Source organism: Pempheris klunzingeri, chromosome 3 (genome assembly GCF_042242105.1).
Source record: "Pempheris klunzingeri isolate RE-2024b chromosome 3, fPemKlu1.hap1, whole genome shotgun sequence".
NCBI classification, from domain to species: domain Eukaryota; kingdom Metazoa; phylum Chordata; class Actinopteri; order Acropomatiformes; family Pempheridae; genus Pempheris; species Pempheris klunzingeri.
Genome location: NC_092014.1, coordinates 21,963,675 through 22,090,652, shown reverse-complemented (window position 1 = coordinate 22,090,652; position 126,978 = coordinate 21,963,675). Strand labels below are relative to the sequence as shown.

General features: G+C 41.9%; 8 protein-coding genes across 13 annotated transcripts; 2 read left to right on the top strand and 6 right to left on the bottom strand.

Annotated features, from left to right (window-relative positions):
• Positions 1-8,925: 8,925 nt before the first annotated feature.
• inab (internexin neuronal intermediate filament protein, alpha b) lies at positions 8,926-10,888 on the bottom strand. The gene is made up of 3 exons (XM_070828497.1): positions 9,842-10,888; positions 9,335-9,459; positions 8,926-9,202 (listed from the first exon to the last, which is right to left on the bottom strand). The coding sequence occupies exons 1-3, from the start codon at positions 10,886-10,888 to the stop codon at positions 8,926-8,928; spliced, it is 1,449 nt and encodes a 482-aa protein (XP_070684598.1).
• A 2,822-nt stretch (positions 10,889-13,710) lies between these two features.
• On the top strand, positions 13,711-37,988 carry nt5c2b (5'-nucleotidase, cytosolic IIb). Its single transcript, XM_070855241.1, has 18 exons — positions 13,711-13,894; positions 16,248-16,367; positions 21,541-21,614; positions 28,219-28,336; positions 28,602-28,697; positions 28,826-28,917; positions 29,076-29,133; positions 29,743-29,836; positions 31,366-31,419; positions 31,714-31,797; positions 32,004-32,045; positions 32,158-32,265; positions 32,924-32,990; positions 33,075-33,245; positions 33,610-33,661; positions 33,960-34,020; positions 34,353-34,529; positions 34,649-37,988. The coding sequence occupies exons 2-18, from the start codon at positions 16,267-16,269 to the stop codon at positions 34,892-34,894; spliced, it is 1,695 nt and encodes a 564-aa protein (XP_070711342.1). The 5' UTR covers positions 13,711-13,894; positions 16,248-16,266; the 3' UTR covers positions 34,895-37,988.
• Positions 37,989-43,413: 5,425 nt separating this feature from the next.
• On the bottom strand, positions 43,414-79,322 carry cnnm2b (cyclin and CBS domain divalent metal cation transport mediator 2b). Its single transcript, XM_070827623.1, has 8 exons — positions 77,807-79,322; positions 53,733-53,876; positions 52,209-52,346; positions 50,414-50,583; positions 48,972-49,065; positions 47,305-47,367; positions 45,243-45,421; positions 43,414-43,786 (listed from the first exon to the last, which is right to left on the bottom strand). Exons 1-8 carry the CDS (start codon positions 79,302-79,304, stop codon positions 43,505-43,507), a joined length of 2,568 nt encoding a protein of 855 aa, XP_070683724.1. The 5' UTR covers positions 79,305-79,322; the 3' UTR covers positions 43,414-43,504.
• A 930-nt stretch (positions 79,323-80,252) lies between these two features.
• Positions 80,253-85,603, bottom strand: as3mt (arsenite methyltransferase). Its single transcript, XM_070827479.1, has 11 exons — positions 85,494-85,603; positions 85,149-85,197; positions 84,745-84,872; positions 84,493-84,643; positions 84,251-84,387; positions 84,080-84,149; positions 83,840-83,921; positions 83,631-83,762; positions 82,487-82,626; positions 82,282-82,404; positions 80,253-81,288 (listed from the first exon to the last, which is right to left on the bottom strand). Exons 1-11 carry the CDS (start codon positions 85,508-85,510, stop codon positions 81,190-81,192), a joined length of 1,128 nt encoding a protein of 375 aa, XP_070683580.1. The 5' UTR covers positions 85,511-85,603; the 3' UTR covers positions 80,253-81,189.
• Positions 85,604-86,401: 798 nt separating this feature from the next.
• wbp1lb (WW domain binding protein 1-like b) lies at positions 86,402-100,451 on the bottom strand. 5 transcript variants are annotated; one of them, XM_070856570.1, is made up of 4 exons: positions 100,047-100,451; positions 94,223-94,325; positions 90,580-90,741; positions 86,402-89,889 (listed from the first exon to the last, which is right to left on the bottom strand). In XM_070856570.1, exons 1-4 carry the CDS (start codon positions 100,131-100,133, stop codon positions 89,036-89,038), a joined length of 1,206 nt encoding a protein of 401 aa, XP_070712671.1. In that variant the 5' UTR covers positions 100,134-100,451; the 3' UTR covers positions 86,402-89,035. The 5 variants fall into 5 exon arrangements, 2 of the variants coding, with proteins under 2 accessions (XP_070712671.1, XP_070712672.1); XM_070856571.1 differs by lacking the exon at positions 100,047-100,451 and adding an exon at positions 95,909-96,031; XR_011587160.1 differs by lacking the exons at positions 86,402-89,889; positions 90,580-90,741 and adding an exon at positions 92,482-92,962 and having other exon boundaries at positions 93,052-94,325; positions 100,047-100,070.
• A 564-nt stretch (positions 100,452-101,015) lies between these two features.
• Positions 101,016-105,800, bottom strand: poll (polymerase (DNA directed), lambda). The gene is made up of 9 exons (XM_070827584.1): positions 105,755-105,800; positions 104,897-105,039; positions 104,428-104,725; positions 104,055-104,172; positions 103,500-103,838; positions 103,187-103,360; positions 102,737-102,865; positions 101,925-102,093; positions 101,016-101,825 (listed from the first exon to the last, which is right to left on the bottom strand). The coding sequence occupies exons 2-9, from the start codon at positions 105,009-105,011 to the stop codon at positions 101,464-101,466; spliced, it is 1,704 nt and encodes a 567-aa protein (XP_070683685.1). The 5' UTR covers positions 105,012-105,039; positions 105,755-105,800; the 3' UTR covers positions 101,016-101,463.
• A 233-nt stretch (positions 105,801-106,033) lies between these two features.
• Positions 106,034-113,134, top strand: dpcd (deleted in primary ciliary dyskinesia homolog (mouse)). Of its 2 annotated transcripts, XR_011587159.1 has the most exons (7): positions 106,034-106,098; positions 106,680-106,760; positions 106,871-106,995; positions 107,169-107,302; positions 107,456-107,558; positions 108,080-108,263; positions 113,057-113,134. XR_011587159.1 is itself a non-coding variant. In XM_070856438.1 (6 exons), exons 1-6 carry the CDS (start codon positions 106,035-106,037, stop codon positions 108,182-108,184), a joined length of 612 nt encoding a protein of 203 aa, XP_070712539.1. In that variant the 5' UTR covers position 106,034; the 3' UTR covers positions 108,185-109,133. The 2 variants fall into 2 exon arrangements, 1 of the variants encoding a protein (XP_070712539.1); XM_070856438.1 differs by lacking the exon at positions 113,057-113,134 and having other exon boundaries at positions 108,080-109,133.
• Positions 110,384-114,095, bottom strand: fgf8b (fibroblast growth factor 8b). Its single transcript, XM_070856437.1, has 5 exons — positions 114,037-114,095; positions 113,895-113,931; positions 113,077-113,257; positions 111,408-111,514; positions 110,384-111,130 (listed from the first exon to the last, which is right to left on the bottom strand). The coding sequence occupies exons 1-5, from the start codon at positions 114,093-114,095 to the stop codon at positions 110,834-110,836; spliced, it is 681 nt and encodes a 226-aa protein (XP_070712538.1). The 3' UTR covers positions 110,384-110,833.
• Positions 114,096-126,978: the final 12,883 nt, after the last annotated feature.

The following is a 126,978-nucleotide window of genomic DNA, read 5'->3' as shown; positions in this document are numbered from 1 at the left end:
TCTCAGTTTCACACCTGTTCAGGAAATTGATGGTGGCAGCGATGTGGCCCAATTATGCTAATCAAAAGGTAATGATGAGACTATATGCAATCACCATGAAAATATCACTGGAAATAAGCGTATCCTTTTTTGGGACCATGATGTAGATCTATTTGGAGGTATTATCAAAACATTTCTGCAAATCTCTGCACCAACTCTCCAGCAGCAGGAATTCAACAGCGAGACTGTGAGGAAGTCATTTTAATATTTAACCAGGAGGAAACAAGAACAAAGACAGAAGTAGTTGGGTATAAAATCATGTCAAAAATTTTGTCTTTCATGTTATCTTTTAACTGTTCAGGCTACTTCTGTCGTTAGGGCACGAACATGAGTGAAAAAGGGAATTCTTAACACCCATCGCTGAAACAGAATCATCTAAAACTGATCAGAGGTGCTACTTTTCCTGATCATTAATTATTCCATTTGACACACTCACTACTGCTTAACTTCTGGATTTTAATCCCTTGTGATATCTGGAAGAGAATTCTTTTCAACATCAGGTTGAGCTCAGCTTTGTTATATTTTTACACTTTCGATTCCTTTTGGTTTTCTCTCTCTCTCTCTCTCTCTCTCTCTCTCTCTCTCTCTCTCTCTCTCTCTCTCAAAATGCTGTGTCATAGTCTGCAGGACAGATGTAGAATAGAGAGCTCTGGTCAGACTCAGCTGCTCTATTATATATTAGGCAGCGGCTGCTCACACCTCTCACTGCCTGAAGAGCTGAAAGAACATCTTAGGACACAATGTTGTCCTTAGATACACCACTTTGTTATCCACTTCTCCATCGAGAACGCTCTACACGTGGCCGGAGATGGAAATAAGTGACCGTTTCGCTCACTTAGTGAAGATTTATTTTTAAAGACTATGGATATTAAAAAGCCAACCTTGAAGTGACACTGCGAATATAAAACAGAAATCTGAAATTTGTTATAGACTTATAAATCAGAATGTCATCATCTAAATGGATATCTTAATTTGAGTTTGATTCCAGATTATATCTGCCAGCGCTTGCACAGTGCAGCACAAGGCCACGTTAGGGACACTTCCCTGTAGGTTGAACTTGTTTTGCTGCACTCCTGCACCCTCCCTGGCATCCTCCAAAATAATGAGTCCCAAATGAATAGGGGCCAGCAGTGCTTGTTCTTCAAGTCAGTGACTGTGTCTCCGCAAAAGTTTGACAGACAGTAACTGTTACGGATAAGTAGCATGGGCTCACGTCAGGGGAGTAGCATCTATAGTATTTATTAACTGAGGGTCACCACATCTTAGAGAAACATTTTTTTAGGAATGGTACGTAATAATAATAATAATAATAGAGAAAGTGGATTTAATTCCTGACTGCTAAGGGGTGCTCCTCTAAAAATAAGAGCCGTATCAAAAAATACTCCTGTTGTACTTGCAGACTGAATTCTGACAGAATGCCTGAAGGAGGTGAACAAAATCTCAAAGTTTTTCCAACATATTCCCAAGTGGTTTGGAATTTCTGAAAGGCAAGTGCTTTTTCTTTTTCAGGTTTATCTCCAGTGTGACACTTTGTGCCTGCAGCGCATCCAGTGCAGCATCAACAGCCGTCTGCAGGGCTTCACTTCTGCTGCTTGTGATACACATAGCTGTTTCTCATTGTACCTTCCTCCTTCTCCAGCTTTTGATGCAGCCCACTAAAACCTAAAAATACCTGCCTTTTAACATCCCCTTTCTTCACTGCTCACGTGTTGGTTTTTTTAATGTGTTCGATCGCCGGAGGAAGTGATGAATCACGCTTTTACACACCCGAGGAAAGGAAGAGATTTCACCCTAAACAGTCCTGGTGTGATGTGGTTTAAATAGTTTGTTTAAATGCTTTCTGGGAGTCTGCCTGTTGTGACATGAAACATCATTGTAGTTCAATCTATTCAGCAATGTCAGCATAGTTATGTGACAGAACTTTATTAAAAAAAACCTGCATGGAAGTTTGGGAAGGTTTGAATGTCACAAACTGCTGTTGCAATATAGTCTTAAAAACTGTTTGATTGTCACATTTGATTGATCATGGTAGTCACAAGGATAAAGGCATAATGCATGTGTATACAGCATTATACCTACTGACGAGTAAGTACTCCCTTCCCATTACTTTTTCTTGAAAGATGCAAAGGCTCTATTCGGGCGTCAGTCCGTCCAAAATACAACAATTGTGGAAACTGGATACCAATACAATATTTGTGTTGACTAAGTTGCATTTAATAGCTTAGCCAATATTTCAGAAATCTGGCAAAATATAAATGTGACATGTAGAATTGAATGTTGCTCAAGTGTCCCATCTAGTTAAAGTGATCCTAAAACCACAGAACAAAGACAACATCTAAACAGTTAACCTTCGCTCTATAAATCCAATCTTTACACCTAAATCAAATTCTCTACAATAACAGAAATAACATGCCCACTCCATTTTCTGATTAGTCGACTTCCCAGCTAATTTAATTGTATTTCTCAGGTTGAATACCCTCAATACCACTCCATCCATCCTCCAGAAGCTCAGATGGAGGTTAAGAACTGGGCTGCGACCCTCCCTCTTTGTTCAGGGAAAAACTGTTTCCTTCAGTCTGTCTGTCTGCATGTCTGGCTCTGCTGGCTCTGCTATTATTAGCACAATAAAAAAACACAGTGATGGCGGCGGGAGCACCACGTCACACACAGGGCCTACCTCAAAATGATTCAGCACTTTGTGCCAGGCAAGGAAACAGATTACATGAGTAATTTAATGCTATTTTAATACCTGATTAACTGCAATTTTTCCCCACAAGGTGCTTATCAGCAAACATTTGTAAGTTTTTATTGCTATAGACTTTATGCTCGTACAGTTTACATTAACATCTATCTCTGTGTGCCTCTTTCTTAAATGCAACACTGTCCCTCTTTTGTGTTCTCTGTCTGTTTGTTGTTATCTTATTAGCTGATTGACCTCTGTATGCGTTTACATGCCTCTTTTCAGACCTCTGTGTTTGCCTGCGTGGACGAGAGCGAACTCTGTCTGTCTGACAGCAGTAATTCCCTGAGGCTGCTGATGCACAGCAGGATGCTAGCAACAGATTCCAAGGCAACAGCAGCAGCAACTCTCAACTCTCACTCAAATTAACACTTTGTTTACACGTACGAAGGGTAAACTATGTAAGCATCTGTCAAATGAGTCAAATGATAGAATGATTCATACCAACAATGCATTCAAAATGTGTCTGCCTATTGTGGTGTATTAGAAGGAATAAGAAAAACTGATTTTGGGGGGGAAATTAGCTTATTCAAACTGGCATTTGATCTCTGCGCATGTGAGTTGGTTAGCCTAGCTTAGCATAGTACAAAGTGTGCAAGCAGGAGAAAACAGCTAGCTAGTCAAATTTACATATTGTATCTTTTTACAGGGAGTTTGCCTGCAACTTACAACATGTGAAAAGACAAATCTGGAGTTTTTGGAAGGTGTATTGTTTTCCTTTTTTGGTGGCGGCCAACTGTTTAGTCTTGATGCCAATATTTGTGCTAAGCTAGTTTGTGCTAAGCTAGGCTAAAGATGTGCCGCAGAGTGGATCTTCTGATGTAATTCCCAGTAAAACGACAAACAAATGTACTTCTCAGCCTGTCTGTGTTTTCCTTTAAAGGTGTGTTCAGACAGAAAGTGAAGCAAACTATTATTGTTCTTTGTGTTCTTCAGTATTTATTCATTCCAAATGGCCAAGGTATCAACTGTTCATGAGTCAGCTTTAAGCTAGCGACATACATACATTACCTACATTCATACAGGGACAGCAACAACTTCTTCATTCATTTTCAACTCGTGCAGATGTTTCACCTCTGTTCACACTCCCAAGCACAAAATTATGTGTATTCACGTCCCCCTATTTACATGCAATGGTGTCACATCTAAAATTCATCCTGTGTTCTGCTGACCACTCCTTAAAACCCAAAGAAATGTAGATGAAGATTAAGAATTAATGTGACGATCTCCTTTGTGCATGGAGTAGCATCTTTCTGCCCTTTTTGGGTTCTGTTGGTGTGATATGGGTTTGTGTGTGTGTGTGTGTGTGTGAGGTCACACACATTCCCATTTTAATGTCAGCAGAGCTGACACATCAGTCCAGTGAAGAAGAATGGCTTTGATGCGGAGACGCAAACAGGTGAAATTTACAACCATGGCCCCCTCGCTCCACAGTCTGATTCTCATTTCCACCACCATCACAGCCCAACACTTATTACCAGACAGAAGATAAAACATGGCTCTCCCTCAGCCCCTTCTCCTTTATCCCTCAAGATAGCAAACGGGGAGGACATGAAAAGGAAAGATGGGCCACAGTCAGAGAAGAGTGTGCGTCTAAAGGTGATATGTATTGACCTCTTAAACCTCTCGTGCTGTGCATCCAAACATCAATGAAACCTACAGAACTTTAAGGGGATATCCTGAAATATTGGGAACATATCTGGCTAAATTTGGGGGAAAATGTATACAAAATGATACATGAGACATCTGGAATACACCCTTATGACAGAAAAACATGGACTTTGATTATTTCACTCAGAGTAAGCATGTTACAACTTCAATGACGACCTGAAGCAAGTCCACATATAATGTAAAAGAGCTGCTGTCAGACAGTGTGGAATTAAATGAATTATTCCAACCTTAAAGCTTCTTAAGGGTAAATTAAAAAAGGGGAAAGCAGATGTTAATACAATGAAGTGAGAAATATCAATAGTGGAAAATGTGTTTTGTATCAATGAACTGATTGAACTGATAGGTTTAGTTTGCACTTGCTCTTTTTATTACAGCATAAAACAAAGCTTTTACACAACACTGCAAGAATTTTTTGAGACAAGTAGGTGTGCAATAATTATGGAATGACACACTTGAGAAATCATGCCAGCTGCAACTTCTGCTGATTGCATTGGGACTGAAGGCTAAACACCCTCTGATCGCTTTTTGCTGCTATAAATCTCAAATTAATCCCGGAGTTTCCTACAGGAGGCAATATTTTATACGTGCCAGCAGTCAGTAGTATTTTCCATATGTTTTTATAGCCTCATAATACTCTCATGTGTTTTCTGTGGTTATGAAGGAGGGGCAGGGTGGCTGAGGTGAAGCTTAAAATAGAAAGTTGAAGCACTCTTAAAGTTTGACGCAAGCGAAGGGAGGGCTGTTTCATAACAGGGCTTTTACAGTGGCATTTCACTGGATGGCCCTCACCACACCTACTACTCAGCAGCATTGCAGAGGTATAAATCTTTGAAGAACTGCAACCTGCGTCACCCATGCACACCCAGCACTGAGGCAGTCCCACCCAGTCGGTGGGCGAGGAGAGGTGGGCTAATAAGAGGCAATCCATGAGGCCCAAGGTCTTAAGGTCTAGGACTGTGCGTGTGTGTAAGTGTGCGGAGCAGTACAAAGATTAACATACAGTACAACAGCAGGTAATCCATCATATCTCTGAAATACACATCTGCACTGTGGCCCTGAGGAGCAAAAGATACTTCCAAGTAAGAGGTCAAGGTGACTTTGCTGTCTGGCCTGTGCAGGTCCAAAGCAATATTTGCTTTTACAGATAAATCAAAGCAGCAGAATTATTGTCCTCAGGCCTGACAACATGCTAGAAGAACATTTTAGTTATCATACTGGCTCTTAACACTGAATCTCACATGTTAATGGATAGATTGGTTTTTATTTCGATACCGATATTCCTGCATTTGCTGCATCATTTTAGGTGTGCAACATAAAGAAAACTCCTCACAACATACACTTATCATAGTAGGTAGGGTAATACTGTAGAAAGAAATACTCAGATCATTTACTTTAGTAAAAGTCGCAATACCACAGTGTAGAAATGTAATGTCATACATTAAAAATATCATTATCGTGTTAGCATCAAAATATACTTCAAGTGTCAAAAGTAAACATATACCCTATGTAGATTTCAGAATAATATACATATTATTGGATTAATAGTATTGATGTATTAAAGTGTATTACTTGTGATTTTAATGTTGCAGCTTGTGCAGGTGGGGCTAATTTCATTTACCTTAAAGACTGATTCTCCACCTGGAAACAATATCTTATCTTAACCTATAATAATACAGCATAATTTATTTGTTCTTCATATTTTGTATCATTAATAGCAACTATGGATTAATTACATGTAGTTGAGTAAAATATATAGTAGAAAAGTAGTGGAGTAGAAGTATGAAATAGTATGAAAAAGAAAAGATACTCAAGTAAAGCATAAGTAGTACTTATAATGTATTATTATTATTATGTGATGTTGGCTATGGAATAAACACAATGACATCATGCACAGCCTCTATAATGTCAAGTCTTTATTGACATGGTGTCACACAGCAATACATAAGTAGTACAGTAAAGAGAATAGCATGTCAACTACATTCAATCCCTATGCTTTTCTAGTCATGGTAGCTCTATTAAATGCTAATAAAGAGAGAATAATGATTAAGCACCCCAATGAACAGAATCATACACATCACACACATGGCCAGAATAAAAGCTGCTGGTGTTTTAAGGCATTTTACATCCTGCAGTATTTGTTCTACGGCTACATCTTGATTGTTGGTTTTGGATTGGTGATGTACTGTATTATCAGAAAATAATTGATTATTTGCCATGACATGGTGTTGCCTGTGCACCTAGAAAAGTTTGGCAGTGCTGTAAAAGTTGTAGTGACATTTTTTTTTTCTTCGGACACCAATGAAAACTCTTTTGGTTTACAGTTTAAAGATAAAGGCTTGGCATTTGCAACCATGAACCGTCCATCCATTGTTATAGCTGTATGCTGCTTATGTTTCTAAGTTCTTGTACATCTGAGATTTTTCTTCTGCTTTACACAGAAATTCATCATCAGTTAAATTGAAATGCCCAACTTTCGGATTTGCTGCCCCACTACCCACCCCCCAAATGATTCCAGTTATGATAGGCCACTGTGTAGAGATACAAACACACTCACTACAGTACTAAGATACTTATCACCAGCCTCAGGTAAAACAACAGGAACCCGATCCAGAACAGTCTGCCGTACAATCAGTAGTTTTTTTGTTTTCGTCGTGAGTGCAGTTTGTCAGGGCGTGGGTCGCTGTGACCAGCAGCAGGACAATAAGATAGCTGTGTTAAAGTTGGCAGTGCACAAGCAGAAAGACAAGCTACAAGTCTCTCATACCGAAGGACTTCTAGAGGTGAGGTCGTACTACAACAGACATTTTATCCAGTCATGGCCACAGTTATAAGGAGAGAGGTCAAGTTGTTCCAAACGCATCATGGTCTGGCAGCTTCTGACTGAATTTGCGATGTGTTTTTGAGTGCTGATGGCATCGGTTTTCCTCTGGCTGGGTGATATGGTATGGATTCTGGGGCTCAAATGTGTTTCAAGCTTCAGCGATGGCACATGGGAAATGGTGTTAAATATGCATACAATTCACCACACCCAGATGGATCGTACAGAATCTCATTCATTTGTGCTGAAGCGTCTCAGTCTCTAATTGACCGGACTGTAACAGGAGAAAAATCTTTTTCCTTAACTTTCCCTTTTCACCGTATCCCTCACAGCACATTGTGCAAACTGGTCATCATTATCGAATTAGGTAGTTCTGACATTCCTATATAAGTGCCTTAAAGAGCTCTTCCCTTCTTATCTTCATAGAGAGATATGTATCCTACCTAACGCACATCCTAAGAGTCTTCAAACCTAGCCTACGGGCTAACTATCACAGGTCTATTACAGTTAATAATGAGCGTTGTGCATGACGATGCTCAGCATGGTCGATGGTGGACAAGAAGGCATGAGCCGATCCAAATGGTGTTGAACGAGCGATGGGCCGATGGATTCCATGCAAGCATGACATCTACATACACCATGCAAATTATACTCAATTAATACATCTGTTTTCTTGTTAGCTTCAAATCTCATTTAAATAGCCACAGTGATTCAATTTTGAGAGTGAAACCTGACTGGGAAGTTAAAAACGATGATGTTCATCATCTTCCATACTGTTGTCATGCAGAGCTGGTTGAACCGCAGTCAAGCCACTGATGCACCAACTGTGATCATAAGCAGACATGTCGCTTGTGAAATAATCCATTTTTTTTAGTAAAGAGGCTCGACATAATGCCTCAGCAAGACACTACTATATATTCTGGTTAATTCTGGCTTCTTCGCCATTTGTGTAAACTGTGTACTTCTGCACTAAACTGTCGTTAGTATATCAGAAATTACTTTATTTGCATTGTATAAGTGGATGCACAAAGAGTAACCGACACCAGCTGATGTGTTTTGAATCTTTTGTCCTTTAAGGTAACACTCGCACACACATGCTTCCACTGGAATGTGTTGAGAGCATCTGACAGCTTGTGGTAGTGGTGAATGAGACCAGAGTTATCATCTACTGAGTGTCAGTGTCACATATTGATGCAACAATAGCCCAAAGTGTGAAAGCCCCATTGAATATTATATGTTCAACCTCTGAGAGAGATGCTACCTAAGTGCTTGTAATGGTTTGATGCTGAGTGTGTGAAGGAGAAAGAGAGAACAGATGTACCGTGGGTTTGTATAGAGTGATGGTTACAGTAGAGTTATAATGGATCTCCTTTGGGGGACACATGTGGGGGGCAATGGGGACACGGGAGAATAAACCCATGTAAAACAAACATCTGGGTCCCACGCTCTACACACTTGTGGACATCCAACACACAATAATTCAGATGACGATCTTACTGCGCTTATAATAGGAAGGCAAAGCTATCATCTCAGATCCCCACAAGTGCTCAAGTGCAAAGGCTCGTGTTTGTTTTAGGGTGGGGAATGGAGAGAGGTATGGGTTTGCGGGGTCGAGGGGAAGCATCAGGGGGGTCAAAAACAGGCTTACAGTAGACTCTTAGTTTTTCTGATTGGTTGGAATATCGCTGCCGTCTTGCTGCTTCTCCATCTTCTTGGTGGTGACCACTGTCTCCTCGTAAACTTCACGCTGGGACGCCTTGCCTCCGGACTTGCTCTGCTGCTCCTCGTCCTTGGTCTCCCTCTTGGAGCCCTTGCTGGAGCTGGTGTAAATGCGGGACTGGTAGTTGTAGCCCTGCCCAACACCTGCGCTCATGGAGGTGCCGGGAAAGGAGATCCCGGTCCCGATGCGGGTCTCCTCCCCTTCCAGTAGTTTCCTGCATAGAGGGAGAAGACAAAGATGTTTGGGGGTGTGGGGTGGATAAAGGTTCATACTCGGGAAGAGCAATAAATAAGGAAGAGAGAGAAATATTCCCCAATAAAAACCTGGATCTTAGTGGTTAAACTACCTGTAAGCTGCGATTTCAATATCCAGTGCCATCTTGACATTCAGCAGGTCCTGGTACTCCCTGAGGTGGCGAGCCATCTCGCTCTTAGTGGTCCTCAGCTCGTTCTCCAGCTCTGCCATGTTGTCCTGAGGACAAAATACAACAGGGGGAAAAAATGATATAAACAGTCTGCACTCCTTGCAGAGGAGAAGATCTGTCAGCCTGCACTCTAATTTGTGTAGCTGGGAAATTAAAAATATGAGTATAAAACAGGCTGAAATGTTTGTCCTATAAACATATCCTCAGCTGGAGTCAAAGGCAACACTCGCTCAGAGCACACACACTCAGTGGGCGTTGTCTGAGCGCGCTGTCCCACAGGAGAAGGTTTCAGCACCACGGACAGAGCCCCCCCCCCCCCCCCCCCAACAACAACAGCTGCCCCTCATATTATTACTGCTCTCACATCCACTTCTTAAGACACAGAAACACTCTCGATAAGCCATTAACAAGTGGTTAAAATGCGTTTACCTGGTAGTTTCCAATCTCCATACTGTGCCTGTCCTCCATCTCCCGCAGCTGCTTCTCCAGAGACTCGTTGGTCCCCCTCAGACTCTCTATCTCGATGGTCTTGGACTGCAGCTGCCTCCTGAACTCGTTCATCTCCTCCCTGCTGGCGCGGATGGCCTCGTTGCTCCGGGTGGCCTGCTCAGACAAGTCGGCGAACTTGCTCTTGTACCACTCTTCGGCGGACTGCAGGTTCTTGGACGCCATGGACTCGTACTGGCCTCGGATCTCTTTGAGGGCGGAGGTGAGATCCGGCTTGGCCACCTCCATCTCCACAGACACCTGGGAAGCCTGGATCATGTCCATCAGCTCGGCCACCTCCTCCTCGTGCACCTTCCTGAGGAAGTTGATCTCGTCCAGCAGAGATTCCACCTTCTTCTCCAGGTCCAGGCGCACCATGGTGGCATCATCCACGTCTTTCTTGAAAGCCTTGAGGGTGGCCTCCGCCTCCTCCCGGGCACGGTACTCCTCTTCGTATTTCCCCCTGAGTTTCTGCAGGTCGTCTTCAATGCTGTCCCTCTCGATCAGAAGCTGGGACTTCTCCCCGTTCAGCTCGTCGACCTGGGAGCGTAGCTCGCGGATCTCTTGTTGGTAAAGCTCGGCCAGGCGGGACGGCTCGGTCTGCCGCTGGCGCAGCGCAGTCAACTCCGTCTCCAGCACTTTGTTGTGCTGCTCCAAGTTGCGCACTTTCTCGATGAACATCGCAAAGCGGTCATTAAGACCCTGCATCTGCTCCTTCTCATTGGTGCGGATGATTTTGAACTCATTGTTGAGGACGGAGCTCTGTGTCAGGTCGAAGGTCTCCAGCGGCATGGACTGGAAAGACCGGCCGGACTTTCTGCTGTACGCGCCCAGGGATGAAGCGCTGCTCCGGGAGAGAGAGGAGGACCGGTAACCTCCGCGTGACGACACGTTGATCGAGGTCCGCGATGGGGAGGACGAGTAACGGGGAGAGTCCCCGAAAATCTTCCGGTAGGAGGAGGCGGAAAAGGCTTCAGATCCGTAGCTCATCTTGGCGTGTATGGAGACAGAGCAGAGCAGTGGGCGCGCCTCCTTTATATATAGGGGGACCAGCCCAATCACTAATTAATGCCCCGTTTCAACATCCGGACTCATTCGCTCCACATGAGGCAGGTGGCCTGATGTATGTTTGGATCACTGCTGAATATTGTCCTTGAGAGGAATTTCATCAGTTAGGATCCGATAATCCTGACTTTAGTCCAGATGTGGACACTGTCCTTTGCGCGGTGCGGATGGAGCTGTCCTTTTTGGCGCAGTGGTGATGCGACAGTGTTTGATGGCTTACTGCACATTTACAGTTAAAAATATAACAATATTGAAATGCTCTTCCAGAAACAAATTTTTATCGTCTGGTGTGAAGAGACATTGAGGGTAAGCTGAAGGTCAAGTTTACCCTCAATGTCTCTGTGGCTAGTTACCTCCACCTCGCATCCAAATTCACATCAGGTCTACGGGTGCACAGTGGTGATTTTAAGGCAGGAGGATACTTCAGAACTTTTCTCCTATTCTGCATAGTTGCAACTGGTGGCTGACACCTAACAGTGTTCCTCAAACACTGCAAACACTACAGTGACACCATGCGCAAAATCTCCCCTTCACAATCTGTAGTTTCTCTCTGATGACATGAGGACCTTAAAAGCTCTAGGTCACATGAACCATTTTGTACAAAACATTTTGGTTTTACAGGTTTAAAAAGATGTGACCTTGAAGGAAAACCTGAGTTTTGTACCTCTTCTCCTCAGACCTCTGCTGTGACCGTGAGGTTGAAATGGTTGAATTTTCAAGAAGAATAGTTAGTACATGAATATAAATTAAAGTGGTTTGACCCTTATGTCATTGGTTTGGTGTGTCTTTAGTTTTGTTCAGCATCCCACTGACAGGCCTTTGCTGCCCTCTGTTGTCAAATTGCGGCACACTGCAGCCACAAGTGAATATTTAAAATGTAGCTTAGGACCACTTGGTACTAAGTTGTTTAAATACATAACCTATAATAGTAAATGCAGCCTACAGGCTACTGTTGCTGTTGCTGACCTGATCACAGAGAAATTGTTGAACTGAGTCTCAAAAAGAGAAGAAGAATGGGGCAAAGACGAGCCATCCGCCTAAAAACACACTAACACTCAAACCATCTCGTCCTTTTCAGGTGCCAGAACAGTTCATTGTTAAAACTGTTTACTTGAGGAGCTATATATATATATGTGTAAATATAATATACATATAAGCTGAACGACACACATTATATCTTTATGCAGAATGTTAATTCATATTCATGCCCCACGAGTGCCCCGGGGATCTTATTTGCCTTTCTTGTGAAATCTGTGCTGATATCAAACACGTTTGTAAAGTCTGTGAAACAAGTAAATGACGCCCTGCGCGCTAAAGTAAACCATCCTGGGGCAGGAGAGGCACGCAGTTATAGTGACAATGTCAACGGAAAGCCTTCCCATACTGAACAGGAGAAATGTGGGATTCCTCTCAGATGTCGGTCTGATTAAATTAGGATACGAAGGTGTCCTTGAATTAAAAAGTGTGGGAACCTAAATGGATGGAAGTAAAATACATTTTCCCAGTGCAGTAGCTACAGTGCAGTCAATAAATATTTGGACAGACACATTTTTCTGTAGTTTTGCATTTGAAGTTGTTTAGATCCGTGGGTAAACAGCCTCACAGTCATTTTTTTTTTTTTTTATCATCCTCTTCATTTCACTACAGTGTGGCGGGACAATGACAACATGCTGTTTACTGAATATAGATGTGAACAGCTGACAGTCACAAGTTGAAGTCATTGTTTCATTTCAGATCCACACCAAAGAATGTGTTGTGTCTTTGGGCTGCACTGTCAATGCTCTAATGGATTATTGCCACTGTTTTACATCCAGTAGTGAAAAATAACTCGATTTACTCAAATACTGCACATGAGTACACTTTTTAGGTACTTGTACTCCTCTTGACTATTTCCATTTTATGCCACTTTATACTTCTACTCAACTACATTTCAGATAGTATCAATGATCTTTTTACTCCACTATCTGATATAATCAGTAATTTCTTCTCAGATTACCTTACTGCATTGTTAAAGTTAAAGCAGTGCTTCCCACCCTTTTTGGCTCGTGACGCCTTCTTAAAAAAGAAGACAGTGTGTAGATTGGGCCTCTCGTCAGCTTTCTAATGTCTCTGATGTCTGAAGAATGATCTCCCCTCTGAGCTTTTTACATTGCTTCAGGCCAGTTGAGAGAAATAAATACACAGTTGTGTCGCAGAACTTCTCTCTGAACCCATTTATCATCTCTTGACCTCAAACTTATCTTGTGACCCTTTGGAGGGGCCCTGAAATATACAAACCAGCTCCACTTGGACCAGCTCGATCAGAAAAATGGAACTTATGCAACACAGAGGGGCAAAGGGGCATTTTTCTACTGAACCAGTAGTTTTGCCTTAGATACCTAAAAGCACTGCACTTGCACTTAAGTGGCATTTTGAATTCTTACTGCATTCATATGATAAAGTTAAATGAACAAGTGTCAGTCATGTAGCTGCATCTCAGCTCCAGTAGATCCCTGAGGTAGTTTCCCCACTAGCAGCTGATGAATTGTTGAAGCAAGACAAAACGGTGCAAGTCGATGCAGATGTCTGTCTGCACCTTGATGTAGTCACCTGATGACAGATGACTCTGGTGTCTGTCACGTGCCTGTGATAGTCCCGCCTCCTCCTGATAGACAAGATCAAACACCGCCCCCTGAACGCCTCATAACAACAGCTGGCAGAGAGGGAGAGAGAGAAAGAGAGAGAGAGAGAGAGAGAAAGAAAGAGAGAGAGAGAGCATACAGTCTATGAGGCAGAGCAGGAACACTCATCTGCTGCTTGGCTCTACAGTGAAGGCACCACCGCTTTGACTCCTGTAAGAAGAAAACACAAACACCAGCGACTCCTCCGACTCGCCCTCGGCCCATGCTCACACTGACAGACGGTGCAGTTGTTTTATCCAGGAACTCAGAGGTGAGCACAGTAACGTGAGCCGCAGCTAAACGCAGTGAAATCTGCCCCCACACTTCACTGTGGCTTTCGTTTTTGTTTTTTAACATCAGAGCCCGCTAACGCGTTGCTAGCTGTGCCTGCTTCACTTTTGGCCGTGCCTCTCAATCAGTGTGAGATAAGAAGAGCGGGACGGAGGTTGATTAGCGAGCTGTTAGCTAGCTGGTGCCGTGTAGCACACACACACACACACACACACAACAGGACGCTGCTTGGTATCGTTTTCCCCGACAACAAGGGCTTTATTTGCTGTTAGCTCGCAAGGGTGCTTTTACTGTAGCTTAAGCTAATCTCTTAGCGTTCACATTTGGTTTCCTTGAGTAGCCCTCTTGTGTTTTCACAGGCTTTGCTAAGCTCAAATGAAGGGCTGAGATGAGTGACAGTTACTGTACGTGTAGCAGGCAGCCTCTCTGTGGGCGCAGACCTGAGGCAACAAAGCCTGCTACAAGTTTGCCTTCGCCCTCCTTCACTTGCTGTTTGCATTGCGGTGGTGCAGGCTCGCCTACTGTCTGGCTGTGAATGTTTCCCAGCCAGAGCTCCCCTCAGACCCGAGCGGACCCGGTCCACACTGCGGGCCAACCTGTGACTAAGGCGTCAGCTAGCTTAGAGAATAAACATGCATACGAATGACGGGAAACGGGTCCACATGGTGCCACTGGATGTGTTAGTTTTGACTAAAATGCAAATAGATCATGAGTAACACGTTCAAGCTCTAGTTTGCTCCCCCTGCAAAGCTGTAAATTCAACACTGATGACTGACTTAGATACTGTAATGCAGCGTTTGTGGCCCTGTTGACAAATCTCCTCTGGCACAATAGGAGGCTCATTTGCAAGGGCATAGCTTTCATTTAAACAGTGGGAGATACATGATTAATCACTAAGCAGGGGTGCCCCCCCCCCCAGGGAATTTTTGAGGGAATTGTCATGCACAAATTTGTGCCTTTCCTGCATCAGTTGATGGTGAAAATATCTTTATTCATGTAAAGCAAAATACAGAATTCAGGTGACAATTGAAAATATAATGGATTGTCTAATATAATGCAGAAAGTCTTAAAGCATTACCCCCGCTGAATCAACACACACGCAGGCTTGATTGAATCTTCTGTCCTCTTTTGTTCCTTCTGTTTGGGGAAGTAGCCTCTTTAAATGTACATGTGGCACACCGTGATGCCAGTGATACTTTCATTTGAATTGGTTTATGACTTTGATAGTTCGCGTGCGTTTCAGCTAGACTTCAGCGCTATTGTGTTTCTAAATCTGCAGCAGTGCACAAGTATGTATAGTTAATATGTGGAGTTTTGTTTCGCATGACTGGAATTACTTTAGTTTCATTCCGTGCACTTGGAAGTACTCTCTGCAGAAATGACAGATTCAGCTTTGAGACATTATGAAATAAAAGGTACCTGTACTTAGACAACTACCTGTGATGTCACCTTTTGTTAGGTTTTTATGGTCAGCATATAATGAATATTGCATTATAGCGCCCGTGTAATGGCATTATAACAACCAACATCAGTACACTATGTAGATGTGAGAGTAGGAGGGGAGTCACAAGAAAGTTTCAGGGTGACAGAGAAAGAGTGCTCCCGTAACCATAGTAACATACTCTGACCTGCCTGCGTGCGCACGGTGCAAGAGGAGAGGTAGAGGTGCTGACTGAATGACTCTCACCAGCATGCATGGGGAAATGCACGGGTGGTCTGAACAATCTTTTTTTTTATTTAAATAAAGTCAGAAAGAGGGTCTGAAAAGTCTAGCTAGATAGTTAGGCTCATCACAAAAGATTGTATGAGCTCATTATTCACATTCATATTAAATGTTTTGGCAATGATACGCCCCAGTCACAACAACAGTACTTATATCCAAAAATGTGTTTATCAAAATTGTTGCTAGATAACATTCAGCAGTTGCTTGATGTTGGTTGGGGAGATGTCTCTGTCATCCCTGCCAAATTCTACACGCTTGCTCATTTGCAATTGTGCTCTGGCACCAAGAACAAGAAAGCTGACCTCTGCCTTTCCCTCCTGCAGCTCAGTGTCTCCTCTGACAGTACAAGAATAATAGGCAGAAAGCCACAAAGGCAGAAATTGGGAAGACCTTCCACAGATTATTGCTTTTCTTCTGTTTTGGCGTCTACCTAAGCTTGTCTGTGTGTGGCCTAATGCATTATTTCTGCAAATACAGCCTGCGAGTGTGACCCCATGTTAAATGGTAACAATCTCCCTAAGGCAAAGAATTAGGTTGTTTTTGTGGTTGTGGCTTACATTTTCAGATTGAAATTTCAAATTTCACATCCATATCCTTTCCTTCTCCCCAGACCCTGAAAGGTTTTAAAGATGACAACTTCATGGAGTGACAGACTGCAGAACTATGCAGACCTGCCTGCCAACATGGACGGCCTGACAATGAAAAAATACAGAAGAGAGCCATACCACAGGTAAGAACCACAAGATGGATGTTTGATTGTCTGAAACTACATCCAGATGGGACACCTGTGGATTTTATGACATGAATTGAGCTGCCAGAAAAAATACTTTACTCTACTGTTGTACTATAAACACATTTTATTTAAGGCCTAGATGTAGGAACACAGCCTAACGGCGTAAAGTATAGTAGTTGTGTTTTTTCATATTAGATATTAGATAGATATGTTCGTAGAAAACGTACATAGGCCCTAAATCCATACAGTCTTTCTCTGTCCGTTTTGCAAATTTTTGTATGAATACCCTTCTCGTGGGGTTTTGTGCTAAAATGATGGTAACCACATTAAACACTGCACTCATTAATGCCTGGACGGAGCCAGGTCCACTGCACCGCTTGGCTTCCCTAGCCACTGATCTGACCATCACTGAGTAATTAGAGAAGTGGGAAGAGGATTTCCTCCTCCTTCCTTCCAGAATGTGGAAGTAAAGACCAAAGTGTATGTCACAATATTGCTCAAAAAGTTGGTCAAATTTGATGTGACCCTACAACATGCAAGCATTGCTACTTTCTTAGAATATTTAATCCATATTGAATATCAGATATGCCATGGGTGAACAGATCAAAGGCATTCACTATTTTTATTACACTACGATACACAGAATCATCTTATACATTCATAAAACTCATTACTTAACACCAGAACTCTTGGCATTATAAGAGAGTAAATGTCACTCATCAACTGTATAACTTGACCCTGAATGTAGCATTTCCTGACATTTGCTGGCATTTGCTGGGACAATAGCGGCAAAACATTATGGAAAGTTTCTCTTACACTGTTCTAAAAGCAAGGTAAGTATTAGTTATTAAGGGCTTCTATTACTGTGCACTTTTTTAAATGTTTATCCATTTCTTTGCTGTCTTATATCCTCACACTGCCTGTCATTGTGTGGAGCAGAGCCCTAACTCGCCAGTGTTCTTTAATTAGGATGTTAAGCAGGTTTTCCTGTCATAGATTTTACATACATCAGAGTTTTTCTCCATCGTGGCTTTCTTGCTGTTGTGCAATGCAAATTTTTCTCTACCTCATGTTAAAATGTCACCAGACCGTTGAGGTCCTGGTGAGTGAGTGAATCTAAAGCTTGCAGTTCGCTTAAAGTCAAAATGACACCCACAATCTACTGCAATGCGATTGCATTGTTTGATACCTGGTTGTTTTGTTGTAACTTAGTCTTGCCTCGGATAGACAGCCTCGTGTCTGTATCTGTTGATATGTTAACTACAGGGTTGACGCCCCGTAGTCACACAGGCTGAGAGGTAGGTACAAGGAGGAACTTATTCCCTGAGTAATAAAAGGTGCTGTTCAATGTTTAACTCGGCCTAAAAGACGTGTGTGTCCACTGGGCACTGCTGTTTTTTCACACTATTATATAATATGCACTGCTCACAGGGCTTATGAAACTATCACTTATCTGTTAGCTGTGCGTGTGCTGACCCAGTCCACAATCTCCCCCTACCCCCACCCTCACAAACAACCATAGCTGCATAGATAAGACAGACACAAGGATGGTGTTAAGCTCATTAAAATAACATAATTGTTGCTGTGGTTCTGTTTAATCCAATTCACAAGGCTACTTGATCTATTCAGTATTTTTTTTTTTAAATATAAGAGAGCATTGAGGCTGACCTTTTATCTATCTCACAGACAGACAAAGGCCATTCCTTCAAAGTGAGAGCTCAGCTGGAACAATGTAGCCTGATAGTGAACTGTAGATCACATAGCAGACGGCTGACGACTCTGCCCGGCACAGATAAACTTTCTATCATGGGCGCTGGAATCACTGTCTTAGTGAGTGTAGAGAGCAGTGGAAAAAATCTGCCCGATTGTGGCACAGCTGCGCTCAGATGGAGGGATTCTGCTGTACGAGTGGTGTGGCCCATGTGGGCTATTTGGGGCAATTGTGTTGTCAGCGGGGCTAAAGTCAAGGCTGACTCTGGCGATTGAGTCCCACCCACTGTCTATATGGATGAGCTTAGGAGTGACACGATCTTAAGTAATCATCTACGACTGTCCTTTACTACACCTCCCACACTCACCGAGCAGAGGTCACCTGGGAAATAACAACAGCACAATAAAATAGAAAGATCCCTTTCTGGAAAAAGCTTATACTCACTCAATGCTGAGAAACACACACAGTAAAGGAGTAGAGTTGTTTTGCTTTAGACAAGTTTTAGACCGTGTTTTAGTGGAAACAGAATTCATTTGAATTTAATAAGCAGCTAATTAATCAGTTTTGAATCCTTAATGTTGAAATTTGAATCCCATTGAAGTGATAGCACAGAGATATTTGAATATTCAAGTGTTTAAGGTTTAAAGTCACTCATCTGAGCTTGTTTTTCTTGGATAGTGTGACCGACAGGACATATTATTCTTTCTGCCTCAGGATTAATAGCTTATCCTTCATAGTCTGAAAGTTCAAGTTTGAATTTGAATTCAATTTTCAAGGTTTTGGTGCCTGAATCAACTTAATCAAGTGGAGCAATTTGTTTCGTTGACTTGACTTAGATTTTAGATTAGAAAATGACCAAGTGAATTTTTGAGGGACTTGAACATGCTTTCTAAATTTGTGAATCACTTCAAAAATAGGTTTTTTCAAGTAAATATTTTAAGTCCTAGAATTTATTAGTGATGAAATATCACAGTCAGCCATTCTGTTTTTGCATCTATAAAACACAAACATGTATAGTAAAAGATAAAATGTGAAAAAAAGCTTCTACCCCTGTGAGCTTCCTCTAAAAAAAGAAGTCAACTTACGCTGTACGTGTTTACATTGAAGCCCATCTCAGTGTGGTGACTGTCGCTTGTCGCTTGCTTGATTCCACCTGACTTGTGATTGTTCTGGATGTCTTTGAGGGCCCACAAACATCACGCTGCACAACAACAACCCTGACTGACAGCACACAACAACAGAGAAGGACGCGGAATGGCCACAATCATTTTTGCAACAAGTCAGAAAATTTCTGAATGGCAAGAAAGCAAAGAGAGAGATTGGGGTGGGAGGGGGGACATTGTTTGTGGGCCAGAGCTGCCCTGTGTTGCCGGAGCAGGTCAGACCAACGGAGAGTCAAACTGAGGTTTAATTTCGCACAGAATGCATCGCCAGTCGTCTGCTGGACTAAGATCTAAATGGGAGCTTGTACACTATGGATCTGCTGCCAGGTATTTCACAAGTGATTTAGAGATTGGTGAAGATGAGAAGGTCATTGTCACAGATGACTGTTGCCTTGCAGAGTCCGTTTTGAGCTTGTGTATCCAGTTATTGTGCCAGCTAAGAGTAATATAACGTGGTTTTTATTTCTAGCACGATTAAATATTGACTCGTGTGGAAATATCTAGGAACACAGCTACATGTTGAGTCCAGGCACAGATGTTGAAGATAAGCTATGTAGGTCTGTGACCACAGTCAGAGTTAAGCTAGCTGTGTGTGTGACTGCCTTTTCTGTGGAAGCTGTGTCAGCCAGGCTATGTAAACACTGTCTATCATTGTGGCCACAGCGGACCCTCAGTCTACAGACTGATTTATGGGTCAGCACAGTAGAGCTGTTTCCTGGAAGATAGTTATGTCTGTAGGCTTTTACCACCCCTTGGTTTAGAGTGTTGTTAACTGCCTGTGGTTTTACCTGTCACTGGACTGAAGGCTTGTGCATTTAGATTAGTCAACTGATTCAAGTTACCCAAGTTTAGTCTAGTGCTGCCCAGTTGTGTAACTAAGTGATGCAATTTACTTAGGATGTGAAGTTTCTGATACATGGTTAACTAAAGCATTTTATTTAGAATGTAAGACCCTAATTCGCTAAGTATAGTTGTGTCCTGTGATATTTAGTGTTTCTCTCTACTCTGTGTTGTAGTACTTTCCGATATTACCACGACTGATCTTTGACACAATATCTATCATTTTGCTCCTCATGAGCTAGGTTTTTCTCGTCACCGAGAAGTACCTCCAAAATTGTGACGCATCCTTTAAAAAAAACATGCCAACCAGAAGAAAAACTGGTCACCAAATATAGTTTACTCGGGAGAGAAGGAGTCTCTCTGCCTCTTCCACAAACCAATGAATGAGTAAGACGATGTGCACAAATAGTCATCATGGCAGAATATTTTGGTGCTGCGTTAAATCGGCCTGATATATTTTAATTACACTGCAAGTGGTCTTATTAAGTATTAATTTCAGAAAATTGTGCATTCAGTTCTAATTTTGATATCAACACGCTAACTCTAGCTTTTGTATTTGTCAGTACATGCAAGTGTTTGCTTATCTTTTTATATCGAGTGCTTCTCTAGGTAGCTTCTCTCAACAGCTGCCTCTTGATACCTCGTGCAGCTGTCCTATCTTTAGCAGATGTGGATATTTTTCTATAATGGCTGCTGTTAAGTTCTAGAGAATATCTCTGTCATGTGATTATTTATTCATGTAAACATCATTGTCATATTTAAAATATTTGGATTAAAAAAAAAAGTAATTTGATACAGTTGATGCCATATTAGATAATGATTGCTTGACATGGCTGCTTTTTGGGTTCATATGGGCTCAGCTTGTGACACAGTGTGCGGTCGAGTCAGACACTGAGTGCCACTGTTTTTGTTGTTGAGAGAAAAGAGATTTGACAAGGCTGACTTGGCTACATTTTTGATAAATGCACTGCCAACATTAATACCAGAGTTACACGTAACTTGAGGGCTGTTTTGTTTAGTCATGATGTCCACAGGCTCGCTGTGTCCACATGCTGACAGTAACAATATAGGATCATCAAATTGCTTAATCCTGCTAATACTTAATGTACTTTTGCAACTCAAAGTCATCAAAATTCCTGATTTTATTTCCGTGAAGTTTGAACACATGCACATCTCATCGTGTGTGTAATTGACTAATTGAGTTGTAGCAGTTTTTTTTTTACTACATTTTCCCATTACCAGCTTTGTGTGGTTACTGAATAGAGCTGCTATAGCTGATGCTCTGGGTTATCGTAGGTCTATTGAGTCAGTGAAACAGCTCAAATGAGTATGTTCACCAGAGAATAGCATCCCCTATATAGGAGACACTATAATAGTGTCCACCAGAATAAAGGTTAATCTTATGGTTGAATATTACATTGCAACTAAAACATTTACCTCGATGTGTTTCCTCTAGAGTGTTCGTCAACAGAAGCCTGGCAATGGAGAAGATTAAATGCTTTGGCTTTGATATGGATTACACTTTAGCAGGTAAGTTGAAAACATTCAAATACTGATCACCACTAGTGCTGACGTCTGGTTGATTGTATAGTTGAAAAATCCAAATCATTTGCTGAAAACAGCCTCGTGAATTCAAGGATTTACATACTTTTGTTTCTTGTTGTTAATTGAACGTGTTTGGGTTGTCTTGGGTATCTGACATTTTACATTATTTTGTAACATTTGTCAGCCTAATCAAATATTTTTTAAACTGAAAAGATAATTGATGCGTTTATTGTTAATTACAGTAATGATTAGTTAAAGCCCTAGGCACAGTTGGCTGGAGGGTTGCATAGCAGATCCTCAGTTTACATGAACTGTCCTTCCTGTTGTCGTATTAATAATGTAGACTTTTCCAACTGACTAAGTGTCACTTTGAAAATTGAGACTGATGAAAAGGCACAGAGATACACTGAATCCATCCATGGACGTCAATCAAAAAAGATACATTGATCACAAAGAGGTGAAAACACATTTGGGATTTTGAGGGTGTGTATGTATCTTCTGATCTGGAACCTGAAAAACTAAATCCCTTATTGTTAAGCTTTGTGTGTTTTGGGGTTAAACTGAACCGTATCCATCCATATAAACTTAATATTTGGATCCCACCATCCCCCCAGAACTCCAGGTTGTTGTCCACAAACTATTATTTAGGTCAAAGCTGTTGACACATTGCGCACACGTCAACACCTGGATAACAAAACGTTAAGCATATCACACCCTGGTACACAAAGTCGATTGTATGGAGATGTTCTTTTCCTACTGACCAGTAACGGGGCCAAAAATATCCAGATTTTTCATGCCACTTTGTTCTGTGACTCAGCTCCAGTTTTTGGTCTCTCTGTCTATAAATAAACCCTCCCTGACTTTGAAAAGCAGGTCACGTTTGTTTGTTGAGTTCACCAGTGATGGCTCCCTTGAGAAGGGGGATCACTCGTAGTCCCTCTCTGTCTCTGTACCCCTTATCCCCGCTCAGACTGCAGGAGATTTTACAGACGCTCAGCTGTTGACATGACTCTCTTTATGGGAGCTCATAACCGAGTGTTAATGTTTGCTAGAAGTGTGGCTATCATGTATCTTTGGAGGGTGTTCAGGTTTTGACCACAGACGTACTTCATCATCTCCAGGCAGCCGATGTTGTTACAGAATGGCTGCTACTTAACCAGTAGTTGTTTTTAGGGGCGTTAAAGTAGTAGGTAGTCCAAGTGTGCAAAGTACTTAGAGTATGTGCTTCAAACAAGACTTGATTTCTGGTTTAAACTTATCGATAAATGAAAAATCAATTTGATAATGTTGTATGTCTTGAAAAGTTAAACTATGGTTTCTGATCTGTTGGCACAGTTTTTTTTACTCTCATGTGAACTGCTCATCACCAACACATCTTGCAATAGTCACTCCTACATTAGAGGGGTAGAGCGTAAGGCCTTGGGTTGGCAGAGGCATTCCTTTCATTCTTATAACTTATTTCAGCAGCAAGTTATTAAGCATCAAAGACACTCTTTCATATTGTGAAAACCAACCCCATCACAGGGTTGGTTGTCACAATGAGAGGGTTTAGTTGTCCCCATAGTTATTAAAGGGGTGTCAGTTAAAAAAAAAAAAGAGAGATCTTAAAAAACATTTGTAACTTTTAATTTTTTCAAGCTACAGACAGCAATTCAGTTTTAACATGAATAGAATAATCATCTCTATAATACTCAATATTTTATTTGTCTAATGTTTAAACCATGAATGTGAATCATGATTATTTGTTTTTAATTGTTGTCTGTAATGAGAAGTAAAATGAAGAAATTTACAGTGTTTACAGTTTATTAAAGCATCGTTTCATTACAACCCATTATGAACGTAACATGTAATGGACGTCGTCAAAGGCGGGACGTCCACCCTTCTTAATTTCCTGACAATGGATTTATTCAAGCTACCACATGTTTTTAGCTTGTAATTGAAAAGTCAACTAAAATAGCTACTGAATTCCTCTTTTTGATAAATGTTTCGTTATGAAATACCTAATCGCCCACAAGCTATTATTACAGAACTACAGCAAAATGAAAAATTACTCAAAAAAGTAACCATTAAATAAAAATACTAAATGTCTCCTCCTTTCTCTTCCCCTGTTTTGGTTGTCTGACATTAAATGGCCAGATAGAAATGAGCATGACATCAGACTAAATGTTTGTTATCAACAAACAGTCTGGCTGTAATAAGCACGGTGACAACAAACCCCGGTCTCCCCTACTAATGTTTTACATTAGCCACTGCTCATACCCAGTATGTGACAGTTCAACTGACTGATGTTTAGTCAAAAGAAGTTAAGTTGTTCCTTCAGTAGGTGGCCGTAATAGAAGCATGGTGATGCACATGTCCTGATACAGAGAAACATCTGACATGCTAGTGCCTTTTTTTTCTACAGTATTTCTGGACATGGGGTCAGGTAATACAATGATTCCATAACATGATTATTATTATGCCAACTCTGAGGGATTCTTCCATACTGTTTATACTGAGCTAGCTATCCCTTTAAAGCTCCTAAAAGTTTTGTTTGGATTTTGTTTAATAGGATTTTTACAGTCAAAAACTGAACTGTACTAAAAATATCTTATGTACGTGCCTTTAAAGCCCCTGAAAACTTGTTCCCAGACCTTCAGTATTTTCATCTAACCTTTGATCTAATCTGCGTCATTAGGGCTGTGTGGCTGTGGTTTGATCAAATTAGACTGTTTTTAAGCATTTCAAGTACAAGAGATGAAGCTTCATGTCTGTGTGTAATTGTAGATGGAACTTACCCCAAGATGCTGAAAGGTTTCTCCTGTGGTTTCATGGTGCCGCGATGCACTTCTGATAAAATGATTGATCTTGACTCATGGCTCAAACATATATAGATTAAAGGTTATGCTTCTCGATTGTAACTCCCCAGTACTTAACCGTTTATAGTGCATTCATATAGTGCATTAGTGCATTCATACATTTCACACATTTTACAATGTTTTTTTCAGACTTTGTGAACTAAATCTACATTGTATGAGACCACATTGCCTCATCTGTTCTTTGTGTCCCAAAAGGGAGCCAACGATGATGGCCTGCAGAAAGTATTGCTGAAACCCACATTCAGGCCCAGATTGCATTGAGAGATACACACAGTTTTGTCCTAGTTTTCCAGCAGACTTTTGGCTGGAATGTAAGCCCCCGAGGCTGTGCTTAAGTTTTCAGATTTTTCCACACTATGCCTGACAGTGTCATATATCTGTGACAAAGGCCTACATTTGCATATTAGCGGCTACAGATAAATGAAGACAATTAAGGTGTTGGCTTCTAATTTTGACTGCTTGTGACATGGTTCAGATAAAATCTCTGTGTGGGACACTTGGATATGGCTTTAGTGGTCTGTTAGTAGAAGGGTGCAGGTTGTTTACGTAGTGTGCGAGAGGTGTATATTACATGTAGGCCCGAGGTGACCTGGCCCATAAACTCTGGAGAGACACCACACACCTCAGCAAGTGGAGCAGCAGCAGTATAATTAACTGGCAACAATCTCATCAGAGATAAGTAACTGAACCCCAAAGCTAAGGCTGCTTCTCGCCACAGCTCGAAGTAGATCTGTGTGTGTTGTGTTGTGTTGTGTGTGTGTGTGTGTGTGTGTGTGTGTGTGTGTGTGTGTGTGTGTGTGGTGACAGTGTGAGAAATATGAGAAGAGGCTTACAGACGGAGAGCAAGGACCTCAATAAAACAAACACACAAGGGTCAAGGACACTGCAAGCAACAACAGCACAACTTCCGGTCTGCACACAAATGCTCTAAAAAAGGGTTTTCAACAACTGGTGTTGATGTTATTTTCTCAGATGCCTCATTTTCAACTGAATACAACTGAAGTTTCTGATGTGGCTTTCATGGAAAAAAGAACTATAAATCAATCCACAGACTGCCGCTCAAGCCTTCACACGTGTGAAATAGTGAGGGGCGTCTAGAATTACTTTTGAAAAGGATGTCAGGGGTGTCGTGTGTCTGTGTCAGTGTTTTTAGGGGGGGGGTTCTTCAGAAGCAAAATTGTAAAATGGTGTCACCTCTAAAGAAGTGATCTTCTCACTGGTCTGACGTGATGGGGCTCAGACGGAACGTATTGCTGTACAGCGATGGGAAAACCTTATGACATTTGGTGGGTTGTTTGGTGTGCTTTGACCAGATTTGATGCACAGTGCTCACAACAGATGCAGAGTCCTGATAAAGCAGACCTGCCAACTTTTGAGGTTTAAACTCTTAATAAATAGTAAGTAAAGACATGTTATTCCCCTAAACTTTAATTTTTATTTTGGGTTATTTAGATTTGCAATGAGCATTTCATTTCTTTAGAAAAACACTAATGGTTTGAAAGATTTAAGGGGCTTTAAAGGCCTGTTAATGATACTAATTTTAGTTTAGTTTAGTTAACAGCTAAACTCTTAATAAACATTACCTAACAATGTTTGTCTTTGGCAGTATTTGATGATAAAAGGGGCTTTTATGGTTTTTGGCTTGTCTTCAGTTCTATTCAGTTGAGTAGTTGTAGTACAGTAGTTAGTCTTAACTGCTGCCTACAAAAGCTAACAATAATCTTGTCTAATTGTTTGGTAATATCACAAAAGAACTTCCTCATCCTAATTGGCTAGCCTGACTCATTTTATGTAATCTAGATTGAGTTTGATTGTATTTATCCTAAATTGTGAGTGTGCCAAGGTCAACACGTGAAAAGAGCCACACAGTGAACTAAGGAAAGGGGGAGTGATGATAGCAAAGGTGACAGAGGATGACAAGTGAGCGGGGAGGAGGAAAGGCAATTTAGTTGGTGTACGCTACTGCTCTGGGCAGAGGCCCAAACCCTCAGTTTGCTGGGAGACCACAATAGGGGGTAGGAAGGAGGGGGTGAGCTGCAAGAGTGTACGTGATTATAATGAAGAAACAGGCTGAGCCTTACAAAGTAGGGGTGTCAACAAAAGTACAAAGCTTTACTGAACCCAACACATAACTCATTATGCTTCTGTGTGTAACCCACCCTTAGACACACACACACACACACACACACACACACACACACACACACACACACACACACACACACACACACATGTTTTGCAGAGTAGGACACAGATGTTTTCCCGTTTGTCCTGCAGTGCCGTTCCCCCACTAACTGTCCTCTATCCGAGCATCATCAGCCAATATTTCTTCCCCTCCAGGGGCCTCGCACCAGCCCACGGGGAGTGCAGAGAGAAGGCAACAACAACACAAGCACATTCTCTGTATTCGTATTTATAACATCTGACATATTCTTTTTCCAGTGTCAGATAGCATTTTAATCCTCCGCCAGGCCTTTTCTCATCCAGCATCAATCTGTGTTATTATTCTCGGAGTCCTCCCCCGCCTCGGTTTAGATCTGGCCCCCCGTTAAATATCTAGCTCTGGCGCTGACAGAGTGGGGGCTCATCGGTCTCAGCAGGACTCATTAGAGCTACTGCTGAAAGTTGAGTGATGTTTCATTCTCACGCCTGATCCTGTTTCTTTGCGGATTTGTGTGCAGAACATCAAGGCCCTTGTTGATAGCAAGGAGAGAGAAGGGCAGTGAGTCTGTGTGTCTTTGTGTGTCTGTGGCGGACGGGGGTGGGGGGGTTTACTGGACAGTGAGAACACGTTGTAACACTGAGACAACACCACTGACTCTCGAGTGGATAAAGTAGCCTTAGAAGAGTCACATGCATGTGTTGCGTAACATGAGCGAGCTCCCCTGACTGCATGTCACCTCTGTTGAGACGTTGTTTGCTGTGTAATCACAGCTTCACCCACAGGTCAGGCTCCTCAACTGTGCACATACTACAATGTGATTTACAGTGCGTATGCCACGTGCTCGACAAGCTCTCCTGTCATCCAGATACCACTTAAATAGCATGTAGAGTGTATCTGGCACAGGGCAAGGAGACGTCCTGCCATGTAATTATTTGTTTTATTAGTCATAAAAAACAAATTTGTCCTCAAGTTACCTGACCTCAAGTCATATTTAAAACAAACACAATTAACTTTAACTAACAATTAATATGTTGTTTATTTTTTCAATTCATTGTTTTGTCAGAAAAATGTCAGAAAATAGTCAAACATTTCAGAAGTTTATGCCATAATAATGATATTATGATAATATTAAATATGATAATGCCATAAAACAAAGAAAAGCAGAAGAAATGGACTTTGAAATGCTGATATCAGAGAATGTTTGGCATAATAATTAGCATAATTATTCGATTATCTTAATTTTTTAGATGTTATCTGACCGTCAACTCATTTTGATTAATCGACTAATAGTTTCCACTCTATTTTGAATTCTTGAATAGTTGGGCCTCTCTTAAAAGAACGCACTCTTAACCTCCTTTATACGAGAAGTGTCTTTAGATAATGTTTGTTATGAATTGGTGTTATATAGATTAAAAGTGACTGATTGATTGACTCTTTTTTAATTCAGTTTTACAGCGTATATTGTTAAAGCACAGAATTATTCTTATTTGGCATCTTATGTGTATTTTGATCCTTGTGGGCACAGAATTGAATATAAACTGTGTGCACGCATGTGTTTCCCTTCTAGTGTACAAGTCACCCGAGTACGAGTCACTAGGTTTTGAGCTGACAGTGGAGCGGCTGGTTTCCATCGGTTACCCCCAGGAACTGCTCAGCTTCGTCTACGACCCAACCTTCCCCACCAGGTCTGACCAATCACATCCCGCCACACGTGACGATGGCCGTCAGATCAGTGGCCGACTGCTGCTTCTATTGCCTCATCTCTTATCATTTTAGTCCCTTCAACCCTCTAACCTCAGTGGATATAGATTGGGTATTTAGCAGGGACCAAATAAGTTCCACACTGAATAGTTAAAATGTCAGATGTTTTGATCAAGAGATTAGTTAGAAAAGTCACTTGAAGTGCATCTTGTAGACTCATATGAGCATTTATTTCCATCCCACTATCAGGGGCCTTGTGTTTGATACCATGTATGGAAACCTGTTGAAGGTTGACGCCTATGGTAATATCCTGATCTGTGTCCATGGCTTCAACTTCCTCCGAGGGTGAGCGAAAAGATTCTAAATCAAGCTGCATGTTAAATTTTGATTTACTTTTTTTTTCCTGGCATTTTCTACATCTGTCTGAGGATAAGAGGGTTTAGTGGTGAGTTTTCTTTCTTTTCTTTCCCCAGCCCTGAGATCCGTGAACGGTACCCAAACAAGTTCATCCAGAGAGATGATACAGAGCGCTTTTATATCCTTAACACGCTTTTCAACCTGCCAGGTAAGGTCCCTGAACACTGAGGAGGCTATCGTGGGACTGTTGCAAAGAAATTTTAACGAGCAAGAAAGACCTTTATCCCGATTAAACAGTGGATGTTTCTGTATGGGAGGCTCACGAGGAAACCTGCAGGAAACTTGTCTTTCTTTTTTTCTTCACAGAGACCTATCTCTTTGCTTGCCTTGTGGATTTCTTCTCCAACTGTGACAGATACACAAGGTAAGGAACTGTTCGTAAACGCTATCTGTCATGCAACATGTTTCTGGGCACCGCATGGTGACACAAAGACAGTTGCAAGCCAAACTGGGTCAAGATCAAGCCCTACTGCATGGGAGGGTCCAGGTGTCTCAACTGCTAATCTAAACTAATTGTTTTAAAATGGAAATCAAATGGGAGTTCAGGCAAAGAACCCTTTTTTTCCCCCATAACAATGATTTATTAATCTCTTCTACTAATTGCAGAAAAGCATGGATTCTTATCAGAATGAGATAGGAATGAGAAATGTCCTCACTAACTATTGAGAGAGATTTAAATTTTGATAAGACCATAAGATAATCTTTTAAATGTTTCTGTAAGGAGATACGATGGCCTGTAAATCTTATGAGAATGTAATCTGGAATGGCTGCATGTCCTTTGTCCTCTGAAACCTCGTTGTTGGTCTTTTAGGGGGAGAATGCTTTCCTGTTTGGCTGGGGACCCCTCCAACAAGGGAAGGCTATCCCATTTAAAAGCAAACAAAAAACAAATGTCATGTTTTTGAAAACCTTCTGTAAAGATATGGCCTGTCCGACGGCTGTGTACGTGTGTGTCTCTGCTCCTTTCCTCCAGCTGTGAAACTGGCTTCAAAAATGGCGACCTCTTCATGTCCTATAAAAGCATGTTCCAGGACGTCCGCGACGCCGTCGACTGGGTCCACTTCAAGGTAAGACATGGATGGTTGGGATTTGATTAACTGCTTGGGGTGGCACTGCAGGTGATCTGGCCAGTGTTGAGCCAGAGCAAGCATAAGCAAACTCCACTTAAAGGATAACTCCCATATTTTTAAACTTTACATTTTTTTGGGTTCTAATTGATTTGGTACCAAAACGTTTGCAACTGTTCACGGATCTCAAACTTTTGCAACTGACCTACAATGGCTGTAATGTTATGCTTTGGGGCAACCGTGCTGGTTAAAGTATGTCCACTAAAAGTGCTTGTTTTTGCCACTGGCAGGCTTAGATTGTTTTTCAAAGGGTCTAGATAGACCTATAAAATCCTTTTTGTTTAACAAGAAATGGCTCTAAAATTGTTCAGTTCAAAGCCTCCAGACTCCATTGACAAAAATAGTCATTTTACCTTGCAGAACCCTGGAGTTGCTGGTATCCTGTTGCCTCGATCGCTTAGTTTGTTTCTGTTCTTATGTGCCTTTGATGTTCTCGAGGTATTAGTTTGGGTCCAAAGTAACAATTTTAAACAGCAATGTCATAGCAACTGGACTAGCTACCCTCATCTTTTGTCAGGTAAAATGACTGTTTTTGTTAGTGCAGGCTTGTGGGTTTTGAACTAAGTGATATAACATCTGTTTTTGGGTAAACAAAAGGGATCTTACAGGTCTGTCTCAGTAGGGATCCTTTCTGTAACACTGACAACATGACAATCTGAGCCTGTCAGTGACAAAAACAAGCACTTTTAGTAGACAAGATTTGATAGGGTGCCATTGGCTCAAAGGATTACACCACAGCCATTGTAGCCCGTTCTTGGATGCTGGCTGAGGTGATCTACTGGACCAATTCCAAAACAGTTATTCCTATTGGGTTTAAAGAAATACTAGAGTTATCCTTGAATTGGAAACTTAAACCAAACCAAACTGTTCAGGTGTGAAAGCAGGCTAAGATTTATTTACTTGGATCATGAATCACCATATCAAATTTGAAAATCAGCCAATATCAAGACATCTAGGGGAGAGCTAACCGGATGTTGGCAATAGACGAAAGGTCAGGGTTTCATCACAGTCATAAATAGTCACTCCCTCTGGGGCTATTAATATCTGTGATACTCAAAACAGAAAAGCAGCAATCTAAAACATCTGTGGAGGACATTCAGTAAACTGGAGATGCACACGCAAACATATTCTGTTATATTGCAATTATGTAGTTAAGCACTTTCACAGTTCCTTGTTTTCGCAGTGCATGAAAATTGCTTCTAATTGTTTCTTTTGAGGTGAAAAAAAATCCTGCTTTGCTATCGCTGCTGTGATCACACATCCTGTATAACCCACAGCTGAACACCACATATGCTCTGTGTGTGCTGTCACTGCCGGCTGTTACTAAACCGTCACTGAATGAAATGATTGGTGCTGATGCCTCTGACTGAAGAAGGTGACATTTGTGTGATTTAACTGTGTATTTCGCATCTGTGTAAATCAAATCTAGGTTTTCAGTGTTTAGTCTGACCCTCAGTTTCAAATTGCAGGGCACTCTGAAGGAGAAGACGGTTGAGAACTTGGAGAAGTATGTAGTAAAAGATGTAAGTAGTTTGTATTCATCAAGGACACTACAAGTGTACTGTGTTGACGAACACACACACACACACACACACACACACACACACACAAACACACACGCACACACACAAACACACACACACACACGCACGCACGCACGCGCACACACACACACACACACACAAACACAAACACACAAACACAAACACAGTGCCACACATTCTTGCTGGACTCTGTGAGAGGCTGGTTTGTAAAGATGCTTAGAGCTTCAGTCGTTTTCTTTCTTCTAGTCTTTTCTTCTTCTCTGTTCCCACCAGGGGAAGCTGCCTCTTCTCCTCAGCAGGATGAATGAAGTCGCCAAGGTTTTCTTGGCTACCAACAGTGACTACAAATACACTCATGTGAGTATAGGCATGCCGTTATTGTTGAAGCTTCTCAGTGGAAAACAGTAATAAGGGCATTTTAAAAGTAACAGCCTAAAGGAGTTACATACTCATGAATTAATGAGAGAGGAGATCCATTTCTGTTTGCGCTGGTAACAGCTGTATTAACTCAAGACACTGCTGCGTTTGGTTTGACTGTTAGTCTGTGTGTTGTGTTCTCACAGAAAATCATGACCTACCTGTTTGACTTCCCCCATGGCCCAAAGGTAAAGTAAACTTTCACTTTTCTTTGATCACACTTTGATATTTGTTGAATATGCAGGCAAGCAAGTTTTATGTTTGTGTGTGTGTGTGTGTGTGTGTTTATATCCACCACAGCCTGGTACATCCCACCGGCCCTGGCAGTCCTACTTTGATCTGATCCTGGTGGACGCCAGGAAGCCGCTGTTCTTTGGAGAGGGCACGGTGCTCAGACAGGTCGACACGGTGAGCAGGCGCAGAACACACAGCCGGGACAGAGAAGACATTACTATTAGCTACACTGCATGTGAACTCTGACCTGTCGGGGCATGTTTCAGCCCAGTGGCATGGCAGCCTTTTAAGCTAATGTGTACCTGCGGTCAAGATTGTTACGTTGTCTCCCATTTTGTCGCCTTTTGTAACTTAGATTCTTTTTTGCAGACACTTTTTTCAAAATTGGCTACACACATTTGACACCACTTCTGGAAAAAGCCTGGATGGTTTCTAACTGAAAAGTTTGCCACTTTTTATCTGCTGACAGAGCTGACAGTCTGTAGCTTTTCCTGGTCACCAGTGACTCAAAAAGCACACCTGGTGATTAGGAAGTAGCCACCAACAGATTTTGCAGCAGGAGTTCTTAGTCACTATAGCACACACTGAGGTATTTATTACTTCAGTTGACTACATCTAAACAGTTTTCCTTCAATGACTGGCTTATATACGAGATGCAGCTTTCAAGGTTTACCAAGTCCAAGCTTATTCCTTAGTCTTTAAAAATACTCCTCCTGCTTGTAAACATGTGTTGTAGCATCTGGCTTCAATCATGTCCATGAAACTGGGTTTTACTTTTGTGGTTGTGCCAAGATTCCTCTCTCCAGTCTGATGGATGTTTTCTTCATTTCAGACAACAGGGCGTTTAAAGATAGGAACCTACACAGGACCTCTGCAGCATGGTATAGTCTACTCTGGAGGTAAGACTATTTTCCCTCAGTCAGTCGTTCTTTGAGCTTGATAAGATGCTGCAGTTATTTTGATGCCATGTAATTTTCCTTTAGGTTCTTCAGATATTGTGTGTGACCTGCTGGGGGCCAAGGGGAAGGACATAGTCTACATCGGGGACCACATCTTCGGAGACATCCTCAAGTCCAAGAAACGCCAAGGCTGGAGGACGTTCCTGGTCATACCTGAGCTGGCCCAGGAGCTGCATGTGTGGACCGACAAGAGCTGTGAGTCTGCAGACAAACACGTAAACACGGGTCCACACGTAACTGCATGTAGAAATGCCCTTTCGACTGTATGCACACTTCTATTTATATGTGTATGTGGAGTCAGACTATTTTTTTTCTAGTGGCTTTAGAAAACAATCTCAACAGAGACCTGACCTAGAACAGCAGCTGCAATGTCACACTTGCAGGTTTCAGAAAAAGACAAAAGAGAGTAGTACATAAGCTAAATGTGGCAAAGAACATATAACATTTACAATGAAGCTAACTAAGGCTAGAACGCTGTCCATGCTCTATCACTCTTACAAAAATGTGCACATGAGTAGCGAGGAGGCAGAGAGATTCACCCTCTTCTTTTGTTTTCCAGCGTTATTTGAGGAGCTGCAGGGCCTGGACATTTTCTTGGCAGAACTCTACAAGTAAGTTATGACCTTTTCTCTCGTCTCCCTTCCCATAACCATACCTCACCTATCCCCCCCCCATCGCCACCTCTGGCAGCAGCTCTGCCGCGTGAGAGAGAACAAACAGGGTCAACAGAGTAAAGTCTAAAGGGCTCCCGCTGGCTGCCTTATAAACGTGTTCACTGGCGTTATTTATAGCCCGGCAAGACCCGGTATTGCACCACCTCGGTGACACATTGCCTTTCAGCAGACTGATATCAGTGTCCTCCCCTCCCCCCACCCACCCGGTCTCGTCTTTCTCTCCGTCCTTCCTCAGACATCTGGACAGCAGCAGCAATGAGAGGCCAGACATCAGCACCATTCAGAGAAGAGTCAAGGTACGGTCCTAACCACCCCCGTTTCTATGACAACAAGGGACCTCTTCGCATGTTTTTAACACCGCCTGCCTAGTTATCAATGCCCCGGTTTACAGTGTGTTTGATAAAGTGTCTGCTGTAGTCTAATCATTCACAGAAGTACACTTCCTGCTCTCACAGTGCCTGGTGAGGTAATCGCTGGATCAGTTTTGTCATTGATAACCACACCAACGCCCCTGAAAGCGACACTGAACTTTCTAGGGCCAGGATAGGAAATCCTTTTAGAATATCTCATCCTCAGGCAGGATTCTTCAGCTTTACCAGGGTCTTCTGTCCTCTCTCTCTCCTTTCAGAAAGTGACACACGACATGGATATGTGCTACGGCATGATGGGTAGCCTTTTCCGCAGCGGCTCCAGGCAGACCTTGTTCGCCTCTCAAGTGATGCGTTACGCCGACTTGTACGCAGCTTCCTTCATCAACCTGCTCTACTACCCCTTCAGCTACCTCTTCAGGGCTGCACATGTGCTGGTGAGAACCATATGCCCCTGCCCAACGCCCTCCTTTACTTATCACACCCTGACGACAAGCAGAAACACAGCTAGTGATGCCAAGTTGTTTTCTCACATTCTGTCCGTCCTCCTCCTCAGATGCCCCATGAGTCAACGGTTGAACACACCCACGTGGACATCGACACGGAGTCGCCACTGGCCACTCGCAACCGCGCCCACTGTAACGACTGCAAGGACCTGGAGTGCAAGCGCAGCCAGCTGACCCGCTCCTTCAGCGAGATCAAACCTCCCAACCTGTTCCCCCAGACTCCCCAGGAAATCACCCACTGCCACGATGAGGATGATGACGAGGAGGAGGAGGAAGAGGAGGAAGAGGAGGAGTAATAAGCTGGACATATAAAGGAAAGAAACCTTACTGTTCCTGCCTTCTAAACGTTTCCCTGTAGAGTCAGGTAGTTATCTCTCGCAAAGTGAGGCAGGGAGGGAAAACATCTCCAGTGTGTGTGTGTGTGCGTGCGCGTGTGTATCAATACTGTATGCACACGCACACACACACACACACACACACGCACGGGAGATTTCAGAGGAGAGTAAAAAAGACCAGTAGCGAGACAGATCAGATGACTGTCAGAAGACTATATGCATGCTTGGTCCTCTAAACCCAACTTTTTTCTAGCTTCATTATTAGAAAAAAAACACTTTATGGTTTTTAATTGACATTGATTTGATTTGATTTCTTCCCCCATCAGACCGACAGAAAACCACCTCTTATGTTTCATAAGCTGACTTTTAAGACCTGTTGGTGGATTAAATAGGTGTGGTCACATTTATACTTAAATCCATCAGATATGGTCAATATGTTTTAGTTTTGAGCGTAACAGACTAGCCTTGCTGACACAGTATGCACATTATAATCGAAACGAAAAAACACTGCACACACTGTATTAAAACAGACATTTTTTTTATGCAACGTGGGATCAACATTGAGTTTTCCATCTGTTTAGTTTCATTTTGTGTTTTCTTGTCATCATAGAGGAGTGATTCGGTCTAACTTGTATGTAAGAGTGTGTATTTCTGTGTGTGTAGACTCATTCAGCATTCGAAGTGACGGTGAGCTAAGAACCCATTGTACTAAACTCAAGCACAGGGAGCACTGAAGCACAAGCCGGCGTTAAGCCGATCAATGCCCAGATGCATTTTGTTTAAAGGCTGGGTGAGAGAACATGTTGTGGTACATGAGTGGTTGTTGAACTGATATTTTGTTACCAAGCAACAATGCGGACAGAGTACTGTAACCGTATTTTATGCCAATAGACTCTATAACAACCCCGAGCTGCTGCAGTGCTTCTGTAAATAGCTTCGAGGTGAACAGTTTAACACCACAAGCAGCTAACATGCAGTATTGGTTTTGCTCGGTTAATTAATGAGACGAAACTGGAGTATTGCATTTGACTATTTCAGAGGGTTTTACTTCAGTAGGTGAGATGTACAGTGCAAGACAGTTCTACCAGTTTAAACCTCTGGCCTCAGTATGCAAGGAAAAGAGGCCCATTGGGACGTACAGCATCAAGCTCAGTTCAGTCGGTCATGCTAGCTTCAGGCTGGGGTTAGCTTGTTTCGTTTATCTCCCTGGTTTTTGGGCTTAGTTTGTCTTTTTTGACCCTGAATAGTTGGTGCAAACAACTGAGAGTGAGTAAAGTATTCTTCTGTTTGGCCCCCGAACACTGTGAAGTGACCATAATATTTTTGAGCTGCTTCTAGCCGTGCTGCAACAGAGAGAACTCTTTAGTGCTTCTTTATAACATTTCATATTTATGACCAAAACAGTGATGTGACAAATGAGGAGTATCGATAAAAGCAAAACGCGACAGAGTGCAGTGGAAACAGACTAAATCAGGACGCGCATGAAGCCTGTGACTTGTAGCCGCTGACTTCCACTGAAGAGACACTTTCCTCCAATAATAATAAACTAACATAAAACAAACATGAATGACAAACATATCTTTCATGTTTTCAATGCATCTCAGTAGTTTAATGGCACCAAATGTTAATCTCAATGAAGAATATTTGCGAAACATATTTCCTTTTGCTTTAAAATTGGTGCTAAATAAATTCAGATTGAACCTTTGCTTGTGACCAAACAGCCCTCAAACTGTGGGATTTTGATAGAAATGTTGCTAAAATCCTGATTGGTAAACTAACCGGTCAAGCATGTGGCTTCAGTTTTTCACTTCAAACGAGTGAGACGAGCTCAAAGAAAAGCAGAAACTCTGTGTCTGACACGTGTCCAAGCGCATCAGTGCTACTACAGTAAAGGCACCAAAAGAGCTGAAAGCCTGAATTTCAAACATGGAGATTAGATTTTTTTTTCTTCTTTTTTTTTCTTTCCTTTTTTGACATCCAGTGTGTCCTGTACGTTAACTCTCCTCACCTTTTTTTTTTTTACATTTGGTCCTGACTTGTTGTGTCAGTCCTGTAAGTGTCGGATCGGCCTGCTGATTTAGGCCACAAAAGGGAAAGAACATGCCGTCTACTTTTTGGTTTGGCTTGACGTGTGGTGGAGAGCGAGGGTGAATGTGCAACTCTATGCGATGATTTATTGGAAGTTTGCAGGACATTAAGAAACATATTTTAGCTGTTTGTTATCTTTTATTCTTTTTTCTCTCTCTCCCTCTCTCTCTTTGTTTTTTTTTTTTACAAATGAAATATTTGTATATTATATTTTGATTTTGTTCTTTTGAACATAGAATAAGTGGATATGCTACGTGAGGCAGCTGTATTGCTGATAGGAAATAGTCGACTGTCTTTTCTTTGCATAATCTGCATATGCATGTGAAAATAACAAGCATATCTGTTCTGCCGAGGTGGTTACGGTAGCATTGGTTTTACTTCTATGTGGACTGCATCATTTTTAGGAAAAGCTTTTGTGACATTTGTCATTGTAGTTTACACAGGGATGAAAACAACAACTGCAAACCTGTAAAAAAGAAAAACTTACAATGAAGGGAAATGTGAAGAGCATGTTAAGTACTGTAACAAAAGTGTTACGTGTAATCAACACCATGGGGTCTTTTTTATTTTTCTAAGCTAGTGTTTTTAAATGGTCCTGGTTTACAGAACTGTAAATAGACATCTCATTTCCTTTTCTTATCATTTTTTTTTTTTTCCAAATAACCTTTTTTTTTTGTTAACTTTTATACAGAACCGGAGAAGTCTGTCTTTGCAGTAACTAAAACCTGGCGAGCAGGTTTAGAAGATTTTGAGCCATTATTTTGATGCCCACAATGTATCCACATCACCACCAGGTGCCAAAACAGTCACCTTTCATTTTCTAAACCACAGTAATCTTTTGTTTTTATGCATATCAATTCAAGTTCTCCCGAACAGTGTTTTGTTTGTTTCCAGAAATTATCCTACAGACTGTACATTGAAGTAAATTACAAAAAAAAAAATGTAGAATAAAGATAGTTTTTCATAATTTTCTTCTTGTTGTGTTTTTTGTATCTCACCACTGTGTTAGGCTGCATTTACCAGTAAGGCTCAGAGGGCAATTACCAATGTTTCTCATTTTGTGTGTTAATATACTAAAACACAGTATAAACTGAAGTAAAGGTGTACGTAAAGCTTGAATAATGAATAATGTGTGCATAATCAATAGACGTCAGACAAACTGCTTTCTCACACGCTCAGTATGAAAACTGTGACAAACAGGAGGCCGATAGGGGCCCGCGGCTCATTTCTGCCCCGGGGTTAATCCGGCCCTGCAGCCACGCATCAACATTTGTAATGTGGTAAAGCAGCCGTGTTGACCAAACAAACAGACAAGCGGGGAGAAGCTGAGGACACTTCTGGGAGCTGTTGTTGACTTCTATATATATATAATGACTGATGGCAGACATGCATCTCGTGGCGGTTCCCACACGAGCTGAGCTCAAGGACAGTAATGACAATTCAAGGGTAACTTGAGTTCAGAATCAAAAGTTTTCCCATACAAAGAATTTCCTTTGGTATTTTGGTATAACAATAAGCATAGACAAAGAAAAGGAAAAAAAACAGCACTGCAAAACTCAAGAATTATGAATACAAAATTTACAATAAAAATATGAGAAATATATAAAAAATGTGTGAAATATGCCTTTTTAAAATGAGGACAGCTGTACAGTGCACGGTATAAGGAATAAAGTAATAGTAATGTGTCAGTAATGTGTTAAGTCAGATGTGGTGTTGTTACATTAATGTACTGTATTCATGGCTCTGTTGACGAGGAAGAAACTGTTCTCGTGGCTGGAGCCTCTTCCCGGAGAGCAGAGTCTCACTACGATTATGTTTGGGGTTTGACGATCTCGCCTGCTTGCCTCAAGAGTCCTGGAGGCCTCGCCTCCTCCATCGCCATCTGGGCCGGGCCTCTGCTGTGGTGGGGGAGGTGGGGCTGGTGGGCAGCAGTCACTGGGGGTGGTGCCACAACTGTCCCTGCTTTCTTTCTAGAAGAAGAGAGTAAAGGTTTTTAAGCGGAAAACTGCCTTCGCTCACTTTGTAACTCTGAAAAGCAGCTTTGGTCAGAATTCACAATAACAGGAAATGCTAAAATATAGCTGTACAGTTGCACAAGTGGAACTACAAATATCTATCTGACGTAAGACTGGAGCAGCACATTGTGTTGAGTGTATTGTATTGAGTTGAATTGATTGCTCATGGGTTCAACTTATCAATGTAAGAGGAAGAATGAGTCCGTTCTTCTTTCAAACATCCCATTGAGTCACTTTAAAAGAAGAAGTGCGTCAAAATCGTTAAGTGGATCGTTCTAACTAAGCGAGTCAGAATGAAAGTCAACGGCTCATTATCTCACTGCCATTAGAGCTGAAGGAGATGATTGTGTAATGGTTTGTCACACACGTACAGTAAAGGCCATGTTTACCCATCAGCAGGCAGTGTGGGCCGCTGCGGCCTTTCCTGTCTCAACATTTCCCCTCAGCACAGTGAAGTCACTACCCTCAATAAAACACGACAGATCCTCATATTGTGTAATATGCACAAGATGTTGTATGTGTGTACCAGCAGCCTCCTTTTGGACCTGCTTCACTGGGTTGTTGCTTTTCTGTGGGTTTAAACCAACACTCTGGTATACTTTTACTTTTACATTTAATTATGGAATACTAGTGAGTGATAAAGCACATCAAATCAGCAAAGAAGAGACACACAGGCATCAAACTAACTCAGTTACACAAATATTGAATGGTTGCTAACATTAGCTATAATTAGTCTCCGCAAGCTACCGGTCATACCAGACCAATAAAGGCTGTAGACACAAAACCACTGAGTGTTTTCAATTGAATAAGGGTGCATTTAGTTGCTTATGAGCACAATTTTAAATCAGCGAGAGGGAGCTTGTGTTTCTTCTTTCTTCAAAAGTTACATAATCTCACCCTAATTGTTACATTTGAACTACTATGGTTTGTGTAAGAAAAGAGCCGCAGCGCCTTAGAATGAGTACATGGAGCCACCAGCAGTCTGTCTGTTAATCATTCACTTTTTTATTAAACCACCAGCTGGTGGAGGCAATGGGAATGTTGTCTTCAGGTAGAAGAAGCATTATGGACAGCACATGGGTACAGTAGCAGCACTGGGATGGACAAAAGACCAGTTAATCACAGGCCAGCAAAGCATTCACATAATGGATAGTCTGTGTTCAGCAGTGGATAAAGTGTATTTAGACAAAAAGACAGTATGTGTGTGTGTGTAAATGGCGTAAAAACAGAATATTGAAATAGCCCAGTCCCGGCTGATTCCTCCCCCCCACTGTTTTTCCTTTTGATTCTTCATCATGCTTTTCGTTCTCCTGTCAGGCACTGAGATCTGCTGGCTTGCAAAGCAAAGCAGAATACGAATGTCACAAGCACGGCCTTGCAAACTGATCGTCTTTCATTGCTTTATCTCTGGAGTGATTGTCCCTGCAGGGCAGAGTGGGCCTGCTGCATAGGAGCACTTTCAAGTAAACAATAAACCACAGCGAAACACAGCTGCAAACAATGCAGACGCACTCTGGGTCCCGTTACACAACCGAGACGCCCCTCCTGTCTGAACAGACAGGAGGGCTGTTTGAGCATGTGTGCTGCTTTCAGGGGCCGTTCACACACATTGGATTACATGTGGAAACAGCGACCACCAGTGGTTACAAGCTGCAACTGAATGTTAACAGAATGCCATTCAGCTTTAGGACACTGATGTTGCCTGTATGGTGGCAATACTCTCGCCATATAATGTTAATGAACAGGCTCGGATGTGGAATCAAAGTAATTTCATAGTTAAAGAGTTAAAAATCTACGCCCCTACAGATATGAAAGTAAACAGAAGTATTCTACAGTAAGACTTACGTAGGAAACATTTCAAGCACTCGTAGTATCTTGAAACTCTTTCCTGTCTTTATGAGGTAAAACAATAAGGGCAAGAAGGTACTAAAGCAAAAAACAAAACAAATTAAAAAAAAAACTACTAATGGGAATATTTCCACATTTACACTTTTTTTGCTCTCTTGCCAACAGTCGGATGAGAAGATTAATACCGCTAATGCTAAATATGAGGCTGGAGCCAGGAGATGTTAGCTTAGCTTAGCATGAAAACTGAATAAACAATGGAAGAAAAACAGCTAGCCTGGCTCTGTCCAGTGTACTAATAAATAAATTACTCCAGAAAGTCACTGAGTTGGTCCATAGAATAGTCCTGTGAGGCATTTACAACCAACCGTAAAAGTCACAACATGTCTTTTTAACACTCTGTATTTTTTATCTGGGTAATTAATGTAACGTTAAGTGTAAAAATGTCAAGTTGTGGTTTTACGGCGTTATGTGACAGACTGTTTCTTAGCTTGAAGAGTAATTCGTTAGCTTCAGAGGCCATTAATGACCTTTAGGACAGAGCCGGGTTAGCTAGCTAGCTGTTTCCAGTTTTTATGCTAAGCTAAGCTAAGGGGCTGCTAGCAGTAGCCTCACATTTAGCACAGAGACATGACAGTGGTGTCTGTCTTCTCGTCTGACTCTGAGCAAGAATGCGAATTAGCGTATTTCCCAAAATGTCAAACTATTTTTTTAACTGTGTTCTCGAAAAACGTGAAAAAGAAATAAACAGATACGGCTACAGTGTTTCTAAGATAAAAATGAAATCAATATAAATATCTTTAATAGCAGCCAACATTTGTGAAGAATATTTTAGATTTTGATCTGAATTATCTCAAGAGCTATTCAACGTGGATTATAATAAGCATTACGTGGGGAGCCAAAACAAGTGAAGTCTAGTCTCTTTCACATTCACTGCTGTCAAAAAAAATAGCCTTTATGAACTGAACCACCGGGCTAAGTTTTCTAGACACAAACATGCAAGTAGCACACACATGCAAATAAAAAAAGAAAAAAAAACACGTTGACACACAGAAACAGTGGAAAAGCATAGCTGTGTATCATTCATGGACATGTTTAATGTCGAGGTTACTTTTTGTGACGTTGATGATGCTCAACATGTTAGATGAGGTCATTAATACTGTGCAATTATCAAGTTTGATTATGCGTAAAATTGGCAAAAAAAAATAGAAGACACATAACCTCCACATGCAAAGGTGATGTGTCGGCACTTTCACACACCCCCACCACCTGGTACAACCCCCTCCCCCCCCAATGTGGCGAACAGTCTAGGCATCGTGACTCCTGCACGAACGTATCGAAGTCAAACGATGCAAAAACATGAAAGAGACAAAGAGGGGGAGAGAGAGAGAGACTGACTAAGGACAGTTTTGCTTGTGGATGGCTGCAGTTTAGCATTTTTCAAAAACAAATATACACATACATACAGTACATACATACAAATATATCTGTCAATTTATAATACAATGATTTTTTTTAATTCATAATCATCTCTTAAATAAATTGCAGTTCATTGCACTTTGTTAAAATAATTAATTATATGATTTCTCTTAAAGGCAATAGTGTGATTCTTTTTAAGGTGAAAAAGATAGTGTACCATAAGCCTGATTTAGGATAATAGTAAAAATAACAAGATCTGTAATATACACACTGTATCTGTAAAAGACCCTCACCTCCTCATATACACGAATGGATGTTTGTCTCCATATATGTAGCATGTCCTTTTTGATATGACACGTGTGCCCCACGCACACCTTAGTGTACATGCCCGTGCATGCTCGTATGCCAGTTTATGTCATATCATGTCTCCACGCATACATATATACACACAATATTATAAAATAAATAAATACAGGAAAACATTCTTGGTTCGTGGTTTTTAACGGTTTCTTTCGAAGCGGTTTTTGGTGCAGTCTTTGACCAACCGTTGCTCTCTGCTTGTTTGGGTTTGAGTCCTCGCTGATGGCATCAACAGTCGACTGAGCCTCCCTGAAAGATGCATTGGTGGGGGAGCTGCATGTGTGTGTGTGTGTGTGTGTGTGTGTGTGAATGTAGCTGTGTTTGAATATATGTGTGTGTGTGTGTGTGTGTGCAAAAACAGTCTATGTCCAGTGTAAGAAAGGGGGACCAAAGTCTTTGGCCTGAGGAGAAAATACAGTGAGTGCAGTGTTATGTTGTGTGTGTGTGTGTATGTGTGTGTGGGGGGGGGGAATGGGACAGGGTTTGCATGCACTCTGTCGTCCTCTAGTCCAAGTCACCGCTATGAAAGTGTCAGATTGTCCCAAAAAAGAAGCTCAGCCACAGGTACTGTCTGAGTGCACCCTCTGTGAGAGGGTGCCGTACAGCAGGGATTCTGACAGCGTTCAGGTGGGGGCGTTCGGGGTGACGCAGCACCCGTCCTCCCCACTGCCCCTCAATGAAAGGGTCTCACTGGCTGACTGACTGGGGGCTACTGGTTGGAGCAGAACCCTTACTCCACCCGCCTCCGCTTCCCCACTTTCCCTCATCTCCACCTACGCCATCGCTCTGCGTGTGTCCATGAGACAGGGTGGAGGGTCTGGCTCTCCACCGGGCTCGGCGGGGGCTAGATGGGTCCCTCGTTGTGGGCGCTGTGGTTGCTCCTGCTGAGGCCCACACAGTTCTGCTGCTGGTTGAGCAGGTGGGACGTCTCGTTGGCAACGACTACGGACACGGCAGGGGTGATGCTAGTGGTGCTGGCTGTGGAGGTGACGACGGTGGGGGTCTCCATTCCGTCATGGAGCTCCGTCAACGTGAGCTCGATCTTAGTGAACTCACTGTCCGTCGACTGCGGCGTTTTGTCCATCCGTGATGCCATTACGGCGTTCTGGTACTGCTGGCGTGTTACCTAGGAGACAAAGAGGATGAAGCCATGATGGTTGTGATAGAGGCTTTTTTAGAACCTTATTTCATCTGAGTAAATGTGTCCACATGAGTGATGCAGGGATGACGTTTCTTTGTAGGTCAACCCAGAAGTTAGCATCTAAAAAGGCAATGGGATTTTCCCACTGGATTTTGGAGCATCGCAGAAAGTAAACTGGCAAACAAAAGTTTGATACTTGAAATATAATTCAGGAAGTTAATCTCCACAAATTAAATCTTTTATGATTTCTTAAGTTTAAATGCGATCGGCAGAAGTAAAAAGCTAATGTTGGGTTATAAACGAACTACACCATGGTCTCCACCACCAAGCTACACTACAATATGTAATATACAAAATATAATATACATATACAATCAATCTTTATTTATATAGCGGCAATTTATAACTGTGTGATCTCAAGACGCTTTCCATAAAGAGCAGGTCTAGACCAAAGTCTTTAACTAAGAGAGAGATTCAATGACTCAAGAAATCAAAGTTTAGGATTCAAGAATTTTGAAATCTTGAATCGTTGGGTCTCTCAGTGAAAGAGTTTTGTCTAGACCTGCTTTTTATGGAAAGCGTCTTGAGATCACACTTATGAATATACATATGATATACAAAATTGTATGACTGTAAAGTCGTAAACCCAACTAGAGGCTGTAAAACTGGACTCCGCTCTGTAGTCTCGCTGTCAGCTTTTTAAGACACATAAGCCTCCACATTCAAGAGTGGGGGTGTTCACTGACATACTTCTTGTCGTAAAACAAAACACGGGAATCTCTTAAGCTAGTGTTAACCACAGGCCTTATTTCAGGCATCTAACCCAAACCCACTGACTTCGAGACAAGTGCAAAAATGTTTCCTGGTTTTAGGACTCATTCCTGCACCACTGATGAGGCACCCATCTAATAAAGTGAGTGACGTACCCCTAACACCTATGAGATGCTCGCCAAAAAGGATCTGGGTTTGTCCAAGTACGGTTTTGGAAGACATTCTGACCTCGGCAAGCATCCATTTTTTATTTTTACTAATGAATTAAGTAATGAATGAATGAACAAATGAATTACAAAACAATTAATTGGACAATAAAAAGAGGGATTGAGTGAAATTATACTATTCATTTGGCATATATAATTAATCAATTATTATGGACAGCAACAATTTTAATTTGATTAAATTTAATTCTAATTATCATTATATGTGGCTATTAATTTTGAATTTTATCAATTCTATGTTTTATTGTCCAGTTAAACAATAATTATCAAACTGATTCTTAATGAATTAACTTGTTTTTTTTCAGTATGTCTGCATCTACTGTGAGTGTTGGTATTATTTACAGGATTAAATAGTACAGTGGTCCCACCATGCAGGTTATTTACAGACACGTGAACCTCAGTGTGTCTTTCTCACTCACCTGTGTGTGTTCTGTGTGTGTGCTCACCTTTATAAACTGCAGGTCTGAGCGCGCTCTGACTGAGTAGTCAGGTACGTAGATCTGCAGGAAGGAGTTGAGCTGGTTGTTGCTGCTGCCGAGGGTTGGGGTGATGGCGTCTATACGATCACTCCTGTTCAGAGAGTCTGAGTGGTTGAGTCCAAACGGCCGCGGAGGAGATTTATTTTCTGCGAGGAGGAGATGTGAGAGGAGAGGAGAATACCTTTAAATCACCAAAACATGTGACATACACATGGAGGTCATTTTAATTACGAGACAATAAGGTGACCTTGGTGACGCTCTGACTGTCTGTGGTTTTGCAACTAACGTCTCCACAACTACTGGATGGATTGTGCTAAAATTAGGATATTAGGTAATTAGATATTCATGCCACCCTCAGGACAATTTGCAATAACTTTGGTGACCCTCTGACTTTTCTTAAGCCACCATCATTAAGTCAGAATATCAATTTGTCCAATACTTTGCTTTCTGACCACATTCCTGCAAAAGTCCCATCAGCCTCAGCTGTGCATTAGTGCTAAATAGCTAATGTTAGCATGCTAATATGCTAAACTAAGACTATGAACATGGTGAACATTCCACCTTCTTAGCATCAGCATGTTAGCATTGCCATTGTGAGCATGTTAGCATGCTGATGGTAGCATCTGACTAAGCACCTCACTGAGCTGCTGTAGCCTCTCAGTTTAAAATACACTACATTATCTACTTGGACATATTTTGCATATTCTAATAGCTACAGTACCAAAACTCTTGTGATGTACCTGCTCTAACTTATAATTCCTCTGGAAATTCTTGAGCTGCTCAAAAGCTTCATCAGCACTTGTGCTCCTGTGTAAGTGTGAGATATTAGCGCAGATGCTTGCTGTGATGTATGGAAATCTAATTTCTACATAAGTCATTAGGTGAGGGGAGTTTCATACAGCAGGTACTGAGTCAGTGGTCTCCAGTGATGCTGCCGTCTTCTATGTGCTAACACATAGAAGACTTGTTCTGGCTTTTTTTTTTTGTTTTGTTTAGTTTTTTTAATTTTTAATTAAAGCCAGATTATGTTTTCCACTTCTTAAAGAAGCCTAGTGAAAATCACACACAACAAAGTGGAAACGGCTTGGCCAAGGCTAATGCTACTACGCTGACTGGAATGTATGTAATCCCATGTAGGAATATGTGTGTGCGAGTGTGTGAGTGTGTGAGTGTGCGGCCCGAGCGCAGTGGGCCAAAGACCTGGCATGTGAACTTTTGCGGATTAGTACTCCACTTTCTAGGGGCTGCAGGGGCCAGGTCAATACAAAAAAAGAATACACACATAATGCATTTATGTACGCGCAGACACACACTCAAACGTGTGCGCAGCAGGGTGCCAAACTGGGTGAAAAAACACGTTAAGAGGTGCACTGTAGGTCACTGCTAAGGAGAGAAAGAGAGCGTATTTGTTCAACTGCATTTCCGGATACATGTGGGTGTGTTTGTGTTCGTGGCAGCGTGTCCGTAGTTCTGTGTGGAGTGTGTGCGCTCTGCGTACATGTGCCTGTGCATGTGAACATGTGTGTACGTGCGTGTCTTTGTATGTGCGCTCAGTGGTGTCCGGCAGGGGGCTGTAGCTGTAGGTCTTGTTTATGTAGTCAGAGGGTTAAAGGTTAGGGGCGAGCGGGGCGGAGCCTGGGCCCGCTCTGGGGCCTCCAAGTCTCCAGCAACCATTCAGCCACTTGACTTATGGCTCAGGGGATGAGGGTGTTAAGTCTCAGTGTGAATCTGTTTCCCTCTCTCCCTCTTTTTCTTTCACTTGTACACGCATGAAAATATGGTACATGTTGCATTCAGGTACAAACAGACTTTAGCAACACAAAGCAGGGTCAAAACGTCCAAAAGCTCATGCAAGATTACGCAAAGCATGTAAACAATCTTCTGTACAACTTTTTAAATCCAGCAAAAACATTATTTTTATTTTTCAAACTCTCACATTTACTTCGTAATGTAAATGTAGATAGTATAATTAGTATATTAGTATAAGTATGGTACCAGATGTGTGTGTAGAAAGAAAAGGCCACTGTACCTGGAGATCCTGCTAATGATTCAGCCCTACTGACCACAAACGTACGAGACAGGGACAGAGGCACTTGGGGGGGAGAGAAAGAGAGGACAAAAGAACAAGAAAAGAAAGAAGAGAGTCTGTTAAAGTTGAGAAAGATCAATGCATATTTGCAAACAGTAAGCATGGATCAAATCTGGCAGAGAAGCATCAGCTAAACCGACCGTTTTTCTGGGCACAATGGGATTTGATTTGTGATTTTCTGACTGCTGAGTGCCTGCACACATGATGGGAGGGTTGTTCTGCTATTTTACCAGTAGGTGTCTCTCAGATCCCACCGCCAGTGTGGATCCCAATGGTGGAAAAAGGCTGAGAATAGTACTGTAGTTTATGAATGAACTGAGCGGATCAGTAGGTGACGCTTTCTCATGATGTCACTGCAGGACAGCCTCTCACAACCATTGTTCATCAGCGTCCATCAAAGGACATTTTGGCTTTTGATAACCGGAGATCCTGAACTGGTCTGTGCTTCGCCAGCTTGGTGACACACCGTGGTCACTAACACGGATCAGCGAATCAGTGTTAAGACGTGGACCAATTCAGGAGGACGCAGAGTTGGACCTGGTTTCAAAGGCGAAAGATGTATCTACTTTAACTGGATGATATATTGTCCCAGAAAAAACTGTGATAAATTGCTTTTATTGTCATTTTAAGACCATTTCAAGCCGCTGACATGATGATAACATGATATCGTAATAATGCACTTTTAATCCTTAAGAATAAACACAACAATTATGGAGGTCAGAAAAATGATCAAGCTCATGTGTGCATGTCCTCCCTGTGCTTGTGTGGGTTTGCTCCAGGTTCTCCAGCTCCCTCCCACAGTCCAAAGACATGCAGGTGTGGTTAACTGGTGACCCTAAATTGCCCGTAGGAGTGAATGTGAGTGTGAATGGTTGTCTGTTTCTATGTGTTGGCCCTGTGATTGGCTGGCGACCAGTCCAGGGCGTACTCCTCATCTTGCCCCAATGCCCCCGCGACCCTTAAGGATAAGCGGTATAGACAATGGATGGATGGATGGATGGATGGATGGATGGATGGATGTCCATATATCGTATGATAAGTGAATGAATTAATTATCGTGACAGGACTAATGTTCACATCAAGCAATGTGTAGAACAGAAGAAATACAGTATGTACTGAGTGTACTATATCCCTGGTTGTGTTGTGTGAATGGGGCTTGGTATCATTTAAATTTCCTTTTTTTTTAATATTATACTTTGAGGAATATAAACATGTTTTGCTACAAAACCCTGTTTTCCTTTAACACAAGGAGCCACAGTTCTCAAATGTTTCAAAAGCACAAACAGAAGCAGATGTACAGTTTGGGTTTGATCAGAAACCGTCTGAGCAAAGAATAAACAGAAAGTATGAATCTGTGCAAGCAACCAAAGCCAGTTTTTGTTACTTGATGCTATGAACACATTTCATTGAGACATTGAGGCTTGGTGCTCAGCTCTATTTGTGCCTTATGTTTTATCTTCTGGGCATGAGCTACAATGAATGGCCCAGACCTTCATAAAAGAGAGAACACCTGTGTACATAGAAGCATTTTTATGGTTTACTCAAAAGGAATAACAATACTTCAATTTGTTTGGCCGAAGAGCAGGAGTGTCGGGCAGAGATCTTACCTGGCGAGGCCGTCAGAGCCATCATCCCGTAGAAGGAGAAGGGTCCCGCTTCAAACTTCATCCCCTCTTTTCCTGCCTCCACCTCCACTTTCCCCTGTGACGGTAAGATGGCAAGGGACAAAAGTGTTACGTTCTTTATAAAACACTGCATTTCAAGCACTAATTGTCTGTTGTTTCCATTTTATGATTTTTTTCTCTCCACCTTTTCAGACACTTGTTATTACATGTATTCTATTTCTCACTGACTCTCTATTGCAGGTTTTCTGTGCGCAGCATTAGTGTTTCATTGTGTCAGTTACCCTTTCGATCTCGGATTTCCGCTACAGCTTTGCAGCTACACTTTCACCCTATTAAAGATCTGCCACTTTTCCTGCTCAAATATATTTATTCATCCTGCCCGTGAGTTAAGAACAAATCCCTCTTTCCTTTCCTTTTTACTACTTGTAGAAAATCCGTACTCTGTTTAATAGCTCCCAATCTGCTCCTAAACCTGATCTCGACGGCAGTGACCCCACACTTGTTCTACCTGGATCTCATTAGATACAGGGCTTTACACATGTTGACTTACTGATAAAAACAAAGTATGTGAAAGTCAGTGGATTTGACAGAAGAAGTCAAGTACCAACTGCATTCCAAATACCGATTTTGACCACATTTATTTTTTGAGATATGTGGTATTTTCACAGTGAAAAAAAAAAGACAGACTTTCAACTGTACACACTTGATATTCTCCCTAAGACCAAAGACGAAGACTCTCAGTTTGCACCAGCAACATATTCAGAGCCAGAGCTGACATTCAGGCCAGTTTTCAAACAGCTGCCTGAAGGTCGGCAGCACTTGATTTTGATCTGCGTTTGAATAAATAATTGTAACCCTATAGCAGGATTTCTTTTACTGTAGGTGTCTGCAAAGAGACGGTGGCAGTGAGAGAAGAGAGGGATTTCAGCAGTATATCAGCACCACCGCTGTCTTTACATACAGTAAAGCAACATGAAAGTTTGTTAAATTATTACTTGAAACACAGAAAAACACACATTCCTCTCTCTATTTGTGGTGTTTTCACAGTAAACTGGCGATAGTGTTCAATCAATACAGTGCAGCATTTTCTTTATGCTAATCTGTAATGTTTACTTCTCAGGCTAGACGTCGGTATTACTAATGAGCTGTTTGTCTGTGGTATTGTTGCTGCAGTACAGCTCTGTTACATGGATGGCTATACTGTGAGAAACTGTATGAAATCAACAGCGTGTAGTCCTAACAGCAGTATGTTCCCGTCTTAAATGTGTTCAGTGTAATGTACAGTGCAGTTTGATTAGGGTACCAATACTGTTATGACTTTCTAAACTATTAAATATTGTTTTAAATCGAGTCCAGTGGGTCCGATACTGGACATTACTTTGAGGCAAAACTTGCATTACGTCCTTCATTTTGCGTCCACACACCTGTAGTATGAGGATGAAATAATCCACGGGCTTGTTCCTGTGGAAGAGGTAGTGCTCTGCCGCTCGCTTGTTCTTCTCATCGTATTTCAGGTCCTGGATGACGTTGGGATGCTTCAACAAACGCAGCAGAATCTTCTCTGACATTTGCACCGGTCCGAACGGTTCGACCTCTGGAGACGCAGAGAGAGGGAGACATAAATTATAGCACAGCTGATACTATATTTTGGGCCTGAAATGCAACAGTCTTTTTTTTGTTTTTTTTACATGACATTTTCCTTCATTAAGATCTGAAATTTTATAGACTAGTAGCATCTAATCAACAAAAGTGGCCTCATGCAACAACCAGTCATACAAACAGATTTATTTGTGAGTATGTGCAACGATTTCAGAGGATTTGTGGCGTTCACCCGTCCTGTTGTACTCCCGCTTCCTTTTTTTTATTTTCTAATTCTATAGTCATATTTTATCCTGGTATCTCTGTGACTCTCAGTCCACTTGTCCACTTAGAAAAACATTTTATAGCTTCTAACTTGACGTTCAACTACTCACTCTTTCTTTCTGTTACTGCTCCAACGATACCAGTGCAGACCTTGAAGCTCTGAGGTATGAAGTCATTTTTGTGAATGAAACTTGAGTGGAACAAGTAGCCTTATATGGACATTTTAGGGGCATCAATTATGTAAAATGATTAAAAGGTTGAAAATCCTCATGAACTGGTGGAATTTATCAAGAAATTTATGACAAGTCTGTTGACTTGGAACCCTCATATGAGCAAACCTAGAAAAAGTTTAGGATAAGAATATGAAAATTGCATTACATTACATTTCATAATTTGTTACTCTACTCTCTGTATATATATATATGTGTATGTAAGACTGACCAATAATTAAAATATCATTACAGTCTCAGTTGAAGCAGCGTCCACCTGAGTGAACTAGCCTGACCGAACACTCATTTATAACCTTTAAACACCGTATCCTGATTGTGACTGGTCTGCTTCAGCCACCTAATGGGCCAATCAGATCCTTCAACTCAGCGGCGGTGATATGTGTCAGCTGGCTGCTGGCTCCACCACCAGGAACTAAACTCCCTAATAGCCTTTAGAGGAACTTAATCAACGCTTAGCTGCTAGGTCAAAGTTCTAAAGCAAATCCAACTGCAATGAGGCATAGTCAACTACTGCTGCTGCTGCTGCTGTAGTAGTAGCGCCTGGATATTCTGCAGCCTGTTCAGAAATCCATTTCCCAAGGGAAAGCGGGTGAAATATTTCACATTTTACACTAAGTATGTCGACTTGTGTGAGAACCCCGATCATAGGCCAAAAAGGCTGGACATGATGTCACTGAGGAAGGAGTGTAAGCAAACAGGGTGGTGTTTTTAAAGCTGTGAGCTCAGATCCCAACATGTTACCCTCAGTGCATGACACGCAAGCAAATAGACGCCTGTGTTTTTTTGGGATCCGCGCGCAGTCTGCACAGACATCCCGTGCCGCGCTCCCGAGAGGCCTTCCACCTCTTCCCAAACACACACACACACACACACACGCCTGTTGTGAGTCCTCACACAACTCATTCCCTCACACACACACACACACACACAAACAACAGATACTCATTCTACACACATACTCACTCCTCCCTACACCCACTTGCCCAAAACTCAAAGCCCATACGGGCACATGCACACACAAACAGCGCACACACACTCTCTCTCTCTCTCTCTCTCTCTCTCTCTCCCCACAGTGAGGGGCTGAGGGCACACTGGGGGAAGTCAAGCAGCAACGCAGCCCACTTGCCTGTTGCTAGGAAACGCAGGGTAGCCAGCAGAAGCTGAGGTGATATTTTAACCTTCATTTCATTGTCGGTAGGCTTGAAGGCCGAGAAATCCTGCTTCCTTTCCCGATGGGTGATTTTCTTCTTCGTCTTGTTGTCAGCTGAGGAGGGAAAATGAAAAGTCGAGCGTAAGGCACAAGCTAAAACTTTTTCTGCCACAGGAAAAGGTCGATCCACGCCACTCCACAGATAGTGAGCCAGTCCTCCCGGGTCATGGGGTGACTAAACTGAAGTTACCCAAAGCTTATTGCTTTTTCCGGAAATGTAGCTGTGGCGTTCTTCTCAGAACTAAAAGAGAGCTATAGGGGGCTACGCTGTTAGCTTACCACATTCTTAGCATTACTTAAAGCCATATGTATTAGGGCAACAAATAGACTGGCACGTACTCCATGTCTGCAGGCCTTCACTGATACCATTAGAGGTGTAACAGTGCAGTCAGCTCATGGGCTGGGATGATACATGGGACAGGGTTTACAGTTTGAGCCGTACAACCAACTGACTGTAGAAAATTAAAAAATGCAACAAACAAAAAAACAAATAAATAAATAGATACTGGTTGATTAAAAAAAAAGTTTTGGTGCACATGCAAATAATAGAATGGCAAACATAAAGCAGCTCTGAAGAATAAAAAAGTAAAGATTCTGAACTTAGTTGGATAAATATTCTCAGCTGACATTGTCATTGTTACACAAAATGAATTTAGCTCATTGTTTTGGTTTTCTGGTCTGCAACTTTTACTGTTTTGATTCAGTCTCATGGCATCAGTGTTCAGCAACAACATCTATAAAAAACAATTGTAAAGATATTTTCTCAGGAGTTAAACGAGAGATAATATTGGATTACATTTGTCAGGTGGCCACGAACAACAATACGAATATACAAATATCTGAATATGAATACAAACACCTGACAGCTCATTGTTAATGCAGAGTGACGGATCATGCTGTAAATGCACCATAGACATATACTGTAAGCTGTTACGGCTAATGTATTAGCAATCTCCAGCAGACATGGAGCAACACTAACATTAATTTGCTAAATGCTCCACCAGCAAATGTTCACCTGCTGGTCTCTAACTCTAGTCTGTAGCGCCAGTAACGTACAGTTAGTTTATAATGGCAGAGCTCAGGGAAACTGAACATCCTCTGTGGGTTCATCACTATGAGCAGCATCTTTCACATTGTATGTAGTCATTTGATTATTATTATATTATATTGACTGGTGCAGCTTTAATTATGGACTTTAATTGATATTCAATGTATCCAAACAACTGATCAAACTTAGAATCCATTTTCAGCTCCATAATGTCGTCATATTTTTGTATCAGGATATATTGAGCTATGGTAAACACAAGTTTACAAAAATACATATTTAGATTTTGCTGCACGTGTTAGACACACACTAGGCTGGTTTAAATGGTCACAGAGTTATTAAATAGCTTTGAGGTCTTACAGTCTAAGGGGCATGAGCTTCAAGAGAGAACCTACTGTACAAGTCAGTCTCATCCAGGATCTCTGACTTGATGATTTCTTCAATAACGTCCTCCAGGGTGACAATACCCAGAACCTCGTAGAAAGGGTCTCCCTCACCCTCATTGTTCACCCTCTGAACTATGGCCAGGTGGGATTTTCCTAGCAAAACACACGTGCACACACACACAGACACAAACACAGGTGATAAAGTTAGGGTCATATAATGATAAAGAGAGTTAAATATAGGTCACGCAGGGATGGGGGCACAAGGGAACAAACAGGCAGGGACACAAACAAGTTTACAGTGTATGAATTTAACATGTATTGCACATAAATACTTAATATATGGTATTTTATGCGGTACAATAAATCACTCGTGTTGTGACTGTCATAACTCTGGGGCAGCAGTATGTATTACAGCAGTCTGACAATCCAAATGACATCAAGTGCAGGTGAAGCAACACAAACTGAGGGAGTAACTGTTCTCCGAGTCTGTTAAATGACCAGGGATGCAGGACATGGTAGTTCAAGTGTTCAAGCTGACAGTGCCAGCAGCAACCCAAACAGCCAGATAGACAGACAGACAGATAGACAGACACTCCTAAATTTCATCATATGAGTCCCCTTAGCCCTCCCTCCCTCCACATCTATGTTCCCAGGACCCTCCTGTGAGCTGTACCATCTGAAAAAAAAAAAAAGAAACAAACTGCCGTGTATGCAGAGAATACTGTCAAGCAAAACGCTAAACAAATTCTTTGCCTTTTCTCAGCTTGTGATCATTTAAAAGGAATTTTCCAGAGGCCCAGGCTAATATTAGCCCCTGCAAAATGAAGTTTCCATTCCGCCCCGGCGATATTCTCACCGAGCGAAGGAACAGACCGGGCGAAGCCTCCACTGTGTGATCAGATTGTCTCGAAATGGGCCGTTTGCATGCAGATACACCTGGGTGTAAATAATGGAGGACGTCAGTGTGCTTGTGTGTGCGCTTGCATGCACGTGTGTCAGAGTGAACGAGTGTATGGGTGCGCGAGCATGTGTGTGTATTTTTGGAGAACACAGGTAGATCACTGAGTCAGTGCTCAGATGCTGTTTCAGCTAATGTCGGCTGCTTTGGTGCAGGCGGGCGCAGACTGGAGGGACTGAAGGCTGATCACAGGAGTGTTTTATTGCACTGCAGCTCACTGCTTCCTGCACAACCCTGTGACAGCACGCCGATGTGCAGTGCACAGAGCCTGAGAGTCTGAATGTGAGAATGATGTTAGCAGTGGATGCAGAATTGATGCTTTCAAGAAATATACTCAGGTTACACCTATTAGGCTGGCAGGGTAAGATCCCAGAAGAGAGTATTAATAATGTAAACACCAGAAATCCACCATCACATAGTCTGCAAATAGCAGTTAATATTCTTATTTTCCAAGTGTCCAAGAACTGTAAAGTCTATTTCTGTTCAGATGACAATGACATCTTGAGCATGTCGCTTTATCACCGAGGGTTGGGTTTAACTAGGACAAACACAAATGAAACCTCAGTGGGTTAAGGCAATCAAGCCTCAGAAGTCCTTGAGCAAGCAATTACTCTAAACTGCCCAGAGAGGGAAAGGCAAATGGAGTGGCCAGCACAGCACAGCCCAGTGAAACAGATCAATGCTCACTTCCCTCTCTTTAATGGCACACACTCCACTCAAGCCAGGCTTATAAGCAAGACTTCCGAAATTAGGTTTCCAGGCAAAGAATGTTGGTCTTGATGTCACTTTAATCTTGAAAGGAACATGAAAATTGGTTAAATATGTCATTGAAGTGAGATATTTAACTTGAAATGTTTTCAGAACAAATCAAAAGTAACATTAGCGGCTCCTTTTTGTTTCATGTTGTTTAAAGTAAAATTTGACCTATGGGAGATACACTAATTCTGTTCCTTACTTAGATTTACATAACGAAGACCACTGTCATATCTGTACAGTAAACTTAAAGCTACAGTCAGAAGCTTGTTAGCTTAGCTTAGCTTAGCATAAAGACGGGAAAGAAGAACAGCGAGAGTTAGGCTTCATATTTACTGCACAGACATGAGAGTGGTATTAACGCCTTCATCTAACTCACAGCAAGAAAGCAGATAAACGCATTTTACCAACATCTCGTCAGATGCAGAAATCTGACCAAGTTTGAAGTTTTGACCAAATAATGTGAAAACAAGGTCGACTTACTAGGCTTTTACCTGAGCTTTCAAACCTCTTCCATTTATGTATTATGATAATTGGAACTAAATACATAATAACTATTTGAAAGAATTTTATTTGTGAGAATATTAACAATTATCACTTACGGTTATGATTTCAGACCGAGGTCACGTGATGACAACTGAACCGCTGCTGTGAGATGTGATGGAAAGGTCCAGAGAAGTCTCGTAAGAAATCCTCTCAAGAAACCACAGCATTTTAACCAGTATATACATATCATATCATTTCATATGTAATGCATGAACGATAAGATCACTGAATACGGTGTCCAAAGAAAAACCTGCTATTAACATTCCAGAGAGATTTCTCAAATGAAGATAGAATCAGACACAATGGACACAATATCAGGACACTTTACTGTACAGCATAATGTAAGCCAACAACACCACAGGCCTCAACTGCAACAATTAAAAGATCAACTCCTGTTGTAGCCCTAATAAAGAGTAAATGATTCTTTTAAGCCTCTTTTGCAGGGATGTCATATTCGATTGAATATATTGTGTTGTTTCAACACAACAGTCACAACTCGTGTCTGCCTCCCTTATATGGGAATGAGGGGCTCAGCTTTACCAGGGGAAGAGGAATAACCAAAGGGAATGTGTGTCAACATAACCTCACCTTTCTGACACAAAACGAGGCCCGACCTCCGACCTTTTACGAGAGCCGGCTGATAAGAGCTGGAGGCCATCACTTAGATCGCACACACAATCTGTTCTGCTCATCAAGTGGCCGCGTGCTCGCACACACTAAGCACACAAACGTAACAAGTTAAACTCATCCCATCGGGATGTTTGTTCACATCAAGAGCACTTTCCATCACCTCCTTCTACAGAGGAGTTTATTCAGAGTTAACTATTAGAGATGACCCGCTATAAGAGCCTTAACAAAGACCACAAAGGTCACTAGTTTTTTTAAAAAAAAGGAGAATGACACACAGGGAAAAACTGAATGGGAAGCTATTCACTAGAAATGACAGAGAAAATCATGTTTATGCAAAGTGTAATAGTGTTTATTGTAGAGTCTGTCCCCTGAGCAATGTTAAGAAGAGGGAAGTTTCAGCAGTTCAACAGAAGACACGTCAAAGAGGAAAGCATGACCTCACCGGTCGCTTTACATTTTTCTGTACAATTTCCACCCAAATCATTAGGCTGGATATTTAACTAGTGACATGTTTTGAGCTAATATTTCGCCAGTGCTAGAGCTGTGGCTCTGGGGAGGGCCATGTCGGTCACTTTGTTCCAGAGTGAAATAACTCAACAATCATTTGATGGCTTGCCATTGCCTTAATAACTTTGTTGGTCCCCTGAGTTTTCATCTAGTACAACCATGAGGACAAATTTATCTCTTTTCCTCTTAAATGTATTCACTAAATGATCTGGCACACCGTCTGGTACTGAGATCAATGGCTACCAGATGAGGGATCCTTACCGAGAGGTTCATTCATGGATTGTAATTACTTTGGTGGTTTCCTCACTTTTTCTCTATATTACACACATTTACTTTAACCTGCAAGCATCACCGGCAAATCAGTGTTTTCCATTATCCTGAGAACTATCTAAACATCTACCTGGTAGATTGGTACAAACGTTTGTACAAACACTCATGGTTCCCAGGGAGTGAATCATAATGACTTTGGTGATCCCCTGACCCCTTCTGTAGCCTCACCATGAGAACACTTTATGTTTAGAGTGAAAAGTCTCCACAACTACTGGATGGTGCTGAGCAAGTCGCATACAGTACAAACTTCATCCACACATTCATGTCCCCCTCTGATTTTTTTATGTAGTGCTATCTTCAGGTCCACTTGTAGCCGAACACTGAAAGAAAAACTAAATGACATTCACATGTCAGGATGTGAACTTGCTAAACTAAGAAGAGGACCATGGTAAATGTTACCTGCTATACATCAGCAACATTGCCATTTTTGGCATGTTAGCAAGCTGATATTTGCATTTAGTTCAAAACACAACTGTGTAGTGGTGCGCGGATCGATACAGAAATACCGATACCTCCTATACCAGATATTTATATTCTAGAATCGATTCTCATATTAAAATATCGATATTTTAGTCATTTGGAGTAAATGTGTAGTTTGTCATTCACAGGAACACAGTGGAAAGTAACTATACTATCGGGATCTCGTCTAAATGAGTTGGTAGGAACTATTTTCTCTTCCGCCTGTCATAGTCATATGTGAAATACGGCTGCGTAAATGAATCTTTTCAAAGGCCGGAGAGGTTGTTGGCAAAAAACGGAGCAGACTTAAAGGGAAAACTGTAAATATGCTGTTGTTCCTAAACAAAAACCTTTGAATGAGGGAAAATTTGAGGAAAGGTTGAAAAAGTGTGAATGTTGAATGTTTGTGTTAAAATGTTCAGGCAAGCGTTTTAAGATATTCATGTTGTCAATTAACATGCAACTTTTCAGTATTTTGTTTTTCTTGTATCATGATTCTTCATAATTAAACAATCAGAGCGAGTAGTGTGATTCATTATGAAGCTATAATTTGAAATAAATGACTTTTTACTTTGATTTTCCAAACACATTATGTTTTTGTACAAAGTATCGGTATAGGATCAGTATCGTCGATAGCAGACTGAATTTTACTTGGTATCGGATCGGGAAGGAAATCTGTTGTATCGCACATCACTACCGCTGTGCCTCAGTGCAGACTCACAGAGATGCTAGCATGGCTGCAGACAACTTAAATTGGTGAGATATTTCAGTTTGGACTGCCATCCCCAGAGCCATGCTGCTAGCATGAGTACATACGCAGGTGCAGATATGTGCAACTTCCATTTTGGAGTTTATTTTTTCCACTTTTTCAAGTGGCCGTGTGCTTGCACACACTAAACAGAGCAAGGCACAAGTTAAACTGATGCCATGAGGATGTTTGTGCACTTCAAGAGCACTTTCCATCAGCTCCTTCTACAGAGGAGTGTATTCAGAGTTTACCATTAGTGATGACCCGTTATAAAAGCTTTCTGCACAATATTCTTTCATGTATTTTAGGATGTTGGTCAGTGTTATGTATAGTGTGATAATTGCCAGAGGTATCTGAGCAATAGAACTGTCAACCAGAGACTTAAGTACATCAGACTATAGGAGTGCTGTGTTGTCTACAGTCTGCCCAAAGTCTATTTCTGTCTTTCCCAATGTTACACACACACTCACAACACACACATACACACACACAACATACACACACACACGCACGCACGCGCACACCCGCCCTCGTCTTTCGCACAGTAGCTCCACTCCACTTCGTTTTGTCTCCCTGTCCCACAAGATGAGTGCATACTTTCCAGTTTCCCACAAAGACAAAATACCACACAAGCAACAGAAAATATGTAGCTTCTGTCTTCCATAAATATATTACGAGACAATGACAGCCTGTTTATTCATAGCTCCATAGCTGCTGTTATGGCAGTGGGTTTTGTGAGGGGGGACTGGAGGTAGAGTGGGGAGGCTGACCCTCTGGAGCCTGGAACTTGGAAGTGGGCCAGGGGGAGAGCGTGTCCTTGCGAAGACCAGTCGTCTGGGGTCCTATAAGCCACCACTGCTGCCTGACATCTGGGGCTGTCTAGCTGGGCTGAGGCTGAATGCATGCTGGGTAGTCCAGCACACAGGCACACTGCACACATCAAGGTCGGAGGTCAATTCACTTTCAATTTCATCCATTAAGGAAGCATGTTTTCTCGGGTCAAAAACTGAACTGTATTAGTCATTAAAAGGCTTTTGTGTCTCATGTCTAAAGCATGGCCGTGTTATTAGACCTGCATATGGCAGTTTCAGTTTCCATTTACAATTGGGTGAAGTAAAGACACACACACACACACACACACACATGCCCACAAAGGATTATTTTGTTTCCCCTAACAACAAAGCAGCAAATGACTAAGGTACCAGGAAGTGCTTAATCTCACTGACGAGAAAGACAAGGCCATAACACATTTGTTCAGTTGTGTGCATTAAAACACTGGCTGTGAAAGGATGAAGATGAACAGCAAAGATCTACTCTACACGACCAGGATTTCAGAAAATACTGATGTTCAGTTACTTTGGATATTTTTGCCATGTTTAATTCACTCAACTACTTTATTTTATCTTCTTATTGTTTTTTTCTATTAATCAAAAACTGAGTTTCACAACATGATTTTCTCAGGTTTGTAACAGCTGTCCTCCTCCTCCTCCTCCTCCTCCTCCCAGTAATTCAATTCTAGGGATGAAATTTGTTGAATTGGTATATTTATTAAATATTTCTTTAATTTTTCTTAGCCTAAAAGAATTCAACTTAAAAAGTGCTGAGTTTAAACAAGACTAATAAAATAGGAGTCCGACTCTGTTAGCCTGTACTAAGGCCCAGTGAGCTAAACGCTAACGGTAGCGAGTAAATTCCAACATATTTGTTAGTATGCTATGGCTAATTAGCATTTTACAAAAAGCACAGCTGAGGTGGATGGAAATGTCATTAGTTCTGCAAGTATTTAGTTGTAAAGAATGTGTGTACCAAGTTTCACAGGAATGGATGGATGGATGGACTTTAAATTATAAAATGCAAGTCAGACCTCAGGTTCCTCCTACATCTTCTGAAGACACAGGTTAACACAGATTTAATTTATGACACAATTGTTGCAGAAGAAATAAGAACCAGGGGATCTGTAGCTAGACAAATAAAAAACACTCCAACTGTTGATAGCTATACCGGGCTAAACCAATAATCCATCTAGCTGTCTATCTATCCATCCATCCATCCATCCATCCATTCATTTGTAAACCAGAGGCGAGCCTGAGAACCTCCACTCAGGCCTTCGGAGACCAAGCCGTGTGCTCTTTTCCACCATTCCCAGCTTATTTATGGAATGCAGCTTTGTCATATTTTTCCATAGCGCAATTTTCCCCTATAAATAGGCACGTAAGGCTCGGAGAGTTAGGGTGGGAGTATGAGGGGTCAGTATCTGTTGTGGACACTCATCATTGCCCCCCTCCCTGTTTTGCTTTCCCCCTATTTTTCCAAATATTTGAGCACTGACAAATATAGTGCAATGTTAGGGTGATGGGAAACCATTAGATAGCCTTTCTTCTTAATCTACCTCCAGTGAAAGTTTCCAGCCATTCTGACCCATTTTTCCATTGACACAGGCAAAAACTTTACCCTGATGCCGATAACATGTCAACTATCATTTAAATAAACATCTAGTCTGATGCGCATGCAATGAAATAACATAATTCTGTGTCTTGGCCTGTATTATCTGGAGACATAAGAGGAATGTGGGTCTGTCTGTATGTTTGTGTGTATAAGTGTCTGTATTTCCTCCTCAAGTATTCTAGATAAAGCAGATAAATGAAATGTCTCCTGAGGCATGCATAATATTGATATAAATGAAGTAACAAATTAAACTTAATCAGTCACTTAAAGGGGAAGTACAGCTACTGCCCCTACGGGGTTCGGTAAAATCAAAGGAAATCCTGCGTGTAACGTCTCTTGAAGAATTTGACTGAAAAAGGGATTCTTTGGTTCCCTTCTACTCACACACACCTGTACACATGACTTTATGGTGTGCAAGAACTGCACTGAAACATTTACCTGTTGACGCTACGAGTTTGAAAGGAAGAGTCCAAATTTGCCCAAGAGAGCAGAGTTTAGGAGAAGCTGGCGTTCGCTTGGCCAACTACTCCCGAGTACTTGTTAAGACAAGTAGCTAATATTTGAACATGCCATTGCTAATATTAGCTAACGGCGCTTTGAACAGTGCAATCAAGCCTCATTTGGAAATCATATAATCATGCAGGTGTAATGTGTTTGCATTTTTCAGCACATTACACCTGGAACATGCTTCTGCTGGCTGCATAACATGCCCTGGTGTCATCCATGTGGCTGTTTATAATGATCAAACACATCAAACAGTCACCTCACAAGAAGTTAATCCGACCAATCAGCTTACTTGATGTGTCAGGCCAACACATTGTTAAAATGTAATTGGAAGGCGTGCGCATCGACAAATTTTGCGAGCCTCTGTGACTTATGACAGATAACTCCTGTCCTTGTGGTTGTTGGGATCCCCAGAGACGTTATAGGAAAGAGTCACTTCCTGTATCTGTGTCATGTGGGTTTGGCCACTGCCCCGCCCCTTAAGGAGACTTGTGGTAGGTCTCGAGTTTATTCAATCGAATGAGAGAAGTGAGCGTGATGACAGATTTTGACCGATTCTTTAGCCCCAGAGTCACCAAAGTAAACATCAGCCCCTGTTTTCACGAGCCACATATCTTCTGAACGTTATGACACTAAAATGGCATTTTTGAGACCGACAGATCAGGAGAAAATTGACTTTTGTTCCAGACCTGCCTCTGTCTCAGAAACACACTCTCAACATATCTGGCAACACAGATATCGTTTCTGAACCGACTGGTAGGCTGTTGAAGTATAGTAACACTCACTAACAATAAATAGTACCATTGTGCATTTGAACAACTGCCGAAGACAAGCAAATGTTTTCAGTGTACTTTGAATTATTTGAATATTTCTGACAGAAAGCTGTCGCTCTACACCTGCTCCACCAGGTTATTTTATCAAGTGTTGTTCAAAGCTAATTAGAATGTAAGCCAACAACAAAAACAGGCTATCAGTTGTTTCCAGACAGTCTATCAACCTACAATCTACACTGAGCAGAAGTCTGAACTGTATTAAAATACTAAACAGCTGTTGCTCAGTTCAGGTCGTACTTAGTTGATGTTCATCAATAGATTATTCACACGCTGAACAGCCCCGTCTGCTTCCCCTCATCCACATGGCAGTCACAACAAGGTGACCACGCCCAACTTGGGAGACAGGAAGTGTCTGGAAGTTCATACCAATGGCGCCGCTTGTAATGCGCCATCTTTGTTATTAGAGTACCCTCAGAACAAGAACATTACACAACAACAACATGGTGTGCATCAACAGAAGCTTAGCAGCAACAGACCAGTTGACCAGAAAACAGTGAGGAACTTTCTCTGTAGTTGCCTTAGAAAGAAGACAAAGACGAACCTCAAGGAGCAACATCACTCCAGGATACTGGTATACGTAAGGTCAGGGAAAATAATGGCATTTCAAAGAGTTTTTCATGATAACCCACAATGTTCCTCATCATACAAACACAAAAGCTGCAGGGCTACATTACTGTTTGGTTTCACTGAATGTTTCTCAGTACAAAAAGTGTTGCTGGACCTGTGAATTAAGAAAGCTTTGTTTTAAGATTCTTGCATCTAGGCAAGGCTGTGAGTTGTCCTTCAGTTTTGTCCAGAAAATGGGACAACACACTATCCCTCCCAGAGCATCCGCGGCCTGTTTTGCCCACTTGTGCCCAAAAAAGGCTGGCATGCTAACGTTTGTGTCACAATATTCGTGCTTTGCCCTACACACCATTCTCACAGATTGCTCTACGGCTCAGGTTGTATTATTTCCTAATCTATGCATGTCAACATGATGAGAAAACAGATTCTGCAGCGCTTCACTATCTTCTCAACATGCAGATGGACACGGGCCACTGCCTTTTTAGTTACAGGGATGGTCATTCAGCTAGACACTCACACAAAAGATTCACACACACACACACACACACACACAGTTGCACACTCACACTCAAACACAGACAGTTTCGGCAAAGACAAAAAAGATTAACGAAGCTAAACAATCCTTAAGAAGCAACACAAGGAATTACAGATGGCAAACCGTAGATCTATTTGGATTTGATGTCACCGCATTCATACCTCCTACTATCACCATTACACAAATTAATCATTTCAAGAGCAAAGCAAAACGGGTACAATATTTTACTGCTGAAACCAAATACTATTAAGTGTGTGTGTGAAAATAGAGCATGGAGATTGAAAAGACTACAACTGGCCTGTTTAGAACTGTGTGAAATCTCTGATGGGTGGGAAAATGGCACATACCTGAAGTACTGTAACACCAACTCATTAGCACATTAAATTTAACAGAGTCAGTGATTACAAAAGAGTAAATTATAACAGAGAGTACATTGTGCTGCGCTCATAAAATCATAAACTTTATACACAACACTTGTGACAACACAAGTTCATTGTGCTTAAATGAGACAGCAGCTTTACCTGCTCACTTAGTTGAACCTTTTGTAAAGCTTCATGTGAACTCTGGGCAGCTGCAGTGCACCATTAAGCAGACTTCTATCTGTGTGACGTCAACCGGTCAGTCACTGATGCTTTGGTCCCTTTGCCTTGGTTGGCCTTTGGGTCAAACAATACAGTTAGCATGATATGGACTAATCAGGGTAATGCAGAGAAGTTAAGTCCCTCACAGCTCCTAACCGTCATTAAGGGGCCTTGGTCACAAGATCACTCTGCTGCTACTAACCAGTGGTGTTTCACTACGCACACACACACATACAGTACAGCCACACACACTCACACTGCTGGAATGACATTGTTGTTCATTCAGAGAAGCAGCTTGCTGTCGTAGCTGGCTGCGTTTGTTGTTGAAAGGTCCCCTGGGTGGAGATTCCTTTGGGCCTCAGTCATAAGGAGAGGCATCAATGGGAAACCAGTGGGGATAAATGAATGGGCCTGTGGTCAGGTGCTGCTCTGTTATGTGAGTGTTGCAACTGCTGAATGGTGAGCACATCACACAACGATGACAAAAACTGGGGGTGTTTCAAAGAAGCAAAGAAAATGAAGGTTGAGCTGTTTCTGCTGGAGTTTTTAACTCAAGTTTTCTGAGAAAAAACAGAATTGTGTTCTGATAAACTATGTCAGTTACTTTGCAAGAGTTTAAATCAAGTGTTTAGATCATTATGCTTCATCATATATTGATTGATCATCATATTGATTTCTGATTCATCCATTTGGCCCAGGTTGGGAATACAAGTTCAGCTGCTCACATGGTGTAAAGGGTTTCTCTACGCTAGCAGACGTTTCTTTGACAAAGACATGTTAAGAGCTTTACTTGGATCACCATGGACTGAAGGTCAGAATCTGCAACTGCAGTCGGTTGTACTTTGAATAAAATGTGTGCTATCTAGTGCTTGTGGATGACGCCGAATCTACAAACTCACGTGTAATGACTTTAACATTATCATTTCTATTCTCTGTATTAAAAATTCCAACACTTCCTGTGTGGCACTACACTTTGGCACCGGGGATGTGATGATAAATATCAATCGCTGAGTCCAGTACGGAGGTGAAATTGAGAGGTGTTTAGCCTAGCTTAGCATACAGGTTGAAAGTAAGGGAAAATAGTTAGCCTATCTAAAACTAAAACTAAGTTGTATCTTGTAACTTGTAACATAACTTTCATCTCATTTGCTCAATTTGTATACAGAAATTTGAACAGACATTTGCCAGTAGCTTATGGTGGCTAATGCTGGAAGGCAGTTCTTCTCTACCTGGCTGCTGTTACACTATGTTTCAATATGTTACAGGAAAACACATCATTGGTTTTATCACAAAAGTAAAATAAGCAGCTCACTCAAGGGAATCTTGGAAAATGACATCAGATTCAGTGTCATTTTCCTGTATCGTCCTCTTGTGGCCACAGTGGCCGCTGTTCAGTAAACGTTTACGTTGTATTAACGCAGAACACACACTAAAAGCAATAGTCTCACTTTCTTTAAAGACATGCTTAAATAAAAGAAGTTCTAATCCTTTATTCCTGTGTTCGTTGTCACATTATCTCTTGGTATTTGTCATGTCTAATAACTTTTCCTGCAAAAAAATATTTTTGATGACTCACCTTAAACTTGAGGCATTATAGATAAAATAATTCATTTGAATATTTTTTATTTTCATCTTTTATTTTTTTTTTATATTCTTTATCTTGTCTCCTGTAGTGTGCAGTGGAGGCAAACAGTCCACTACAGCACCATGTCACACCTTATTTGCTGAGTACCATCCACTTTTGAGCAATCCAATCAAATTTGAGGGAACTGATTTTGAGCCCATTCATAATTACACTCCACTATTCTGTTTCTTCTTCTTTGAAATACTTTGAAATACATGTCATGGAAGCTAAAGGAGCCCCAACTTCCTGTTCATAGTGACTTTAAGCTCACTGCGTTTCACTTTACCTACAACACAGGTAGAAAACAAATATATTTTACTTTGAAAATGTGTTCATATACATTTCTGTTTTGCTTTTTGCTTTATGTGTCACACATATTTTAAACTGAATACAACACAAGATGTAGCTCACTTTCCAGGCTGTTAGGAGGAGCAGACTTTGTGATCTTGATCATGTGAGATACAAAGATAACTGTGGCTTTTGTGGCTCAACAGGTGTGATGAGGTGAATGACAGGCAAATTACGTCATTATGTCATTCCATTCCTGTCTAAAGTGTAAATATCCTATGGTGTAAATATTTATTTCATTTCATCACAATCCATATATTTATATTTATATTTATATTTATTTTTGTCTTTTCTATTGCTTTGTTTTTTTCACTCTCCCTGTTTATATTGTTGCTGCTGTAACAAGAAAATTTCCCCCTATGGGGGATCAAATAAAGAAGTCTAAGTCTTACAAAGTTCTATATAAAGGCAGCCTAATAACTGGCTCTCCTACTACAGTAAAGTGTGATGCTAAATAAAAACAATGGTGTAATAAATCAGGTTTGAAATTGATGCACCGACTGAACATTCATTTTTACAATACTCCATAATAAATACATTTATTTTATCAATAAATATCAGCTAAATCAGCAGCAATAATGTCACATAGCACCATCACAACTGCATCCGGATCATTTGACGCAATCTTCACTTGTGACACAGAAAGAGCAAGCTAATTAAACACCTGAAAACACGCATTTTTGGCACAGAGCGCTTGGAGCTTTAAAACTCATAATTAATACCTCAATAAAAACAATTAGCCGGGCGAAATCCTTAAAGCTAGAATGAGCTAAGTACTCGATAAAAAAGCTCCCGTGCTTTGTGCAATAAGCTTTGAGAATGTGGGCTGTTCAGGAATACATGAAACCTGCAGGAACGTCCTGCGTCCTGCATTGTTCTTATGACATTACTCATCCACACTGAATCATCAAGCTGTTTGAAACTGAATTTTCCTCCTTTAATAGCTCTAATTTAAAGCCATGTTAGTCATATTTTAACATTTTAAGTTTAAAAGCGATGATTATTAATTAACTATTAGTCATAAGAATAGCAAGTTACAATTCTAATCCTTAAAGGGAAACTAGAATTGCTATTTAAAAGATTTTGGACAGTAAAGTCATTCACTACCTGCTGTGTGCTGCCGCAAGAAATCAGGACATCAAGATTTGAACTAAAATACTGTATGAGCACGGCAAATTCACAAAGCAAAATCACCATCTGCGATGGTTGCAAACAGGACAGGAATGATAATTCAAGCTGGACTCTCAGCTGTGGATGGGGTTAAAGCTTGGAGCCTGGATCTGGGTCTGCAGGGTCAGCTGGAGCAGTGGCAGGGGCCTACAGACCATAGTGGGGCTCTACTAGCAGCCCCCCCCCCCCCCCCCCCCCCCCCCCCCCCCCCCCCCCCCCTTTGCTGTTAGTTGGGAGACACCAGAGAGGGAAAAAGTGCAGGCATACTAAGAGAACTGAATGACCTAAAAATGCATTTGTGCATTTGCAACAAAGCCACATGGGCAGATATCTGGTGTCCACCTGGCTTATTTCTGCAGATGGATATGGTGCAAAAATGATCTAAATAGTGATTTCCTGCTTTTTCCTTGTTTTACACACAGAACACACGTTTCATCTGTGTCACGTCACATATAAGAATTGTGTCATTTTTTACTAGGTGGTATAAAACCTGTGTTTCATTTAAGTTTTAATTGGTGACAGTTTTCACATACGCTGTTAGATTCAACAGGCTCAAATGTCTACTGTGTAAAGCTATTTCGATTAGTAAAATAAAAGCACCGAATGCACCATCAATGCCTACAATGTCGGTGTCTTGCTGGGCAGTAGAAAGAGCTACTGTCGGTTGAAACAGGAGGTGTCACTTTTGCTGCAAGTGGGTGTATTAATCTTACATGCACACATATATATCCTTTATGCTGATAACAAAAAAAAAAACCTTTTTCTATACAATGGCATGTTTTAGTTGTCAACTGGGGTCTGTTTTAGGTGGTATTTTCCCTTTAATGTTACTTTGGCAGCGTGAGAGCATGAAATGGTCACATGCGCTTTTGAGAATGACGCTCCATGGCCCATTGGCTCTGGCTAATAAACGCTATTTGGCTGGTGCCAATTTCTCAGAAACCAAAACAGTCTTGTGAGAATTTTCCAACTTTGATTAGCTTCCCATAGACATCTAAAACCCCTTAAACTTTCACGAACAACTAAATTATACGGCGTCATGTAAAAGAAAGGATGAAGTCTGGATGCTCAGTCCCTTTGTTGTTTTATTCCTTATTGCTGTGTTTTGCACGGCCAGCTGAAATGAAACACTACTGCAGCTGAAGTCTCAGAAAAGTAGGCTCCATCAGCTGATTGTAAAAAGCGCTGGTGTCTTTCGGGCCTGTGAAGGGCCCGTCTTGGGCTTTTCCTCCTGCCAGTAAATGGAGAGACGGACAGTGTGCCCGGTGTTATCAATGAAGCCAGCCTCTTGGCTCTCTAAAAAGTGCAGCTTGGAAGGCGTCCATGGCAGGGCATTAGGCCTGGAGGTTTGTGTCGTTTGTAATTTATAACACTGAGGGAAATGGGCAAGAGGACAATATGGAGAGAAGAGTGAGAGAGGGAATGTGGGAGGAGGGGGATGGGACTTGCTGCACAAGCAAGTGGCTCTGCTTCCCTGAGTGTGCTGCACAGAGCCTGGTTACTAGGCTGACCAAGCTGGAGGGCTTTCTGTCCCTCTCTGAGGCACAGCCTGAATGGGCCTTATTTTCCCTTTTACTTAAGTCAAAGTTACACAGGAACTATGTAAAGATATAGTTGTGCATACATACACATTAGAGCAAATGCAGAGAAAACTAACTGTGGGGAAGAAAGCAGTGGACGAAACCTCACCAGATCTACACAGTACGAGATATAATGTGTTTGATTAGTAGCAGCTACAGTGTCTGTCAGAGACTCAACGAGAGAAGCAAGACAATCCAAATTGATGACTTTCAATAAGTAAAGTATCACTCCACTGCCGAAGCCCAACAGCCGGACCAAATGACAGACTGTGACTGTGAGGAAAATGGGCCTGATTTTCAAGCCTCATACTTAGAAGGAGCTTTATAAAGGTGCACATTTCAGGATGGGGGGGGGGATTTCTGGACCGACACCCTCTTCGGCGAGGCCTTAAATCCAAACTATACAGTTCAATTTAAGAAATGCTCCCCACTTCTTTGAATCACCTTAGGGAGCAGCTGGCTGGGGACTTTGGGACTGACCTTTGTGATGAAGCACGGCAGTCTGCAGTTTCAAGAATTCATTCAATATCCTTATGCATCAGACGTGGTTTATTACAGCTTACGGTAACACATAAACTACACTAAGGCAGACGCAGACTTGCAGAGATGCCCCCCAGGATTAGGTAAGATCTGCTATAAATCCGCTCTGTACCATTTGCTCTTGGTGCCGCCATCTTTGAAGCATTCTCTTTGAAACAATGTGTGGTAAAGGGACAGGTTTTGCATTATTTGGAGTAGCTCCTGGTGCGTTTTCCCTTACAGTTACAGTGTGTGATGCCTTAGCCTTTCTCTCATTATTGGCTCGATGGTTGGTGCTGCCAAACAACCATTACACTGTGAATCTGTGGAGAGAGTTATGGCACATCTCAAGTCTGAAAAACTTGAATACTGTAAATACGCCATAACTGGCTTAGTGAAGATGTTTTTTAAAGTCTGGAAGCCTTCCTCCGTTATTGTTTGCCTATTAGCTTTGTGTATTTTGTTGCGCTGTGATGCTGACTGTTGTGATTTGTGTCATGCTGTGAAGAATAAATGCATTGTGTTAGAAAAGTTCAAAAAAAAAGATTCCACAATAAGATAAATGGGCACATTTCAGACTGTGCTAATAAGACGTGATGCTCACTGCGGCACATCATCATCATCATTCTTCTCTTCCTCCCAATCATCACGCAGCGACACTAATAGCAGCAATTTCCCTTCATTTCATAAGAATGACATAACGCACAACACCCAAATTACCATGATAATATCTTAAAGACAGAACTGCAGTCAAAACAAACATGTCTGTGAGGTTTTCCTCTCGCCAGAGACAAAAAGGATACAGCTTTTCACTGAGGACAGTATCAAAGATTTACAGAAACATAAAAAACTGATTAACTTTGACTGTATTTCATTTGGCAAGATGAGGTCTGCCTGTGAATGGGCATCAAGGAGTTGTCTTGTCTTCATGACATTTCAGATTACATTCATGGTTCTTTGGTTTTCAGCTTTGAGACAGTTCTTGATCTTCACAACATTGATTAAATGCTCTTGAATTGAATTAACGTTTTTTTTTATTGCAGTCGTAATTGCATTTCCCTTCAGAGTAATGAGATCTTTAGCCGTTATATTCACGATGGCCTTGGACCGTTCAGTCATCACTGTGGACACCAACAAGTGTTTCACAAAGCTCGAGGCCATGAAACCAAGAAGTGAATCTGTGATGCGATCGGTTCAAATCGGGGAAGCTCGTTTGGCATTTCGTTTGAATCAAAATTGGTTTTATTTTGTGAACACAGGCTGTAGGTTCTGTATTTATCGCCCACTCAGGTAAGTCACAAAACCAGCACAAACCAGTTAGAAATGAGGCACCAACCTGTTCCATTCCAATCATACACACTGTTTCTCAGTCTACGTCTGCTGTTACTGTAATAGTTCTCCTATCCTGTCAGTTATGAAGTTTAAATACTCCATTAACGCCTTATCCCTTCAAAAAGAAAAAGCCCGCAGGTCCAGTGTGATCTCTGTTTTGGGAAACAGCTTATTAAAACGAACGTGGGGGCGGTTGCATTCTAGATTGCGTAATAACAAATTTTCCTCAGTAGTGCATGGCTACAGATCCTTGGCAACATGTGCTGGAAGCAGACTCAGCTCCTTAACTACATCCACAACACAAAATTACCAAAGCCTTCCTCCTGCAGTGGCCATCATCAGAGGCTACCAGAAATGACACGAGTCAGTGACGAGTCAGATTAAGAAGAAAAGACCAGCACGTTAAGCTGGCCTTTAAAAGTTGCACAATATATATTTACTCTTATTATTCCCGTGGAGGAAATTCGGACCAAAAGAGACCTTGGTAATACACAAAGACCACTATACCTGTTACAGTAAGAGCCTCAGAGATATCCTACCCACTCTCTTGGCACAATATGGCACTTATCCTTAACTGGCTGCTTCTAAGGAGACACTCATAACAGCCCATTGTCCCTCTACTATAAGCAGTTTTTTGATACATCCCATAAATCTGCCATACCGAGGTGAGGGGGGGGAGATCACAGAGGGTCAGATCAAAAGTTTTCTGTAAAAGAGATTCACGCAATTTGCTCTTCAAAGTGAGATTTCATCAAATCTCGAAGGCAACAGAGACCTCGTTGTGAGTATTTTTAGACAGAGGCATGTTTTGTTTTCTATTGCACCCTTTGCTGGTTGCGCGTTTTCCAGCTAATGCCAAATATAGCGAGCTGAAACTGACATGGCCGTTTGTATGGTGAGCGACAAAAGCAGGAGCTGTAGGGCAGATGGTGACGTAGCCTACCTGAACACTTAGCTACACTTGACCCTTTCACATTGGGACATACACACGTCTCTGAACGGCCGATCCAAACCACTGCAGACAGACTGCGCCGGTGTTTTTGTGTTAAATACGTAGTACGGGGGAAGGAAAATAAATGTAAAGTAAAAGTCATAATGCCAGATCAGACAGGCTTTGGGAATGCACTGCGCCTAGATTCACACTCCTCAACTGTTGTACTAATCGGGTCTTAAAAGCCTACACTCCATGTTGTACCAGAATCTGAAGAATGTAGGCCAATTCAAAAGCCACTCTTTTAAAACAACACGCTCAAGAGTTCAATCCAGACGATACCTAAATCACCAAAAGTCAATCATGTATACGTTCACTTCCATTTCACATTGCTGTTAACAGCTCATGTTTTTGAATAAATTACATCACAAGGAATTTCTATAATAAGCACACTCGCTATGTTCAGCACAGGTATCCTATCCTCTCGCTATATTAGTGAACATACACTATGTCCACTGCAGAGGATTTACTACAAAGCAATACGCAATGGTTGAGTTGGGATTTTATTCAAATTCAACACTGGTTTCAGTATAAAAATCAACTTGTAGAGACAGTGAGTTTGTAGATAAAATGCTTTACGGTGAACATTTCATTAGCTTATTTTTTTGTCAACATTAGTTATTGTGGGGTGCTGAAACAGCTGTTAGAACGGGTCTTGGCTTTGCCTTCAAGGACAATCTGACATCCCGAGCTACATTTTTGTAAAATTCAAACCAAGAAGTCAACCAACCCTGAAGGCTGCTGATATTTCAGACAATAAGCAATCATGTTGTGAACTGATAATGTCCATTTGTTCGGTTGTTTTAAAAAAATTACAGTTCAGCATCTCAGAACATCCTTAAAGCTGCACATATCAATATGATTACACACATGATGAATCAAATGACAAAGTGGAATACGCATACTGAGAGTATCATCCGACTCATCAGTCCTGCAGAGCGTTTTGGCATCTTTGTGTTCAATATTTTGGATTTCCACTGTAAGCGATTGTGTTTCAGCAGGTGAGTTTGCTTCCTGCCCTACACCAAACAGCAGACTCGCTGGTGAACATAGTGGAGCATTTAGCAGATAAAAGCCAGAGGTTTCCCTCAGGAGCTGGTCAAAGACCAAAATAGATTTGAAAGGACATTGAATATTGATGAACAATCGCCAGGTGGCAAGAAACCCAACACCAAATAAATGCTAATGTCTGAATAGGAAACTGTTTGCTGACAGGTTTGCCACGAAAACTTTATGTGGGGGGGGGTAATAATATGTCCATGTTGTCTTCAGCTAGTTCCACTGGTACCAAGTGGCAAAACACATGACCATGTGACTGTGGCAAACAGTAAAGATGGGGACATTTTAACTGTGATGGATCACCTGCTGTACGTCCAGAAAGTTTCAAGTCTCTGCAAAACTAACGGGCTAAAACATGCACAGCAGCTTGTGGTCTTTTAACTTGAGAGTCAAGAGTACAATAAAGGGAAAAGTTACCACTCAACGGGTTTCTACAACAGAAGTTCTCGCCTTCTTTCTTAAACTGCTGCCAAATGGGGTTGCATTAGTTCATATGAAAACTCAGACAGACTCAGACTGATGTGATTTCAAAAAGAACAGCGTGTACATAAAAACCACATACTATACTTTTTAAATGAACAGCATGGGAAAATGTGCTTTAGTGCGTTTTGTGTCATAATTACATGCCATACGAGAAAAAAATCTACTAGTACGGTGAAACGCAGACAAACTTTGATTCGAGGTAATTAGTTCTGATAAAGTGAGCGGCTGGCAGAAGAAGCCCTGCTGAGTTCAAAGGGGTGTCCCTCATCAGGAAACATTAAGTGTTCTTACCAACATGATGCCATTTAATCCCAACACTTGTTGCAGCATTAACGCCAAGGGTTACCAGGAAAACACACACTTTTTCGAGACATTTGCTATGATACGCTCCACACAAACACCCAGAAAGAATAAAAGCATTTGAAGCAAACCACAAAACTCCTGTCAGTATTTCAACAAGGCCAACAGAGAGGGAGAGAAAAAAAAAAAGTTTCACTTCAAGACAAAGTGCGGCGCAAAGAGACCGTGAAGGCTGCTGAATCTGAATTAAGCATAGATTGGCCTATATTGCAGCAATCGGGGAACTAGTTCAAGACGTGCCAGGCCTCATGTAGGCTCTTTTACACTGGGGAACTTACTCTCTAACAGTGAAGCACATGTACCATGGGCTACGACACACCAGCAGAACGCGAGAGAACACAACACAGAGTGGACTGACATTTTGGTCATTAACAGCAAGATATTCATCTGCAGGTTTTTCAGATGAGGCAGGAGTTTTTTTTAATACAAATTGTTAGCTTTAATGAACACGTAACGTAAGACTGTGAGAGCCCGAGAGTCTATGTCTGTGTGTGTGTTGTTAGCAGGGCAGGGAGGGAGCCGGGGAGGTACGTTTTCCTTGCCTCTGCTGGGTCCCAGTCCCCCCTCTGGACTCCCGTATTCAAGTTAGGCGACAGGCCTGCCTTCCCCAGGGCCAGAAAGCACAACGCGGTGGAGCAGAATACCTGTGCATAACCTGAAGTGAGCTCTCCAAACATCCATACAGTAGATCCCTTCCTCCTCTCACAGGGCTGGTTACGCTGCATGTGAGCGAGTGAACAACTTTCAGGAATATCACACATAACACGAAGCCAGAGGGGTAGCTAAATTCCTGTTTCTGACTCAACTACTTGGTTTGGTCCCAAATGGCACACACTGACCCACTCATTAACCGGTAAACCTGCAGCTTGACAAGCAGCCCCTGGATGACAGTAATTGTTGCAATCGCAGAGAGAGAGAGAGAGCAATTAATGACGGGGTCACCAGAGGGGTGTCTGCCTGAATTAAAGAGCTCCTGCATGAGACTGACTGTAACCCCTAACCTAAGGAGCCTCGAGAAAAAAAAAAAAATATATATATATATATATATATACATATATATATATTTAAAGCACTCTTTTTGGCATTCTTTCTACTGAACGGGTTTCTTTTATAATTTACAATAGTTCTAAGTAGATTGTAGGTAATGAACGGAAAAGCATCTTCTTCAAATCAACATCCACAAAGACAAACCACCCTGTCAGAAAGTTTCTACCCAGCGCTGCGGCACAGTCTCTTACATGAGCGCGTTCGTGGCTTTTTGGTTTTTGTAACAGACTATGCAGCTCTGCAAGCGGCATCAAATTAATTAACAATGACTTACAATACAAAGCACTTTGAACTGAGTGTGCGCTGCGAACAGAGCCAGATTGACGGGAAACTTTGACCCCGCAGCCCTCCCTGCAGCCGCTTGCTTATGACTTCCATGAGAGGCTGAAGGCGAATTCCCTCTGGCACAGGGCCAGACGCACAAACAGTCAGCTACTACGCGCCAGAGCCGGACCTATACGACGAGCTACGTGGGCAGCATGATGTGATTTTGGTTTTTACTGGGAGGGAACAGACTAAATTCACAAAATACCACTAACTTCAGTGAATAGATGCAAATGGGTGATCTGCTCAGACACTGCTACCAACATTTTGAGCAGCGTTACACCCTGTATAGGGTTTATATGAACTAAATGCAGATTACTAATTCAGGCTATCATTCAACAAGTGTCAGGCGAATATTAGAGCGAGATCACTTGGACAAAGCTGACAAGATGAAAAGTTTTGATATTACAACATAAAAATAGACTGAATATCTGCTGACATAAACAAATGTTACAGATGAGCACTGATTGCATTACACACAGCAGATTCCCACATTTCTGCCTGTGAAGGACTTCAAGCGTGCAGAAAGCTGGATGACTGACTACATCAACTCTAACTTAGACGTCTAGCACGTGTCTAAATTAGTGTTGAAGTAATTTAGTAGCTGAAGTAAATATCGATGCCAGCTTGCAAGACAGGATGAGACCTGATGCACCAGATGATGCGCAGTAGGAGCACGAACACACGTTCCAAACCAAACCAACTTAGATGCAAACTGAGGAGTGTTAAAAAGCTGATTCTGTGACTGAAGTTTAGTACACAGCTGTGTGGCAGTGTTAAGCTTTACCACACGTTATATGACGGTCTGATAATACTATTCCACACTACAATCTGTTTAACGGGTCATTTAGTGTGAGCTCAGCAGTGTTCATTTGCTCATGTTCATCAACAGAAGCATGTGTTAAACTTTGATACTGATATCAAATCACAGTATACCCCAGTTTAAAAATGATACCTGGACCAGAGGAGGTGTTCTCTGCTGATTCTGCATCAGCCTCCAACTCACTCAAAGCTTTTTGCGAGAGCAACAGATGCAGCGAACGGGCCACTGACTTTCATAGGATGTTGCTTTCAGTTGCTGGATGTTCGCCCATACTTCTAAAATTATTACTTCTAAAAATATATTCTTATCTGTCACGCCCTCTTTGGTCCTCACACACAGATTCACGGGGTCAAGAACGGATCTTAATACTTAAAAGAGAGCATCTCTGCCACCGGATGTTTACAGTCCACTTGGGCAAGTGTAACAAGCGAGGTGACGGATACTGCGAGGGTCCTATTTGTTTAATATGCGATTGTAATAATGCAGCAGAACATGGCACGCGGTGCTGCACTGCAACACTCTTGTTCTGGTGAGCTGAGAAACGACCAACAAGGCCGAGGGAACTGATGCTCTTGGCTGCTAGTGCGTGTCTGTGAATAGTCAACTGTGATGAAAACAAACAAACCCCCACTCCCCTCCACTAGTATATTAGTATATTATGCAATGCTAATTTGGCATGGAGCTAATTTCTGGTAATGGAGCTTAATGATTAGTTTTGTTTTTCCTCCCAATTAATCCTCTTAAAGTAAAGTGAATATTCTAATGAGCACGCAATGCATCAGTCGTGCTTCTTGCACACTGGGGACGAATGGTCGAGTTGCTGAACGGGTGTGTCCATGTATCACCGGGTCCCACCTACAGATGTGGATTTTGGGCAGAACAGACTAGTAACCAAATCTACAACCACTGCCAGGAATAACTTAGTCAGAGGCAAAAACACAGAGAGAGGGGGGGATAGCTATGCAAAACATCAGGTGGGTGAGGTAAACATCTTTCTCAAACGCCATGCGCATACACACACACAGCACACACAACGCATGGGGGGCTCGAGGGTGTTAGAGGCTGTTATTCATTATCCACACGACTGCATTCCAGGGCTGGACAAAGGGAGTTATCGCCACCATCATTCAGAGGCAAGCACAAGAGAGGTAGAGAGGGATTTAAGCAGGTTCTCAAACAAGATGCCCCCACCTGATAACCTTAGCACTGCTGTTGCACCATTCCCACATGTCCTAATGCATTCACAAATCAGACAGAGGGGGAGAGAGAGAGGGTGAGGGTGGGGGGGGGGTGTAAAAAAGATTGAATGAGAGGGCAAGGTAAGGGGAGGAGAGCGAGAAAAAGAGCAGGGAAAGAAGGAGAGAGAGAGAAACCGTGTGAACATTAACAGTGAATGGAAGCGATGGAGAAAGATAAGGACACCTCCTCCTCCTCCTTACAGGAAGTGACCGGTGAGGCTGTGGCAAGTGCACCTCACTACTGAAGCAGGTGCTTCGCTGCTTTTGATAAGAAATGCAGCTACAGCCCCATCCTCCTCCTCCTCCTCCTCCTCCTCCTCCTCCTCTTCCTCTTCCTCCACCTTTACTTTTTTTTCCATCACTATCTGGAGATTCCTAGAAATCTTTGAGATGACAAGAATTCTCCTCACGCTTTTATTCCTGAAAATCAGGTTTGAGACATTTAGGATTCTCACACACACACACACACACACACACACACACACACACACACCTCGGCCCTCTGATGAGCAGAGCAGCACAGGTTGTCAGTGCTGTGGCTTCTTGTATCACCTTAAATATACCATTACATGAGCCACCTGTCTGCCCTTCCTCACCCATTAGGGGAGGGGGAGGAGGAGTGGACAGGTCAGGCAGATGGCCCACCTGCTTGTGCAACGGTCTTTATCACTCGAGGGTCAAGAGAAATCACGCTGGCACCTTTTATTTAGGGGCATTTTCATGTGGCAGCTGAATAAGGAGTTAATAATAAAGTGAATGCATGAAATGTACTCGATCTGTCTGCCTCACCTTTTTTAAACTCCTCCAGCATCGCATCCAGCTTGGTGTCATTGAACACAAAATGTAAGGGGTGGCTGTAAAACTTTGTGATGGTTTTGAGCGGGGTGCAATCATCCGGGTCCACAAAGGCCAGGTCCTTGACAAAGAGCAGATCCACTATGTTGGACCTCTCGCCCTCGTAGACCGGGATGCGCGTGTAGCCGCTCTTCATGATCTCGGACATGGTGTTAAAGTCGAGGGTGGCATCCCCGGGGATCATGAAGCAATCTCTGAGCGGCGTCATCACGTCCTCCACGGTCTTAGTCCTGAGCTCCAGCGCGCCCTGGATGATGTTCAGCTCCTCCTTCACCAGGTCGTTGTAGGGGTCCGTGACGCGCAGCATCTCCAGCAGCTTCTCCCGGTTGTACACGGTTCCTATCTCCTGTCCCAGGAGGTAGTCCAGCAGCTTGCTCACCGGGTAGGAGGCGGGGAAGGTGAGCAGCATGAAGAACTTGGTGAGGAATATGGTGTTGGCGCCGACAGCGAGGCCGTGTCTGGAGCAGATGGCCTGGGGCACGATTTCTCCAAAAATGACTATTCCAATGGTGGACATGACCACCGCAATCAACCCCGAACCGGCGATATCATCCAGCAGGATGGTCAGCGTGGTGTTCACCAGCACGTTCCCGAGCAGAAGCGAGCAAAGCAAGTAATTCCCTTGGCTCCTGACCGGCTCGATTTTTTTGGCGTAATTCTTCTCCCTTTCCGTGCCGCAGTTCTGGACGATCTGGAGCTCCATGGGGTCCAGAGCCATGAGTCCCAGGTTCAAGCCGCTGAACATACCCGACAGGCAGAGCAACATGGAGATGAAGATGACCTGGAGCCAGAAGGGCAGCAGAAACTTTTTCTCCTCCACCACGATCACTTTGGTGTCATCCCCGTCGTGGTAGATCCAGGTGTTCTCCGTCCACGGGTCGTGCATCCCGGCCACGGCCGGTGTGGCGGTGGCGATGCAAAGGTAATACGCTTTACTCCTCTCCGTCTTTCGCAGAGGTTTGACCTCGATTTCGACTATTCCGGACGTCTTTCGACTCAGGATGATGTTGGGCAAAATAATTATATCCGAAGTCCTAATGCCGCAGGGATGCAAGCCGGACGAGTCCTCCTGGCTCTGGTTGTCCCCCGAGGAGCTGTCAAGGCTCCCTACCGTCCGGCTGCGCTCATGTTCCGTGAAAGCAATCTTGGACCAGGTTTCGTTGTTGATGTTCTGCCCGTACACCCTTAATTTCACCCGAGACCGCTCACTCACCCGCAGGTAGCCCCTATCCATGAAGGAAATGTCGTCCGTGTCCTCCAGTCGGAGCCCTATGATGACGGTCTCCTCGGACCCTTCCTTGCCACTTGTCGGGGTGACACAACAGCCAGTGACAGTTAAGAAAATCATCGCCAAAGCTCGGACCCGGTTAAGTGACGCCATTTTTGCAGCGGTGGGTGCTTGGGATAACGGCTCTGCCATATTGATAACCATTGGCAACCAACCTCCTGAATGAAAAGGGCTTTTAAAAATCAGAGCCAGTCGGAGTCCGCCTTCATCTCCGCCGAGGGTTGCCGTGACTTGTGCATCGGGACCTGCTCGTTCCCACTACGTGTCCGACACTGATGACTCGCGAGCGCAGGCTTATGGGCCAACTCGTGCCTCCCCTGATGTCCCCGAGACAGGCGACGGCGGCGACCAATCAGGAGCGGCCGCTGGCCGGGGGGCGGGGCGTCCGCTGCCTCCTTGGCGAATCAAAATCCAAAACAAGTGCACCTCATGTTAAGAGACGGACAGGACTCTACTCGTGACTTTTTTAACATGTATCCCGCTACAGGAGATAACCAGTGTTCAGGATCACAGTGCATTTGATAAAAAAAAATGGCACATCAGTTACCTAAGAAACACGGATACCTGCACAGTATAATGCACTGCAGTAGAGTTTAAATAAATACTGCTTTTTAATGTTACATGTATATTGAGACTGCCAGAGGTTTTGAGCCAACTGCACGCTCAACTTTGAGGTGTTTAGTTTTACATTAATAATGTAATAATGTAGTGGGTGTGGCGCACAGCTGTCAGTCCTAAACTTTTTGACAAGTGATCCCTGAAAATGAAGCACCATCATTTAGGGCTGTTAAGGGGCCTTCATTTGGATGTGAGTTAACAGGCTGTACAACCAAAGACACAATTTTGCTCTGTATTTCATGAGAAAAGTGGTAAAAACACACTATTTTTCTTTCTCCTCCTTCTGATCCCTACAGTGTATAGTTTCAGAGAGGGTGTCAGTTCATCAGTGACCAGTGCTTAAGGCCCATTTCATATCAACTATGAAGCATTCGTTCTTCTGCAGGCTTGTTCTTGGCTTGTAATCACAGCATGAAATACTGGTGTAAAGAAGTCAAAATGTGATATGTGTAAAAATGAAAAAAAACCTTTAATTGATTGACAATATTTATTGTCCTATAAAATTAATAGCATGATTAGCATTATCATTACCTTAACATGCTGATATTGGTTAAAACATTGCTGTGAAGCTCACACTAGTCCAAAACCTGTCAATATACTGCCCAAATCAAATATTATTCGAAGGAATACAGCAGAAGCAGCGTCACCTGGTGAGGCAAAGGTGGAAAAGTCCTGACGAAGGTGTGAATGACAGTGATCAGATGTCTAAGAGAAATGGAAAAAATGAGCCTCCAAAGTATTTCATTTGTGTCCGATTCTGTTTGAGATTATGAGCTAAGTTCTGAATTTTTAGGTACATGGATCATACCTTGATCCAAAGTCATTTTATCAGTGCAAAATTCTGATTTGAATAAATGAAATTCACAGACACGGTTCATACAAAATCCAATCACTTCCAAACCTTTTCAAGGTGCTTAAACCAAAAATTTCTCAGCTCTTAAAGCCATCATAAGTTTACAGAATTCCTTTATGATCTTTATACTCACTCTCCAGCTGCTCATATTAACTTTGATTGTCTGTTCTGGACTATCAGGACTATTCAATGCTTGGTGATATCAAGAGTAAGGAATCAACAGAGTGCTTATCTAGCTATGAACTAGCTACGAATGACGAGTGAACGCAAGGAAGAAACTTTTCAGATTACTGGTTTGCATGAGTGGTTGTGTAGGTGATACACCAGATTATGTTGTAAACTGAGCATATTTCAATGAATACATGGAGGAGATTAACAGGGAAAAGTGTACAGAAAGTCCAAAAACATAACACGCTCATGTGTAATTAAGGATTAATTTCAACTGCTGAAATCTCATTTGAAAGTGTAAATAAGACACAGAATAGTGACACTGCGGTACATTTACAATGCACACACAGTATGATGCTGGGAGTGTATGTTTCCCTGCTCTTCCCACCATCATTTGCAGCAGGTAACAGACTGTGTGCTGCAGCACCCCCCTGTGGCTGAACCCGGACTCTGTTTCTGCGGCAGCTCAAAGGGATCCACAACTTCTGCCTGTGTCAACAGTTCAAAAAGGAAGAAACCATTAGGAGTGTGCAACATACGTTAAGTCTCCATTTAAGAATGACATCATAGCTGGGGTTTCATCCAAGGCAATTGTAGGGGGTTGTAAAAACGTTTGAAAAGTGAATTCTGACTTTTTAAAATCATTATCTAATATTAAACAGCAATTATTAGGCTCAATATTCTTTATAACAGGGGGATAAAACGTTGTTGTGCGCTGAGCCTTTAAACGCATGTCTACTCGTGATTTATGGCCCATTTGTCTCGTTTATCAGATAATGGTTATTTCCTAAATCAGCATGTCAAAGCAGCTGTGCTTGCAAGAACAGGACCAAAGGCTTTTTATTACTATTATCACCAACTAGCCGTGTTGATTAGAGAAAAATATGATTTCTCTTCAGAGGAGGCCGTCCAAAGGTTAAACCAGGTGACACATTTTGATAAATCACCCAGATTTTCAATTTTCAATTCCATTTGCTGCATTAAAACAACTGAAATCCCTCATGAGTATCAGAATAAGATGTCATTGGTGATTAAAGGATTATGGTAGTAATTGAAAGATGTATAGTGGTGTTTGTAGAAGAGTGTGTGTGTGTGTGTGTGTGTGTGTGTGTGCACAGAATGACCATGAGAGCTGATAAGATGGCAGTCCATTAGCTGAGAAGAGAACATTCCTTCCTGTTCAAGGTTCCCCAGCATGACTCCACAGTCTGGTTATGACTCCAAGACAGCTGCTTGACCTTGTGTGTGTGGATGTGTGCGTATGTATGTTTGAGTGGGTATGCGAGTGGGTGTGTGTAAGAACTTGCAGCATGCGTCCTGGTGCACACATGCGTGTGTGACCATGTGCACAGTTAAGACAGCGGGGCTCTCTGGGTGTGTCACACACTTGAAGCCGATACTGCAGGCACACTGACCTCTAGTGCTCAAATACACATCAGACACACACATTTCCACATCCAGGAATGTAGCTGTGACACTGACCTTAGGTTTGACTCCACAGGGCTCAGAGGGGCCTCCCGGTGGCTGGAAAGTGAAGTCCTCCTTAAATCTGGAATGGGTCAGGATGGAGGCCAACTCTCCATCAACCTCCACCACTTCATTGGCCTGTGAACACCCACATCTCACATCATTTGCAAACCGTGAACAGAAGTCATCGAACTGTTCTCAAACCGTACATTGCTCATACCTTGAATGTGTACTGATGGTCAAACTCAAAGCTGTCCTCTACTCCTGTAATGTCCCCGTTATATATGACCTGACAGGGCCTGGTGTTGCCTTTAGGGACCTTGAACAGGCGGTATGTGGCAGACACAAATTTGAAGTCACCTGCCTTGCCAGAAACAGGTACAAGAATCAATAAATACACAAAGGTCAACCTGGCACACAGTAATTTATAATGTCTTGTGTGGTATATTCATTGAACTAGCCCAGAATAATTGGCTGCTGGCAATAACAGTTTAGTAGAACCCAACTGAGCACATGTTAAACATTAACCAGAGCTGTGCAGCACAAATTAAATCCAACTGTAGCTTTGTAAATCTAAATTAAGAAAATATACTTGTCTCAACCAAGGCAACCGTTACTAATTAAGTATTAAGATACCAACAGTTTTAGCATTTACATCACTCACACTGAGAAAACAAAATTAAGTTAACTAGAAAATAGTAATAATATTTTTTCATTTAGTACCTTCCGACAATTCAGCAAACAATTGAAATATTGTAGCTGGGAACAGTCACAGCTAATGTAATTTTTGAAATTGGTAAATGTAGACACAAGATTAATATCTAAAACCAAATAATTTGTTCTTTGGCATACATCTCATGTCTTTGTCTGCTGAATAGAATTCAGTCTGTAGAACAATATCTTGGCAGCAGGTGTCCACTATCAACATTACAACAAAGAGTGTTTTTATACAATGAGCATGAAATTCTTCGGAGAAAACCCGTGTGCCAGTAGATGTTTGGTGAAGACATTGCTGTCAAGAATGTTAATGGATCCACAGGAGTAAAGGAGAGAGTAGATATGTAGTAAAAGCCTGTGGGTTAACACCAGCACAAACGTTAAAGGCCCTTTACACCCATGGGTCCATCCACACAGGTGATTTCACTTGAGACTTTTTAGACTTCTGTGTGGGTGTGTGCAAACTGGGTTTGACTGACACCTCCCTCGCCCTCCTATAGGTTTTACTGCACCTGTCTGGTGACCTCACATAACTCAGAATTAATTTCATCCAGTGAGAAAATTAATGCTCGCTACTGCAACCCACCCTGAGCTATAGTTCAGAAACAAGCAAACAAGACAAATAAAGAAAAAAAATAGAGTCGGACCCAGAACATCCTGCAGCTCTTTGTTGTCGACAGTGACGACGCTAGCCGCGACCAGCCGTGGTGAGCTGAAGCCCACCTCTTCAGCCAAACGCAGCAGATCCTTCCACCACAGCGCTCCACCAAGGCACTCGCCTGCCAAGATAAATCACACTGATATTCTGGCACATGTGGGTGAGCTTTTATGGCAGCGGGATATTAAGCTGACCCACCCCAAAGGACTTTGTGGTTTTTAATTTCCTCTGTGATTCTTCCACTGCTGTAGATGTCACTGAAGTACAGCTCGCCTCCATCCTAAAGACATGAAGACAAACAGTGTGTGCAGTGACTATCAATGGAAGCTACAGAGACAAATAGGTTTAATGATTCATGATTAAAAATGGTTTTGCCTTCAGGCCGACCATTCACATCCCATTTTCAGGGACTTGATTGGAAAGTCAAAAGCTGTGCACCTTGAGCACGCTGTAGGCTTCAGCCAGGACTCGCTTCTTGTCTGGAGAGAGATTCACCACACAGTTGGAACTGCGTCAGAAAATCAACATTTCAGGACAATTTCTCTAGAATTACACGGCATTAACATACAGAACAAACAGGGAGAAAGCCAGACAAGAAAGACTTCTTACATAATGATATCAAATGAGCTCTTTTCCAGACCGGCCTCTGTTAAGGCCTCAATGTAGCCCCGGACAAAACTGACATTGGGCTTCTTGTAGCCAAACTCTTTCATGTGGTAGTCCAGATTTGTCCTGGCCACTTCCAGCTAGAAGAGAACACAGACTTGTATGAAATCCCTCCACTGGGTCACCTTTCTGTATGCATCACTGACAGCTCTCTGTAGCCGTACTGTGACGCTGATGTACGTTACCTGGTCCTCCGTCATGTCAATGCCAGTGACGTGGCCCTTCTCGCCCACCAGTTGACTCAGCACGTAGCAGTCCCTCCCACTTCCACTGCCCAGGTCCAGGATCCTGCAGCCCCCCAGGCTCTCTGGCACCACCAGGCCGCAGCCGTAGTACCTGAGGGAGAGGGACGGCCCTCTGTGAGTATCTGTTTGTTCTGCTGCAGTGTAAACACATCTGAAGCGACAGGCAGGGAGTGGGACCAACAGCCCAGAGACCTGGCAGTGACATCTGGGTGCACTTTCTTCAGAGCCTGGCGGATGAAGGCCGGGATGGGCCTGGCTAGAGGCACACAGGCATTGCTCTTCAGGTCTGAGGAGTTCTTCAGCACCTTCCCATAGTAGTCCTGTTTGAGAGGAGAAAGGCTGGCTATAGATGGTCCTGAGCTGGCAGCAGGCTGTTATCAGTCAGTGCCTGGCAGGTAGAGCAAAAGTAACCATTGACTAATAATAAAAGGTCACTTCAAAGCTGTACTTTGGTCGGTGACTTCACCTCTGGGGACAGGAGGAAGAGCAGTGCTGGACTACACAATTATGTTTTAAATAAAGAGATGTTTTGCTAATCGCAGCACTTGGGCTGAGCTAGCGGCCAGTCTGACATGTACAAGAAGGTGATATATTACCTTGACATCCACATGGATGCTGCTGTCAGCGAAGCCTTTTGCACACGCACTGAAAAAAGAGGGTTTTATGCGTCAACGTCATAAAGTATGTTGCTACAGCTAATGTTAGCTAACTAAGTGCTAACATCAGCAGGCTGGCAGCAACAAATGCACAGTTATATTACACAAGTTTACTTGTAACTTTATAAGTTACAAATGGCTAATTATCAATGACAGACGACACTATAAAACAACTACTAACCCTTTATGTGTCTCAAATCTGACACACGCTACTTATTAAACTGTAAAAAGCAAACACAAAAACATAAAACATAAAAATAAGACGTGTTTTTAGTTTGTTCTTACCTTTTTTCTTCAGTCATTGTGTCCAGTGTTAGCAGAGATTACAGAGCGAGCTGTCTGCAGTGTAAACACAGCACACCAGTGAGCAGCAGCAGCAGCAGCACGTCCCTCACTCACTCACTCACTCACTGCCTCTTCTAAGAGTGACATGCTAACTTTAAGATGCACACCGCCACCTACTGTACCGGAGTGTCTATAACAGGATCTACTTTACACGACTCTATGATAATAATAATACTATTGTATGCTCTTATTTTACCAAGTTACCGACAGTTACCTTCCCCGATTTCACTCCTTGTTTTTTATTATTATTTATTAGTAGTATTATTTGAAGTCCATGGTTTGTGATTAAACCTTGATCCACATAGAATTTCTCTTCTACTTCTTCCTCGAACTCTCTGTGCTTTTTATTTTGTTTTTGCTGTTATTTTTTTTTTGTCAAAATTAAAAAAAGATTCTTTTTGATTAATGCTCTACCCTCTCATTTTCTCAATGCTATGCCAATTATGTGCCTCATACTTTGTGATCTTTCAGCTATCCTGTCTGCAAATGTATTTCCTCTTTAATCCCACATCTGCAGGTATCCAACTATATTGTGCAACTATACCCAGTGTCTGAATTCTGACTACATATAGAATAATTGAAAACATAAGATTGTCCCTGATTGAATTGATAGTCTGCTAACTTAAAAGTACAGTTACAGAGTCTATGCACTGCAGCACCGTGTCATTGTCTCAGCTGTATTTTGAGCCTCTAACAAAAACTGGATCCTGATACATCAAATAAAGTATATGTGTTATGTTATATTTGCATTAAGTCTTGACAAGTGCAGGTGTAATGGTCCACTCAAAAAAGAAACTCCACTCAGTGTTGACAACAAAAGGAGACTGCTTGAATTTCATAAGGGCATGTTTATTGAACATACATCCATCTCAGTTGTTGTAATAAATGGCTTATGATCAGAACATTCAAAGGATATGTGCAAAACTTACACACACTGGTGAGGAAAGAAAACATGTCTTTGGCGAGATGCCCCTGATCTTGTTAACAAGTTATGTACGGTATTGTTAGTCAAACGTACCCTTCACAGAATTTCAGGATAAGTCTCAAAAGAAGTTCAATCTTCTCTTAACAGAAAAAAAAAATAATACCCATAATGATAAAGATAACAATAAAGCTAATGATTTCATAAAAATTATGAAAGCAACTATTTGGTTGACATACATGTTACAGAATATAATACACAATTTGCAAATATAAAGTGGTTCTGATTTTTTTTTATTTTGAGTTACTTTTTTTTAAAGGATTCACCTGCTATGAAAAGTAGCTCATCTTGGTACTACATGTATCACGATTACACCATCACACGCTCTAGCTCACCAAAAGCACTAACATTTAAAGCACTTTAGAGTGTGTTCAGGCATCGATGGGTAAAAGTCAGTCATCTTACTGTTAACACAGGAAGTTCACGCTGCAAACTAACTTGTGCTTGAAAGTTTGGGAGACTTCTTCCGTTAAGATTGTTTTAGGGAAATCTGAGAGACAGATGGCTGAAACATTTGTGCTTTGCAGATGTTATAATGTGTGCGTTGTTAAGGGTTTGAAACAATGGCGTTTTTATTCCATTCATTTCAGAATGGGCAAACAAAAACTCAATTTCTAGTATTAGATCAATGAACATCTACTGTAATACAGTTCCTGTATGATTTGAATGAAATGGTCAATTTAAAACATTCAAGCTCTTAAAGGCATTTTGGGTCCTCTAGAAAAGATACAATCATGGAACGAATACCGTTTACTACTTACTGCTCAGAGTTCTTTTCTACGTGTTTGTTTTCTATCTGCGGTGCAGCTTTACACATATTGCTTGTTAACTTGTTTGTCCATCAAAAAAATACACACATGCTTCTTTATGATAGATATTAAGAATAACCAACGATCAAACTGTTATTTTATTACCTTATTTGATTCTGTTTGGGTTTATTTTTTTCATATAAACTACAAGCCAACTGTTCTAAAATTGCACTGTTGGGTTAAATACTTATTACAAATAATGTATGTGCAAACTTCAATTGTTTGCTCCCCAACCGTAGTCACTGTGGCATTAATTACCTTCATATAAAACTAAAAGTAAGTTGATTAAAAATTCTTTTAAGGTTTTAAAAGAAAATATGAACATTTCCTCTCTCAGACTGAGTTCAAATGCAGAAGGTTGCCAGGGTCATCCATTAGTAAAAACTTAATGGATCCTTCAGGATGCTGATAGAAATGATTAATTAGTGAATACCCCGACAAAGGCATGGTTAAATTGTGCTAATATGAAAATCCAATACAAAGAGTAGAAATGTTTTCCTACTGTATAGCTGGTGAGGGTGGTAATGAAGTGACTGACACAAAAGTTGAGGTCTGATGTTGATGCAGGTACCAAAACTTGGTCCCTGCTTTCTCATGGTTTCTCAGTTTCACTTAAGATTATGATGGTTCATTAAAATTATGCATGTCTTTTTTCGTAGGCACAAGTTATAAACATTCATTACATTAATTTGTTTACATGATTGCGTACAAAGTGAACAACCCGCAGAGGTCCATTTTTGGTGTTGCGACAAAACCCTAAGAGACTAAATCATGTGCTGCAATTTAGGACTGAATTAATGACAGTAAGCATTTGTTTTGATTTTCAGCTAAATGCTTCATTTATAAAGATAAATACATTTTGTGCAAAATAGGAACTGCTCACATGAAGCTTTGTTAATGCACTTATACCTCTCTATCACAGGGTATCTAGCAGGGCAGATAGAGAGCAACATAAACAGACGTGAGGCAGAGCGGTTTTTAATCGCTAGAAAAGCACTTTAGAAGCATGAGTCTAACGGGACGTCCCACACAGTCTTGTTCTAGTGTCCCTGTACAGTATCAGTTTGCATAAGCACACACTGTGGTAAATCCACATTGCACTCATCCAAAATGTTCCTGCCCCCACCCCCCACCCCCCACTTCCCAACTATGTAGTTTCCTGCCTGCAGAGAACGGCTTTGCAGAATTGTTGCAAGCACCTGGTGAGGAGAGCTGCATTCATCCTGGGAGGTGATTGTCATCAGTGACATCACAGCTTCACCTATCAAGTCTCGGACTGTGTATCAGTAGCTTCCATTGCATGAAGGACAACTGAAGGGCTGTGTGTGTGTGTGTGTGTGTGTGTGTGTGTATGTGTGTGTGCGTGCGCAGTGTGAGAAGTCTCAATTGCCACAGGTTGTTAAAGGGCTTGTGTTGCCCAAACATAACCCCAAATACACAGGTTAAGGCCACTGTTCCAATGGAGGGAGGAGCCCGCTTTCTCAACCTTTGGATCTCGACCAGTTTTAGGTTGAGATTCCACTTGCTGCTCCCACACCTGTTTAATCTAAGATGCACACATTCATAAAAATACTCACTTAGAAAGTATTTAGACATAAAGCACTTGCTCAGATACAAAAGCATACGCCTCCGTGCTCTCTGTCAAGTGCTCTCTCCTTCCCTCTATGACATAAGGGTGTGTTAACTGTGTTTCAGCCCTGCGGCTCAGTGCTGGTGCTGTGGTGCGGTCCCTCCTGCTCGTTGATGGTGTGGAGGAGGAGGCAGACTGGGGCATGGAGTGAGGCGCTGCCTACCTGGTGAGCTGGCTGGGGAGGTCCCGATGGCCCACGTGCGACCCGCCTCTCCAGCCCACCTAGCGCCTGCTCGTCCTCCACACTGAAGGAGGCTCGATGACCGCAGCTGTCGCAGAAGTCTCCCGCCTCCTCTCCCTCCTCCTCCTCCTGCTGCTGCTGCTGCTGCTCCTCGTCATCTCCGTCGCGCCCCAGCAGGCTCTCTAGCTCCCTCAGCTCCTTGCCTTCATGGCCTGTCCCTCCAGCTCCGCTAAAACCGTTGCTCCCACGTGTGCCGCACACACACACCTCAATCCCAGAGTCCCCCGTGAACCGCCTCCTCCTTCCATTGGGGAGTCGATCCTTTTCCTCAGCGCAACCCTCTGACAGGTCCTTCAGCAGGGGGTCCTTGCAGGAGTCGTCCCCGCTTTCATTTCTTTTCTCCTGGCTGGTGAAACCCTCGCTACCGAGTCCATCTGACAGCAGTATCCTGCCCGAATCTTGTGCTGTCTGCGCGGGCTTGTTGTCAGGCTTTGGCCTAAAGTCTAAAGTGGGCTGCTGTGGTTCCTCTATGCTGGGTCTGCAACACAGACTGTCAGAGACCGGGGCCACTGGAGTGGGCTGGATGGTTGGACAGTGTCCCTCCTGTTCAGGAGTCAGCGGACTGGAAGCCACTGAGGATGGGCCTGTGTGTAAGGCACTATAGGGAGGGGGGGGAGTCGGTGGCCGGTTGACCACCTCTTCATAATCAGGCAGGAGGTAGTTTGGCAGAAACCCTGAAGAGAAAGGGAAAAAACAGCTTTGAGCACAAAAAAAGCACAAATTTGCATATGCACTAGAAAAAAATGCACACAGCTAAAATCATTTTGCAAGGTAAGCAACACTTATATGGGTCGGTTTTCCCTTTAAATAAACCTTGGAAAATTTTGGAAACACAATTTCAGTGTGATCTCAGTGAACTTCCTACACCATTATTCAAGCATTCCCAACGCGACAGGGGGAAAAAATTTAACAAAACAAGCTCATTTCTGGGTCAATTCTGTGCTGAGGACTGTTGCGAGATGGTGTTGCAACACTGGCGAAGTACCAAGAGAGCAAATGCTGGCCGTTTCCTGAAAACTGGGGCATGCAAACAGGGAAGGTTCTGACGCTGTGTGAAACCAGGGATACATCTCAGTGCAAACACTACATTTGAGCCAGGCACAACTGCTTTTAGTCAGACTACACTGCTTGGCTTGTCAATAGTTTTAAATTCCTTGGTCTGATGTAACTGGACTGCAACAACACACCCGACACAGGTGTGAGTCACACACTGCAGCTGGTAGGCCTGGTTGGGTAATACGAATTTGGGTACTAACAAGAGTCTTCATTCATCAAAAGAACTCATACAGAATTTTGAAATGCACACAACCCAAAAAACGTTACTTTGATCGTCATGTTGTGTATGTTTGAGTGGCGGCCCTTACTGAAGTAGAAGGGCACAGAGGGGTAGTTGTGTGCTTCGCGGTAGGCGATGAGGTTGATCTCGTGCTGCCGTTGTTGCTGCTGCAGCCGATGTTTGGTGCGGCGATGGTGACACACACAGCAGCAGCTCAGAATGAAGATGATCGCCCAAACCAACCAGAACCCTGAAGTGAGAGGAAGGTCGACACTGTTGTGTTACGTTCGCAGAGGGGAAAATGGACAAAACGGAAATGTGACTGCTTGATATTCTAAAATAAACACACGTGGTGATGAATGGGTTTGAACAGGAAAAGACTGCGCTCTACAATATCCAAACCGTTGGACTGCACTAGCTTGCTGTGATGTAACATGAAGTGCCTGCTGCCAACACAAACATAAAAGAGCAGATCAAATGCTGCCAACATCTGGTTCTGACATAGTGGGGCACTCACATGTCTGTATACAATATGTATTGTCTGTGTTGCAGTATGAATTTTATGTCATAGAATCAATTCAGTCAGCATTGAGAGGTCAGAGTCCGCTCTTATCTCTGAGACAAACTACACAGATTTACAGTCTTCTTTCTCCACAGAGTGACCCCAACCTTTACGCTACGGCTGAACTCTGACTTATAAATATAGACTTATAAATAGAGATATAAACATTGCCTGAAATATTCTGGTCCAACCTTGCAGGAAAATAAAAACAGTGGAATGAAATCTGGGCAGAACAATAGTAGCAATTTCATTTGCAGATGCAGTTCTTTTTTGGCATAAGCACTGTGACAAACACATCCCGACACAATGCGACTGTTAAAGAACACTCTGTGCTTTTTACATATGGCATGAAGTTATTTGTGGACGTGTACTATCTAGAGTCCAGTCTAAACAGCAGCAGGGAACAGAAAACTGAGTGAAGCTTCGAAAAAATAAAAAGCAAAAAAGAAAAGAAAAACGCCCCAGTTTGTGTTTACGGTGCTTCTAATAAGTAGAACGCCACGACGTCGACACAGAAATATGTGGGAACTTCACTTCAAGGACTTCAGGGAACGGCAGCATGTGTCCCTGGAAAATAAGAATGTAAACTACAATATGGCAGTCAGCACAGAGCATCTCTGTCGTGATATGTATTCTTCTGTTCTAGCCATTTAATGACTTAATAATCTATTATAATTGACAATCAAATTATATATAAGGATATAATTTGATTGTTGATTAGTGCAGCTTTTTGTGGCCACATGTCATTCTGCCACTGGACAAATTCTGAAAGAAGAAAAATCACTGCATTAGATCTAAACCAAAATCAGAGACACCAGTGCTTTGGTCCTCATCAGGTCATCAATACATATTTAATGTTGGAATATGAATCCATCTCAAGTCAGCTCCTTATTTCTAAAAGTCCACAACAACTGTTGTTCCTGCCTTTGTCCTTGAACTCAACTCACCACTACCAAGGTCTGAAATACAGACATTACGAATCTCTTACTGACCTTGATTTACACATAGTAGCTTATTGCAGATAAAACTGGCATTGGTGTAATATGTCAGCTGATGAGTACCGACAAGTGCAGCACAGAGGTGCTACACTAAGCGTGAAGACATATAGAAGCAGTTTGATACCAGAGGAACGGACAATGTCCTACTCAGTATGCATCTTGGTGAACGTAAAAATTTAAAACTCTAAGTAACCCATATCAAGAATGTTTGTGGACGTCTGTGCATCTGATGTGTTTGTTTTGTTTTGTCATCTGATTTGTTTTAAACTGCCAAATATCAGTATCGGCCTTAAAGAAATCAGTCCCACTATAGTTAGTACTTTATACTTTACTTTATTATTGCGTAGGATATTCACATCATATGGGGTATCTGCAATAAACTAATATTGGTCATAACTTATTGCACAAACCCACAGTGACTTGATTGATTTATAAGTTTGAGCTTCGTCACAAGTTATGTATTTTCTAAGCCTGTGTTTTGTATCCAGTTAGGGACTCTCTAAAGGGCCCTAAGGTGAACTTGATCATCCCAGCATTCACATGCAAAGGATGCCAGCTGACCAATGAGGTCGTCACTCACATGCGCCTCATTGCTCACGCCCGTATTGATGTGGAACAAGCAATAAGATTCTTTTTCGAGCAGTGGCAGTTAGCTTGGCTCCAAAAATTGATAAAACACTTGAGATTTGTGCTGCTTTAGTGAATTTAATACTGCACTTAACAACATTAATAGTACATCACATTAACATGATCAAAAACTGAAATGAGGTACAGCTTGAAAGTATAATATATACATACAAAAATAAAAAACTTTTTGTGTGCATCTGTGTAGACTTTGTCTAATGAAACATCCATTGCCAGATGACCAACTTGCAGCTCTGCAGCTCCAGAGACGTCAGCATCAGCTGATTCTGAAAAAAGGAGACATGGCTTACAATTGGTTTAATGTCACATTAGTTCAGACGTTGCTAATTTCTGGGTCAGCACATTTTCCACCAACCTGGAGGTAGGACCCACTCTGCCCTTGAAGCTGCAGGAGTCGTGTGGCTTTGCTCTCATTTTCTTTTCCATATTTAGTTGCAGTGTTGCCAGTGAAGGTGGGGTCAAAGTGTTCCATCAGAAATGTCTGTGGGTTAGTAGTGCTGCCCTCTTTGCTGTGCTGGTCCCTCGGTCCCGTCGGCCCGCTCCACCTGGACAGGGCTTAGCTTGACACAGGTCTCATAATAAGTGAGATCACTCTTACACGTTAGCGCCGTCGCATGTTCGGTATGGGGTACCTCGTCATGTGTCATCATCTGTGGGGCCACTCTGGAGGAGCTGACGAAACTTAAATTCTCCGAACTGTTTTGGGGAGCTTATTGGATCCGAGATTGCCATTGATGAGCCTGGTTTATGATGTTTGACATTAACATGCTCTGCATTCTTTCATGTATTCCATTTATTCTGCACATCAGTACATGATGTCCCCTGATCTTTGACCGACTGACTGCATTCTCAGTCAGTCATAAACTACACTGCACTGCAGTTGTATCTAACAGTGAAAAATGCAAGCACTGGAAACAGTAGTAAACATGTTATGAGAAGAGACACTGTTTTCACCTTTCACTGTGCTGCAGCTGACCGTCCTGGTCCAGCAACACAGCAGCACCCTGCTGTCTGTATTTCACCTGATGTTGTAGATGACGCCGAACTGTGTCTGCTTTTAGAAAGACAAGGTTGTGTCCCACCTCCTTCAACAAAACACGTCTGACTTTATGACTGAGTACGTGCTGGTGAGCTGCAGAGCTTTTCAGATTGTTCATCGATTCGCTGTCCGTAGCGACAGAGCAAATGAACTAGCTAGACACGGTACGGTACGTTATCCGAGGCCACTTCTTCAGGTTGTTCTCTCATCCCACGATAGCAGAAGGCAGAGCTATGATTATGAAAACAAAACTATGAAACAGATTATCCTGTTTAAGGTGCGACAAGTTGTGTCCCAACATCATTTGTTTTCGAAAAGCTCTGAGAAATTGGGACAAAACTGTAGCATACCGCCAATTCTAGCCATCAAATGACTGGAAGTGGCACCCATAATTCATGCAAGGATTTACGGGGGCCAGGAAAATTGTGAACACAGAGAGGGAGGGTGAGAAGAAAAACGAAACCCGGAGAAGAAGCCGGTTACTTACACCAGAGCTCATAGTAGTAGCTGCAGCACTGTGACTCCCCGCAGCAGTGTCCAGACTCGCAGATGTAGCTCTGGTTGTTCACACCTTCACAGTGCAGCAGGCTCTGCAAGAGGGAGGCAGTGTCACTTTAAAAAGGAATCCATCATCAACATCTCAACTTTCAAAAAATAAAACACCACCTCGAGGCATCCGGTTACGGTGTGCAGTGCCAATACAAAAACATAACAGAGCCCCCCACCATGTTTCATGTTGTATTTTTCAACTCACACAACGTGAAATCAGGTTTGTTCTGAGTTTTACACTGATCAACAGAAATACTGCCAAAGCTAAAACAGATCTATGAATTGATCTATATTAGGTCTAGCTAGAAAATTGTTGATACTGGAGATAAAAATCAGTCAGCTGTTTTTACAGCTACTTTTTAGCTGGTTTTAGCGCATTACATACATTATGTTACTTTTAACCTCTAACTTCACAGCTGGGCAGCTGAGCAATGATAATAACTAAAATGACTAAGGCCATTAAGCTTTTTGTGTTTTTGGAAGCCAACAAGTAATTCATTGGACGTCATTTTAAAGGAATCATTAACATTTGCATTTTGTCTTATCATTCATTTTAGTTGTCTGTCTTTTAGTTTTTATCCTGGTGAAATCCACTCTTTTTAGTCATGTCGTTTTTAGACATCATACATTAAAAATGCCTTCGTTCTATTCAAGCGTTCCAACGAGCCATGACAGTGTGACAGAGAGCCAGCATGCACAATGCCAGGAGCCTGACACTGAAGCAGCTAAATGGAATCCAGCCACCATTCGTTTTACTCATCGTACCTGTGCTTTTTCTTACTGTGCCAAATCAAACTGTCCTCTGACTTGTTTCTGCAGTTTACTGAAACATACACTGTGTCCAAGTTCCATACAGGCATACATATTTTTAAACAGGTTTTAAGTTGCGTGTTATGCAACATGTACACGCTGGAAAAACAACATAGTGATTATAAGGACAGAGTACATCCTCGGTGTAGTTAGTACGTAGTATAGGACTGGAACAGAGTGATTTCTTTCCATGTCTAGTCCTGATCTTTGTTTTAGAATAATAATGATGACCCTGCAGATATCCAGTGCCCAACATTTATACTTAGCTTTGACTCTGGAGTAAACAAGTCCTACCCACTTGTGCTTCTAAGCTGCTAGAGGTTCATTAGAGTTTCAGGCCCATATCAAGTGCAAATTTTTGAATCTCAGCCAGAAAAACACCAGTGAGTATGTCACATGTCTACTAAACAATTTAAACTAAAAAGTTTATCTGAGGCCTCATCAGATGTTAGAAAATGTCAGAGGGCATTTGACACAAAAGTCCAATTGCATCTGAAATCAATAAGAAATTTGTTACTTGCATGTTTTAACTGTCAATATTTCACACTAGCAGCTCTGCCTGATCAAATATTACAGAGCATATCCATCCCACACGTGAGAAGTTTAGCTGTGAAAGGACACTGGCTAGACATTAATCATATCAGATACATCGGCACAGTGCCAAAAGACAAGGGAGCGCTGTAATCAAAATCCTCTCATGGGAAAGGTCTATGGATTTTTCCAGGAGGATCCCTCAGATGTTTTCTTCTAGATTAGCTTAATGATTAGCTCGCCAAAGTTCGAAGTAAGGATAGTTTTTATCTCTAGAAATTACCGGAGCAGGTTCCAGACTACGAGGCATGATGATCCAGGGTCCAAAACTCCCAGACAGGTCCCTCCACCTCATGGGTCATTATCCCACAGAGGGGAAAAAAGTCAAACAGCTCTCAAACATACTCTCTCTCTCTCTCTCCCCCTCTCTGTCCACCCTACCCACACACACCCAAACCCACACACACTCCCTCACCTCACTCCAATCCAGGCCCAGACAGTGGACAAGGATTGCTCTACGGAAATTTCCAAGCAGCAGCGGAGAGCGAGCTCCTAGCTGAGCCGCTGCATGATAATTAAGGCGTGCAGAGCGCTGAAAGGTGTGTAAAGCGTGCGGCAGGGAGAGAACGGCAGGAAAAGCATGGACAAACCCAGACACAGAGCAGTAACGCAGGAATGATTCATCACACATGACACACCTGATCTGCACAAACCAAACTGCTGACATTAAATGTTTTAAACAACCTGGAACCCGACAGATTAATCATTCCCAACAGCTGTTTCAGCCTTATGATGCTACAAACAAGGCCAACAAAGAGGGATTTAATTCTCTGTGTCATAAACACACAATGTTCTGTTCCTCCACTTTGTCTCTGATAACTTCAGCTGTTTTCACTGACTCACTAGCTGGCCTCCACTATGTGCTCTCCACTTGGCAGGCTGAGGGTTTTTTGCAATTCGATACCAATTACCATCTAGTTTGTTTGGGTTCATGTAGCATAAAGATGGCCGAGTGCTGGAGCGGGGTCGGGATTTCGCAAAACAGACGTTCAGAAAGAAAAATGGCTCCATCCAAACCTTTGACATACATGTGACTCCACAAAATAAAATGAGGTGCAAAGATGCCAACCAAAAGGCTACACCTGAAGTAATGTAGGTCATCAGAGTCCATCCCAAAGTATTTTTTACTTCTCCTGTAAGACAGACAGTGACCGTGCAAAGAATCTGGACGAGCTAGATTCCTCTGTGTCCCATCCAAACCGGCAACAATGAAACAATCCTCCTCTCTCATGCTATACTACCAGACTAAAGGCGGATTTAGTTTCCGTCCCAGAGATGATGTCTGCATTAGAAAATAATAAACCCCAATAATGAGAAGCTGTTGAAACGTGCAGACAATGAGAACAGTTCAAAAATCCCCCGGTGACTATCGACTACTGTTCCTGAAGATAAGTGGCCACGGTTCTTAGTTAATTCTTGACCGCACAGTCAGAAGTTGATCCACTTAGCACAGGCCAGTAGGTCTTGGCAAGTTAGCTGATGGACCTCGCTGACCCCTTATTTATTATTCTGTCCTGCAACAAAGAAAGGTGCTCTTTCATAGTCATCAAGGTTATGCAGAACAAAACGCTGCTGATGCACTAATGCCAGACATTCCCCCAAAAGAGCGTCTTGCAAATTTCAACAGCCGAGGAGGTCAGTTCAACAAACTTTAGTTGCCTAATTTTATCTAAAAGTTAGAACATACAGTATGTTTGCCAGCACTTTTAAGATACAAGGTTTAGACAAACTCTAGTTGTTACTGTTTAAAGACTGCAATCAGGTTTTGACACAGAACTAAGTAAGCAGAATGATGGACTTGATAGGCTGAGCTATAACTTGCAGGATTATCATTATTTGTCAAAAAAGTATTGTGAACACGATCGAGAATTTTGATGCACTATAAGATGCTGATCCTTTGAGAAGGTTTCCACGATTGAGGGAATCTTTATTAAAAAAAAAAAACAGTATTTATGCATTCAAGGTGTGTGTGTATATGTGTGTGATGGAGGGTGACTCGCCCATCGTTAGCTTCATTTACCCCATGATGTCATATGACTGTAGAAGTTAACTCAGCTTCACAAACTCTTTGTCAAAGTGACATGTGACCATGGTCTTTTGTTTCATACAGATGCAGTAAACAGCAGCGTAAAGAAACAGAGAACACATCACAATGACCAAATATTGGATCTGCATACTGGCCTGCATAATGGAGTGGAAATGCTGTGTAGTGCTGATAAGAACATAGCAAATGAAAAATGCTAATCACAATGTCTGACAGTGACGTGTGATCACTCGCACTGTGACACTGATAAAATATAGCTGACTCTGTGTTGTGGGAAGTTTTAAAGGGGGTGAATGCAAATAGCAGATATATCTCAGGGCCATGTGATGCAACTGTGGGCTCCTCGTATCCGACGGCCATCAGCTTTACATGAACCAACAGTTTCCATACATCTGTTCCCAGGGATAATTTCACCACTTAAGTTCTTCTTGAAATGTGTTAATGTTAAATAACTGCCTGTAAATACGTGCCGTTTACTAACTGTGCAGTTTTTGCACACATGCATGCTCTGATAACAAACAGACACAGGTACTGCATGTGAACCGCATGCTGTAACAATGGTAACTGGACTTTTTTCTTTAACCTCACAGAAAAAACAGAAAGCTAACTTAGTGCATTAGTTTGTGACCCTTGTGCCTTGATAGCTTAACAGGACATTTGGACAGCGATATTTTAGCTTATTGGCTGCTGATAAAACAAAGATGGAGAGTTAACTGGTGTTTTCCTCCCTCACAGTTTTCAATCACTGCTTCTGTTCTTTCTTCTGGTTAAAGAAAAACAGCAATGATGGAGACGCCAATGATGACTTAGATGTATATTACTATGAAAATCTTTTGAATTTTGTATCAGACGGAGAAATAATTCTGATGCATCGTTTAGTTCTTAATCATTCTGATACAAGAATGCAGAGTGACTGCGCCTGACATCAAATGCTTGATGCAACATAATACTAAATCTGGGCTTCATAGCTATATGAAGTCTTACTGGGTAGTTTGCAAAAATGGGGTTTCATACTCATCGTTCCACATCTACTAGTGAAGTCACTCAATGCTTTGCCAGTAAATAAATGGATCGAGCACCATTAACACATCAAAAAAGCATAATATACCTCAATTCTAGTGCATCTCAGTGCATGTGCATGTACTTCAAGTTTTCACAGAACAGTCAAAGGATGATTGCTGACTAATACACCCTATATTAGATGAAAGTCAAAGGCTGATAAGGAACAGAACCGCATGCTGGCTAATCGCATTAACCCACCCACTCAAATAACACATGCACAAGTGTAGTCATAAGAAACACAACAACACTGCAACCTCTGCATGCCTCCAAGTCATGTAGCATCAAAATGTCCGATCGAGAATTGACGAATATCCTTCTTGGAGGGTGCAAGTTATTTTTGAGACTGGACAATTATTGAAAGCTTCTTTCTACTGTCTCACTGCCCAGACATTGCAATGTTGAATAACTGTGGCACAATCAATTCAGTATTAATTGTTTTCTGATCCCCTACATATGATCATGCATACTACAGTCATATTTAACTGTTACAGCACCCTAACATTATTTGTGTGTGTGTGTGTGTGTGTGTGTGTGTGTTGGGGGGGGGGGGGGGGGGGGGGGGGGGGGTCATTAAATGGAGAATGAAAAAAGCTGGAAATTTTACTTAAATTTCTGCACAAACTACATAAGAAGAAGACACACCAACTCACAGCGATACGGTAATTATTCTCCTTACACCATCCTTATTTCTGAGAAGAGTGAAGCTGATGACTGGTTCTACTGACAGGAGATTATAACGACGTCAGTGTCAACACACTCACAGCGTCAAACATTGTGTTGACACACAATAGCTTTTGGGTCCAGTTTTGGGTTCTCCTGTTTTGCTGGCAAATATTATTATAAAACTCATGTACCGGTGAGTGCTAGTTGTTATGTCTACCGGTGTGGCTGCCTTCATACCTGAAGAACTGCTTTAGTTGTTTATGCAACTCACTTCTGGCTAAAATGTCATTTACCATAAACAGAGCGAGGCCCGGACTCTCAGCGTCCCTTCACTTCATCGATGCTAGGTACGTTAGCTAGCGCGGCTAGCATCCGAACTTAGCTAGCATGCTAACATCTTTCTTGACAGCTCAGTACAAGTTAAAGCTGGCTAATATCTAACGACAACACACCACTTTGACGCAGTAGTGGCTGGGCTTGTCGTTTCATAGCCTAATACATGTCAAGTTGGACACTTCGCTAACTTAACCGGGTAAGTAGCTAGCTAACAGCCCTGTGGGAAAGAGGCTTGTTTTTGACTGCTCAGCCTTACCCTGTCTGCTGCGGACTCGGTGGGGGTGACGGAGCCGACAGCGTGCAGAAACAATCCCATTTTCAGAGCCGAACACACACCTGTCATTCCTCCAAAAAGTGGCTACAGCTACGGCAAAAACACGCATGCAAACGCTGTTGTTCACAAACTGTGGCCGAATATCCTCAACTATTTCTGGTAGCCTGTCGCGCTGAGAGGCCGCTGCGTGCGCCGCCTCCTCTGCGTTATGGACATTTCAACAAGGCACGCTGCTGGCGCAACTGGTTGCCGTCGGTGCCACTGGCTGATACAGCTGTTACACAAGCCGCTCCTCCAGCACAGCCACTCCGCCTCGGTTTGCTGGGTGTGGCGTGATCACCTCGACCCGATCCATGTGCGCAACGTGATGGGTGTTCAGTTCACGGATCTCCACTGGTTTTGCGGACTGACCGGCGATTGGACAGGACGGAGCAGATGGGAAGAGCCCGGCCAATCACCGATCGGTGCGTCTCCCGTGCATGGCCTTGTTGTCTTCCTGGGTCGCTCTTCTCGGGTTTATGGGACCACATGTTTAAAAGACAGTCGTCTCTGTCCTCGTGATCCAACTTCAAAATGATTTTAATCTGGTTAGACTGTAGAGAGTGACGGAAGAGAGGTTTCACTTTATGCTGAAGGCCAGTCAAATTCTTAGTCACTGTATCACTAGTGTACAAATCAGCTTATACTGTAACTAGAAGTGTCTTATTTTAGACTGAAGCTTGGAAGCATTAAGTTCTGAGTAAACTAATGTGCAGTACTGAAAAAAAGGAAGGAAGAAACAGGAAGTATATTTTATTATCTTTAATCATGTTTAATAAAATATGGTGTCAAGTATTTCCTATATTGACTTTCAAGAGCCAGTTCTTTTCCTACTCAAACCATAGTGGTAAGTAACATCTGTAGGTAGTTTTGGATTTACCACCTGAAGTTGAGCCTCCTGAGTGTTGAGTATTTGATTTTTTTTGCCTTGTATAATGGAAGTTTTGGAAACTGACATTTGTAAAACTAAACAGCAAGTTATCTTCTGACATTGCTCTAAGTTACTTAGTTTAATCCAACAATCTTCAGCAAAAAGAGACAGTCCCTACAAAATAAGAATAGCACATTTGTATTGTATTGGGCTGGCGGGAGAAGTTTCAGAGGTGGAAATCTCAAGACCTCAGCACATTCACAATCTAGAAAGACAGATACAACTACTGCTAAGTAAAAAAGTGTTTTTGACGTTTCAGTGAACCCAACCCTTTCATATATAGAATAATTTTAGAATTCAAGTCATACAGGGCTCTTACATGATCTGTCGAGTTGTAAAACAAAACATCCTTAAGACTGGTTATTTGAGAATAATTGCAGCTTCCATTGTCATCATTCATCATCATTCATCATTGTGATTGGGTAATCATCACCAGTCCCTTTCATGAGGCTGTCTGTATGGTATGTCTAAAAGACTAAAAACATCCTTCTCTGTCTGTGTAGTGAATGCGGTTCCGCCATACACCTTCAGGCTACCCTGACGCACCACGTCTTTGTTAAGCGAGTGCTCTGACAAGCTCATGTTTTTTGTCTTTGCCATGGCTCTCATTGAGCGGTTGAAGTGCGCCGAGCCGGTGAAATACATGAGAGCACATGCAAACTCATTGTAGGGCACTACGATGATGTCCAGCCTGCGATGGCGGCGGCCAGGTTCTGGCAAATGGCACACACCCATGTATTTCTTCTGCTCTCCATTCTCCTCGTGGCTCACCAGGTCGTCTGTCAAAAACCCTTCGAAATAAACCATATTTTTCAGTTTCTCTGGAGGAAAACAAACCTAAGAGTAGCGCGTGAGAAAATCCTCTAATACCTAAAAAAGATGGGGCTTACCACTGTCATGGAGGCTCTGCAACACTTTGCTGAAAATACCCTTGTGGGACTTGCCGTCAGGATGAGATATAAGTACGTCAACGTCTCCACATGTGGCTTTTCCCCGACGGTAGGAGCCACATGCCACCGCTATCAGCTGTGGGTCTATGGCTTGGGTAGCATCCCTCACCTGCAAACACCGCCAAAGAAAGAGTGATGGAGCTTTTTTAACATCTCTGGCTTCTCAAAAGTAGAAATGCGCAATGTTTACTTCACATGTTGTCTTGTTTTTCCCACCCACCACTACTGGCAAACAAGTAAGCTTTTACCTGTTTCCAGCCAAATACTGGGGGGTAGGCTCACTAAAGCATCACATATTATACTGACAAGCCTGAGGGAGTACACATGCTTTAGTCATCTATCTCATGTGCACTTTCTATCTGGCAGCTTTGGAGGAAAAAGAAAATCCAAGTAATACAATATGAAAACAACTAGCGTTGTACTCAGCGCTCTGGAGTGAACAGGTATCTGGCTTAGCTTAAGATGCAGCAAGTTTCAAGAGTTAGTTTTCCCCTTTGGGATGCTCCACTTTGAGAGAACACAGTCTGGTTTTCCCATTATGAAGCAGGCAAGGAAAGCTGACACAAACGTTTTCCAACTTTAGGCCTTCTGATTCCAAATTTCTGTGGTTTAGAGGAGGAATCTTTTTCAGAGATATCTCACCTCTGTGTAAACTAGACTATACATATCAAAGTGGTGAAGGATGCAAACATATTTTAGTCGTCACCACGGAATGATGCTTGTAGATATTGAGACAAATGAAGATGCATTACCACTTTCTCTATGGCTGCTGCTTCTTCTCTGGGCATTCGGTCAAGGAAGTCATCGTAGTGCTTGAGTCCTATTTTCTGAACGTTACTCAGGTGGGCTTTTGTGCGGATGTCCTCCAGTGTCCGAAATCCCTGCACCACAAATAACATTTTCAAGAATATCTTTACAGAATAGAGCATGCTATTTATTTGACATTTGGCTACCTGTGTTATCTTAACTGGGATAAGCCTCAAACATCTTACTTAGAGTTAGAGTTTCAATCCGGAGTTTATTTCAATTATTCAACATATCTTTTAGTACAAGTAGATATCTTTTGACTAAGTTGTAAATTGTACTTTGATGTGAATAGCCTTGGGATACATAAAACAGCCTTGCTGCAAAAGAATAGGTGCAAGCTTTAAGTCAAAGCATGCCTGTAATATTTTGATTCAGTGTGTGTGCGTCTGCCTTACCTGTTGGTACCACAGCTGTGCAGTTTTAGCTCCTGCACCCCAGATGTTAGTAAAAAGCTCCAGCACTGGCACAGCCTCCCCGATGTGATCGAGCTTCCGCAGGTGACCGCTCTCCATGATCTCATCAATTTTGTCGGCCATGCGTTTTCCAATTCCTTGGATCTGACAAGCCTCCTAAAACAAACAAAAATCTCCTGGTTAAAAAAGGAATAGATGTAAAACAATCATATGAAATAATCTGTGTTAAACGTCATCCAACAAAAAACACTACTAACATTAACAAAACAAATTAAAAACATCTGCACTACCTTACCTGATATGACGTAATAGGCTTGTGGTAACTCTTTAGTGCGTTGACAGCCTTGGAGTAGCTCAGCGCCCTCCACTTGTCCCCCTGGTGTGTGTAGGCCTTGGCCAGCAATTCTAGTTTGTCTGTGATGTGCTTGTTGAAGTTATTAGTTTTGGACTGGGAGGACTGGGCACAGACCCACTTCCCTAAGACCTCCTTCTGAGCAGCGGGGTCCACACCGGAGTCGAGGCTAGGGCCAGGAGTCTCCTCTTTGGGGTGCTGGCCAGAGATGAGAGCCTCCAGGTCATTCTGAGAGACCCTGTCTTCATCTCCTTGCACTTCCTCTTTAGTGTCTGGGACTGTCTGGGAGTAAAATGTAATGTAAAACTGTAATAACAATCCAGCACAAACAGACTTTGTCGTTGTTTGTCTCATCAGAATCAGAATCAGAATCAGAATTCCTTTATTGTCATTGTGCAAGAAGCACAACGAAATTTAAATGAGAAACAGCAGCTCTCATGGACAGTGCAAACATGTGTGCGTGTTGTGTGTTTTTCATGCGTGAACCAAAAAGCCTACCATGTCTATAGTCTCTTTATCCTTGCTTTGATCAGATATGGGCTCTACAATGGTTTCTTCAGCAGGCTTGGCATTCAACAACTCTTCTTTAATGTTTTCATCCTGAGTTTCAGATTCCCTGAGTGGAGAAAACATTAAAAGATGTTACAATACTGATGACTCATTGAATTTTCGAAGATATTTCGGCTGTTGTAATGTCAACAAACTTTTGTAAATACTTAAATTTTAAGTGGTGAATTTGATGTGAACAAATGAAAAGTAGATAAGCACATGTCTCCGTTTGTGATAAACTTGAAACATCAAAAGATACAGACACAGGGGACAAAAGCTTTCATACATCAGCGTCTTAAAAAAGTGCCATCAGATCATTAACCTGGTGGGTAGAAGGAGACTGTAGCTGGAAACATCCACCAGTTGTTTCTCACTGATGCACAAGCTCAACCAAGTGCATTTCACCAGTTGGACTCCAGAGGGCATACAATCCACTTTCAGTAGGCGCAGAGCCCTGTCACTGTCCATGCTGTCATCTACGACAACATGAGTGACACTGGGACACAGTGAACTCTCCGTCTGTCCTCCATTCTGCTGAATTTGTCTTTGGAAGATCTGGCACCTGGCGTTTCCTATTCCAGCAGGCACGATGTACATGGTGACACCATTAAAGGTGTTTCCTGTGACAGAAGACAGGAACACGTTATAATGAGTGAAAATGTTGCATCTTCTGGCATCTACTTTGGCGTTATCGGTTTTTGTCTTTCTCTTTAAGTCTTACACAGTTTTCTGATTTTTTTCTAGCCCCATCTTCATCATTTGTTTAGTCACTCTCACACATGCACACAAACCTGTGACATCACATTCATCAGGTTTCTTCTTTACTGGAGGTGCATCCTTTCCATGTAACACTTTGGCTCTTTTAACTTTGGGGAAAGCTTTTACTATCCCGTGACGAGGCTCCATCTCGTTTCTTGAAGGGGGAGCCAGTGGCCTGTGACAAGAGGCAGAATTGTAACGTTAGCTGTAACTTTGCAGAGTACAACTTGCTCTTAAATCTGGAACACAAGCTGTGTAGTGCTAATTGTACACTTAAATATACTAATTGTAGCACTGTTTGATTATGTATTTCATTCATTATGGAAACATCTTACTGCTATTTGTTTGCAGCGGTCACATTTCAATATAAAGTAGCATGAAATGCATGATGTAGCTATAGTACAAGGACCTCAATCCCACAGAAGTGAAGGAAATGTACTTTGTGCCATTTCACCATTGCAATGTGACTGTTATCTCGAATACCTACAGTTACAGCAGTAGTACAAACAGTCCAGCACATTCCTCATACAGTTAACGTTAATGTTACTGCAAAAATTAGCTGCATTGTCAACAAAAATGTGTACTTTATTTTAGCAGCATATAATATCAGCATAAACTGTACTTAGTGCAGATACTGAGCTGGGGGACACAGCAGTTAATCCTGCTTCGTAAAACAAGATGAGAAATCAATCTACTATAACAATATAGAGTTAGCTAACTACCTTTAGCTTATGCTAACGTTATAAACAACAAACGGTCAGCATTTAGACTATTCCAATTATCAAGCCACTCAAGATGCACGCTTACGCTAAAATTCATTCAAACATATCCATATAGTATTGCAGATTTAACGGGGAAAACTCTTTAAATCACAGTATTTTGTTTCTTACCCCTGTTCAAGTGGGACCTTTCATACAGACACCAGGGAAAACTGACAACATTCGCATGTTTCACTTCCGGGTCAGTGTAGTTTTAGTTTGTCTAAACTTGTATCTACATTATACCCCAAGCTGCACATTAAATCGTGGTTATTCGTGATAAATAGTAAAATAGTAAAGTTTGATTAATTGTATAGATAATTTCCTATCTAATTTGTGAATTGACCTCGGTTGCTGTGGTTACGGGTTGAATCCGGAAGTGGCCTTCATCAGCAGAAATATCTCCAGAAACATGGCTGTGCAAAGCTGGATTGATATCCTGAAATCATCAAAGAAAACAGCCTTGGTACATGATGGTAAGTAAGTAAGTTAAATTAAGTAAGTTATTTTTCATTATTCGCCAGAATCTGACTCGTTTTGCTGTTAGCTAGCTTCTCTGCTAACGTTGATGTTACTAGGCAACGAGCAGGTGGCACAGCTAGTCCTCTAGCATATATACAGTTACTCAAGTTGTTCTAATATTTTATCAACACATTTCTATAATTTACCATCAACCCGTCGCCAGTATAGCACAATATCTGAAAAGGTTGTGTGCTAGAAGAGGTACAGTGTGACTCCCTGTTCTCTGGGTGTCTTTACAGACCAAGTCAGCATTTGATTGAAGCATTTAACAGCTAGCTAGCTAGCTCCCTGTCCATCCGAGCTGGTGTCTGTTTACAGCATACAGCTATTTTTGTTTCACCATGAAATATTATACTTGTGCAGAATAAAAGTATTTGATATATTGCATACTGTCCTGAGTATTATTAAATGTAATAATGTTGCGTTAGTACTGCAGCTAGTTTGAGCTAATCCAGAACATCCAATCCAAATCTAATCTAAATTTTTTTTTTCTTTTCTGGTTTGTATGATGAATCTTTACATATTTCACCTTCAGGAAAAAGGAAGATCCACTATCTCTTTACAGATGGAAAAGAAATGGCAGAAGAGTATGACTTGAAAACAGACGAGCTCATTGGTAAGCAGCAGGTTTTGACTTTTACACAGAAGCATGTACTGTAGCTGCTGGCGTTCTGAATTTCAGTGGCTTAAGTTTATGTGTCTTATTGAACTTTTGGTACTTTTCAGCACGAAAGTGGCGGCATAAAAGCACACTTGGAGCTCAAGGCCAGTGGCAGGTAGAGGTTGGGGAGCCACTTGAAGTCCCTGTCACTTCTTTGGATTTGGCGGTGATCAAGGAGAACTGCTCCAATGTGGGTTTTCCTCCATGATCTCTATGATTTTGATTTTAGAATCACAGTTGAACCACTTCCTTTGCTAATATGCAGTTTCTTTTTTTTTTTTCGGTTCATTTTGTTTCCTTTAAGGGAAAATGCTAGTAAATGTCATGTCTGTAAAATGGAGTTGAATGTTTCTGTTTCCACAGCCTGTGTTCATGCGCAAAGACACAAAGACCAGCTTTCAGTGGAGAATCCGCAACCTTCCCTACCCCAAAGATGTCTTCAGTGTTTCTGTGGAGCCGTCCGAGAGATGCATTGTCATAAAAACCTCAAACAAAAAGTAAATGCGCCTGAGAACACTTGGCTCTTTACATTCCTGTGTTGTACACTTGTTGCATGCAGTCCTCATGTCCTCCCTATAGATGGCACTGTTTACAATACATTTGTCTATACAGTGGTGTGAAAAACCAATGACATCTTCATGTCTTCTCAGGTATTATAAGAAGTTCGGTATTCCTGATCTAGATCGCAGTCAGCTGCCACTGGACAGCTCCGCCCACAGCTTCACTCACGCCAACAATACTTTGATAGTCAGCGTAAGTCCTACACAACAATGAACAATAAAATCATTTAATGATATGTCACTTAATGCTTAAAATATAAAGACGAAACCTTGAAGCGTCATTCTTAGATATGTGTTGTAACCTAAAATGTTTAATACAGGGACCTAAACAGTAACATGTCAGCAATCTGCAAAAGGATCTACAACCACATTTTTTACTTCCAGAAACTATGATCCTTCTTTATATTAGATACTTTTTAAACAATGTTTATGTCACATTAAAGTGTAACTTTTTGCATAACTTTTATGCAAATCATGAGAACAAGCTAAGGTGTTTTTTTTTTTTTTTAAATTATTCTGTACTCCACTTTGTCCTCTGTGCACCTGTCGCTCTCTGTTTTTTGACATTACAACTATATTTGTTATGCCAACAGTAATTGCTTCTTTTATTTGCTGTGTGTTTTGGACATTCTTTCAACTGGATTGCAGCAAAGGATTTGCAGGACGAACACCGACAGAATGTTGAAGTCATTGTTTTTCTTCTCTCTTGTCCAGTACAAGAAACCCAGGGAGATCTTAACCCTTGAGCAGGAGCTACTGAAGGAGCTGAAGAAACTGAAGGGGACCGGTGACGGCGATGTCGACTGCAAAACTCAGTGAACTCTGACTGTGGGAGCGGGAGAATGACTCTGCGCTGCATTTAAAAGCAGAACCTCTCTGCGTCATTTTCCAGTCACATGTGAGCGCTCATTCATTTTTCTTTGGTGGATCCTTTCATTAAGAGGAACTTTACACGGTGCCTTGTCAATGGTTTAATGCTTCTAATTGCATTTACTAGTTGGGGTGTTAACCAGGGCTGTTAATGCAGATATCAGTCCTGTCCTTTTGTATTCAGACACATTCGGTAAAATATATATGTTTCTCAGTCTTACAGAAAAATAATTTCACAATTAACTTAAAATCTTTGCAGGGAAATTTGAAATTGTATCACAACAGTTTTTTTTTCTTTGCAAACCTGCTAGGGAGCAGTTTTGATGGGGGGGTCACATAACCTACAACCTGACCCTGCTTTCATTGATGTCCTTGTAAAACACTCAAAACACACAATGCCTCATCCCTGTTCGTTCCGGGGTCACTGTTACGAGCACATCCCATTTGTGTTAACTGAATACCCTCATGTTCCTTGCATGTAGTGGGCCACCCTGAAAGCCATTACTGAAAGTTCGGTCAGCAAGAGAGCGAGCTAGTGTTACTGTTTCCCTTTACAACAGAGGGTCCCTCTGACCCTGTGGTCTCCAGCTCAAACTCCACAGACACAAGCCAAAATTAGGTGCAACTGATGCAGGACTTTGTTCCAAATGGATTTCATATCATAGTCTAACAAGGAGAAACAGAAAGACAGAATGTCACACTTTTTTTGATTTTTTGAAGTCTATGTATATGTGACATGTACAGAAGAAATAGAATTGTATAAATGAGTGATTCCGAATGAGATATTTGTCTAGTTTTTCACCGAGTTCAATTAAGAAAAAAACCCTGTCCAGTCAGAAATGCTTAGACAGTGTATAAAAAAAGAACAGTGCCGTTTAAAGAAGACAATGGCATTTAAATATAGATTGTTTCAACCTTGTGATTCCTTGCATTTTTTTACCACTTGTCCAAACCGAGAGAGCAAGAGCAAAAAGCAGAGACAAAACCACAGGTCGCTCTCACCATTGTGCTTTGTCTCCTTCCAGATGGAAAGAATAGGAATATAAGGGAACATTTTTTAACTCAGCCTGTCCTGTTGTTTTGCAAATTCTTGTGAAGGGCTTAATGGACTTTTTAAAAAAAAAAGACTTTTGACAAAAAAATGCATTCATACATCCTTAATTAGGCAGTGTTTGGTTTTTGAAGAGGTGCAGTGTTAATACTATTTAAATGGATCATGTATAAGTACATGCTGTTGAGCAAATTCCCCAAAAAAACAAGCATTCATTCTGAGGTCTTCATTTTGGTAATTTAGTTTAATGCTTTACAGTCTTCGGAACTTGAGTTGCTGTCAAAACAAACAGCAACTAACAAATTGGACATCCAGCTCATGCACTGCGAGAGCTGCTGAGTCCCTCTGTTCAGGGTCTTCTTCCTCCCCTGTCGTTTGGCCTCTGATGGTCATGCTCAACTGCTTCTGGGAAGAGGGTTTCTTTTCTGCCTCCCTTTCATTCCCGAATGCCTCTTCCCAGCCATTCCCCCTCTTTCAGCCGATGCCACATTTTGCCACACAGGCCCTGATGCTTTTTCTGCAACCCCTCAACTCCCTCTCCGCGACCCCCCCCTCCCTCCCACCCCTTACCCCTCCCTGTGTGACTGGCTTCTTTTTGATAACTGACCCCTCCTCGTGTTATTATTCGAACCCACTATTGTATAACATGCCCTTTTATATGAGGTTTCACAAAGGGCCCATTTGATCAGAGGGTTACGGTGTGCGATCGTGAGAAATGCAACTACATGGTGGTAACCTTTGTTTGGGCCAAAATGGTGGGCTGACCTCATCGCTTTTAATGCATAGCTCGGGCCATTCAGGCCCAAGTCTCACTTGCTGAGCACATTGAATTCAGCAGCCTGTCACAGATATTGCCCCTCAGTTATCTGGGTCTCCAAGTTGAAGAAGAAGAAGGGAAAAAAACAACAGTTTTTGGGGGTAACCAACAATGTATGCTTGCTTTCCATCCCAAAACAACCACACAAGAGAAAAGCCAAGCCGCTCGTGAACTGATTCTTTAGTGGTTTTAATATACACTCTACAATAAATATTTCCATCATTTGACGTCATTTACATTTTTACAGTAAAAATATATTCATATATGTAGAAAAGAACAGGTTAAAAATTCTCCCACATGGCCTCCCAAAGGCAAGATAGCTGAGACTCAGATGCTGTAACAACAAGAAAATGCACAGATAGCTGCCGTGTCTAGCTTCAACTTACTCATTTCCCTTTTAAACATTCTTTGTTGCTGAGCTGGCTGAACTTCTAACCAAAGGTTTTCATTCATGACAATATTGTTGAGCACTTCTGCACCTTAATTGCCCCCTGATTTAATAAGTAAAAATCAGTCCTAAAGACTGTCTGAATTGGAAATAACTAACAGATTAGATAGTCAATGTTTACATATAATCCAGTACAAAGAATTACATAAGTCCACAAAATGAGGCAAAAAGTGTATGGGCACTTGACTGTAAAAGTTAATTTCTCTGGGAGCACTTGTTTTCTCTTGTAGTGGTTTTTTCGGTGCTGGTTCGGCCACAGTTCTCCCTCAGTGGTTTCAGTCCTCAGCGGCCGCCTGAGCGCTGCTGATGGGAATGTTTAGTCCGCTTGCTGAAAGGCTGCACGGGAACAGCGAGAGGAAGGACATCAAACGGTCTCCTCTCGCTCAGCAAGTGCCCCCTGGGTAGACGCTTCATGAAGTGGGCCTCCCTCTGGTGCTGCTTGGTCTTGGAGGCCTTCCTCGGACGGCCCTTGCGTGTGAAAGCCATGTACCAGCCCTCGTACTTGGCGTTCTGGAGCGCCGTGTAGTTGTTTTCCAGAACAATCTCGGTGAAGATGCAGTCTTTGCCTCGTCCTTTCCGCTGGGAGAGAAAAAAGAGGGGGAGACGTTGAGGTATTTTGGATAGCTTCCAGGAGAAGCGGAAACATCGTCTTCATTTCCAGAAAATCAAATACCCTTTGAAACTTTAGGAAGGCTGCTCAGAAAACTCTCAAAATCAAATTTGCTCTGGCTACGAATGTGCCTCAACAATGTGTCGCCATAAGCTGCAAATCTGGAATAACATTTCCCAGAAACAAACGAACTTCAAGATGCTGCTTTAGTCATACGCAGCCACAAAACTATTAACTCCAGATTACCTTCCCGATCAGCTTCCCCCTCTTGTTCATACATATGTAGTATCCTGTCTTCACCCCTTTAATGCGAATACGACTTCCAAAAGAGTCCGTCTCCACCTCCAGTTTAGCTGCACAGACAAAACAGATCACAACTAATGAGATGACACAGTTCTGACACGGCGCAGGCATGCAGATTATGATGTAACAGTGTGTGAGACGAATGACCTCAGTACGTCTTTTCTCTGAATGTATTCTTTATGGATGAAATGGCATCTTGTCATCATTTAATGGTATTAAGTTGTTCTGAGACGACCCCGACCGGTGCACCAGAACTACGAAGATGACATACAAACTTCCTCTTAACCCTTTTATGATGCAGTAGCGGCCTTTAACAATGGCATGCGAGCCTTCCAAAATAGCATCAAATGATAGTGATTCTGCAGGGCGCGATTGTTGTTGAATGTCTGTAAACTGTGCTGTGATGCAGTTCAGACTGGGGATAAAGGAGAGTGAGAGCACTGCGGTCAGGGACACAGCCACAAGCACAGAGCAGCGGTCAGGTTTGGGCCGCTTACAGGAGTGACACCCACTTAGGATGTGTGGCCAATGTGTGCATGACTGACTCTCTGTCGCCCTGTGTGAAAGTGTGTGTAGGCCGAGAAATGTAAAAGACAAAAGAGCACACAGGAGAGGCAAGGGGAGGAGAAGGTATAAAGTGAAGATGCTGACTTCACCTCTCCTTATAAATTGAGTCATACGTTGAGTTGTAATGCAATGAAAATTCCTCATAAAATGACCCTCCAAAAAAGCAGGCAGCAGGCACTGAGGAGAGGACGGGTGGTGGTGGCTGTGGTGGAAAGATGGCTAGACGCACCGAAATCCTTTGGTGACAGGAATTCTGCTCCCTTTAAGTTTAAGACACTTTTTTCCTGCTTGAAGCGAAGAAGAAAAAAAAAAAAAAAAATCCTGTCCCTGAAGTCCATCATAACAGGTGTCAAGGACTTTCTCCACTGCCAGCACACTGCAGAAATAAATGATCTTCATAAGGCCATAAAAGATGGCAGCGCTGATGCCACGATGTTTACAATTGCTACTACTGTTTCTCCTGGCTCAAACATTTTCCTGCATGCTGCCAAAAAACGACATAATTTATACCGCTTTTCAACACCGGCCTCGCGCACCATTGAATTTAAACAATTCCCGTGTTTGTAAAGTGAACATGTTTCCTATTTTATTGTTTTCCTGCGGTTCCAAAGCCCTGAAATGTAAGAAACTCTGGCCTTTAGCTGTCATCGGCTCTGACTGATCTGGCCGTAACACACAGGGGCTTCAAATAAAGTGGCTTCATCATTTCAGAGACAATAAAACCAATACAAACTGCTCTCCCTGAATGGATTAACATATGTGGGCCTTTATTCGGCTATTTATTATGTTACTAAGTTTAAAAAATAAAATAATTAAAGCCATTTCCGGTTAAAGGTTAAGCTAGGCTGTTCAGGAAAGCGTTCAAAACCTAATTAACGCCATATTAAGTGTTCTCGCGATATCTTGCGTGTTTCTCATAAATTGACGTATAGCGGTTAAATGGACAGTGAATTATGGCGTTTCTACTCCCGACATGGTGTCGTTTGCTCTGTAATTCACTACTAATTCTCACTCCTCTCTGCTAGCCTTGTTTTCTTCCTCCTACCGTGCACGGCTCCGTCGTCTCCGTTGGCGTTGACCCTCTTGTTGGCCAGGACCTGGACGTGCTTCCCGCTGGTGCGGCTGTACAGCTGGTAGGTCCGCGTCAACCTGCGGCTCATCCGGTCCGACAGGCGGCTCTGCTCGGTGACATGGTGCTTGAAATTAGGAGGAGACTGCACAGTGTTCTGTCGGACGATAGGAAACACATGTCATGAAATTTGAAATGACTTTTTAATGTCGCTGAATTTTTACTTTGCAACTCGAGGCGGTTTAAAAAAAAAAAACTAAAGCAAAATAAACAAACAAAAAAAAAAGCCTGAAAAAAGTCATCTGCGATGTTAGCTTGTCAGTCTAACAGCCAAGGCCCCACTGTTCATTATGTCATTCATCATATTTAATAACTCATCCTGCCTCTCTCTTTTACTTCTGCATGTGCTGTATCTTTTTTTTTGAAGATGCTTTCATGGACCCTCGGGGATGACATTTCCCTCTGATAGGTTGTTTTCACCACCGATGATCTTTCACCCCTTCTTGACTTCTTTTTTTTTTTTTCCTCATTTCAGCCCTTCTCCGTCCACATGTGTTTTAACAATCACTTTTTAGGCTGGAGCTTACCTCTTTTCAAGATGTTTGAATTGTTGCCAATTGCCATAGCACTCATAATAAAATGTTTTCATTGTTATTGCAGCCTATTGCAGATGTAGAGACGCTGAACTATAAGCCGCTAAGCACGGCGCCTGCGTACCCTTTAACGTTCACTTACTAAATTATACAACTTTACGCAACATAAATGCTTTTTATTGGAGTGAAAATGAGAGTTACCTGTGCGTAAAAGCAAAGCGCCGTGAACTGAATTAACCTGCGGGGGAGAAAAGAGAAAATAAATAAATAAAAGCTGGAACCTGTTGCTCGAATTCAACGAGTCACATCGGCAACTTTCTGATCTCGTCACCTCTTTACTTACAGATAACCTAACCTCGATGTTCTCAGCCTCATCTTGTAATAGATCAAATATTGCTTCATGAATACTCCGCTGATTCGGTGCTGGAAGATCTCGGAAATAAAGTTCCTCCTGATGGGGATCTCAGCCCAACTTTTATCCCCCTCCTGTTACACATAGAAGGCGATAACCGTGACAATTAAGAGATCCACGGCTGTCGGGGTCCCGTGCAGGTACAGGATCCTCTCTCCACTCGAGTCTTACATTAAAAAGAAGTCCCGAACATTTAAAGGCGCTGCGGTGTCAATCCAAACTGGGAGTCCGGAGAAAGCGTCTGTCACCAAACGACCTCCATCAAATCCTCCTCGTGTCAATCACTCTCTCGGTAATGAAAGTCTTGATTAAGGTTTGAAGCCGAAATAAATACTCTCCGACTTTTTTTTTTTTTTATCACAGATCTGTGTTGATTATTTGCGCTTTTACGCACGGATTTTTACGCAGCAGCGGTCAGATGTGAATTTCCTGAAAGTGAGTGCAAATTAAACAAAACAAAAAAAAAAAGAAAATCTTGAATGAATCCCACGAGTAGCAACGCGGCTCTATTTGTTCCCCGTGCAGCTATGATGCTACGGCTGTCCCTCTATAAGATGCACGGATAGTAAAGCTCCAACGTCAGCCTTCCTCCCACACGTGTATTTCTTGTGGTCGCCTCCCGTCCGCATACAGCATCTGCCTCCCTCTACATTTAAATGCTTTAACTTGCGGGAAAGTCAATATCCTCGGCGAGAGCAGGCGGAGCGTTCAAGCTGGAGCCAATTTGAAACTGAATACTTATTAAAACACTTCGCCTGCGCCTATTTGCTTACAAATCTACAGACGCAGACATCCTCAATAAGTTGAATGTATGTAATTAAACAACCTATAAGATGAAAGACTATTTAAAGAGCATATCTTGGCTTAATGTGCAGGTTAGATCCTCTCACACACACACATTAATATCAGCATGTTTTCTAAAATGTTTTTACCCCAGCATTTATTCACAATCATGAACATTAAGCTCATCCATGCACATGTCATGATATTACTGCATCTTCATACATGTAAAAACACAGCGCTCTTGGTTTTCTATAAGCAGAAATGTCCACATGGAAAAATTCCCTGGCATGTACTTAAGAAAATCTACAGTTACATTAACTTATTCCCTGACTGCAGGTTAGAGGTTGTTTGGTGGTCCCTCAGGACAGACCTTGATGTACTTTTTCATCCTACATATGTAAGTAATATGTATTCCATGTGAACACATGACACAGAATGGTTTTCACATAACATCTAAAGCCTTCGCCTTGGATACAAATGCTCTCCCGCTCGCAGTCGCTCCTCCATAACTTTACAATCCTGGTTTGATTTTCAGAAAGTGTGTCCTGGGTCTGGTCTGCTACTTCCAGAGCGTGGTTTCATACACTACATCATGCAATATATTGTAATTATTCTTTGTGACAACAAAGCGGCAGTGCTTCCTGCAAGGGAACATGACTGTTGCACATTGGCCTGATAGGGAGGAGAGAGGGCGTTTGGAATGTGGGATACTTTGAACAAACTCTGAACTTGATTCATTGTGTAGATGCCGTTTTCAGTGCAACACAAGAAGAAAATGGCTTTGGATAAAGATAATTAAGTCGCTTTTTTCCACTTGAATCGACTATATTCTTTGGATAACAGCTACACGTTCTTACAGCTAATAAAATGGGTAGAGTATTTATAGTTAAATATAGTAGAGCATTTGAAATATCTGTAGTATAACTTAAACTCTGTGTCTAAGATTTACACCACTTGTGTAAAAGTCTTTCTTTTTGGTTTTGAGATTATTTGCACCAGATTTTAAATGCTAATTTGACCAAAATTGGTGAGGAGATATTGATGGAAGAGTGAAGCAAATGTCACTCTCCACTGTTCCCGTGGTCACAGATGAAATGAGCATTAAGAGTGTCATTCAAAAACTGTGACAAACTGGGACTGCACAGGCCAAAGCTGAACACACTAAAAAAAATGGCACAAAGAGATCTTGCACCTCCTTCTTAATCACTTATGTAAATCTGAGCCGTCATGACACCAGGGGTGAAAGGAATTTTAGTGTCTCAGCGTCTACACGCACGCTTTAAATCAGAATAGAAATGCTAATCTACAGTATAGGTTTATAGACCTCAATCCTCAAAGTGGATTATTGTCCTAATGAGGCAAAACCGACTTTTGGACATGGACTGTTACCTGTGAGCGTTCATAAACGCAGGCCCATGTTCTCCGCATGAACAGTATGGGAAACTTTTGCACCCTTTGCACAGAGCAGCTGTACACGGCTAAAGTGTAATATATATATAATTATGTGAGTTTGGTCAATGTCTTAGCTGTAAATCAGTCATTTCGGCCAATGCAGGGGATTTAGAGGGTGAAAATGGACCTGCCTTATTAGTTCCAGCGGGACACTGCAACAAGTGATTTTGCCACCTGGAACAATTCAGCACTTTGTTCTTTCATATTTTGACCCCTTATGAAGCGGTGATCGCACATCCAAATGGGAAATCCACATGCATGATAATTAAAGAGATTGAGTTTTATGAAGACCACACAATGACTTATCAAAAGTGCATGGCTGACTGTCTGAATTTACAGATTCGCTCTGTCGCGAGTCATTTAAAGAAACTTTGATTAAGAGGAGAGGGAACCCGGGGTGCTCTAGATGCAGGTTCTCTGTGTGTTTAAAACCCTCTGTCACAGTCTCCTGTACATAACTCAAACCTAACTTTCTTTTTTAAGAGGAAAGTTAAATACACACATTACTCTAGAGCAGAAACCTTTCATTTTATTCCCTGAGGTCCTTTAGTTTACTGCAGCCCGTGTCAGATTACAACCGACTGAATCAATTTCATGTGATATTGCAGACTAATGTAGGTTATCAGGAGTAATTTGATGGAAATGATCCATATTCTGTTGTTGGATATTTGTGTTGTCTCACTGAAACTCTTCAGTCTTGCCATTTCTGTGTCATTCAAAATACACAAATCAATTCTAACCACTGAAATGCTCATATTTGTCGACATCCCTTCTTCAAACAGGCAGCTGAGTCTCACATGCCGGAAAGCACGACTCTATTTCATTGCAAGATGGCTTTTATTCTCTCTCAGATACTTGCCAGCTTTCTTCCTAGTCTACTCTTGTCATTGCCTTGGGACAGCCAAGACCAGTCAATGACCCAAGTCCACTGTCTTGATTGCAAGGAAAGCTGTCTATTTCCCACATTTTCCCAGCGGGGAAATTTAAGAAGAATTCAAATCCCTTGAAAAGAATAGTTAGAATATTATTGCAGTGGCTGATGATGAAAAAAAATGTCTACATTAGGCTTTTTTAGTTCTTTATGTAGACAAAATGTTTAATTAGTATTCATTTTGTTGAAAAAGTGCCAGTACTGATACAGAAAGTCCCCGTTGGTGCCTTTACTGAATCTCACCTGACCTATAGTTGGACTTTTTGGAAAATACTCTAATTTGCTTGCTGTCTCACTCATCTCACTCAATCTCACTCATATTTGTACACTCAGTGCACTTGAAGTGTTGCCTGGCGACCTCTCAGTGACTCCACAGCTCACCGCACTCAGCTAAGAAATAGTCCTATGCGTTATCCCCAGTGAAACCACAATGTGTCATTTTCACACCTCACTTTTTGTACGGATTCCAGAAACCAGATATAATGTATAAATTAGTGAGCTTTAGAAGTACATTTAGGCATATTTTTTACCTTTTGGATGGAGTTAGGCTCATTGTTTCCCCCTGTTTCCAGTCTTTATGTTAGGCTAAGCTAACTAGCTGCTGGCTATAGCCTCATATTTAGCGTGCAGGCATGACGCTGGTATCGACTTTCTCATCTAATGCAAGAAAAAAAAGAAATAAATAAAGTGCATTTCCCAAAATGTTCAATAACACAAACATAGTCTTCGCTAATTATTCTCACATACAGTATCTGCCCCACAGTATTTACCGCTTTAAAAAACATGACTGAGAACATTTGGTCCAGTGCTGTACAGTAGATACATCTCTTTGACTTCACTACAGTCCACAACAGCCACTTATAATTCAGAAACAATTCCGTCTCTGCAAATGTAAATGATATTTGGTTAAGATGACCTGTCAGACAGGTTTGGCTAAAATTCTCCAGACTGTACATGAAAGGTTCCTGTGAAACACGATCAAAAGCTATCATTTTTTACTCTCGTTTTTTACATACCTAACTGTCTGCTGCCTCACTCCTGCGATTCTCTAGTGACCAGCTTTTCTGGCTGCTTAATGAGTTTGAGAAGAGTTGACACTGGTCCAAGTTTTGCCCCAGATCCCCACTCTTTTGCCTTTTCTCTTAGTCTCCCAATGCTGCTTTTCTCATTTGGATCACAGTTTGCTAACTAATTCAAAGCCCTGGTATCAGCGAATGAGGTACAAAAACAGCAATCACTGGCCGCTGTGAAAAAGAAATCACAGAGAGGAACTCTTTGGCAAAGATGCACATTGGTTATTCTTAGAAGAGAAGTGACTGAATGTCTGAAAAGGCCTCAGAGCAGACTACCATTCAGTGAGAGGTATTATTCCCCCTAGCTAATGTGAGACATAAAAATACACACTCTTGCATAAGGCAGAGCCAATGGAAAGGTAGACACCATAGAGGAAGAGAAAAAACAGAGCCAGGGAGGAAGACGGACAGAATATGAGAGAGAGAGTGTGTGTTTGTATGGGTGTGTGTTTGGGTGGAAAGAGTATGTGGGATGTTGTGATCCTCTGTGTCATCTGGTAGCAGCGTCGCTCGTCATCCAAACCTCAGCGGCTTTTTAGGGGAGCAGCTCTTCAATCAACCTGTTGTAATTATGCGCTGCTGCATTGTTCCAACAACGTGAACCACATAATGTGCCTGTAACCGCATCGCCACACACACCAGTAGCTTACCTTGAATTGGCTCGACAGTGTGCTGGCTCACAAATTCAGCATCACTGAAAGTTACAGTTTGTGTTCAGAGGAATACATGGAGGATTAATGGCATACTTTACTCTAATGGACTTAACACGTACATTCTTTAATGATATTTTTAAATTTAGGTGACAACTTAACTGACACTGACAGCTAATAGGAAAATGGATACCACTCTTAATAGTTTGCCCTTTATAAAAGGGTTTTAAAACTAATAGCTTTATTAATGTTAAGCAGTAATTAACTTTATTTAGCATTTAAGCTCATCAACTTGACCTCTGATCTTCTGGAAAATAATTATTTGGTAATAACCTTTTAGCATTTACACACACATTTGGATTGCTGCAGAAAAAGCCTTCACCAAAGAGGTTATGTTCTTTTGGTTCATTTGTCTGTTTGTGATCAGGATTACAGAAAAACTACTGACCCGATTTTCATGAAATTTGGTGGAAGGGTTTAGCATGGGCCAAGAAAGAACCCATTGAATTTTGGAGCTGATCCAAATTCAACCCACGAACAAGCGACTAATAGCAGGTCAGGACTACTGGCCTTGGCGAATGTCTGTGCTGAGCTGAAGATGCGCCCTTTAAAGATGTATCCTATGTACAGCATAGATGTAGACCTATTAGAAAACTGGATTATTAACATTTATTTAGACTCCAAATTCCTATTAACGACATTACAGCTCTGACACTAGATTTTGACCCAGAGCCCCTCTGCTAGACAGCTTCACAAGATTACCTCATGATGCAGGACCCACCGTGCAAAGTCCATAATTCATTTGCAATTAATCAAATTCAAAGCCCCTTGTTGGTCTGGGGTCCCAGAGCAGTCGTCCACTTTGCCCAGTTGGTTATCCAGCCTGCCTTACAATCAATTATAACAGCAGACTTGATGATTTCTTACATTTATCACTTATTAATGACCAGTGAAAGTAAGAAGGTCTTGACCCTATATTAACGACTTTATTAATGATTAAACAGCCAGACAGATAGGTTACATGCCAGCAATTTGATGTTATTCATATATATAGTTGATGTTATTCATATATATAGTTGATGTTATTCATATATATAGATCAGCTATGTAGTTGTAGCATTCATAAATGATTAATTTAAATAAACAAAGACACTAGTTATGAACCCCTTGTAAAGGGTGATTTATTAAAAGGTGGTGACAATTGTTTCCCTGAATTTGTAGACAATGTGGAGTCACAAGAGCTTTGCAGACATGTTGTAGACAGGAGAATTTGATTTTTTGCAGATCTCACATAACTTATTTGCATATCTTGCATGCAGTGCTGAGGCTAGACAAGAAGACGTTGCCTAATTGCCAAACAAAACAAGCAGTTTCCTTCACTATCCTCGCCTGCACTGAAAAATTCTCCTTGAATTTCTTCTAGAGTTTTTCTTTTATTGTCACCTTAGAAATGAATTTGAACTGACGGAAAGACAGCATGAGAGGGACAGTAATTGTCCTGTACTGCGCCATTAGAATGAGGTAATCAGGGTGGGGTGGAGGGGGGGGGGGGCCTGTCTACCTTTCAGTCACTCGGAGCAGCTCAGTCACACAGTGATGATTTGGTGAGTGCTGTTGCATGTGTGAGCGAGTGTGTATGTGGCCAGTGTCACAATGCCAGCGCCTGAGAAAATTGTCACTGTGAGAAAATTTGGAAAATCAAGTCAAAGCTCTCTCCACCGAATGACGTTTGAAGCACTTACTCGTGTTTGAGCCGAGCGCAGAGCTTGAATGGCTTTTTAACTGGATGAAACGACTGTCTGGGAATGACCCCGGTGTGTAGAAGTGATTAAGGGGACCCAATTTTGCCATAACCCAAATGTGTTTGCATAACGACTTTCAGTGGTGTTCCTAGGGTTCTTAAATCTCTGCTGAAGCTTTTAACAACTGTTGAGTGTAGCAGCTCTGCTATTTTTCTTGGTAGGCTTGTATTGAAGTATCCCAACAACAATTTTATCGTTCAGTAAGTTTTAAATTACTCATTTGCTCTTGTCAGACCAGATGAAAATGAAAGTGATGAAGACAAACCGGCCCACAGTGGCGTCCCCTTCAATTCCCTGTGAGGAAAAGTGTGTTTGTGTGTGTGTGTGGCAAAGTGCTGGCAGTGAGATAGAACGCTGCAAAGTTGTCGTTGGCTCCGTTGAAGTGGTCTTCCTTCCCAGCAACTTGGATGTTTCCCCCGTATTTCAACTCATAACGCCCCAACCCCGAATGGAGCGTGATTTACTGTCTTGTAAACACATAGGAAGTAGCATTGAAAATGGTTTAACAAAGTCAATAAAAGCAGACATCATTCCTGGTATCAGGGGGTAGTGAGAGGGGGGAGGAGGAGGAGGAGGTCTGGGGTGGCTGAGGGCAGGTATCCTCCCCTCCCTCTCCCTGGTGTCCCCCTCCTTCCCTCCATCCCTCCATCTCCATCTTCTCTCCTTGTCCGTCATCTGTGTCCTCTGCTCCTTCTCTCCCTCTTCCTCGAGTTTCTCCTCATCCCTTTTTTCATATCCTCGTTTTTTTTTCCCCCCCTCTCACCCTCTTCTATGCTCCCTCCCCTTTCTCTTTCTCTCTCTGCCTTTTTTATTTCATGCGCGGGGCAGTGGACAGCCAGAGCAATGGCTTTAACAGACCTACCTGCAGGGCTGCTTAGGGCGGCTCTTTCATCTGGGCTCTGGAGAAAGAAGCCCCCGGCCCTGAAACAGCTGTGTAGACCTGGGAGTGAGAGGACCATGAAAAACGCAGAGAAGAAAGAAAGGAAATTCAAAGGTCCTCTGGGAATCATACCTCCCCATGCTTCTCTCTTGCTCTTTTTCTCCTTCTCTCTTTCTCCCCACCTTTATCGTCGTCTCTCTGTCTTTATCTCTCTCTTGCCCACTTATTATATTACAAGAGTTTTGTTTTGATGCCGTTATGATTATGATACTGCTTCCACCTCTCACTCTGTCCTCCGGTCTTCTTATTTACTCACCTCATAAAGTTTACTTGCAGATACAACTCGTCTCTCTCAAATCTGAAACAACTTGGCTTTAGGTTCACACATCTCGTTCACACACTCCCTCTCACCATGAAACAAACACGTGCATTAAAACAGTTAGATCGGGAAGAAGTCCTGGGTGTTGAAGGTCAGTAATGGACTGACAACAGGTCCGGAGCAGGGCCAAACTCAGCTGTGAGAAATTTAATTCAGTCTCATAATAATCTTACAAATGAAAGAAGTGGTTGTTTTTTTTTGCATTGTTAAAATTCATTTCATGATTAGGTATTTCCTGTTTGATATCATACTAAAAGGTTTTGATGACTGTACAATCTCTGCCAAATCTCTACCAAGTACATACTTTGCCAATTTGATAATATTTCAAAAAATATTAGCATTAGAGATATTAATCAATATCATACTCTACCAGTGCAGTATTTGTACAGTATGTCAGGAGAACGTAAAGCTTCACCTAAACTGTGTAAAAAAAGGGACCCATTATCACAAGATTCTGGCTAATTTGCCAAATTTTTTAAAAGTTGTCTACAGTTTTTTCCCTTCAAATATAACAAAAAGACATTTTAGTCACAATTCATTAAACAATTGCAAACAATAAACGTCGTTAATTTGCTGCTTCAGTAGCTGTATTCAACATTGTCGGTTGCTTTCAATGTGGACTGTCAAGCATGTTATGCAAATAAGATACACGTAAACGGTACATGGACATGTGATCGCATTACTGTGATCCACTGCTGTGGTGTGCATGCATAATCAATCAGGCAGTTTGTGTTTGTTTACTGAGGAACACAATGTTATGACCCCACCAGAACACACTACAAAAACCCAGAGTAAAGCCCATCTCTTTGAACACAACTAATACTTGCAGATAAAGTTTATTTTAAGCTAGGTCGTTGCTGGATGTTGACTGTATGTCTTGGTTTTTACATCCTAAATATTGGCCATGTAAAGCCGTATTAATTCTTATCTGTATTATACAACATATAAGAGCTATATCTCATCTAACACATGTTTTGAACATAGACTGTATATTAAAAAGGACAACATGACAGCTCTCCTTAAGTGAAGCTAAGACATTTCAGCCGCCCCCTGCTGGTTCGCTGCAGTATAACATAAACTCCGCCCCCTCCATGCCTCCATGTCAGTGGATTGGAAATGGGCAAAATGAAGAAATAAACAAACGAGGTCCAAGCACTGCGGCATCAAATGTCTTCAACGGTGCAATATAAACAGTCTATAATTGCACTAGCAAAAAGTTGTTGGCTACATGCAGTTAATGATGTATATTATCCCATTGGAGTCATGTCGCTGTCTGACTGATAGCTCTGTATTAAGGTCTGTTCAGATAGAAATTGCATAATTTGTGCAAGAATTGGCTACTGGACTGTTTGTGTTGATTCGCACCGATAGCCAATTTTGCAACTACACAGACTGGAAAAGCCCAGAAGTTTCCAATCAAGTTGAAACATCTTTGTCTTAGTTGGCATTCTCCCAGGCAAGTTTCTGTCTAATCACACTCACTCATGTCTTTCTATTAACTCTAATCGCACAGCCTCTAAACTTCGCCTCATGTCCTATCTGAACATACCCAGGTCTCCACCAACCTTTTTGCCCTCTAATAGCAAAGTGCATGACCTTAGCAGCTGCTGGTTTACTGCCGTGTATGCTATGCTATGTTGGTTGATCCATACGATGCATACGAGCATACGATGGCCTTGTTTGAGCTTACAGCTGCTTACAGTTTAATATGGGGGCTGTTGAGAGCTGTGAGACTCAACCAAACAGACTATATGTGAGCTCAAGTGGCCGCAGCTCAGAGGACTGAGCTGGCTTTGTGATACTCGGTTCTTAGTTGCCAAGTTAACTCTAAAGAGAAACTTTGACTGATTTTAGACATTAAAGGGCTACATTAAAGGCTACATTAGCTACTACTATCACAACTGTCGTGTTGCATTGTGGGTAATGTAGTAGCAAGGTTTTTGACAAGGAGAAAGCAGACATTGAATGAAAAAGACAATATCTTTGATTCTGCAGCATAAATTTTGATCATTTAAAAAAAAAAAAAAAAAACTCCATCCAACTTAAAGTGGTGCAAACTGTAGTAAAGTGTAATGCTAAATACTGCGTTAAGCAAAACATTGAACCCCAAATTGCTCCCACTGTGTGTATGTCATAAAAAAGTTGGCCAAAATAAATGGAATGTAATATGAAGCCAGAAATCAAAAACAAAGGGTTAAAGAGCCCTCTAAATACACAGAGTTAGATGTTGATTCTCAGTATAGGGTTAGCCTTACAAATTGTCCTTTCACATTACACATTTATTTACATATTAATAAAACATATTTATGAAGGTTTAAAGCTTGTTAATGAATATAACACCGTTTTTATATTTATTTTCCACTGTTGCACCCTTTACATGTCATTCACAGCTGTAAAATAATTAGCAATTAAATGCATATGAGACTGTAATATACATTACTTTTTAATTTTTGATATCGGCTCAGTAAAAAAAACTAAATTATGTTCGCGCAAGAGCACTAATACAATAAAGAGTCTGGTTTTTGGCTCTTTTGTGCATATTAAAGGCAACATGAAACAAAGACTAATAGACAAATGTCTCATCTCTAGCAGAATGTATTTTGGCCTAAGCTTCTGAAAAATAAGAAAGAGGAGCTGAAGTTTTGGAGCTGAACGTAATGTCCCTCATGCATCATCACCATCAGTCCACTCTGTGGTGGTGGTGAGATCACCGTCCTGGTTTTAAAATTCCTCACACTCCTCCAAGAGGTGGGATATAATAAAAAAAATGAGCAATTGGTGACAATCCATACCACCCCCATGGGTACTGCTCAAATAGCTCCTCAGTTTTATAACTGCTCAGGTTTAGGCTTTCTAATCCTATTGTTGCCACTCCGTACATGCAGCACCAGCCACACTGTCTCTATTAGTTAATTTGTTTGTGTTGGACAGCGTTATGCTTGCTGGGATGTATCAGTGTAGTGACTTGGTTTCATGATTGCTTCAGATTGTCATAAGTGTGCACTTATGGCAATCTTAAGTTTAAGGATGTTTATCTTTAGCCAGCGTGTGTGTGGGAATAAGTGTAGTGAAGTATGCAGACGATCAATTTGGTGTAATTGACTTACCTCGGTGTACTGAACCTCCTAGCTAACAAGCGCCATGTGTGGGTTTTACATTATTTATTCTAATTAATATCACGTGTGAACCAATGAGGGTTTTCCCTACATGTGCGATAATGTTTTGCTGTTAACGGACACAGTTTGTCTGGTATGGGTTCATCTACCTCACTAGTCATAAAGTTAGCTTAGCTTCCATGAAGATGGGAGACAGGGGCAAACAGCTAGCTAACAGCTAAATAACCAGGTTAGATCTTTTCACTTCAGTTTTTGTACAGTTTAAACATACAAGATGTGGCGTAAATTAATGAGCTGTAGAAGTGCTGGCTAATTTTTAAAAAGCTTTTGGACTGAGCCAGGCTAGCTGTTTCCTCCTGTTTCCAGTCTTTATGCTATGCTACATTAAATTAAGCTAAGCTAAGCTAAGCAACTGCTGGCTATAGCTTGATATTTAGCGAACAGACATGTGAGTGGTATCAATCTTCTCATCTAACTCTTGGCAAGAAAGCAAATAAGTTTATTTCCCAAAATGTCAAACTATCCTTTTAAATTAGTTTCAGTGTGCATACAATACAGCACACAGTTATCTTTTAGAAACATATTACTGCTAATGCTAATACTACTGTGCTGTTCATAGTATCCTGAATTAGACAACATGCCTCGTCTTAAACTTCTATTCATTAACATCTTCTTAAATTCATGACAAAATAGAATGAGGAGATGAATGAGACATGAATGCAGTGGCAATATCAGTGTCTTTATGAAGATCAAAAATAACAAAAACACACTGGCTGGTGACAGAACAGTTCCCATTCTGCATTAAAACAAAATCAATAGAACCTAGAAGACCAAGAAGAATCAGATCACATGGTTTCCATTCCCTTATTGTCAAGTTTTTTAAAAGCCACTTAGATGAGTGGCCTTAATAGTATCATAACACTTATGGATTAAGTATTCCAGCAGCTCTGTTTCCTCCCTAAGTTTAAAGCCAACTTTAGAAGATGTAAAAAACTGACCTGTGAATCACCTGGCCCTTCTCCCCCCCTCGGCAGAGGAATCTGCACACAGGGAATGAGACCACAAAATGTGGAGGAAAAAGGGAAGATGAAAGGATGAGAAATATGGCAGGGAGGGCGGCTGGTTAACACGAGGGGCTAAGTACGGCAGGTAACAGAGTGAGAAAGCAGAGAGGGAGAAGTCCACTTTGAGGCAGGGAGGGCAAAAGTATAGAGGGTGGACAGGGCTGGTGTTGAGTGCTGTTGTGTTTGTTTAGTCCCCTTCAAAGGCAACCTTAATTATTTTACCATGCTGAGCCTGCAGAGACTGCAGGATTCATGGGCTGCTCTCAGCCCCTATCTCCTCCAACCGACTCAGGGCTTAACCCTTCAAACACTTTAAACGTTCACATTCAAGGGAATATTAGACTTAAAGGTTTAGATTATTCTCCCCATAAAGCTTATCTTAAAGTAAGCAAATAAAATATAAATGTTGCTCAATTAGTATGTTTTTCATCTTTGGAATCCACTATTTTAATAAAATATCTCACTCTGCTCTGATCCAGCTGATGACAGTGCTCACATTTCCTATCTAACTCATCTTCACAAAGATGAATCACTCTAATAGGCTGGACTGCTGCTCGCTGCCTGCAGAATAGTTTACTTTTCACAAGTGGATGCAACAGATTTGATCTGGAAACAGGTCAGCAACAGTGTCACGGTATGTAAAAGTGTACTACTACTCATATATAGATGTAATGTAGACGTTAAAGGAATAGTTTGACATCTTGGGAAATACGCTTAATTTGATTTCTTGTCGGGAGATAAAA

Bases quoted from the DNA above. Each gene is read 5' to 3' on its own strand.
- cnnm2b (XM_070827623.1), bottom strand. From the start codon at position 79,304: ATGGTTATCAATATGGCAGAGCCGTTATCCCAAGCACCCACCGCTGCA. The intron at 52,347-53,732 runs GTAGGTTCTCTC...TTCCCTCCTCAG, and splicing joins GGATGAGACTGACTTGTACA to CTGACAACAAGACGAAGAAG. The intron at 50,584-52,208 runs GCAAGTGGGCTG...CTGCGTCTCCAG, and splicing joins CCTGCGTTTCCTAGCAACAG to AGGTCGAACCGTTCGGACCG.
- dpcd (XM_070856438.1), top strand. From the start codon at position 106,035: ATGGCTGTGCAAAGCTGGATTGATATCCTGAAATCATCAAAGAAAACA. The intron at 106,996-107,168 runs GTGGGTTTTCCT...CTGTTTCCACAG, and splicing joins TCAAGGAGAACTGCTCCAAT to CCTGTGTTCATGCGCAAAGA. The intron at 107,303-107,455 runs GTAAATGCGCCT...ATGTCTTCTCAG, and splicing joins ATAAAAACCTCAAACAAAAA to GTATTATAAGAAGTTCGGTA.
- as3mt (XM_070827479.1), bottom strand. The intron at 84,388-84,492 runs GTAACGTACATC...GTTCTCTTCTAG, and splicing joins TTGACATGACGGAGGACCAG to CTGGAAGTGGCCAGGACAAA. The intron at 84,150-84,250 runs GTAAGAAGTCTT...TTTCTGACGCAG, and splicing joins AGCTCATTTGATATCATTAT to TTCCAACTGTGTGGTGAATC.
- poll (XM_070827584.1), bottom strand. From the start codon at position 105,011: ATGGAGCCTCGTCACGGGATAGTAAAAGCTTTCCCCAAAGTTAAAAGA. The intron at 103,839-104,054 runs GTAGGCTTTTTG...TTTTACTCCCAG, and splicing joins ATAAAGAGACTATAGACATG to ACAGTCCCAGACACTAAAGA. The intron at 102,094-102,736 runs GTAATGCATCTT...CGGTGTTTGCAG, and splicing joins CAGCAGCCATAGAGAAAGTG to GTGAGGGATGCTACCCAAGC.
- inab (XM_070828497.1), bottom strand. From the start codon at position 10,888: ATGAGCTACGGATCTGAAGCCTTTTCCGCCTCCTCCTACCGGAAGATT. The intron at 9,460-9,841 runs GTAAACGCATTT...TTTTGTCCTCAG, and splicing joins TGGAGATTGGAAACTACCAG to GACAACATGGCAGAGCTGGA. The intron at 9,203-9,334 runs GTAGTTTAACCA...CCCTCTATGCAG, and splicing joins ATTGAAATCGCAGCTTACAG to GAAACTACTGGAAGGGGAGG.
- fgf8b (XM_070856437.1), bottom strand. From the start codon at position 114,095: ATGAAGCAATATTTGATCTATTACAAGATGAGGCTGAGAACATCGAGG. The intron at 113,932-114,036 runs GTAAGTAAAGAG...TCTCCCCCGCAG, and splicing joins ACATCGAGGTTAGGTTATCT to GTTAATTCAGTTCACGGCGC. The intron at 113,258-113,894 runs GTAACTCTCATT...ATCGTCCGACAG, and splicing joins CGCTTTGCTTTTACGCACAG to AACACTGTGCAGTCTCCTCC.
- nt5c2b (XM_070855241.1), top strand. From the start codon at position 16,267: ATGACAACTTCATGGAGTGACAGACTGCAGAACTATGCAGACCTGCCT. The intron at 16,368-21,540 runs GTAAGAACCACA...TGTTTCCTCTAG, and splicing joins AGAAGAGAGCCATACCACAG to AGTGTTCGTCAACAGAAGCC. The intron at 33,246-33,609 runs GTGAGTCTGCAG...TTTGTTTTCCAG, and splicing joins TGTGTGGACCGACAAGAGCT to CGTTATTTGAGGAGCTGCAG.
- wbp1lb (XM_070856570.1), bottom strand. From the start codon at position 100,133: ATGACAGGTGTGTGTTCGGCTCTGAAAATGGGATTGTTTCTGCACGCT. The intron at 90,742-94,222 runs GTAAGTAACCGG...CTCTCACTTCAG, and splicing joins CTACTACTATGAGCTCTGGT to GGTTCTGGTTGGTTTGGGCG. The intron at 89,890-90,579 runs GTAAGGGCCGCC...CTTTCTCTTCAG, and splicing joins CTCTGTGCCCTTCTACTTCA to GGTTTCTGCCAAACTACCTC.